The sequence below is a fragment of the Astatotilapia calliptera genome, chromosome 4 (genome assembly GCF_964374335.1).
Source record: "Astatotilapia calliptera chromosome 4, fAstCal68.1, whole genome shotgun sequence".
In the NCBI taxonomy this organism is placed as follows: domain Eukaryota; kingdom Metazoa; phylum Chordata; class Actinopteri; order Cichliformes; family Cichlidae; genus Astatotilapia; species Astatotilapia calliptera.
In genome coordinates this window covers 683,187-823,531 of record NC_137425.1, presented here as the reverse complement: position 1 = coordinate 823,531, position 140,345 = coordinate 683,187, and the positions used below count along the sequence as shown (strand labels likewise).

General features: G+C 46.2%; 9 protein-coding genes across 18 annotated transcripts in view; 6 read left to right on the top strand and 3 right to left on the bottom strand.

Moving 5' to 3' along the window:
* Positions 1–9,178, bottom strand: part of rapgefl1 (Rap guanine nucleotide exchange factor (GEF)-like 1) — a 36,588-nt gene extending 27,410 nt beyond the window's left edge. The window contains exons 1-2 of one of the 3 annotated variants that reach the window (XM_080300009.1): positions 9,089–9,178; positions 5,736–6,028 (exon numbers count right to left, since the gene is read on the bottom strand). In XM_080300009.1, the coding sequence (XP_080156135.1) occupies positions 5,736–6,028; positions 9,089–9,096 (301 nt within the window). In that variant the 5' untranslated portion in view covers positions 9,097–9,178. Of the gene's footprint in view, positions 1–5,735; positions 6,029–7,752; positions 8,149–9,088 lie in introns of those variants that run through there. The other 2 variants (XM_026163836.2, XM_080300008.1) reach the window with 2 other exon arrangements.
* A 22,226-nt stretch (positions 9,179–31,404) lies between these two features.
* LOC113021401 (DELTA-sagatoxin-Srs1a-like) lies at positions 31,405–36,118 on the top strand. The gene is made up of 3 exons (XM_080300014.1): positions 31,405–31,498; positions 32,161–32,244; positions 35,251–36,118. Exons 2-3 carry the CDS (start codon positions 32,168–32,170, stop codon positions 35,666–35,668), a joined length of 495 nt encoding a protein of 164 aa, XP_080156140.1. The 5' UTR covers positions 31,405–31,498; positions 32,161–32,167; the 3' UTR covers positions 35,669–36,118.
* A 17,583-nt stretch (positions 36,119–53,701) lies between these two features.
* nr1d1 (nuclear receptor subfamily 1, group d, member 1) lies at positions 53,702–66,330 on the top strand. Its single transcript, XM_026163835.2, has 8 exons — positions 53,702–54,109; positions 59,175–59,444; positions 59,529–59,617; positions 60,722–60,866; positions 60,955–61,595; positions 61,671–61,856; positions 64,233–64,443; positions 65,100–66,330. The coding sequence occupies exons 1-8, from the start codon at positions 54,079–54,081 to the stop codon at positions 65,318–65,320; spliced, it is 1,794 nt and encodes a 597-aa protein (XP_026019620.2). The 5' UTR covers positions 53,702–54,078; the 3' UTR covers positions 65,321–66,330.
* Positions 66,331–69,393: 3,063 nt separating this feature from the next.
* LOC113019963 (uncharacterized) lies at positions 69,394–72,879 on the bottom strand. 3 transcript variants are annotated; one of them, XM_080300012.1, is made up of 9 exons: positions 72,813–72,879; positions 72,487–72,580; positions 71,526–71,649; positions 71,249–71,406; positions 70,737–70,879; positions 70,482–70,659; positions 70,146–70,285; positions 69,905–70,067; positions 69,394–69,556 (listed from the first exon to the last, which is right to left on the bottom strand). In XM_080300012.1, the coding sequence occupies exons 1-9, from the start codon at positions 72,827–72,829 to the stop codon at positions 69,434–69,436; spliced, it is 1,140 nt and encodes a 379-aa protein (XP_080156138.1). In that variant the 5' UTR covers positions 72,830–72,879; the 3' UTR covers positions 69,394–69,433. The 3 variants fall into 3 exon arrangements, with proteins under 3 accessions (XP_080156138.1, XP_026019411.1, XP_080156139.1); XM_026163626.2 differs by having other exon boundaries at positions 69,394–69,606; positions 72,813–72,878; XM_080300013.1 differs by lacking the exons at positions 72,487–72,580; positions 72,813–72,879 and adding an exon at positions 71,877–72,004.
* Positions 72,880–76,550: 3,671 nt separating this feature from the next.
* wipf2b (WAS/WASL interacting protein family, member 2b) lies at positions 76,551–87,228 on the top strand. Of its 4 annotated transcripts, none has more exons than XM_026163834.2 (8): positions 76,551–76,721; positions 77,670–77,766; positions 77,859–77,991; positions 81,863–81,988; positions 82,192–82,839; positions 84,528–84,743; positions 84,954–85,055; positions 85,260–87,228. In XM_026163834.2, the coding sequence occupies exons 2-8, from the start codon at positions 77,701–77,703 to the stop codon at positions 85,298–85,300; spliced, it is 1,332 nt and encodes a 443-aa protein (XP_026019619.1). In that variant the 5' UTR covers positions 76,551–76,721; positions 77,670–77,700; the 3' UTR covers positions 85,301–87,228. The 4 variants fall into 4 exon arrangements, with proteins under 4 accessions (XP_026019619.1, XP_026019617.1, XP_080156136.1 ...); XM_026163832.2 differs by having other exon boundaries at positions 77,859–78,156; XM_080300010.1 differs by having other exon boundaries at positions 77,859–78,177.
* A 555-nt stretch (positions 87,229–87,783) lies between these two features.
* utp18 (UTP18 small subunit processome component) lies at positions 87,784–103,031 on the top strand. Of its 2 annotated transcripts, none has more exons than XM_026163831.2 (13): positions 87,784–88,200; positions 88,985–89,133; positions 89,241–89,336; positions 89,409–89,474; positions 89,563–89,656; positions 96,227–96,352; positions 96,430–96,604; positions 96,681–96,781; positions 98,854–98,944; positions 99,062–99,185; positions 99,301–99,475; positions 99,547–99,689; positions 101,986–103,031. In XM_026163831.2, the coding sequence occupies exons 1-13, from the start codon at positions 87,982–87,984 to the stop codon at positions 102,008–102,010; spliced, it is 1,584 nt and encodes a 527-aa protein (XP_026019616.1). In that variant the 5' UTR covers positions 87,784–87,981; the 3' UTR covers positions 102,011–103,031. The 2 variants fall into 2 exon arrangements, with proteins under 2 accessions (XP_026019616.1, XP_026019615.1); XM_026163830.2 differs by having other exon boundaries at positions 89,409–89,482; positions 89,565–89,656.
* A 279-nt stretch (positions 103,032–103,310) lies between these two features.
* Positions 103,311–113,698, top strand: btr30 (bloodthirsty-related gene family, member 30). Of its 2 annotated transcripts, none has more exons than XM_026163828.2 (13): positions 103,311–103,449; positions 107,354–107,471; positions 107,843–108,286; positions 108,518–108,622; positions 109,008–109,103; positions 109,219–109,452; positions 109,539–109,737; positions 109,820–109,909; positions 110,622–110,648; positions 110,899–110,925; positions 111,811–111,986; positions 112,066–112,221; positions 112,703–113,698. In XM_026163828.2, exons 2-13 carry the CDS (start codon positions 107,364–107,366, stop codon positions 112,910–112,912), a joined length of 1,872 nt encoding a protein of 623 aa, XP_026019613.1. In that variant the 5' UTR covers positions 103,311–103,449; positions 107,354–107,363; the 3' UTR covers positions 112,913–113,698. The 2 variants fall into 2 exon arrangements, with proteins under 2 accessions (XP_026019613.1, XP_026019614.1); XM_026163829.2 differs by lacking the exon at positions 103,311–103,449 and adding an exon at positions 103,452–103,554.
* Positions 113,699–114,521: 823 nt separating this feature from the next.
* On the bottom strand, positions 114,522–120,571 carry ube2m (ubiquitin conjugating enzyme E2 M). The gene is made up of 6 exons (XM_026163827.2): positions 120,265–120,571; positions 118,425–118,519; positions 118,065–118,103; positions 116,170–116,273; positions 116,002–116,065; positions 114,522–115,886 (listed from the first exon to the last, which is right to left on the bottom strand). Exons 1-6 carry the CDS (start codon positions 120,377–120,379, stop codon positions 115,746–115,748), a joined length of 558 nt encoding a protein of 185 aa, XP_026019612.1. The 5' UTR covers positions 120,380–120,571; the 3' UTR covers positions 114,522–115,745.
* A 1,915-nt stretch (positions 120,572–122,486) lies between these two features.
* fbxl19 (F-box and leucine rich repeat protein 19) lies at positions 122,487–134,216 on the top strand. Its single transcript, XM_026163826.2, has 11 exons — positions 122,487–122,856; positions 125,822–126,022; positions 128,120–128,263; positions 129,314–129,400; positions 129,484–129,654; positions 129,825–129,857; positions 129,944–131,166; positions 132,617–132,780; positions 133,208–133,369; positions 133,458–133,679; positions 133,759–134,216. Exons 2-11 carry the CDS (start codon positions 125,837–125,839, stop codon positions 134,016–134,018), a joined length of 2,652 nt encoding a protein of 883 aa, XP_026019611.1. The 5' UTR covers positions 122,487–122,856; positions 125,822–125,836; the 3' UTR covers positions 134,019–134,216.
* The last annotated feature ends 6,129 nt before the right edge of the window (positions 134,217–140,345 follow it).

Here is a 140,345-nt window from a genome sequence, read left to right as displayed (position 1 = left end):
GAGTTTTCTGCTTTTATGTTTCAAGTGCGATGATGCGGCACCCTCAGGGGGCGGAGTCTCACCTGTAAACAACGCAGCAGCAGCTTATAGCTCTTTGTGATCTCCGATCACTCCCTGCTGATGCTTTATATATGAAAAGCTTAGCTTCCTGTCTGACAGACGCCAGGTGGTCAGACTGGGCAGCATCACCTCATCCCCCATCACACTGAACACTGGTGCTCCACAGGGGTGTGTACTGAGCCCTCTCCTGTACTCACTCTACACCTACGACTGCACAGCCACTAACAGCTCCAACATCATTGTGAAGTTTGCGGACGACACTACAGTGGTGGGTCTTATCACCAACGGTGATGAGACGGCTTACAGGGAGGAGGTCAGCGCCCTGACCCACTGGTGTCAAGACAACCATCTCACCCTCAACGTCGCAAAGACAAAGGAGTTGATAGTGGACTTCCGGAGGTGCAGAGAAGTACACACCCCCATCACCATCAACGGCGCTGCTGTGGAGAGAGTGAGCAGCTTCCGGTTCCTTGGTGTACATCTGGCTGAGGATCTTACGTGGTCAGTACACACAAACAAAACAGTGAAGAAGGCGCAGCAGCGCCTCTTCTTTCTCAGGAGACTGAAAAGATTCGGCATGAGCCCCCGCATCCTCAGGACCTTCTATCACTGTGCCATTGAGAGCATCCTCACTGGATAAATCACCACCTGGTATGGCAACAGCACCGCCTACAACTGCAAAGCTCTCCAGCGAGTAGTGCGGTGCTCTGAACGGATAATTGGAGGTGAGCTTCCCTCCCTCCAAGACATCTACAGGAAGCGCTGCCTGAGGAAAGCGGGGAGGATCATCAAGGACTCCAGTCACCCCAGCCATAAACTGTTCAGACTGCTTCCATCAGGAAGGAGGTTCTGCAGCATCCGGTCCCGTACCAGCAGACTGAGAGACAGCTTCTTCCATCAGGCCATCAGACTGCTGAACACGTCATAGACACCTCAGCTTCACTACTGGAACTTCAACATTATGCACTCCATACTGTACAGTAATGCCACTGTTTTGCACATATTCAACTCTGTATATTTTATTTTATTTATTTTATATATTCTATTCATTGTTTACTCTATTTAATTTGTAAAATATGTGTACACACACACACACACACACACACACACACACACACACACACACACACACGTAGAAAAATATTTAGTATACACATCCAGAAATGCATATACTATTATATATTGTACATATATTTATTAGTTTCAGATGTAGCCATTCTTGTATTTTGCTTGTTTACATTATTGTATTTTGCACAACTCTGTTGCTTGTGAAGCTCGCACACAAGAATTTCACTCACATGTGCTGTACCAATGTACCTGCACATGTGATGTGACAATAAAAGTGATTTGATTTGAAAAAAAACAATGAGTGCTTAAAGCCCCAGGAGCCAATCACAGCACGTGATGTCATTAATGAGAGGCACGTACGCGGCAGGTACGCACAGGTAAGTGTTTTTTCATAGCTTCCCAGCGACACACACGTTAGTCCGTCAGTCATCGCTGTGGGTGTGAAGAAAGGCTGAACCAGGATTATCTAGACCAGCGTCACAGCCCCAGTCTGCACACACACACATTCATGTTTACATCACTTCAGGGGACGCTGACCTGTGATCATTTTACGGGGGCCTGAGGCCACCAACAGTCTTCATAAAAATCACAGGCTCCAAATCCTGCGACTGTAAAGCCGAGGACAAAATAATCCAGACATGGAAACAGGAATTAAACGGCGAACGCAACAGGCAAAGCTGAAAGTATTCAACAACAGCGGAGACACGCAGCATGAACCAGGGCCAAAGCACAGAGGGAGTGCTGAGGGAACTACAACAGATAAACGGATTTAGAAACACCGCTCGGGGAACAAAGTTGTTCTGTACCTGCAGCAGGTGCCGGGCTCGATCTGTTGCTCGTACACAACAGGAAGTGACGTCACTGTTATTGCTCACCTCTATGCTTACACCGTCCCCCGCCTCGTGACCGGCACGCTGGCATCATGGTACTGCATACATCTTTTAAGTGTGCTTTATAAATAAAGTTTATTATTTTATATACAGTCTGTGGTCCAACATAACTGACCTGAAGTCAGTTTGAGTTTTTCTGTCTGTTTGAAGCAGCCCTGTGGGGGACCACGCCCCCGTCAGCCTCTCTGACTGGTCACAGTCATTGGTCAGTGATCAGAGGTGCGAGCGCTTCATGGTTAAACTTTCTCACAGGGTCGCCCTCCAACGTTAAACACGAGCAGCGCCTCCATCCATCCCCATCAAACACACGAGTGTGCTGTGGGAGGAGACAGACAAGGATTATTATGAAGATCATGCAAAGCCACTCTGCTGCACTTCAGCAGTAAAGTCAGTCCGCTTTAGCAGAGCGTTCAAAAATCCCAGTGTTCATGAAGGAAACCCCAGCTTTCCCATAAACAGGTCACATGAGCAGAGTGAAGGAATCTGAAATCCAGATTTTTGTTTCTCAATCAACGGTTTTGGCAACACGTCAAAGTGTGTGACGTCTGAAACATGCAGGTGTGCGTGTGTGTTACGAGCAGGTAAAACCAGAAAGGTGAGCACGCATCGCGGCGCAAAACACAACGAACACCGTCTCAAACCAGCCGAACTTCCTGAGCGAGTGTGTGTGTGTGTGTGTGTGTGTGTGTGTGTGTGTGCGAGCAGTGAAGGCTGGATGTGGGTCAGGCTGACGGGCTGAAGCTCTGCAGTGTTAAATATGAAGCAGTGATTTCCAGCTGCAGACTCGTCGCTCCGCTGCAGCTCTCCTGCCCGACACCCTCTGACCTCTGACCTCTGAGCTCAGCACAGGACTCAGTTAACGCCACAGACATTCTGAAGCTTCGCTTTAATAAGGATCCATAAACTGTTCACAGCCTGAGAAAAAACATCTTCATCTTTGCTTCTAATGATTTTGTCAGCGTTTTGTTAAATTACACTCAGACCTGCTGGGTTTGTAGTTTGTAAATGACTGCCTCTCCATATTTGTAGTCCTGCAGAGCGACCAGAAACACAGTGACAGGAGTTGAATCCTGCAGAGCTGCGACGCTCCTGAGGGCAAGCCCAGCTTTCATTCCTCATCTCAGAGAGAAACGCAGCCGCCTCGCGTCTCTGCTCCGACACAAACCCGCCGCATTAAACCTGCGTCCACAGACGGGCCGCTAATCTGCTGGGACAACAAACAGCTGCTAATCACAGACCTTTGGAGCGCTGCGTGCATCCATCACAGCAAATGCTGCTCCACTCAGCCGCTGGGTCTCACACACACACACACACTGTGCCACACAGACCCACCTGCAGGGAACAAAACCCTGAATTAGATCCAGAATTTTCTGTAATTCTGCAAAAAATCTTTGAAATCTTCCACAAAGCAGACGTTGGTTCAGATTAAGGTGAGCGTGTGAACACACACAGCAGGGCACGTTGTTAAGAAGAAGAAGAAGAAGAATCTCGTCTCGGAAAGCGCTATATAAATGCAATCATTATTATTATTATTAATACGGTTTCACGTGGTGATGGACACAAGCGCTCACAGCGCCTCAGAAGCGTGTCCTCGTCCCCGTCTGTCTCTCTCACGTGTTTTAAATCAGGCTGCAGAAAATTCGTTTGATCGTCGGGCGTCGGCGCCTGTTTGCTTCACGGACGCAGTTTCTCACAAACACCTGAAACTCTGACACGCAGCTTTAGTGTGTGTGCAATGTATTGTGGGCCATTGCTCCTCTGTCCCAAACGCGTTCAAAGACAGGAAGTGTTAAGCGTCCCGTCTGACACGACGACCCCGACCGCAGGAAGTGGCATCCTGCCTGCTCACACTCAGCGGTTCCCCCTCAGACACGCCCCTGCAGCAGGACAGCGAGGGACGCCAATCTGTGAGATTATTTCAGTTTGATCCTCTAACAGCTGATAACAGGAAGTGGAGCTTTTCACAATAAAGCATCACTGCCCAGACTCAGATTCAATCTGCTTTCAGCCTGAGACACGTCGCATTTACCAAACTCGTCGCGTGCGGATGCAGAGCATTATTTTGCAGAGCCGTGTAACTGAAACTGAGCTGTGATTAAAACGTGTGAAGGTCTTCATGTCCTCAGCAGCTCTGATGTCTTCACTCGTGTGAACAAATGACTCGTTTGAGGAAAATGGAGCTCACAGCTCAAACTGTGAAGAGCTTATTACACTGCAAGAACTCAAAATCTTACCAAGTATATTTGTTTTATTTCTAGCTGAAATTATCTCATTACACTTAAAATAAGACTAAACCAGCTACAAAGCATCAGTAAGATAAAGGAACTTGTTTCAAGACAGTGAATCTTGAAACTAGAGAAAAACTAGAGAATTTTCACTTGTTTCATTGGCAGATTTTTTCACTTAATACAAGATATTTCGCCTTGAAACAAGTGAAAATTCTCTAGTTTTTCTCTAGTTTCTGCAGAGTAACGCCGGGCGCTTACATAACGCACGGAGCGAGCCGACCATCCGGATCCTCCGAGCAGCAGGAAGCTACAGACACGTCTGTTCTTTGGCCTTTATTATAGAAACAGAACATAATAAAGACGTCGCTCAGTGATCGCTTCAGTGTTGCTGAGCAGAAGCTGCACAGCATGAAACATCAAAGCTTTACTCATCAGGACACGTTCAGCTTTATTTTCTGTGTTTCGAAAATTACAAAATGACACGAAATAAAGTTTTTTACTCAATATTTGAATTCTGGTTGTTTTTATTTTAATGATTTTTCTGGATTTTTCTTAATTACAATTTTAAAACATTTCATGTCTTATTGCAGATTTTTAAATTGTTACAATGTTTAAGTGCATTTGATATTTTTATGAAATTTTTGAATCCTTTTTATTTTCTAATCTGTGAAAAAGCAGAAATGCAGCAGAAAACAGCACACACACACACACACACACACACACACACAAACACACACACACAAACACACACACGAAGGCAAACATTCCTGCAGGAACACATACGCATGCCTGCACACCCACTTCAGCTGTAATAAGCAGGCTGCGTTTCTGAAAGAGGACGGCAGTGATTATGTAACCGCTGGAGCTGAACACACACACACACACACACACTCACACACTCACACACTCACACACACACACACACACACACTCACACACACACACACACACACACTCACACACACACACACACTCACACACTCACACCCCGCGCTGAGGCTGCGGTCTGTGTGATATGAGCTGTAAAAATGAAAATCCTCCTGCAGGAAGCCGACTCGGCCTGATCTCCATCCTACAGCAGATTTTCTCTCTCAGGGTTTCTGCAGTCTCTCGCCGCTGCAGCGCTCTTTTCTCCGGAAGACCAGAGGCTTCGAAAGCGACACGTTTACATCACACACACACACACACACACACACACACACAGTATAAAACAGGTCGTGGTACAAACAGAGGCCTGCACTGACGGAACTCTGGTGCCGTTCGTTTGGTCAGATGTGAACGTGGACGTCTGACCAATCAGCACACTGAGCGTGCTCACTGACGGCACGGTCGCAGTGGCCTGTGGGCGCGAGCGTGCCGTCCGCCTGCCGACCTGCTGCTCCACACTTCCATCACTCACAGAGACTTTCAGTACCTTAGAGATCCAGAACTGGACCTTCAGACTTCCTGGGGTCACACGTGAGCCGGGCTCGTGAATCTCACTTCTTACCTTTGCAGTGTCCGAAGCGTTTTCCCACCACGCTGTCCAGCACGGCGAGCGTCAGGTTTTCCGGGGTATCGGCATGAACAGGTGTCCCCCCTCCTCCTCCTCCTCCCCCATCCGTGATGAGGCTCGCCTCAGAGCTCTGCTCGTCACTGGACAGAGACGGGCTGCGGACGTCTCCTCCTCCAGAACCAGAACCGGACCCCGAACCAGAGCCGGAGCCATTAGCACTGCTGGGGGCCGTCACTACACCGGTCCCTGTGGCTGAGGGCCAGGAGGGCGGGTCCTCACTGTCAGGGCTGTGGGGGGGTCAAAGGTCAAACGTCAGAGTTTGTCTCTGCTGCAGATTTATTGAAGAGTGTGTGTGGTGGTTTCGTTCTGGGGTTGAATCTGAATGTCTTATTTAATCAGAGTCGTCACTGAGTCGATAAAGTTGACGAGACCTCTGAGGACGTCAGCTTTGCATGATTCAAAACAATCCTCATTCACCCTAAACCGGCCCTCAGCTCATCGCCGGCTGAAACAAGCCGTTTTAGCTCCTGTCTCTTTAAGACCCGCCTCTTTGAAAGCTCATTGTGTTCTGATTGGCTGGTATCTTGAGAAGGCGCTGTATTAACTATTACGTTTCCAGTAATGAGCTCAGTGTGTGAACAGTAATCACTGGGAGCTCAGACTGCTGGAAACACTCTATCAGTTTTATACACTGAACACCTGAATGATGTCATAGAAAGGATAGAAGCCCCACCCACCTAATCAGAAGAAGTTTACCTTGATGAGAAGGTAAAACAGCTTGCTTCACACAGAGGATGAAGTGAGGAGCTGCACTGAGGCTCAGATACAGAAGGATTATTATAAACTATGGATCATGCAAAGCCAGGAACAAGTCCAAGAGTAAAACACGGAGCTGACGAGGAGCAGGACAGATCGTCCATCACATCAACATCAGCGTGGCAGCATAGAGCCAGAGTCAGCTGTTACTGACGGCTAAACCAACGAATGTCAGTCTTTCACTCACTTCTCTCCTGATGTCAGTGATCTTTTTGCTGTTCCTGCTGTGAATCAGTCTGATGTAAACTAAAGTCTGAATCAAGGAATTTATGTTTTTCAGAAAAACTGAAACAACGAGCACAAAGAGTTTCACACAGAATTAATACTCAGACAGAGTCCTCTTCACACTGAGGTCAATTATGGAGTTCCACAGCTCTACACACCCAGCTCTATCTGTCTATGAAGCCAGATAACACACACCAATGAGTTAAACTGCAGGAATGTCTTAAAGACATAAAGACCTGGATGGCCGCTAACTTTCTGCTTCTTAATTCAGATCAAACTGAGGTTATTGTACTCGGCCCTGAAAAGCTTAGAAATATGGTATCTAAGCAGATTCTTACTCTGGATGGCATTACCTTGGCCTCCAGTAACGCTGTGAGGAACCTTGGAGTCATTTTTGACCAGGACATGTCCTTCAACGCACATATTAAACAAATATGTAAGACTGCGTTCTTCCATTTGTGCAACATCTCTAAAGTTAGAAATATCCTGTCTCAGAGTGACGCTGAAAAACTAGTTCATGCATTTATTACTTCCAGGCTGGACGACTGTAATTCATTATTATCAGGAAGTCCTAAAAACTCCCTGAAAAGCCTTCAGCTGATCCACAGCAGATGGCCCCGCCCCTCCTTGAGCCTGTTGGAGGTTTCTTCCTGTTAAAAGGGAGTTTTTCCTTCCCATTGTCGCCAGCTGCGGCTCACAGTATAAATAAATCCAGCTCACAGGAGTTAACAACACAACAGCAGGCTTGTATTTAAAGGTAAACCGTGTGAGTATGTCACAGGTGTCGGAAACACGCAGGTAACATTCAGGTAACGCGGGTCTGACTGTAACCCAGCGTTACCGGCTTACATAAGCTGTCTGCGATCACGTGACTGAATCACGGGTTCACCTGCAGACGGGGAGTCCCGGGACCCCTTTAAGGACCGCGGTCCACCTGCTGCTCATCCCCCACGAACCCGCTCTGTCTCACCTGAACACCTCGCGAGCCTGGCCGCTCTCCGGTGACGTCTCCCTGAAGAACGGGACGACCCGGGACAGGCTGGCCCTGCGGCGGGACGCCCCGGTGCCGCCGGCTTTATCTGCCACCCCGCCGACGAAGCCCCCAGCCCGGGTCAGCGCCGTGGTCTGCTTCTTCAGGAACTTCTCCAGAGGTTTCATCCCCGCAGGCATGGTGGGAGTCTGGGCGGAGGAGGCGGCGGTACTCGGTGGGTGGATGCGATGGGAGGGGGCGGCTGCTACATCACCGGCCCCGCGGGTCGGGGCGGGCAGGTGAGCGCGGACCGTCCGAGGCTCTGCGGGCTGCTGCGGACGCCAGCCGGCTCTACCCCATCGGCGGAGGCGGAGGTGCTCCTCCGTGCTCCTCTCCTGCTTTCACACCGACTCTTCCGTGGCAACGGCCCCGGCTTCTGCTGCACCGTCCCCGGCCTCTCCGCTCGGGCTTCGGCCTCGGTCCGCTCCTCCTCTTGCTCCTCACCTGAGCACGCGCCCGGCGCTGCGTTCCGGTGCTGTGGGTTTTCTGGGCAGCGGTGCTGGTTCGGTTTGGTTTCCAGGTCCGATGCTGCGGAAGCTCCGACGGTCCGCGAGACTGTGCGCGAGCTCTCTCTTACTCTCTCCCTGCCTCTCTCTCCCTCTCTCTCCTCCCCTTCTGCTAAATTAAAGCGATGAGAAGTGAGTGTGAACGTGCACGCTCCCCCGGCCCTCCCCGCGCTCATCTGCTGCAGTTGCGCGCTCCCGCGGCACTGGCAGGGCGGGCACGCGCAGACACATTTACTTGCAGTGGTGTAAAATTGATGGATATGGAAATATCCCCGACGACAGGAGCGCTCGTTTCAGCCGGAAGTACCGCGAGACTTCAGCTCCAGATCACGTTACTCTTATCCACCTGCACGCGCGCGCACACACACCTTTAGCACAACCACCATCAAAGACCAGCCAGGACTTTTCACAGAGGTCAGAGGTCACCTGGATTTAGCGTCACACCAACATTATTGACTCTCTGTGAGGTCACCTGACCGTTTATTGATCTGTGTGCTGGAACATGATCGCAACAATCAGCCACACAGCAAACTGTAACCCGACACACACACACCCCTGCTCCTCCTCCTGCAGGAGCAGCCAGCAGCATGTTGCTGTAACCTGACACCACCGCACCACCTGAGACCACACCTCCATCACCTGAGACCACACCTCCACCACAGACACAAATCATGAGCATAAAACCAAAGAAATGATGATGATTATAACGGCAAGCATCAGCTTTCCTCACATACGCCTGTTTCAGCGGGAACACGTCTGGATGACCTCACCTGTGCATGACAGCGTGTTCTCAGCTCACCTGAAGCTCGGACTCTGACGGCACGACTCACACTAACACACATTCCAGTTGTTCTCACGCGTGTCTGTGTACAGGCTCAATGATCGGGGCGAGATCACCAATCCCCGAGGGGAGCAGGCTGAGGAGCACACCTGATTGGACAGGATCCCAGCTGTCCTTTGACCTTTGACCCCCACAGCCAAGAGTCCAGACTGCAGCCCACGGGACTTATTCAGGAGCAGTTTTGAGACTTAGACTTAGAGTTTTATTGTAATTGTCTTGCACAGCGAAATCGGGCAGCTGGACCACAAAGTGCAAAAGTAAAGAGGGGAAAATAATATACAATGAAAAAAATGATAATAAGCAATACACATGTATGAGTGAACTATGTGCATGGTGTTTGCGTTTGTACTGCTCGTTACACATTTTAACAGCCGGACGGCTTTTTGAACTTTGACATGAGCAGAGATTTTGACTGTAACCCGTTAATGTTGAGCCCGCCTTCAGTATGAGTGACACCGTGTGTGTGTGTGTGTGTGTGTCCTCTGCCCCGTGCTGTTAACGCTGCGTTATTTTTCTCTGAAGCAGCTTTTTACCAAATAATCTTCATCACTTTTCTAATATTTGAACCCAGTGTTTCTGTTACAGTGAGGCTGGAGGACGAGCTTTATTACGCAGGTACGCTGTGACCTGTGTGTGTGTTCATGTTTGACCGAACATGGCGCGTGTCACTCCTGGGGCTCACGTTTGCACATGCTCAGTGGTCTCTGGTTGCACACAGACAGTTCAGGTATTCTGAGGTCAAACAGGTGAAGTCCTGACAAATCTCTGAAATCATCATCATCTGTGCTGCACACAGACGAAGCTGTCTAAGCTTGAGATCTGGAGCTGACACAGTGTTAATATCCTCCTGCTGCTGCAACACCGGAGCAGTTTAAACAAAAAGTCAGGAGCAAAAAGCTTCGGCCAGTAAAACCAGACGAATGAAGAAATGCTGAAAAAGAATCAAACCAACAGGGAAGAAATAAATCCTGCACAAAGAAAAAACTCAAGTATCCAAGATAAAGTAAAAATATGAGAATAAGAAGAAAATCACAGAAAGCTGACAAAGATTAAAAAAATATTTTAACAGAAAGGAGAGAAAAATGAAACGTGAAAGTAAAAATCATGTAAAGACACTCGCTGCTAACATCACAGATCGGGAGCCAATTAGAAGGCAGGAAGCTCCTCCTGTTCAGAAGTCCTTACATCATCATCTACATTCAGCTGTCAGTCACAGTGTCAATGAGCCCCTCACCATGGTTACGGCAGTGTGTGTGACCACGGCAACAAAGATACTGCCGTTTGTTTTTTCTTCTTCTTTTCATCAGCTTCATTTACCTGCTGCTGAATATTCATGAGGAGGAGCCACTGCCTGCGAGCTGATTGGCTACCAGCAGCTGCCAATCACACATTTATATAAGCGCTGCAGCCCGCCCCCTGCAGGTCATAAATATTCATATTAACGGCCAGAAAAACAGAAGTGTGTGTGTGTGTGTGTGCGTGTGCGTGTGTGTGTGTGTGTGTGTGTGTGTGTGTGTGTGCGTGTGTGTGTGTGTGTGTGTGTGTGTGTGTGCGTGTGTGTGCGTGTGTGTGTGTGTGTGCGTGTGTGTGTGTCTACAGGTTCTTACTATCTTGGTGGGGACCAACAGTCCTCATACGCACCAAAATCCAGTTCCCCACGGGGTTGAAGGCATTTTTCACACTCAAAATGTGGCTTTAGTGTTAGGGTTACATTTTGGATTACTGAGGACTCGCTCGCAGTGCATGCTGGGAAAACAAAAAGCAGCTCATGCGCCTGCAGTTCCTCTGGTGTCCAGCAGAGGCAGCAGTGAGTCTGTCCCCGGAGACTCCCCTGTTAAAACTTTAGGATAGAATATTTATTATATGAAAATGTTTGTTACAGCAGAGTCAACATGTTCACAGCCGGTAACACAAACTGTTTGCACTCTGTAGATCATTTCTTCCTTTATAACACCTGTTATTATAACTCACCTGTTTAACCTGTGTTACAGCTGAAAGTGTGCATTATTATTATACAGGCAGCTGTAGCTGCTAGCTGTCTGCTGGGCTTCACCTCAGCTGGATAAACTGGACCTGGCTGCTGTGATGTTAGCCGGTCAGATCGAAAGCCTCAGCCTGTCCAGCTGACAGTGAGTGGTACAGTGTACATGTGGCACCCTGAAGAATCATCATAAACTAATGCACTTAAAGGTACAGTCAGTCATTTTAAGAAGATATTTAATAAAAACATGATGCTGTACTCATTCTGTGAGATGGGCAGTAACACGTTAAAAGTAACGCATTACTGTAATCGGATTACTTTTTTCAAGTAACGAGTAGAGTAAGGGATTACTATTGCAAAAAAGTAATTAGATTATTGTTACTTTCCCATAAGCATGCTGCATTACTGAACAGTGATTCTGTTTGTGAGAGTGAAAGAGTGAGTTTAAACACAAAAAATCATTTTATTTATTTACATTTCTTCAAGTCAAAGACTGTTGCATATAATTTAATGTTTGTTTGATGCATGAAGTTAAAAGATTAAAACTAATAAAACAATTTTTAAAAAGAGGCTTTTTCATTTGATTACATTTATATGATGTATTGTACAGAAAACATAGAATTGGGCTGAAAAGTCAATTGCTTTACTTTGTATTCAGGTTTTGCATCATGTTTTTACAAAGTAACTAAGTAATAAAGTAACTAATTACTTTTGAAAAATAAGTAATCAGTAATTAGTAACTAATTACTATTTTCAAGGAACTTGACCAACGCTGCTCTTAAGTATCCATAAAATACTGTGTAATTACACAAACATGTCCGCGCCATTTGTGGTTCCAGTTACTCTATGCTGAATGTTTTTGATTTGTCCCATAACAGTAAGAAAACAGACCTCTGCTGACATCTAGAGGAGAGAAATGTTACAGACTGTAACTTTAGCCAGAATTATGTTTCCTGAGGAGTCTAAAACCCAATAACTAAAACCAGGCTTAAAGTCTTATGTCATAGGTCAGAACGATGGCCACACATGAGCCTGTGTGAGTATGTGTGTGTGTGTGTGTGTGTGTGTGTGTGTGTGTGTGTGTGTGTGTGTGTGTGTGTGTGTGTGTGTGTGTGCCTTAGAAGTCAAATAATACATTAGCCACACTTAAAAAAAACAAAAAAACATCTGAATTTCATGTAGAGCTGAGATTCTATGTTGTAAGCAGAAATCGTATGCACAGCCAGAAACATGTTTCCCCACTTTCACAAGGCTGAGGTGTCAAATCCACAACCCCCAACAGATGGTTTGTTACACGCGGGTGTGAAGGGCGAGCTTTACTTACACAGCCTCACACACACTAGATTTTTAAAGTTTTTGGGTACAGTGGTTTAGTCACAGATGTAACTTCCACTTTTGATAAAGATCACTCCACCTAGGAGTTGGCCGTCCGACTGCGGTCTGGAGTGTGGGGCCTCCCTGCTGCTGCGGAGTCGGGGTGGTCTGCCTCTCCCCACCGCAGGGAAAAGGGTAACACCACCTGGGTCTGGATGCAGTTCCCCCCCTCCAGGGGCAAGGGTACCTAGACCCGGGGCTTAGAGTACGCTTGGGGAGTGTGATCGTGTGTACAGCGTCTCTTTATGTCTGTCTCCACGTTGGTTGAGTGTGGAGTAAGTGCATATGAGAGCATGAGGGTGGGAATGGATGTTTGTATCTGTGTGTGCCTGTATGTCTGTGTCTATATGTCAGGTTGGGTGTCAGGCGCCACCTCTCTGGGGACATCTCAGGTCCTCCAAGGTTTGGAGGCCTATCTCCCCCCACCACCACTTCCCCTGCCAGTGGCGGACTCCCTCAGACATCGGTGCGTTGGTGGTTCTTTGTGTCCGGGGGTGGGCGTCCAGGTACACACCGGCTCACTCCTTGGCGGCCGCTTATCGGGGCCTGGAGCCTGGGGCTCGCTCGGGCCACTTCGGAGGTGGGGTGCCCCCGGCCTCTCGGCCTGGGGCTCGGTCACTCAGGCACGGCTGGCTGCCGGCGGAGCTCACGGGCGCGTCACTGCAACCCCCCCTGGCTTCTGCTCCGCGGCTGCTGAGTGAGCCCTCATCTGGGACTCTCCTCAGCTCTCTCTGGGACAGTGGCGCGGCTGCCCCTCTGTTGGTCTTCCTTGGTCTCTTGTGTTCTGGGGGCCTCTGGATGTCTGGAGTTTTGATCTCCTCCATACCTGCTTCATACCCTGGAGGACGGGGCTGTGGCCCCCCCACACCCTCTAGCAGATCATTACATGAAGGAACCTTTTAAAAACAAGCGCGTCCATGCTCACAGGTGTACACACGGGTGATCACACCCACAAACTACACCCTTTTTGGCTCCTACCTCAAAGCACACTGTGTTCTGTTGATCTTATGTGCTGCACAATAATGTTTAACATTTAGTATTTACTGTCATATTCCCATATATCATTGTGATGCTGTTTATTCTATTACTCTTGTTCTCTTCTGCTTGTTTTCTTTTTTCTTTCTCAGCAGGTGATCCAGGTGATCGATAGATGCATTTTTTTTCTCTGCCCGTTCTGTTGGTTTTTGTCTTTTGCCCTTCTCCCCCGTCCCTCTTCTCAGCTGTTTCTCTTTCCCTCTTTCTTTCTCCCCTTCTTTCCTCCAGTCAAGTCTGTCCCGTATTCAGTAAGTGAAAATAAAATAAACAATAAAAGGTGAATCAAATGGACCATTACGGCAAGGCTGGGATGGTCAGTTTGGTAAAGTAAATCCGTTGGGCATCTTTCTTTGCCTTTAGACAACAATTCTGATGCAAAAGAGCCAAACGGGACAGGCAAAGAAAAAAAAAAAAAAAAAAAAGATCACTCCACCTGTTTATTTCTTAAGAAATGAAGCGTCTTTATTAAGCTCTTATTTATACATGTCTACACAATAATAGACACCGTGTGCTCTGAGACATTATAGTCTTCTACTGCTGCTTCCATCGGTTTGCATTTTAAACTCCCAGCCTTTCAGGTTGTTATGAACGACTTATATTTCTAACATTTTGTGATGTAAAAGTGAACCATGTGGCTTTTTTATTTTCTGTTTGATGGAAGGACTTAAGACACGAGTTATTTAAACAATTCTAAATGACCGTGTGATGGCCATGGTACTTTATGTGGGCCAAATGTGTTAAGGATAATGTTTATCAATGTAAAATTGCAAAGAATTTGTGGATAGATTATAACATTTTGTAAACAGATACCTCAGAAGCTGTACTGGTAGATCTATGTATGTAAGGTAAAACTATCCACAGTACTTCCACTTAAGTAACTAAACACATAAAGTCACCCTTAACCAATAATCCGCTGCTCCTTGACAAAAGTAGCACAAACAGACAACAGACTGAGCAATGATAAGTAGAGCTACCCGAGGCCGAGACTCAAGCAGAAGAAAATTAAAAGTTGTTGTTTTTGTGGCTCGAAAAATTAAAGAAAGTATGTTTAATAATTCAACAAGACCCGCACCTTCAACACATGTACATTCAAATTCTGGAACAGGCTCAACATTGATGCTGGTCAATAGTTTTTATCCGTTTGAAAAAGTCATTTTACGGCTTTAATGTTTCCAGCTGATAAGGAGAATGAGTGCGTTTCAAATGTGCGTCCAAAGGCTTTAAACATCTGCTTTGTCTGTAACGACAGTATCAAACTACAGAGCATTGTTTTTACTAAAATTCAACATTTTCAGATGAAAATTTGGCTACTTTTTTTTTTTTTTCTTTACTGTAACACGCACCTCAATGCCATTTTTAGGATATTCTTGGTGATCCCACCTTTTTCATATTTATGCTTTTGGCACTGAGGGTATCTAATACGCATGTTGTCACTGTGTTTGTACTACCAGCTGTGAGGGCTCTGCTTTTGCTTTGAGCAGTCTGTTTTATTTTGTCTCGTGAGTGTGTGTGTGTTTTTCAAACGAGATCCTCGTCAGTTTGATTTTGTTACCACAAACTTTGTGTGAAGTTCACAACAGAGGTAAAGAGATTTAAACACCCCAGTTTAAGGAGGCAGGCAGGGGTTGGACCAGCTGCACAGGACAGGTGAAGCAGAGAGTGTCCGGGGAGATGTGCAACAGAAGCAGAGGGAACATTTTACAAGATGATAAATGGCTGATTTAGATGATTAAGGATTTGTTGACAAGATTAAAAGACACGTCCGTCAGAGTTCAACAACATTACAGTTTGATTCAATAAAAAGTTTTTAAACTACACAAGGGTCATTTTCTCCTCTGATAGTAAGCATATTAAACATGTCAAGAAAGAAACAGTATAAAGAAAAATAGTAAATGTGTGTCTAATTAAACTCTTCCTGTGAGCCTTACATCATCCTTTAATATGTTCGGTGTTACAAACTTGAAGAAGCACAGAAAAGATCATCAGACATTAATCTAATCAGTTTTCAGCCTTCATTCATATTGAAAAGTTGAAATCTTCCCTGCTAGACCCAAGTGCAGCGTTTAACACCGTCGGCCAGAACATTTATTACAGCTATTATTAAATGGAGAGTCCTCTTCACACACTGAGGTTAATTATGAAGCTCCACAGGCTTCTGTGCAAAGACCAGTTCTGTTTACATTATACGTGCTTTAGAAGGCATAGCATAGCATACATTTTCACTGCTATGCATATGATACCCGCTTTTATTGGTTAAACTGCAGGGATGTCTTAGACGCATAATGAGCTTTAATTTTCTGCTTCTAAGTTCAGATAGAACTGAGGTTATTGTAACGGGGCGTAAAAATCTTAGAAACGCTGTGGCTAAGATCCTTACTCTGGATGGCATCGCCTTGAGCCGCCTGTTGTAGTGATTTGGCACATTATAGGTAAAATTGAAGCACACAATCCCATAGCACAACATCAACATTTATTTATATACAAAAATAAAAATTAAAAGTAGACTGTTGGTCGAGTTAACCTCCTGAACTATCTACAACACTTGGAGGAAACCTGAAATTAAGGCAGAGAAGAGGTGAGACATGATCATTACTGATCACTGATGACAGATTTAGATATATTTTCATAAACCATTCATTTCAATAAACAGCATGGCAGGGCAAAATATTTTTTCTGACATGGCAACCTTTAAAAAGTGAAAGGAGACAGAAAGACAGCTGAGAAAGAATAAAACTTAACTGACTTTTTGATGGCATTTTACACACAGCACTGGTGCAGAATCTAGAAAGTGTGGGAAAATACTGGCATCATGTACAGTACTTACTGAAGAAATTATGATGGGACCCTAAAAAAATTACTATGTACAATAATGGATTTCTATGCATTGATGAAAACGTTTGTTGTAAGATTCAGATAATTATTTATTAAAAGCGAGACATTTTAAATGAGAATAAGAAAGTATTTCTTTGTGCCCCCCTCTCCCTGTTAATGCCCTACCTGCCCCCCTGGCAACACTTTGCTAGACCCGCCCCTGCACAGTTACCAGCTGTCAGCTGCTTAGAAAAGGATCCTGGTGTTATTTGTCTCTCAGAAACAGTTCATAACTTCAACTCATTCATGTCACCTAAAAGGTAAACCTGTTTCTCCATCTCAGCTCTGATGGTTCAGTAAGGACATCTCCTGGTTTCATCTTCATGTTTCCCTCTCACCACATATCCAAACCGACATCATGACCAGCAGCTTTACAGCTGTGGCTCCAGCAAACATCAGCTGATACTAGAAATTAATATTAAATAAATTCTAACAACAGCTGATCAAGCTTAAACGTGCAGCTGTTGTTTAGCGTGACATCTGCTGGTTTCCTCTTTCTGGCGCAAAGTGGGCGATAAACAAACAAGAGAGAAAAGACGATCAGCTGATCATTGATCAGTTTCATGATTGAAGTAGAAACAGGAGAGAGAGGGGGAGAGAATGAGAGAAGAAGAGGCAGCTGTGCAGCAAAGACACAGAGTAACTCCAGCTTTGTGTCTTTTCCATTGTAGCTGAAGTCTGGGACAAACTGCTCTTTTTCAGCTCAACATGACACGGGTAATATTTTCTCTGAATGCGGGAGGATTACGTTTTTTACGGGATGGTTGGCAACTCTAATAATTAACCTTATGAATAAAATAAAGTTCACTATCAGTAACATCAAAGCACCACCCAGCTGTAGAAACTCCGTCATGCTAGCTAGTAACAGTACCAGTTATTGTAACTGACTGTAAAAAGTCAGCACAACGAAAATAAACTAAACCTGGTTTATATCTGACACAGATATAACTTCTTACCTGAAGCTCAGTTCACCTGACACTCACCGGCCCCGCCTCGGGTCTCTCCTCCTCCTCCCTCCGCCTCCCTTCATCCACCTGCTGGCCTCTGTGGCAGCTCCGCCACAGCCACCACCAAACAACTGAGTTATTTTTACACATCTGCCAGCATCTGGCCAACCCACCACCTTTCATTGTTTATACCGTTATAAAAAAAAAAGAAAAAAACCCCATTGGCCCATAAAAACGAGGAGGTGAAATTATTAACAAGATAATCGACCTCTGTTGGGGCAGTGATCAGATAGCTGCTCTGCTCTATGTTGGTACAGGGCATTGGAGATGATAACAGTGGGTGGATTATATTCTTAAACTTAGTTACAGCGCTTTCAGAAAGACATCTACTTTGATAAAGTCTACTCTCCACCGCTGTGTAATCAATTATTGTAAATGTAAATGTTATCAGGAAATGATCAGACAGGAGAGGGTTTTCAGGAAACACTGTTAAATGTTCAGTTTCTATGCCATATGTTAAAACAAGATCTAGAGTGTGATTAAAGTGGTGGGTGGGTTCTTTTACATTTTGAGAGAAGCCAATTGAGTCTAATAACAGATTAAATGCCATGTTGAGGCTGTCATTTTTAGCATCTACATGGATGTTAAAATCACCCACAATAATTATTTTATCTGAGCTCAGAACTAAATTAGATATAAAGTCTGAGAAATCAGACAGAAACTCTGTGTAAGGCCCAGGTGGACGATAGATGATAACAAGGAAAGGCTTTCAAATGAATTAAAAGTCTGTCTTGGTCTTAGTCTGGATATCTTCCTGGATTCATGTTTAAGGAACAGTTTTTGTATTTTGTAGATATTCATTTTGTCAGCAGGAAGCCGCAGGGGTTATTGGACCTGATTAAAGAAAACTCTGAGGAAGGTCCAAGTCGGGCGAGAAACAAGATTCAGTATGTCGTGAACCTGAGAGCAAGGCTGCACGTGTTGGGGTTTTGTTCCAGGTCCAACAACATCAACAGCGCCTGTACCACAGAGGGCCGATACTCAGGCAACTTTCCCTGGAGTTAAACTGCTTGTCTTGATGCATCTCAATCATCCAGGAAAATAAATCTCCAAAAGTTGAATCTGTTCATGTGGACGCAGCGTTTTGTGGGAGAAACGTTTCGTCATCATCAGGTGACGTCTTCAGTCTCAGCTGACTGCAGGTTTCACTGCAGCACATTTACATAATGACTGAAACCAGCCCACTGAGGGAACAATGGGCTGTGAGGGCAGTTCCTTCATCATAATTATGCAAAGTCTCATGACCATTGATCAACAACCACTGATCAATGTCCATGAGTCCCATTCACAGAGAGTTGGGGAATGGCTGCAATCACAACATGTAAGATGGTGACAGATGGACCCTTAGGCCCCTCCTCCATTCAGAGATGGTCTTTCCCTTTTCACGTAAATGGCCTCCTTGACTCCGCCCTCAAACCAGCGTTCCTCCCTGTCCAGGATGTTACATCCTCATCATGGAAAGAGTGTCCACTGGCCTGTAGGTGTAAACAGACTGCAGAGTCCTGGCCTGACGAGGTGGCTCTGCTGTGCTGAGCCGTCCTCTCAGCCACAGGTTGTTTGGTTTCCTCGATGTATAAATCCTGCCAATCCTCCTGCACTTAACAGCGTACACTATGTTACTCTGTTTGTGTCGGGGGACCCGATCCTTGTGTTACTCATTTCTTCTAGCTCAAAGTTACTCGCCAAGTGGGAAGGACCATTTGTGGCCACACGGCAAGTAGAGGGATAATTAATAAAGAGTCAAAAAGATGGATGTATCAGCAGAATGTAACACTGATTTTATCTGGTGCAAAGATCTGTGACGATGTTAAAGCAGTGCTGTGTTTGCATGGCAGTGCAGTATTAATGTTTTTATAAGATCAATGAATAACAGCGATGAATAATGATGATTATTATTTTGGCTGTAATCGTGCAGCCTGCATGTTCTCCTGAGGGCTCTTTGTCTTTCACTGGGCAGATATTACAGCCTTAAATACTCGACTGTGTTTGACTGCAAATCATTTTTCAGAGTTTATCATTAAACAATCTGTACAGGAACCTGTTTCACTGACTTTGTTGCTGATAGAAAACAAACACAGACACTTTTATTCATTCATGACTTTTTAAAAAGACACTGCAGCTGCTTCCCCCTCGTCTGGTGAATCAGATGGTTTATAGGAATACGTACGTTCTCTGTGAGGGTCAGATAAGGTCGAGCTAGTTTCTCTTTCTTCACTTTTACTTTCTGATTGTGTCAGAAAACCATTGGTAACATCTGCAGTGCTGTTTGGGACTGGTTTCCTGCTTGTCTCATCGTGGGCTCATTTTAGAAAAAGATAAACATTTCTTTCATGCCACAAATAACTGAAGGCAGTTTATTATTTTCACTTTCACCCATCTTCACACCTATTGTTACAACAGAGCTAACATTACATAGCTACAGTACACAGAGGTTAGATGAGTTAAAGCACAAATCTCCATCTTTTTGTGTGCAGCAGTAATGCAGTAGTGCTAATAGTAATAAAACTTCCATATACTATCAGTGCTTACACACCTGGGTTTCAGTTAGCTGAAGGTAACGTAGCCTTAGCTGTTATTTCAAAGCATCTTAATGATCACAATAGTAACAAGAATTAAAAATGTACACCTCCTCTTCACTTCGCTGATGGTCTGTGGATCCTACATCATCATAATCATCACAGAGAGGTGTCCAGTGAGGTACAACTGCAGCTGTTCTTTCATGGCAGGAGGTAAGGATGCCAGTCAGTGGGAGACACATTTATCCAACAATCAGGCCTCTGGGGAGGACATCCACAGCATCCACACGATGCTCAGAGAGCTACAATGGCAAGACTTCCTGTTTCCCACAAATCCTAACAGACCACTTAAACATCGACCATTATCAGATACCCCCAGAAGAGGAAGCTCTGAGTCTCTGATCCTTGTTATCACCCACAATGCAATGCAGGGCTTGGAGGGAGTCGTGGAGGAGACTCAGCGGCACTGTTAGTCTGAATGTTGATACTACTTCCTCTTAAGGAAGTACAATCCTCCAGTTGCATCTGTTATCAGCAGCTGTCCTCTGTTGGAGCACTCTGTATAACTTTAGCCTTAAAAAGGTTGGAGGTTGAGTCCTTTTATCCACCTCTGAGTAAAGATGAGAAACACTCAGCCAGTGTTTCTAAATTAATGCTTATGTAAAAGAACCATAAGCAGCAGTGTCATTTGGATCAAATCCCCACACATCACACACACACACCTCTTTTTACAGCAGTTCTGTTATGAGACTAGTTGCATGTATTGATTCTCCTCGAGCTGTAAGTGCATTTTTAGTGAAATAAGCAAATCTTTGTTGGTTATAATAAATGCAATTTGTCCACATCTGTGTTTTGCTGGTTTCTGTCACATGTTCAAAGAATGGAAACCACCATGTGAATCCTGTGCTAATCTGATTGGTTGCTCATCAGTGACCTTCGAGGGACACCTCACTAACTTATTACTAAATGATTTTACTGACTGTGGCCACATCAGTGGAGTCATGGAGGAGACGAAGCAGTCAGTCACTTAGCCCTGAAGGCCTACTGAGATCTGATGTGCAGGTCTGTGAGGCGTCACCGTAAGAATGTGCATGAGTTATTTGTTAGTGAAGCAGTGAAATTCACAAATGCACAAGTTATTTTTGATCATGTCATGATTTGAAAAGGGATGAAACTGTCAGAAAGGGAGTGATTCATACGTCCTTCCTGTGTTTGTGTAAAAATGACCAGACACGGCACAGAAAACCATCCTGAAGCTCTCCACCATCCTCGCTGTTCGATCAGCTTCCATTCACAAATACATAAGTTATTTTTGATCAAATCGCTGATCCCTTGTAGGTGACACAGTCGTGCTCTGCAGGTGACACGATCCAGTTGGCGGAGGGCGCTCCATCACCCCTCATCTTTGGATCCAGCTCAGAGGGAGGTCAAAGGTCAATCACATTGTAAAAACGTGTTGTTTTCCTCCTCTTTAGGGTCGTTAGTGTGGTTCTGGAGTTCTCTTGCAATGGCTGACATGAACTCGAGCGGCGTGACCCTTGACCTTAACTGCAGTCTGTGTTTTCAGTAAAATCTGGAATGGATCCTTCCAACCTACAGAGTGCAGTCACCGTCATGCATCACTCAGTTTTACATTGGTCTGGTAAACAGAGTTTACAGGAACCCAAAACCTCTCTGTGAAGTCAGATCAGCTGCAGTTATTTCTTTCTTCATTTTGACTTTCTTTCACAAACTGCCAGATTTTTTATTTTTTCTACAACATGTCCTAACAAAAATGTCCTGTGAGAAGAAAAGGCTGGAAAAATATTTGGTACTGAAAACCTTTAAAAGAACTTCAGGAACATTTTGGAACTAATCTGGTTAATTGGCAGCAGGTCAGTGACATGATTAGCTATAAAAGAGCATCTTGGACAGACAGATGTTTTCTGTGTTTTATTATTAATCAAGTGTCAGTTTATGAGATTTCTAAATGATTCGGTTTTCATTCCATGTTCTTTAACTAGTTCTTCAGCATCACTCTCAGACAGGATATTTCTAATTTTAGAGATTTTATGCAAACGGTGGAGGTGAAGAGAAACAAAGAGCATAGAGAGAAGAAAAAAAAACATATTTAGAAGCAAGAAATTAGAGGTCATCTTTATGTTTTTAAGACATTCCTATGGTTTAATTCACTGAGTTTCATCACATGACCTCATGGATCAGAATAACAGGAGAACATCTGCAAGGCAATGAAACAATGCAGTGTTTTCTAATAATACCGGCTAAGTGAAAGCTGTTGTGTTGGCATGGACCAAAATCTCTGATCAGTGTTTCCAGCACCTTGTTGAGTCGATGCCACAAATAACTGAAAGCTCTTCTGAAAACAGGGTCCAACACAATAAGAGCAAGGTGTACCTAATAAAGTGGCTGGTGAGTGTAAGCGCTCTCTAAAAGCAGCTGCCTGTGGAGTTTGAAACTGAGTGTGGCAGTCACAGAGCAGGTTGTATTCACAGAAATGAAGGATGACCCCAGCATGCGTGGGTTCTCTCCGGGTTCTCCCACTTCCTCCCACAGTCCAAACACCCGCGTGTGAGTCTGTCTCTGTGTGTTACACTTCAACAGACTGGTGACCTGTGCAGATGGACCCTGCTTGTCACTCTGTGACCTGAACTGCCTCATCCATCCATCCTTGTCAGGGTGGCTGGAGCCAATCACGGCTACCATAGGGTGAGAGGCGGGGCACATCCTGGCTGTATCCCAATTCAGGGTCTGCAGCCTCAACGGTCCTCAAGGGCCGCGTACTCAAAGACCGCTAAGGCCGGAAGTGCGAGGCTTGTGAAATGGGCGGTCTAGCCTCCGTCGCGCTGCCCAGGTTGCCTAGCAACCATGATAGCTGGAAACGTGTGGTTGACAGAAATGAAGGAGAACATGTTTTGTTCATTTGTTTGTTTCTACATGAGCTTTGTGTGATTTAACAAGTATCTGAGGCTGAGACCACAGGACTGTGAAACATGATTGTTGGGCTTCATATCTGTACTGAACAGTCATTTAAGATCAGCTAGTAAATAACAATCAGCTAATGTTGTTCATGAGACTAAAGTCAGTGTAAATATATGTGGCCAATATTATAGTTATTATATTAATCATTATCAGTTATTACAGCAGTGAGTTTGAACTCTCAAATCAAATCACTTCTATTGTCACATCACATGTGCAGGTACACTGGTGCAGCACATGTGAGTGAACTCTGTGCCTCTGAGCTTCAGGAAAGATACAAGTTGCAGTTATTTATATTTCCCATCACCTTAAATCTTCACTCAAAGACACTCAAGAATCTTTGACAGTGTGTATATAGATGTGTTATATATAAGAGACAAATATTGTTCGTTTAATATGTTGGTACTAAATTTGGCTCAATGCTTACATATATGTGTAAAAAGCAAATGTAGGAGCTGTGGTAACTGTGTCTGATAAACAAAGAGTAGACTGATATATGAAATATTCCTTTATTGGGTGAGAAAATCAGACCATGTCATAACTGCTGTAAGTCACACAGAATAGATATCAGAGCCTTAAACAGGCTGACGTCTGCTAAATGGGTCAAACTGGGCAGGAAGTCTACAAACACCTTATAGAATATGATGTAACACTATAGATCAACTTAGCTCAGAATATATAAAGCATATAAACAGTTACAGCAATATGATGCAACAAACACAGCAGCTACTGATCCAAAATACTCAAAGCTTCATAGAACTGAAACCAACATTTATTTTAGCTCCATCCTGCTGCTGATACAGACTTTAGGTTTCTGAACATTAAACTTGTTGCTGCCTTTCATAGTGTGTAACTTGAAGGCCCTGAGTACTCTGAGTACTTTCTCTCACACTGGAAACACTGGGATGATCACATTATGTGAACATTACCTAATAAGACTGATTCAGCACAGACAGTTATGTTAAACTTTCCTAGCAGTCCTTCACAAACAGGGAACAGTCTGTCTATTCTCTCCATCTGTCGGCTGCTGCTGGCTCTTCCTCCTCCTCTTCCTCACACACTGCTGAGTTTGTCCTGGTGGATCATCAGGGGTGCAAAGCCTCACAGATGATGTGCAGCAGTGGCTCCCTCAGTCTGTCCTCACTCTGGACACTTGCAGTCGTCACACATGGAAATCAAATGTGTGATAAGCTGCAGGATTCAAACACAAGTGTAACTTATAAACACATGTTCATACTTTTATTCCACAATCAGAGAGAAAGAAACAGAGCGAGAGTGCAGGACAGACAGACAGGTGACAGTCTCAGGTGTACACACTGCTACACAACAGCACAGAGAAGCAGGATTTAGTGTTTGTGTTATTACGAGTGTAAACAAGAAGAGTTCCAGATGGTGCAGTGGACACATGTGTGACTGCTGTGATTAAAGCATCTTTCTTTCAGCTTAACGAGTGAACCATCAGCTCGTTCAAACACACGTTAAAGTCCGTTTGGCTCGACACCACCGAACAGAGGCAGCAATGTAACACAGCTCACATTAACAGTGCAGTGGATCCTGCTTGTGCCGTCATATTCAGGACTGCAAACCGAGCAGCATCATTGACTTTCAGCTTGTTGTGTTTGTGGATATATGACTGACTTTAATTATCCATAAAATCATCAGATTCTCTGTAAGATTAAGGTCGACTATTGTATTATTATATTTTAAAGGCTTTGAAAGCAAGTTGACGCTGAACGTGCAAACATCACTAATGTCACATAACTTTGCCGACATGTGGCCAACAGTAATGTTTTAATGTTCCTCATTATTAATAAACATTTGCACATAAATAAGTGACATCATATTCAGTACTTACTTTTAACAGTTTACTCTTCGGCCGCTCCGCTTCTGCTGTCTGCGGCAAAATTATCCACACCGACTGCCGCGCCATGCATTGTGGGATATGTTGGGCCACAAAGTCTACACCGCCACAGCCTTAAAATTCAGGGAAATGAAGGACGCATTTGAGGCCGCATTTCGAGCAGCCTTTGAATTGGGACAGCCTTCGGCGCGCCGCTGTGACGTAATCAGCCTTAAAATGCGGCCTTTAAGGCTGCAGACCCTGGATTGGGATACAGCCCCTGACCATAACACACAGACAACTATTCATACCTGTGAGCAATTTAGAGTTTCCAGTTAAACTAACCCCACTAACTGTGTTACTTTGGACTGTGGGAGGAAGCCAGGAGCTGGAACTGGGCCAGTGAAAGAAATTCAGCCCTGAAGGCGTAGTGAGAAAATGAAAATGAAACCTCCAGCTTCCTCTGCTCTCACAAACACACTCTTTGGGGTGCTTCCCATACAAGAACACACACTTTACTTACTGTAGTTTTCGGGTCATAAGCCGCTACTTTTCCCCACACTGTGAACACTGCGGCTTATACTGACGTGCGGCTAATGCATATTTTTTTTCATGCGGCCAAAAACATTTTACCTGGTAACAGTAAACCAATCAAATTGATAAGTAGTATATATACGGTATATATTTTTATCGGTTGTTAAGAGACGTTGTAATGTTGTTTGTGCGCTGTTCCGTAAAAGAGCCATGAGCAAAGTAATTTGTGTGTTACTGATACGTACTTAAAGGTAGCCGTGTTACAGGCGCTGTTCGAGGGAAAAAAGCATTTGCTTATGTATTTTTGTATGTTACCATAACGTTTATGTTACCATAACATTTATGTTACCATGTTTATGTTACCTTACGGATTAAATTAAACGTTAAAAATCCTCACGTGTAATATTTCTGTGTAAATCTCATATTACAAGTGAAACGCATACGGCTTAAAATCCGGTGCGGCCTGTAATTCAATTCAATTCAATTCAATTTTATTTATATAGCGCCAAATCACAACATAAGTCACCTCAAGGCGCTTCATAGATACAGAGAAAAAACCCAACAATCATATGACCCCCTATGAGCAAGCACTTTGGCAACAGTGGGAAGGAAAAACTCCCTTTTAACAGGAAGAAACCTCCAGCAGAACCAGGCTCAGGGAGGGGCGGGGCCATCTGCTGCGATTGGTTGGGGTGAGAGAAGGAAGACAGGATAAAGACATGCTGTGGAAGAGAGACAGAGGTCTGTTAATACATAGTGAGTGAGAAAGGTGACTGGAAAGGAAACACCCAGTGCATCATGGGAATCCCCCGGCAGCCTACGTCTATTGCAGCATAACTAAGGGAGGATTCAGGGTCACCTGGTCCAGCCCTAACTATATGCTTTAGCAAAAAGGAAAGTTTGAAGCCTAATCTTGAAAGTAGAGATAGTGTCTGTCTCCTGAATCCAAACTGGAAGCTGGTTCCACAGAAGAGGGGCCTGAAAACTGAAGGCTCTGCCTCCCATTCTACTTTTAAATACTCTAGGAACAACAAGTAGGCCTGCAGAGCGAGAGCGAAGTGCTCTAATAGGGTGATATGGTACTACAAGGTCATTAAGATAAGATGGGGCCTGATTATTTAAGACCTTGTATGTGAGGAGCAGGATTTTGAATTCTTGTCATGGTCCGCGGCCCGGCGTCCGAGGTGCTGATGGGATGCCCACTCCCGTGGGCGCGGCTGCTAACTCCACACCTGCATCCCATCCCAGGCGATCACCAGGTGGACTATTTAATCCTGCCCAGCCTGCTGCTCCACGCCAGTCCGTAGTCGTCCTTCAGCGGTAACGTACACCTGCGGGAAAGCCCATATGCAGACCTATCCGTGTGAACTAACACTAACTCTGCCTTGTATACTCAGATCACAGCTCGGCGTGTTTGAGCCACCTGCCTGTCCGGAATTTGGATCACGATCAGCCCCAGCCGCCTCGACCTTTCTGAAACTTCTCCCCACGGACCATCACCCCTCCCTCCGGTTCCCTCGGCCCCGCTATCATCGTAAGACGCGTACTCTACTTCCCCTCGTATACTGCCTTTTTCCCCGCACCCCAATAATCCTTTTTTCCTTTTTCTGTTTCAGCCTCCCACAGTCCCGCTCTCGGCGTTCCTGCGTGATTCACCTCCCGGTCCCTCGGTTTTTTCTGGTTCCGTGCATTTTTTCCTTCTACCCTCCCGGGACACCCTCAGTTATAATAAAGTTTATTTTTGTTCTCTCGTACCGCTGTGTGTGTGTGTTCTGCTCCTGGGTCCAACTTGTGCGTGGAACTTCGGTTCATGACAATTCTGGATTTAACAGGAAGCCAAAACAGGAGAAATCTGCTCTCTCTTTCTAGTCCCTGTCAGGACTCTTGCTGCAGCATTTTGGATCAGCTGAAGGCTTTTCAGGGAGTTTTTAGGACTTCCTGATAATAATGAATTACAGTCGTCCAGCCTGGAAGTAATAAATGCATGAACTAGTTTTTCAGCGTCACTCTGAGACAGGATATTTCTAATTTTAGAGATGTTGCACAAATGGAAGAACGCAGTCTTACATATTTGTTTAATATGTGCATTGAAGGACATGTCCTGGTCAAAAATGACTCCAAGGTTCCTCACAGCGTTACTGGAGGCCAAGGTAATGCCATCCAGAGTAAGAATCTGCTTAGATACCATATTTCTAAGCTTTTCAGGGCCGAGTACAATAACCTCAGTTTGATCTGAATTAAGAAGCAGAAAGTTAGCGGCCATCCAGGTCTTTATGTCTTTAAGACATTCCTGCAGTTTAACTCATTGGTGTGTGTTATCTGGCTTCATGGACAGATAGAGCTGGGTGTCATCTGCATAGCAGTGTAAATGTATGCTATGTCTTCTAATGATGCTGCCTAAGGGAAGCATGTATAGTGTAAACAGAATTGGTCCTAGCACTGAACCCTGTGGAACTCCATAATTAACCTCAGTGTGTGAAGAGGACTCTCCATTTACATGCACAAACTGGAGTCTATTAGATAGATATGATACAAACCACTGCAGCGCAGTACCTGTAATACCTACAGCATGTTCTAATCGCTCTAATAGGATATTATGGTCGACAGTATCGAACGCTGCACTGAGGTCTAGCAGGACAAGCACAGAGATGAGTCCACTGTCAGAGGCCATAAGAAGATCATTTGTAACCTTCACTAAAGCTGTTTCTGTGCTGTGATGAGCTCTGAAACCTGACTGAAACTCTTCAAATAAACCTCTGCAGATGATCTGTTAGCTGTTTGACATCTACTCTTTCAAGGATGTTTGATATAAAGGAAGGTTGGAGATTGGCCTATAATTAGCTAAGACTGCTGGGTCTAGAGATGCTTTTTGAGTAAAGGTTTAACTACAGCCAGCTTGAAGGCCTGTGGTACATAGCCAATCATTAGAGATAGGTTGATCATATTTAAGACCGAAGAATTAATTAATGGCAGGACTTCTTTGAGCAGTTTTGTAGGAATGGGGTCTAAAAGACAGGTTGATGGTTTGGAGGAAGTAATTATTGAAGTTAACTCAGAAAGATCAATTGGAGAAAAAGAGTCTAACTTAACATCAATGGTACTAAGAGTAGCTGTAGATAATATTACATCTGTGGGATGATTATTGGTAATTTTTTCTCTAATGATAAAAACGTTATTTGTGAAGAAGTTCATGAAGTCATTACTAGTTAACGTTAAAGGGATGGTTGGCTCAAAAGAGCTCTGACTGTTTGTCAGCCTGGCTACAGAGCTGAAGAGAAACCTGGGGTTGTTCTTATTTTCTTCAATCAGTGATGAATAGTAAGATGTTCTGGCTTTGCGGAGGGCTTTCTTATAAAGCAGCAAACTATTTCTCCAGGCTAAATGATGATCCTCTAAATTTGTGACACGCCATTTCCTCTCCAGATTACGAGTCATCTGCTTTAGGGTACGTGTTTGAGAATTATACCACGGAGTCAGGTACTTCTGATTAGAGACCTTAGTTTTCACAGGAGCTACAGTATCCAGAGTCGTACGTAGTGAGGAGGTGAAATTATTAACAAGATAATCGACCTCTGTTGGGGTAGCGTTCAGATAGCTGCTCTGCTCTGTGTTGGTACAGGGCACTGAAGATGATAACAGTGGGTGGATTATATTCTTAAACTTAGTTACAGCGCTTTCAGAAAGACATCTACTTTGATAAAGTCTACTCTCCACCGCTGTGTAATCAATTATTGTAAATGTAAATGTTATCAGGAAATGATCAGACAGCAGAGGGTTTTCAGGAAACACTGTTAAATGTTCAGTTTCTATGCCATATGTTAAAACAAGATCTAGAGTGTGATTAAAGTGGTGGGTGGGTTCTTTTACATTTTGAGAGAAGCCAATTGAGTCTAATAACAGATTAAATGCCATGTTGAGGCTGTCATTTTTAGCATCTACATGGATGTTAAAATCACCCACAATAATTATTTTATCTGAGCTCAGAACTAAATTAGATATAAAGTCTGAGAAATCAGACAGAAACTCTGTGTAAGGCCCAGGTGGACGATAGATGATAACAAGTAAGACTGGTTTCTGAGTTTCACAGCTGGGGTGGACGAGGCTGAGCATCAGGCTTTCAAATGAATTAAAAGTCTGTCTGGGTCTTTGGTTGATTAATAGGCTGGTGTGAAAAATTGCTGCCACACCTCCCCCTCGGCCTGTGCTTCGAGGTTTCTGGTAGTTAGAATGACTCGGGGGTAGGGATGGGTATTGATAAGATTTTAACGATTCCGATTCCATTTTCGATTCTGTTTAACGATTCGATTCTTTATCGATTCTCTTATCGATTCTTTTTTTTTTTTTTAAAAAAGGAGAACACTAAGGTCGATTAGCTCAGAGCTTTGTTTTATATCTTCTCTTTGAACAAGATAGAAATTTAGGAGTAACATGGCCTTACAAACCCAACAGTGAGATCTTGAGAGATCCAGCCTACGGCTCTTCAATGGGGTGTCACAGGGTCCCCAGGAAAAAAAAATTGTAAATGTAAAATAATAAAATAAATATTCTTGTGAGACATATCACATATTGACGGGGTCGGGTTATGTTAAAAAGTATAAATTGTTATACTTTGTTCATTGGTTCAAAGGTACCCCACACTTCTTTTTTTGTTTGCTTGTTTGTTCTGGTGTATTTTTCATTTGAACTGTTACTCTGCCAGAGTACTCATATTTACAAGATGGCATTGAACGCCCCATTGGTGTATCAGGAAAACTATTTTGTACGTATGTTCCTTGAAGGGGATTGAAGTCGTTCTTTTTTCCACCGCAGCGAAGGGCTAGGAGTAGGAGAGGAGCTGCTGTATGTTTTTGTTATCGAATCGATCTGATTGTGAAATAAAGCATATGCAGTGAGAAAGCAACTCCAGGAGTCATCCCTGCCTTAAAGCTGCAACATTCTTCTGTAGCAATAACAAAGTATAACATAAATTGTTCTGTGGCAATTACACAAGAATATCCAGTAATGTCCCTGCCTACAATTAAACACATTCACTTACCAAAAATCGGGGGCATCTGCTGTGGCAAATGGGTTCAAGCCTTTGACCACAAACTTAGACACTGCTTGGTGACATTAGTCTATCCTGGCCTGAAAGGAGACGCTACCGGTAGACTGCAGCGAGAACTGCCAGCGAGCGCCAGCCAGACTCTGTCTGTCTCATCATGGTCACCTACATGTACAGTAATGGCAGGTCTTGTAATAAGGCAGATCGCACTAACATAATATGCACTGTTAGTTGATTATTTACCTGCCGCATTAATGGGAGAGGACGTGCAAACATTAGCGCTGCTGCTGGGTTGAGAGTCACGAGTCCGGAGCGGAATTAAAAACGCGTGTCATCGCGTGTTTTGTGAGCAAATGCTTTTGCATATTCGTAGTGTTTCCTCCCTTAAATGAAATATCTACTTTGCAAGTTGCCCTGTTGTCATCGGTTCTCATAAAGTATAATCAAACTTTTGAGCGTTTGAGCCGCTTAGGCGCCGTGTTTCCTGCCAGGTAAATGACGCTCCGCAACGTGGTGACGTCATTCGGGGCGACTGGAATCGATAAGGGAATCGTTTGCAAAAATGGCAAACGATTCCAAGGAATTGAAACAGTGGGAACCGGTTCTCAACAAGAACCGGTTTTCGATACCCATCCCTACTCGGGGGTGTTGATTCATTTAAACTAACATAATCATCCTGCTGCAACCAGGTTTCTGTAAGGCAGAGTAAATCAATTTTTTGATCAATTATTAAGTCATGTACTAACAGAGACTTGGAGGAGAGAGACCTAATACTTAATAATCCACATTTCACTGTTTTACTCTTTGGTTCAGATGTGGATACTGTATTGTTCTTTCTTTGTGATTGTTTATGTTTAAGTTGTTTGTTGCTGGTTTTTAGTTTGTTTTTTGTCTGTTTGGGAGCTGACACAGTCTCTATGGAGATGGGTTTTTGGGGGGGTAGCAGGAGGAGAGAAGCTGCAGAGAGGCGTGTAAGACTGCAGCTCAGTACAAAATTGATTTTCTTTCTACAATTACAGCATGCAGCTTTACGGTAAGATGATTACTTTCACTTTCTTTCTGACTGCACAGAATAACAAGCCCCCCACCCCAATGCTTCAGTATAAAAAGCCACAGAGTCACAGTAACAAAGACTATCAGTCTTCTCTCAACAGGACGAAGCAGGTAAGACAAAACACCTAACCTCCACTATATTTATTATGGCTTTTTATTCAGTTATTCCTTTCAAATGAAATTATATCTCATCGTTATTTCTTTTTGTTCTCCCTTTTTCTTCTTTTCTTAAACTGATGTTCTGTTAATAAGACTGTTAATAAGTCAGACTATATTGGTGATTAATTCATACTGTATGGATGGAATCAGTCCAGCATGAGGGCTGTGATACTACCGTCCACCTAATATAATGTAAATAATGCTGTCTGTATAAAACAGTAATGATTGTAATCGACTGATCATCACATTTTAAAGTTCAGAGGCTTCTGATCTCCATAAGTTATCCATTGATCGAGTTCATAAATATTGTTTCAGATCAGGTATCCTGTCCATCCTCAGCAGTCCTGTCTTTCTATCATGACTCCCAGACGGGAGTGTGTGTGTGGTAGCGAACAGGAAATAACAAAGTGAGAAACATAATAACAGCTCAGGCGTGACCCGATCACGTGATGCTGACTGAGCCAATCTGAAGCTGAGGACAGGGCTGGACTGCGTCTCTGGAACCGTCCCCTGCATGATGATGCTAGCTCACCAACAACCCAGAGTCCAGGATCCAGGACAGGGAGTAAACTGAAAGGACTTCCTCTGACTCTGTTTTCTGCTCCCCTGCACAGGTTCATCATGGGTCTCCCAACTCACCGTCAGTGCAGCATCGAGATCCAGAACAAGACCACGACGTTCACCCTGTGCAACCCACGGTGAGTCCTGCAACTCCACGTCCACAGAGAGCTGTCCCCGCGTCAGCTGCATGACAGTTATTGAAAAATCACTTGGATGTTTCTGTGAGGTTAAATCCAGATATATGTAATTATTGTTGTTTTCATTCATGAACGTTCACAAAAGCAGAAAAAGTAAAAGCACAGTTGTTGATTGATTAAATTACAGTTAATCAATCACACGTGAGTGTGCTGCAAGGATTTTAAAGCATTGTGAAGTTTGACGAGATCCCTCGACCCCACGAACGAGCCTTTCAGACTCATGCTGGGACATGAGGGGTCAAGGAAGGACAGTAGGAAGGAAAACTTCCTGTTAAAAGGGAGTTTTTCCTTCCCACTGTCACCAAAGTGCTGCTCATAGGGGGTCATATGATTGTTGGGTTTTTCTCTGCATCTACTGTACAATATAAAGCACCTTGAGGCGACTGTTGTTGTGATTTGCGCTGTATAAATCAAACTGTGTAAATTGGGAGTGTCTGAGCAGAGTCAAACAGGATGTGACACGAGTCAGATCAGATCTCTGACAGGAAGCTGCCATCTTTCTGTTGAGCTACGTTCCTTCCTGCTTCACCAAACCTCAGACTTCCTTTAGACCAAACCAATCCAACCAAGGTGCCATTATTTCTATTTCGTATCACTTTATAACTTCTTCATCTCAAAGAAAAATATCTCCTACACCATATATAAGGATGCATTGTCTATGAAAGACACAAATATGGTTCTTTTCATGTACTGGCACAGCTACATTTGTCTGAAAGCTTACTTTATGGCTCTTGTATAGTTATCTGTGGTACTATATAAGATGAGCGCTAAATTCACCCACAACATGGTTAAGTTGGTGCACTGCCCAAATGTCTGGCTCCTGAGAATGAACCACCATCCTTTTAACTTAACGAGTGAACTGTCTGCTTGTTTCTCCTTAAAACAAACGTCGGTTTGACTCGACACCACCAACACAACCAGCTTCAGCGGCAAAATAACTGAACGAACGTTACTCCATCCAGATGTTTGACTGTAAAAGTGGCACACAGTGGCATGGTCCTCCTGTCCTGTTTGCTGGTTCTGTTTGTGGATGTATTATCCATAAAATCGTGATCTGTCTGCAGGGTTAAAGTCAGTCTTCTAAAGTAAAGGCCTTAAAAGTAAGTGGAACCTGAGCCGCATTAAGTACTGACATTGCTAATGTCACGTCACTTTGCCGACATTTGACCAAAAGTAACTTTTTCCACGTTCTTCAAAATTTGCATTGCTACTTAAATAAGTGAGAATAAATATGTCACAATAGATACATGAGAACAAAGCCCAGCACTTGCTTGTCTTCCCCCAATTTGTTTTTAAATTAGCTGTGTCCCAAAACGTCGGCTGCATCCTCCGGAGGCCGCATTTGAAGGCCAATTACGTCACAGCCAGGCGACGAAGGCTGTCCCAGTTCGTCGACTCCTTCAAATGCGGCCGACAAATGCGTCCTTCATTTCCCCGAATTTGAAGGATGGGTCGGGTGTGTCCTTCGTGGCCCACCATATCCCAGAATTCATAGCGCAGGGCCAGCCAAATTTCAGCTGCCAACAATGGCGGCCGCTGCTAAGTTTTAAAATTACTCTTATTAATCTTTCTGGGTCACAAAATAAACTTTTAACATATTTTAAGGCGAGAAAGCAGCTGTGTAAATTACAAATATCTGCTCGGTTTATCAAGACATCGCATATTTGCAAAAGTGTGCCGACGTTTTCGGAGACGTCTGTTACCCACCCGCTCGATAGCAAGCCGGGGGGTTCAATGGTCACTCCAGCCGGCGAGAGCAGCGGACTCCCGGCTTCATCGTTTTCAGACCCCCGCTTTCTCGCTACTCAGGTTAAACATGATATAAGTCACTCGGATAACTTAAAAATGTAATTGTTTGCCTTTTTTCTGTGTTTTATTTGTTCCAGAGTAAATCGGTTTGGCTGAAATCAAAGTTATTAGATTATTAGATTAAATAAACTTTAATAATCCATCGGGTGGGTTCCTCCGGGGTTTCCACACAGCTGAATAAACGTTAAACAGAAAACTGATTAAACAGAAGTGTGAGACGGTCGAGAGTTTCCTCCAGTGTCCTGTTATATTTTAGATAGCAAGGAGCAGACGGCCGAGTTTATTAAACTCCACCGAGACAGCGGTGACGCTAATCTGAAGGCTCGACCGTCACATTTCACAGCCTCGCACTTCCGGCCTTCTCGGTCTTTGAAGGACCCGGCCCACGTAGACCGCGAAGGAAAATGGGATCCTATTGGTGGCTCAGCTGGTTAGTAAAGAGGGACAACTACTTACTTACAACGACTTTATTGCACTATATAATTTTCCAATCAGTGTTCAGGAATTCTCAATGGTGCTTGGTGCCATACCCTCAGGGACTTCAATGTTATATACAGTAAAAACACTGACAGCTCAATATCTACCTCAGTCACTCTCCCTGATCCAGCTGAGTCACCAATAGGAAAAATCTTCTTTTCACAGGAACTTGGTCACAGCAATAAGAGAATACGTAGTTTATGCCAAGAAGATATCGTCTCTCTCCCATATATAATATCTTATTGGAACCGATATGTTCCAGCTATCAAGTGGAAGACAGTCTGGATGGTCCCCCATAAATATTTGATTGTAAATAAGGTGAAAGAAGTCTCTTTTAAAATTCTACATAAATGTTATCCAGCCAGTCACTACATGGTAAAATTTAAAAGGGACATAAATACTAATTGTACTTTCTGTGGGGATCATCCAGAAACTGTGACTGTGGCAGACTGGCGACCTGTCCAGGTGTGCCCCACCTCTTGCCCTATGATAGCTCAGATAGGCTCCCGCCCCTCCGCAACCCTGATAAGGTTAAGTTGGCCACTGATGGATGGTCTCTGAGCGTGACGGTGCTTGTGGGTGCAGGTCTCTGCCGGTTGTTCAGGTGTGTTGCAGGTGTGAGGTGTGTGTAACGGCAGTGATGTCTTCCTGTTTCTCCAGCATGCACATTGTGAGCGGCTCCTGCAGCTCGCCCCTGCCTCCCACGCTCAGCCCCTACGAGAACGGCAACGCCCTCTTCATCAAGAAGCCTCACACGGCGTGTGGCTCTGTGACCGTCTTCACCTACGACCTCCAGCACGTGTCCACCCTGCAGTTCAACGGCAGGGTCGCAGTGATGTTCTCGGTGCCGTACGACTTCAACTTCTACTCCAACTGGTACGCGGTGGGAGTCTTCGACATGGACAAAGCCTGCGACCAGCACCTTTACGACGAGATGTACAACAAGTCGGAGCAAAAGTTTGTCAGGGGCAAAGCCAAGGGGCCGAGTCTGTCCTACAGGGGGGCCTACATCACTGTCAGGGCCACCATGTCCGACACCTACCAGCCCATCCTCAAGGTCGCCATCTGCAATAACTGAGGCCCACAGCCGCACCTGCAGTGTGCACCATTAATCCCACTTAACCCAGTAACACTGGGTTCACACTGCAGGAGACCTGCAGCTGATTGATCAATCAATTAATCAGTCATCAGTCAGTTCGATTCTCTCCTCATTTTATATCCACAAACACAGATTAAATCTCAACATTTATTTGAAATTTGGATTTCTTTCCCTGCCCCTCCTTCCTGATGACATCCAAAAAATGGTGAGCTGTGATTGGTCAGCAGTGTGTCTGTGATGTTGTCTGAACCCGATGTTAAACTTTTTTTCCTTCTCTTTATGTTTGACACAAACTTAACTTTTACTTGTGATGATGTCACTCAGAAATCGTCATGGCGACTGCATTACTGTGGTCCAGTGAGATGAAACCACAGAGCTGTGCAGCTGTGAACATGTGGATGAGATAATAAAGGCTGAGTGAGTCCTAAATGTCTGAGCTGTTTTCTTACGATAACCAATCACAAAGCAGTCTAAGGAGCTTGGGAAGAAAAGCGTCGGGACTTCTTTAAGTTTCTTGAAGACGTTTGGTCCGAGAAGCTTCTTCAGTTTTCAGAGCAACTAGTGCAGAGTCCAAGGTTTTAAGCCCTGTGAGAGTTTTTCTAAAGGGGTTGCTGACCCACTGTCTTAAAACATCTATAATAATTGTAAAAAATAAAATTGGCTACGTCGCGTAGCGAATGTAACTCCCGCGATAAACGAGGGACTGCTGTATTATTAATAGTAGAGTCTGGGACATCTAATTGATTAACATCCACATTGATTATCATGCACTATTATTTTTGTTCAAGGAGAGCAAAAACTATAAAACTCTCTCAGCTTGTTCGTTGCCAAAAATGGCCACTTTTGTGTATGTTCACAAAATGCTGTAAAATGTGTATTTATTAAAACATTTATCTACTTTTACCGACTTGACTCTTTAAATTAGCTCCAGTCCTTTTCATTAAAACCAAAATTGTATCTACATTCTTTTTTTACTCTTTAAATGCCAGTTAGGTTATATATAGTACCAGTACCGTTTCAGATAAAAAGGTGATAAAGTCCTAATGGTTTCATAAATCTTCCTATTTATTTATTTTCATATAAGCATCGGGGACAAGGCTGTCTTGCAATTGTTGAGGTTCACTAGTGTGCGCCCTATTTCTTCCAGGATGACTCTTCATTTGTAGGTTTTAGTGGACTCTTAGTACTGTGAAGTGGTTTTCATGAGACAAAGGCTTGTATTCCAAGATCTGGGAGATTGTAGAAATGAGCAGTAATTCCCTTCTTACCATCTTTCCAGAAAAATAAGTGATCTGGAAGCTGTTACGCTTACTTACAGCAGCAGCACTTTCTGTACCTGCATAAACTCCAGGACACATTTACTAACGGTGTTTGTTGCTGTATGTGCTGCAGCTTTGAATCTTTTATTAATATATATTTTGGCTATGGTGTCTTGTTATGAAATGCACAAGAGTAAAAGTGTTTTTAGCATGCGGTCAAAGCTAAGTTTGACTGGGAAACTCAAAGCTCAATAGTCTGTATCAACAAAAATTCACTGCAGCCTGTGTAATATTTGATGCGTCATAATTTATTCCAGTCTATCTTGCAAATACATGTTTGCATTACAATGTCACGCACAAACACACGCAACTATTAGATCCTTAAGATTAAACCTGTGTCATTCTTTTGATCCACTGCAGTGTAGTAGTCACAAAAAAAAGAAGTGAAGTGGCCAAAAATGGCCAGGATAGAGATCAAAGGGTTAATTCGTAAAATGTCTAAAAATATTATTGATTACAGGATAATACATTACTGTTAATAGCAACTGTAAGCTTTTTACTTTGAAGTTACAAGTATAAACAATGCTGTTACATTTACACTTACATTTTTTACTATAAGTATGGACATAAAACAAGTGAACAACATTTTATAATAAGCTTAATTGGAATTCTGTACACTGGAAAACAACCAACAACACATAAAAAACACAAACAAACAGCCAGTGCCTTCATCTGTCCGTTAAGTGTCAAACATCACATTGACCCGTAGTCCCTGCTCGTCAGCACATGCTTTTAAAAAGAGCTCCATGTCCTCTGCAAACTGAAAAACAAAGAGGAAGAAGTCCCTCTACACAAAAACACTGCAGATGACAGGCCAGGCAAACATCTATTGACCTGGTCCAGAAACTGTCTCACCTGGGACTCTCCACCCCCATCTGCCTCTGGATCAAGGACTTCCTGACAAATAGACCACAGTCTGTCAGACTAGGCCCCCACCGGTCCAGCACCATCACACTCAGCACCGGGTCTCCACAAGGATGTGTTTTGAGTCCCCTCCTGTTTACGCTCTACACATCCGACTGCTCCCCTACCCATCTCTCAAACACCATCATAAAGTTCGCGGATGACACCACAGTGGTTGGACTCATCTCAAGGGGGGAGGAGTCGGACTACAGAGATGAGGTCAACAGACTGACTGAGTGGTGTTCAGTTAACAACCTCCAACTGAACACCACGAAAACTAAAGAACTTATCTTGGACTTCAGGAAGGGCAGAGCAGACCCGGCCCCACTTTACATTCACGGGAGCTGTGTGGAGAGGGTACACTCCATGAGGTTTCTGGGCGTGCAGATATCTGATGACCTCTCCTGGACTGCAAATACTACGGCGGTGGTTAAAAAGGCCCAGCAGCGTCTCCACTTTCTGAGAGTGCTCAGGAGGAACAACCTGGAGGAGAGGCTGCTGGTGACATTTTACAGAGCCACCATAGAGAGCATCCTAACGTACGGCATAACAACATGGTATGCAGGGTGCTCAGCTGCAGACAGGAAAGTACTGCAGAGGGTCATCAACACAGCCCAGAAGATCACTGGCTGCTCTCTGCCCAGCCTGGAAGTCACTGCAAACTCTCGGTACCTCAGCAGAGCTGGCAATATCATCAAGGACCACTCTCACCCCAGCAACCAACTGTTTGAACTATTACCGTCAGGCCGACGGTACAGGTCACATAAAACCAGGACAAACAGATTCAGGGATAGCTTCTTTCCCAGAGCTATCACCGTAGTAAATAAGCACAAAAACAATTGAACCTATTCCATACCGTCACTGTCATTATATTATGCTGCTATTCATACTGTCATTATATTAATGCTGCTATCCTGTATATATTGTACATACTATTGTTTGAGTACTTACGATTGTTTTTTTTGTACTTTTTATATTTTACATTTATATTTATTATTGAAACTTGCACCAAGGGAGTGGCACTCCAATTTCGTTGTACTCTGTACAATGTGAAAAGCAACATTTAAGTCAACAAAGACACTGCAGAGGTGCTGAAAAGTACAAACTTTAACTATGAGGTATATTTAATACCAACATACCTTTGAGAGGCAAAGCATTTTGAATGTGTCCATTTATTTGCTGCTCAATCTTTGCCCTGACAGCAGGGCTGAGAGTGGGGCGCAGAGGGCAGCGAAACAGCCAACACGTGGTGCACTCCTGCAATTCTGGCTTGGAGGCAGAATTCCAAATGTGATATGTGCATCTAAAACAGAGAGAAACAGATAAACACCATATACACCTTTAAGTTCAGGTTTTAGCAGAAATAACACGTTACAGTTAGCATGTAAGAGATTTGGGGAGAAAATTCTTTACAAAAACATAATTTACAAGACACTTAATTGTGACATACGTATCTATTGACATATAACAGACAATTGAACAAAGGCTAACTCAAATCTGGGCAATAAAAAAGCAGAACAGAATGGAATAGAGAATATTAGTATTTATAAATGTATGAATCTCTTTGTGACAAACTTTACAATGTTGATGCAGGTGGAATGAGAGACATGAATAAAGCACAATATGCAGTAAATGGAACAATGTGCATTGATGTCAGATACTGAAAAGCAGTGAAGTGAATTTGTTCAATAACAAGCAAAAATCAAATACGTTTGAAAGGGACCACTAAATGCTAGTCAGAGGTGCTAAAAGTGCACACATTCCTTACTTAAGTTTAGATACCTCGGGGGTCTGACTGTTGTTGTAACGCTAACAAAGTGCCAACATCAGTGTAAGCAAAGTAGATGATTCCTAGAATTATATAATTATTAACAGCAAATTTATACATGGAAGACTCTGTACCAACCTTTACGATCGATTTGCAAGGTTAATGATCCATGCAGGAACGAGACAACAAAAAAAATCCACGCGGGAACGTATTTCCGCCTACTGTGGAGGTCACATGTTTCCAGTTAGTGTGGAGGTCCCAATATGGCGCTCCCCAGTGGCTTTTTTATTTTTTATTTTTTTTTATTTTTTATTTTTTATTGACAAAGCACAAAATACAGATATACAAATACAAAATGGCAAACACAATGTCAGGGGGTTCGTATAAAAAAGCAAAATAGACACAGTCTATTATAGAATCACATGATATTGAACAGGGAACATAGGTTTATGGTTTTGACAGCTTTTTGATTTTGAGAATGTTGTATGGTTTTAACATATTGTTTGGTTTCATTTAAAAAGCAACGAAAGGATGGTTTTGCGTTAGAAAATTTTGACTTATGTATATGAAATTTGGCCAATAATATCAATAAGTTAATCAAATAAAATTCGTTTGCCCTGTGCATGGGGTACTTAAAGAAACCAAACAATATTTTCTCGTAACAAAGAGAGAACTCAGAAAGGATAAAGGAAACAACAAAAACACAAAATTCTTGCCAGAAAAGACTCGTGTATAAGCATGACCAAAGTAAATGAGAAATATCTTCCTTCACACAACTACAAAATGTACAGTTAATATCAATGTCCTTTTTATAACGTACAAGAAAAGACCTAGTTGGATAAAAACGATGAATAACTTTAAAAGATATTTCCTTTACTTTGTTATTTAATAGAAATTTCGACGGTAAGGTCCAAATCTTCTCCCATTCCAGGTCCTGGTATAAGTTATTCCAGTAGGCGACAGCCGCTGGGACACAAGTTCTGTCTTTTTGAAACAGAGTTCGTATTTCACGGTTGTTTTTTCTCCTTACAGAAGGGAAACACACCTGACCGACATAAGTAACAGCAGGGTCCAGTGGTAAAGGGGTCAAATCACTAACAACAAGATTTCTAAACAACATTAAGACCCCAGCAGGGATAGCATCAAACACTATGGCATATTCCTTTGGTGGAACAGGAAGACCATATGTATTCAAAAATTCTGAGTAAGAGAGTAAACCTCCAACAGGGTTTATAAGTTGTGCAACACGATGAATCCCATTATCAAACCAATTACTTAAAAACACAGATTTATGTTTGTATAAAATCTCTCTATTGTTCCAAATATAGTATCTATGTGGAGAAAAGTTGTGTTTATAAATCAATGACCAGGAAAGAAGCATTTGTTTATGAAAGTTGGATAGTTTTAAAGGGATTTTATCGATATTGTAATTACAAAGCAAAAGAAAGTTAAGACCACCAATTTTTGAGAAAATATAATTGGGAATAAAGTTCCAAATTGAGGTTGGGTTCCTGAAAAATTGTTTAATCCAGTTTATTTTAAACACATTGTTTAATGAGGAGAAGTCAAGAAAGTTTACTCCACCATGTTGGTATGAGCTGGATAAAACTGATCTTTTAATATAATGAATTCTATTCTTCCATATGAAATTATAAATAAGTCTGTCAATATCTGCCAGGGTTTCTTTATTTACATCAAGAGACAAAGCAGCATAAGTTAGACGAGATAAACTCTCTGCTTTCACCAGTAAAACTCTCCCTTTAATGGATAAATCCCGCTGCAGCCAAGCATTTAGCTTTTGTTGTGTTTTGTCCAAAATTGGAGTGAAATTAAGGGAGCACCTGGTGGATTGATTTTTATTAATGACTATACCAAGGTAAGTGACAGACTCTTTCACTGGGATGCCAGCAATAGATAGACTGGTACAATTTCTAAGGGCAAGCAGTTCACATTTGCCAATGTTTAGGTGGAGTCCTGAAGCTAAAGAAAAGGCATTAATTGTGTTAATAGCCATCTGCACCTGTGAAGCATCTTTTAAAAAGAGAGTGGTATCATCAGCAAGTTGACTAATGAATATTTCTTCATCTGCAATTGTTATACCTTTCAGAGGACTGCGTTTAATATAATCAGAGAGGAGTTGAGCACAGATGAGAAATAAGTATGGGGAGATGGGGCAGCCTTGCCTGATACCGCGGTTCAAGTTAAACCTAGGTGATGTACCTGCTTGTAGTTTGATGGAGCAATTCACATTTTTGTACATTGTTTTAATTGCATTCTGAAAATAAGGGCCAAAGCCAAATTTGTCCAAAGCCTGAAAAATGAAACCATGTTCAATCGTGTCAAACGCTTTGCAGAAATCTACAAATAAGATAAAGCTATCATCCCTACACAAATCTGCATAATCAATTAGGTCAGAAACAAGTCTGATGTTGTTGGATATGTGTCTGTTAGCCATAAAGCCAGACTGAGTTTCATCAATAATATCATTCAAAACAAAGATCTGAGCTAGGATCTTATAATCATTATTAAGGAGGCAAATTGGCCTCCAATTGTCAATATAAGTGGGATCTTTCTTTGGCTTTGGGATTAGGGTTAACAGACCTTGTGATAAAGTGGGGGGAAGAGACTGATTTATAAGACTTTCAATGTATATATTAAGAAGAAATGGAGCCAGTTGATCTGCAAAAGTAATGTAAAATTCAGAGGTTAAGCCATCGGTTCCTGAGGATTTATTAAGTTTAAGACGTCGAATAGCAGGTAGCACTTCACTAATAGATATCAGCCTATCACAGAAACTCATCTGATCTTCTTTAACTGTTCGCACATCAGGGATTTGTTCCATAAAGTTCAGAGCAGCACTCTCATCAAACTCTGACTTGTATAAATTTCTATAAAAATTGGAGCAATAGGTGGAGACTTTTCGGGGATCATCAGTTATAATACCGTCAATATTAAGTCTCCGAACAGAACTAAGTTTAGAACGAGATTTCTCTAATTTAAAAAAATAGGATGAGTGTTGTTCACCTTCTTCTAACCATCTTCTCCTTGATCTCACAAAGGCTCCCTCTGCTTTCAGTTTATAAATATCATTTAACTTACTCTGTTGCAAAGCTAAGTCAGTTTTGTCTTCTTCAGATAGGTTCTCTGGTGGGATCTGAGTGAGAGCAGATATCCTAGTAATTACATTAATTTCTTCATTTTTCCTCTGTTTTGCTGCAGATGAGCCATACTCTCTTAAATATTTAGCAGCTTCAAATTTAAAGAGTTCCCAGTTTTGACAGTAGAGATGACTGGTTAGGGCTTTATCCCAGAAACGTTTGATTAATGACAAAATATCTTCAAGCACTTTTTCATGTTTTAGAAGGGAGTTATTAAGTTTCCAGTAGCAGCTCCTACAAGTTTGGGCAGCATTAGTATTGAAAAAGACCTGAAGTGATACCGCTTTGTGATCCGTGAGTGGAGTTGGCATTATATTGGCTATAACATTATCCCTATTTAAGCAATCAGAAATTAACCAGAAGTCAATACGGGATTTAGAAGAGTTGGATTTGTTACTCCATGTAAATAGTCTGGCTTTAGGGTTTTTAAATCTCCAAATGTCTATTAAATGAAACTTTTGCATGAATGTATTTAAACAACAGGACAGAGAGTTATTTGAGCTAGGTGGCCATCTGTCTAGTGAAGGATCTGGAGCAATGTTAAAATCGCCTCCAACTAATAACAGGAGATTCGGGTATTTGGATAACCAGAACAAAAAGCGTGTTTCAAGGGCATCCAGTAAGAAGTCATTATCAGACTTGGAATTAAAACCATACACGTTGGCAAGAAGAAGAAGTGTACCATCAATGTTGACAATCATTAACACATAGTGTCCTTCTGAGTCCATTTCAGAGTGCATAACATTCCCATTAAATTTGTTCTTCAGAGTAGTAACTCCTGCCGATCTTTCTGATCCATGTGAGAACCATAGGTCCTTGCCCCACTGTGTTTTCCAAAAAGCAGTATCCTTAATAACAGAATGTGATTCTTGAAAAAAAACAAAGTCAGTATTCTGTTGATTTGCAAACAAAAACAAAGCTTTTCGCTTAACAGTGTCTCTTAAACCCCTGACATTGAGAGAACAAAGTGATATAGACAGTGCGGCTTTAACACAAAATAATGAACAGTTTACTTCCCATAGTTAACATGGAACTGGTATTAACTTTTATCCTGAACCTCAAAATTGTAAACAACCCCTTTGACATCTTTAACTTTATACCTCAAGGAGGGCATGAAACCTCCATCATCGCAGGTGCAGCTTGATCCTCAGGCGAAGTGAGCGTTGGGTGCACCTCTTTCCCCTCAATGATCACACGGACCCCGGCAAAGTGAGCTCTTTTTCCTTCTTTCCTTGCAGCATCAATAAGAGGCCAAAGCTTCTCTCGAATTGCCCTGTCAGCAGAGGACAGATCTTCAGTGAACCTCATGTAGTTTTCTTTCAGAAAGGAACAGTTTTTAGCTTTTCTCCAGATCAAGTCACGAGCTGATCTTGTCACAAATCGAATGATAACCAGCCTTGGTTTCTTCTGAGTTTCGCTGTAGCGGCCCAGGCGATGAACTACATCAATGCTGTTTTTGAATCCTGCACTTGTTTCCCCGGCAACAGTGCAGCAGATGTCAAGTACTTTTCTGGTGATGTCTTCTTGCTTTTGCTCAGGGACACCTGAGAGCCTGAGATTCCATCTCCGATGGTATCTTTCAACTTCGTTGACCTTCAGTTCTACTTGAGACATTCTGCTGCTGTTTTTTTCACAAGTAGCTTTAACGGTTTTGGTGACATTCTTCAAAGATTCTACTTCCAAGAACATGAAGTCAATAGACTTCTTCATGGCCTCGATGTTAACAGTATTCTTGCTGATCATAGCTTCCAGATTATCTGAGCGCTCATTAATTAAAGTAGCAATGTTGTTTTGCACATCAGCAAGAGTTATATCACCTTTGTGTTTTTTACCATCTGGTCTGGCTGGAGTATCGGGATCCGAGTCTGGCAGTGGCATCAGTTCAGGACTTTTGCTGCGGTTGTAGTCATGTTCGGCAGTCACGGCATTCTTGGGGCTGGTTTTTGAGCCAACAACACCTGTGTTTCTCTCCATTTCCTTGGTTGCTCCTTTGGTTAGACTTTTAAACTTCATGGGTGTTTCTTTTTCCTTCCTTTTGCTTCCCTGAGTTGCTGAAAACATCGCTGAGGTAACAGAGCTTTCCTGCTGTTAGCTGAGCTATCGCTTTGCAAAGAGGCTTGGGTCGCGAAAAAGTCCTTTGAAGTATGGTTCAGGAAGCCGTTACTTAGAAATGTTGCATACGTGTACTGAATAAACAGTCAGTAGAATAACTCATTTGTGATTCAGAGAAAAAACGACGGCTGAATGGTAAATGGCCTGTATTTATATAGCGCTTTTACTAGTCCCTAAGGACCCCAAAGCGCTTTACATATCCAGTCATCCACCCATTCACACACACATTCACACACTGGTGATGGCAGCTACATTGTAGCCACAGCCACCCTGGGGCGCACTGACAGAGGCGAGGCTGCCGGACACTGGCGCCACCGGGCCCTCTGACCACCACCAGTAGGCAACGGGTGAAATATATTTGAATGATACGGTTAGCGCCCAGTTAGCTCCTAGCATTTCTCAACAGCTCTGCCTCCTTTTCGACTGCCCGGGACATTTAAACAATGGATAATCCGTATACAAAGAAATTCATGCTTTTCTCCTCAAGCGTCCCCCGATTGAGCAACAGCGCCGTAAAATAAGAAGAATGGCGCCTAATTACAGAGTTAATAATGCAGACTTTGTAATATGTCACGTGTAGATTCATCAGCCAGATGAAGTGTTTACTGACAATTCACAGTGATGGCGGACATCATTGTTGTGTATTTTGGGTTGTAACAGGATCCGTAGTGGGCTTGCCCCGATGCATTATGGGAAATGATGCTTTTCGGCTGTTGCTCGGGCTAGCTCCATGTTAAGTTGCTCCGTTATAATAAATACCGCAAGTTACGTTGTGGTCCGAGTATCATTGTTATACTAGTAACCCGGAGTGAAGATATAACAAAAGTGGCGACGAGGACGTCTGGACCGACGCTGCAGTCCGCTTTGGAGTTTTACATTTTTTTTTCCTGCTGATGCCTCGCGCTAACCTGGTGTTAGACGGCGCCGGAGGTAGGACGACGCTACCGGTGTGCGAAGGTGGATGCCGTTTTTTTTTTTCTCCTCAGCTAAACGGGGAGGAATGTACAGCGGACAGGACGACGAGGGCAGACTCCGTAAGTGACGTTAACCAAAACATAAACGGATAAAAGAGACGTTACGAAAAGGAACAGTTGTGAGGGGAAGAGTGCCATTCAACCAGGAGCCGAGTAATGGCTGGAGTTACTGGCCCTATCGGTCCCTTCGACGAAAGCACGGAGCAATGGAGCTCATATACGGAGCGTTTTGGATATTTCGTTGCGGCTAACGACATACAGGATGCTAAACTGGTGCCCATTTTTTTGAGTGTGATAGGCCCAAAGACTTTTACCCTGCTAAGGAGCCTGCTACAGCCAGCAAAGCCAGGCAGTAAAAGTTTCACAGAGATCGTGGACACACTGACCAAACACTTCTCGCCCAAGCCCCTCGTGATCGCTGAACGGTTCAAGTTTCACAAGCGAAACCAAGAAGAGGGTGAGTCTGTCACAATGTTCGTTGCATCGTTACGCAAATTAGCTGAACACTGTGAGTTTAAAGATGTTTTAAATGACACATTAAGAGACAGACTCGTGTGTGGTTTAAGAAATGAAGCTGCACAGAAGAAATTGCTCACGGAAAGTGATTTGACTCTTGAGAAGGCAATTAATATCAGTGTGACCATGGAAATGGCATCAAAAGAAGCCCATGCGCTACATGCTACAGACAGAGTACACAAACTAGACAATGGTAAAGCAAATGCACAGGGACCATGCTTCCGCTGTGGCAAGTTAGGACACCTTGCTAGTGATTGCTGGTGCAAAGAAATGGATTGCAACAACTGTGGAAAAAAAGGTCATGTAGCACGGGCATGCAGGAACAAAAGGTGCAAGGATAAGGGCTCAAAGCCTGGGAATAAAAGAGGCACTGCAAGATTCAAAAAAGAAAGACATGTTCACACAGTTAAGCTTCATGAGGATAGAGCAAATGACTCCTCAGATGAAGAAGTGTTGTCTGCAATAAATACTGTGCGAATACTGAAGGTGGACGAAACCTCAGACGGCTTTTGGGTCACGCCCAAACTGGAGGGACATGTTGTAAAAATGCAGATTGACACTGGGTCAAAAGCATCACTAGTGTCATATAATGTCTATAGGACATGTCTGAAGCACCTTCCACTCAAACCCTCCGACACAGTATTTAAAGGATATACTGGACATCGAGTGCCTATGAAAGGAATGGCAGAGGTGACTGTTCAATACAATGGCCAAACTGCTAAGCTGCCTGTGTATGTTACGCAGAAGAACTGCCCTGCTATAATGGGACGTGTGTGGCTCAAAACAATCAGACTCAACTGGCAAGAGGTGAGAAAGCTGTCGCATGGTTCCTCTCAGCTACAGGCCATACTGGGAAAACACCAGGAGGTTTTTCGTGAGGAACTGGGCAGCATGAAAAAAATTACAGTGAAGCTGCATCTCAAGCCTGACTCCAAGCCAGTCTTTATGAAGGCTAGACCTGTGCCGTACGCCATTCGGCCCAAGGTGGAGTCTAATTTAGACGCATTGGTCAAGAATGGTGTTCTGGAGCCGGTTACGACCAGCGAGTGGGCCACGCCCATCGTTCCAGTTCCCAAAAAGGATGGCGGAATCCGGATCTGCGGAGACTTCAAGGTATCCGTGAATCCTGTATTAACAGCAGAGCAGTATCCCCTTCCACTGATTGATGACTTATTTGCTGGTCTGAGTGGAGGACAAAAGTTCAGCAAAATAGATCTCAACCAAGCTTACCTGCAAATGCACGTTGAAGAGCAGTCACGTGACATGTTGACTATTAACACACATAAGGGACTTTTCAGATTTTGCAGGTTGCCTTTTGGCATCACATCAGCTCCAGCATTGTTTCAACGAGCGATTGATCAAATCCTGAGTGGATTACCTGGTGTGCAATGCTATCTGGATGATATCCTGTGTACAGGAGCAGATGATGAAGAGCATCTGCGCAACTTGGATGCGACCCTTCAGAGGCTGAAGGAATACGGATTGAGAGTCCGTAAGGAGAAATGTGACTTTTTCCAGTCATCTGTGGAATATCTAGGGCACGTGATTGATGCAAATGGACTTCACACTGCACCTTCGAAGATCACAGCAATCGTGGATGCACCCCCACCACGAAATGTCAGTCAGTTAAAGTCTTTCTTAGGGCTGTTGAACTACTACGGACGGTTCATACCCAACTTGGCATCACTCCTGAAACCACTGCACAACCTGCTACGCAAGGAAGAAGCATGGGAGTGGACAGCAAGCTGCCAAGACGCCTTTCAAAAGGCAAAGGATTCACTGACTGCATCTGAGGTGCTAACCCACTTCAATCCCAAGTTCCCAATTCAGCTTGCTTGTGATGCTTCTCCCTATGGGGTGGGGGCAGTGATTTCCCACATTCTCCCAAATGGCGAAGAAAGGCCAATTGCATTCGCATCAAGGACATTAAACACAGCAGAGTCCAACTATGCTCAGCTGGAACGAGAGGCGCTGAGCATTGTATTCGGTGTTCGGAAATTCCACCAGTACCTGTACGGTAGGAAGTTTACACTGTTTACTGACCATAGGCCTCTCACAACCATCCTGGGACCCTATACAGGGATTCCATCTCTTGCTGCTTCACGTCTCCAGAGGTGGGCGTTGATATTGTCAGGACATTCTTATGACATCAAGTATCGCAAATCGGAGTCTCATTGCAATGCAGATGGGTTGTCCAGGTTACCCCTTCCTGTTAAAAAACCCGTCTCTGACACAGTTGAGATCCTCTACTTCAGGGAGGTGGAGACAGCACCTGTTTCGGCTGTGCAGGTGAAAAAGGCGTCCAGAAATGACCCTGTGTTGGCAGCAGTGCTGGACTGGATCATTAAGGGTCTGCCTGCAAGTAAGGGTGTAGACCTGAAGGCTTTCCTGGGAAAGCGGGCGGAGCTTTCTGTTCAGGCGGGATGTTTGCTGTGGGGGAGGAGAGTCATCATTCCCATGTCACTGCGACCAAAACTGTTGAAGCAACTGCATGCAGGACATAGTGGAATAGTGAGAATGAAGGAAATAGCGAGAAGCTATTTTTGGTGGCCAAATATGGACAAACAGATCGAGGAGATTGCTAAGAACTGCTCTTCGTGTCAGATGGTCCGGAACAACTCACCACTTGCTCCTCTTCATCCCTGGGAGTTCCCACAGGAGCCATGGCATCGGGTACACATTGACTTTGCAGGTCCATACGAGGACAAAATGTTTCTTGTAGCTGTTGATGCACACAGTAAATGGCCTGAAGTGACCATCATGAAATCAGCCACCACTGAAAAGACCATAGAAGCTCTAGGAGAAATGTGCAGTAGGTTTGGATCTCCTACTCAGATAGTCTCTGACAATGGACCTCAACTGGTTTCACAGGAAATGGAGGCTTTCCTACAGGCTAATGGAGTGCAGCACATTACGTCAGCTCCATACCATCCTGCAACGAATGGTCTTGCAGAAAGGTTTGTTCAGACAATGAAACATGCACTGAAAACATCACAAGGCCAAGGAACACTGCATCAGAGACTGCACAAGTTTCTGCTTAACTACCGGAATAGTCCACATGCGACCACAAGGACATCTCCTGCCAACGCAATGTTCAAAAGAGACCTGCGCACTACCTTTGATCTTTTGAAACCCTCAACTGTGAAGGACACTGTACAAAAACAACAAGAGAAACAAATCATGTGCAGGGGTCAAAAGGTCAAGGGCAGAGTCTTCAGCACCGGCGAGTCAGTGCAGGCCAGGAACTACCGAGGAGTACACAAGTGGGTTCCTGCAACTGTCATTGCTCAAACTGGTCCAGTTTCATATACAGTTCAGGTGGCCGATGGAGTCTGGAGAAGACACGTGGATCAGCTACTCCGGTCCGCACCAGTGTCTGCAGAAGGGTCTTGCGGAGATCTTGAAAATGCACTCATCGACTCGTCAGCCCCTTCACACACACAAGTAGAGAACTCCACCACATCAGGAACAGTGGTTCCACCTGTAAAGGAGACTGTAAGAGAGACTGAGACATCTTCGGTGTCAGGAACAAAGGCTCCACAAGAGAGCACACAGACGGACGTTACCACAGACCGCCGATACCCCAATAGAGAGCGGCGGCCTCCTGTTCGTCTGAGTTATTAGATGGCACCTGACCCAAATGAACGGGGCAGAATAATCCCCATGAGTCATGGGGGAGGTTGAGGTAGTCCACCCTCACTCCCCAAGATAGCAATTAAAAGAGTTGGTGTTGTAACCTTACAGTTAATAAGAGGTGAAATGTTTGTGAGGCTATTACTGTCATGTGCCAGTGAAGACGGAAGTTTGTGAGTAGATCACCTGTTTATTTCATAGTACATCCTTTGTAAGAGGGGAGGAGATGTTGTGTATTTTGGGTTGTAACAGGATCCGTAGTGGGCTTGCCCCGATGCATTATGGGAAATGATGCTTTTCGGCTGTTGCTCGGGCTAGCTCCATGTTAAGTTGCTCCGTTATAATAAATACCGCAAGTTACGTCGTGGTCCGAGTATCATTGTTATACTAGTAACCCGGAGTGAAGATATAACAATCATCATCACTATTCCAACAATCCTCTCCTCACAGACAAGCATAAACACACTCGACTATCGCTAAATCAGATTTAACACACGTTTGTAATGACGATAATTCAGTTTATAATAGGGTTTATTCGCTCGGTCAGCAGGTGGCGGTATCCTCGTACACTGGGGAGTAAACTGCCATTAAACGAACAGAAGAAGAAGAAAACATTGCACATGCGCAGTACGGATCGGGTAGACCCGATTTGTACGGTCAGACTTTACACATGCGCAGTAAGGATCGGGGAGTCCTGATCCGTAACTTTCTTTTTATTTTTCATTTTTGTCTACATTGTACTGAAATGCTTCATTATTGCAAACATTTTAAGATATACTTGTTATTCTTAACATCTTAACAGATACTCTGACCCATAACTATCGTAAAACGCTAAAACCGGAAGTAGAAACCTTTCGCGCATGCGGGGTACCGATCGGGTTTCCGGTACGGATCGGGTAGTGACAGTCCCACTTAAATCCTGCTAAATAGTTATTAAAACAATTAATAGCTTGAATTTTAATTTTATTTGGAGGAATAAGTGCCATTATATATCTAAAGATGATTTGGTTAAACCATACATTGAAGGCGGTGGAAACGCAATTGATTTTGATATAATGAATGGTGTTTTGAAACTTAAATGGTTAAAATCCTTCCTAAATAATCCACACTCCATTTGGTTTTTTATACCAAGTAAGGTCTTTAACACACTAGGGGGTATCGACTTTCTCCTAAAGTGTGACTTTGAAATTACCAAGCTACCTGCTAAACTCTCTGAATTCCATAAACAGGTCCTTCTTTATTGGAAAATGTTATTTAAACATAATTTCACTCCACATAATAGCCCAATTTGGAACAATAGATATATACTGATGAACAGAAAATCTATTTTTATTCAAGATTGGTTATCAAAAGGTGTTTGGGCAATTGCCCATTACGTAGAAGAGGAAGGACATGTTCTAGGACATCAAGATTTTTGCCAAAAGTTTAATATCCAATGTTCTAAAAGTAAATTTAATCGGGTTATAAAATCCATTCCATTGTCACTTAAAAACATAGTTGTAAATGATATAATATATTCTGACATCTCCCCCAAGTTAAGGCAATTATATATAGATGGTATTCGATTTTTTGATGTTAAATGCAACAATAAGTTTCTTAGATCGTCATTAAGGAGTCTTTATTCTCCAAATTTACTTAGACGTAATTACATATTAAAAGATTTCCAAAGGGAAGAAATTGAAAAATAAGAACTGATTATATCACCTTCCCTATCCCTCCTAAAGGGAAAGAAGTCCAATTTAAAATCTTGAATAAAATTTACCCGACAAATAGACTCCTTAGTGATAGATTCAAAATAGAAACGGGTAATTGTGTATTTTGTGGAACAGAAGAGGAGGATTTGGACCATCTATTCTTTTTGTGCAATTTTATACAAATATTTTGGTTGGATTTTCATACCTGGCTTTATTCCAGTGGGATTCAAATTACCCCATTTACCTTAAATATGATAATGTTTGGAGTGTTTTTGAAAGAAAAGAAAGCTAATTATGGTGTTAATGTGTTATTAATCTTGTGTAAGTATTTTATACATAAATGTCGCTTTTTTAAGATTAAACCAACACTAGCTTACTGGAAAAAGGACCTGAACCTGTTGGTTAAATCTTTGACTTTAGTTAAAAAGAAAAAGGCTGCTTTTTTGTTTCCTTTGTAGAAGATTTTGATTTAGTGAGTTAATAATCTGTTAATTTATGTGACCCCATCTTTATATTTTATTTTCACTATATATGAAAGTTGCTAATATGTAAGAAATGTTTATTCTCTGAATCTGTAATATATGGTGCATTTTGTTTGTATGTTTATATTACTAATAAAAAATAAAAAAATAAAAAAAAATCCTGCTAAATGAAACAACTGCACCACCTGCTGTCTCAAATGTCACCCTGCACTGACTCCAGTAACAGCAAAGGATGCTGGGTAATACTCAGTGTGGTAAAGAGAGGACCTACCTACTTTGTCCTTGACCATAAATGCTGGAGCTGTGACTGTAAACCTGTAAAGAGCCAGCAGACGTCACCCAGAGGTTACAGCTGCTGGGCCCCAGTCTGACTCATCACTGTGAGCCACAGCTTAGCCCGCACTAAACAACCAGACCGCTGAGCAGCTGTTTTCATGCAGCGTTTGAAGAACACAAAGTCTGTATGCTCTGATCTTAGTTCAGTAACACATCATTTATGAAGTTAAATAAAATGTCCCTTACTTTTCCTCTTCTTTGCATCTTTCTCCATTTCTGAGTGTCACACCCTGTGTTTCTCTCCCTCTGAACTACAGCACACATGTTTAGTGTCAAACGTCACATAAGCACTTTGTGTGTTTGCTGATGTTTGTTGAGCTGTTAAAAAGGTTGCTGTTGAACTTCCCTGCTGTTTGCTCCTCTTCTGCAGCGCTAACTGGATGCTGAACAATGCTTTGCGACTTTACATCTGCACCATGAACGCATCAACAGTGAGGGTGTGAGTGGAGTGTCGCTATTTTCTTATTGCTGAGTAAATATCTGTAGAAGAAACGCCAGGCTGCAGTTCACAAAACCTCCTGGACAGCTCCATGTTTCCTCTCTAACATCAGTCTGCGATGGTCTGATGGAGGATTCCAGCTGTTCAGCAGTCCTGGCTCTGCTTCGTCCTGTTGTTGCTTACATGATGCTCCAGATGTTGTCTGCTGGTCAGAGGTCTGGACTGCAGGCGGGCCGGTTCAGCGGCCGTGCGGCTGGGACAGATGCAGTCTGCGATTTAGCGTTGTTCTGCTCTAACACGAAGGCCTCCCAGAGACACACGTCAGCACGGAGCAGGTGTCAGAGCAGTGTATAAACACCTGTTTATACCTTTGAGCAGTGATGGAGCCTTTCCAGATGTGCCAGCTGTCAGCTCCGATGCCCCCCATGAGAGCTGCAGGCTTTGACCTGAGCTCTGATATCGTTAGTCTGGAGGATGTGGAGTCCATTTTTGGCTCATAAGTAGAATAAGTCATCATAAATATAAGTAGTAATAAATAACGTTAAATGATTGGTCAAAGCATTAAAATTATGTTTTAAAAACTACAAAAAAAATCTCCGCCTACGAATCCCAGAATGCCCCTGTGCGAGGAGCAGCCGGCTCCACGTGCTCGGAGGTTTAAACGAGCGGCTGCAGCGCAGAGAAGGGGCGGGAAAGTGTGTCACTGGGGCACGAGGCTCTCCCCGCGGTCACATGGTCCCGTTTTCTGCCGCGTGCGGGCACGGCGGCCCCCGCACATTCATCATCATCAGCGTCCTGCTGCGCGCGCGCCTTGTTTCAAAACACACAGGCAGGCAGACAGAGGCGCGCGTGCAGCAGGACGGATCGCTTGGTTCCGCGTGCAGCAGGAGCAGTAGTTTGAATTCACAGAATAAGACCCCGCTTCTTCTTCTGTGGTGGTTTCTTCTCCCACGTCTCCGAGCCTGGGATGCGTGCGCAGCGGTAGCTTTCTGGGACTTTTAAACGAGGGTCGCGTGTGTGACTTTTTCTCGGATGTCACAGTGACCACCGCTGCCATGGACACGAACAACAACAACAACAACCCAGGTAAATACGTCCCCTACTCTGCACCTCACGCTTACATTAGAGCTGATAAGAGCGACGCTGTGCGCGTGCGGCACATTTATTTTGACTTTTAACAGTGTGGGGGTCTCTGCTGCTGCTTCAGAGGTCGAGTTTTAAAAGTTGTCAAATTTCACATGGAGTTTGGCAGCAGCGCGGGGTGAAGGCTGAGACAAGCAGGTTACTGGTCGATGAGTAAACTGTTGGTATCGTTAGTATCGGACCACAGGTCGAAGCTTTGAGCACCTGCGGCTGTGTGGCGCGCGAACCTCTGTTCCGGTGTTTGTGTCCGCGGTACAGGTTCTCTTAGCGAGGGGGGCGGGAGCATCGGGTTCAGGTCCAGACCAGGTTCTGGACCCCGCATTGCCCTCACTGCAGTCCCCGTGAGCAGGTGTCCGTGGCCGTGTTTCGGGAACAGCGGGTCCCGCTTGGCACATGTCCGGCGGTGGTCACGGGGACCGTGTACGTGACTGCGCCCGTGTGTTCGGGTAAGTGGGTCAGAGTGACAGCGGTCATGTCGGAGGGTGGACAGGTGTCAGGTGGACCCGCAGTAATGTGTGTGTACGTGCTCGCTCGCGCCAGTTGCCGGTTCACATGGACCGGCAAACCGAGCCATGTTTTCACGGAGCTCCGCGGGCTGTGATTGGCTGCCACTGAGCCTGAGCTCATTGTATAATTCCGCTGCTCCTCCCCCGGCTCCTCCCCCTGTGTGCTCCAAACACGATCACATTTAAAGATTTGCGCACAGTCACGTGGTTTGACGTTTGCTCATTTTCGCTGACGTCAGGAGCCTTTGCTCTCTTCTTCTGCACTTTTATAGTTTGTATTTGTATGTGATCAGATTATTGATCATGGCTGATTCTGATCGATGACCGGGATGAGGATCTTTAGCACACACTGATGGTTCATCGATGATAGTAGTTACAGTCCGGCTCTCACCTGTCCTCACCTGTTAAAGCTGCAGTTTGGGTGTTTTTGTCTCCCCCTGCTGGCGCAGACAAGAACAACACAAACACAGCTGAGCGCTGGTTTCTGTGTGTGGCTTTTATCTGCAGCAGCACAGACTGCACTCAGCTTGTTTCAGGCAGGAGTCACAGAGTTTTATTCAAATGCCACTAAGGATGTTGAGCCGTACACAGAGACACGTCACACACCTCGCCACAGACACCTGCAGCTGACCGCGGTGACGTGGAGCTGCTGGGAGACGCAAGAACACAAAAACATGAATCTGTGTTAAAATAATCCCTCAGGAGTTTTTTCAGACTGCAGGCTTACTGATGTAAATAACAATAATATATTTATCACATGATGTAATAAAGTGTAAACCGACAAATAAAACTCGACATAAAACCTGAACACAGTGACGAACACGACAGGTGAGACGATGTACCTGTGCAGCTGATTTATTTACATTTCTGGGACAAAAGGAGCCAATCAGAGGGGAGTGAGGTCAAGGAGGGAGGTGTGAATGAGTGAGGGAATAAAACAGATGTGAATGATGTATGTGATTTATGGAAGCGTCTCCATGTCTGCTCGAAGTCCGATATTCCTGATCCAGGATTCCTGCTGTATCCCCAGGATAGAGCGCCGCTCTGCTCGCTCTCACAGAACTTCCTGTCAGCTCAGAGTTCAGCTAACACGTTTCCCTGCAGCACGCCCACAAACCTCAGACCAACTTTAAAAAACATGGCGGCGTGACGCTTAAACACGTACTTAAAAGGTGATAAAGAGGGTTCTTAGAGAACGTTTAGTAAAACATCACTGCAGCACTGTCAGAGAGACTCTCAGGACACGTCAGCGTTCGACCTCGAGTCGTTAGCCGTTAGCCACTTTGAAATTCCCACGGTGAGCAGAGACCCTGATGAAACGCGTTTACGCTCAGTCAAAGAGGGCGAACATGTGTCAGCAGCTGGATCCTCTCCTCTGGAGGTCAGCACAGTGCCTGAAGGAAGCACAGCGTCTTATTCCAAGCACGGATCGTTTAAAACCTTCACGAGGGCCTGAAGATCATGTGATCTGTCCTGAGACCTCGTGAGCAGCAGAGACGTGCCACGTCACCACCGCGAGCGTCAGCGCTAACGGGAAACTTTATTAGAAAATGATTCCCAGCTGGAGCATGATGCTGTTGTCAGGTGGAGGTGAAATGAAGCTTTCTTATCCCACAGTCTGATAGGAGCCTTTGCAGATTACCCAGAATGCACTTTGTGGAGCTTCCTGCAGGGCACGCTGGTTACTGCTCCTCTGAGGATGTGACTGATGAAGTCAGATGAAGGTTATTCTTCTTCTGCGGTTTCAGCTTTAATTATCTCTGAGTGGCTGTCGCTCACGAGACGAAGCAACTCATCTGCCAATTAGAAGGTTGGTGGTTCAATCCCTGGCTCCTCCAGGCTGGGGCAAGACACCAGCCCCAAAATGTTCTCTGACACATCCAACGGCGTGTGTGTCAGTGTGTGTGTGTGTGTGTGTCACTGTGTGTGTCAGTGTGTGTGTCACTGTGTGTGTCAGTGTGTGTGTCACTGTGTGTGTGTGTGTGTGTGTCAGTGTGTGTGTGTCAGTGTGTGTGTGTGTGTGTCAGTGTGTGTGTGTGTGTCAGTGTGTGTGTGTGTGTCAGTGTGCGTGTGTGTGTCAGTGTGTGTGTGTGTGTGTGTCAGTGTGTGTGTGTGTGTGTGTGTGTGTGTGTGTCAGTGTGTGTGTGTGTGTGTCAGTGTGTGTGTGTGTGTGTCAGTGTGCGTGTGTGTGTCAGTGTGTGTGTGTGTGTGTGTCAGTGTGTGTGTGTGTGTCAGTGTGTGTGTGTGTGTGTGTCAGTGTGCGTGTGTGTGTCAGTGTGTGTGTGTGTGTGTGTCAGTGTGTGTGTGTGTGTGTGTGTGTGTGTCAGTGTGTGTGTGTGTGTGTGTGTGTCAGTGTGTGTGTGTGTGTGTCAGTGTGTGTGTGTGTGTGTCAGTGTGCGTGTGTGTGTCAGTGTGTGTGTGTGTGTGTGTCAGTGTGCGTGTGTGCGTGTGTGTGTGTCAGTGTGTGTGTGTGTGTGTGTGTGTGTGTGTGTGTGCGTGTGTGTGTGTGTCAGTGTGTGTGTGTGTGTGTCACTGTGCGTGTGTGTGTGTGTGTGTGTCAGTGTGCGTGTGTGTGTGTGTCAGTGTGCGTGTGTGTGTGTCAGTGTGCGTGTGTGTGCTCTGGGAGTAGAAGAATCAGTCCAAAAACAAGCCCCTCCTCTTCGCTTTCTCTTCTTATTCTTGGACTGTGAGCAGCTTTGCATGACTGACAGTTCATAATAATCCTTCTGTATCTGACTCTGGGCTGACTCCGCAGGCTCTCATTCATCCTCTGGGATCAGCAAGTTTACTCTCTGTGATGTCATAGAGGTCTGCAGTCTGCAGTCTTGGCTCACACTCAGCTCGTTACGAGAAACTCTAGATTGTTGAGTATGAACATCGCCATAGCAACAGCAGATATATGACAGGAAGTGAGGAGGAGGTCACGTTTAAGCTGAAGAATCTTATTTTACTGCAGCAGAAAACGCTGCAGATCTGTGTGTGTGTGTGTGTGTGTGTGTGTGTGTGTGTGTGTGTGTGTGTGTGTGTGTGTGTGTGTGTGAGAGAGATGAATGGCGGGAACGTGAGAGTGTGTGCAGAGGGAGGGTAGGCGTGGGTGTGGGCGGGCCTCTGGCGCTCCAGTCCCGTTGCAGAGCCGTCTGAGTGGAGCAGGCACGTGTCTCAGGGGCGTGACCACGGAGTACACACGAGCCTCCCGCCGAGGCTGCGTGAGGGGGAGGAGGGGAGGAGGAGGGAGGCAGCAGGTTCAGCACAGACATGAGCACAGCTCGGATATTTCTGTGGTCAGACGCTCAGAGGCCATGTGCAGCTTTATAAACACGTCACGTGACCTTCATCAGCACTCGTTTGTGTCTGCATTTCCACGCTGAGTCCTCTGTCTGAGTGTCTGTGCTGGTCTGTGAGCTCGCTGTGGTTCCTCGTGTAGCGTGAAGATGATGGCGGCTGCTCTCCTTGTTCCTGTCTTGGTGACCCAGTTTGTGAGCTGGCAGCGGGCCTTGCTGTGTGAGTGTGTGAGCACAGACTCACAAAGCACACATTCAGCCTGAGTCTGAGCAGCAGAACATGAAGGTGATCACAGCTCGCACTGGTCGTGTGTGTGTGTGTGTGTGTGTGTGTGTGTGTGTGTGTGTGTGTGTGTGTGTGTGTGTGTGTGTGTGTGTGTCACGTGCAGCTCTGACATGTGCAGACAAACATCATCCTCTCATAACAAACAAAGAATCAGGGGTTTCCTCCTGTTAGTGCTTCTGACTCCTCGCCATGTGTTGACTAACAAACACATCGTTAGTCAACACTAATGCTCTGTGAAGGTCGCTGCGTGTCACGAGGTGAAAGGTGTTTGTCCCAACCTCAGTGGGGTCAGGTAGTTAGTGATATTGTGTCATACAGGGACACCAGAAGCTGATACTTAATCAGATAAATTCAAATATTTTGGGAACACTACAAAACAGAGGGCCCATCTCTGCAGCGTGGTCCTGACATAACGTCCAACGCCATCGAAGCCACGGCGGTAAAAACAGGACTGCAGCCTCCCACAGAGATCAAACCTGCCGCTGCACCGATCGTGTTCAGCGGTCACAGTCTGCATGTGCTGCTGATGAAATCGTTGCTCAGAGCTTCACGTGATTTACAGGATGCTGATGGGAGGCAACAGGTCTGCAAACAGTCGCTCTCAGACGCTGTGCACATGTGGCAGCCGATCACTTCATTTTGAGCCCGCTCGGCGGCAGACCAACATTCACGGCAGCTTTCACTGGTGCTTTGATGAAACCTGAGAAGGTGTGAGTCTAAATCCCGCCTCTGCTGAGCGGCGGTACAAAGTCGCGCTGCACAACGAGCAGAACAAAGAGCAGAAATAAGCACTTACAGGCTTTTATTTTGTAGGAGGAGGCTGTGATGTGTACAAGCAGTAAAACCAAGTCGCTCAGAGCGTTCGAGGAGTAGAGGTGGAACGCTTCCCCCTCACCACTGTCAATAACCTCTGACCTCCCCTTGCTCTCCTGCAGGAGGCGTGATCTCCTACGTGGGCTCCTCCGGAGGCTCTCCCACTCGGACCAGTCCGGTCTCCATGTACAGTGAGAACTCCAACTCCCAGTCCTTCTTCACCTCCTCCTCCTCCCTCACCCTGCCGTTCCTCAGCTCCGGCTCCAGCTCAGGGTCAGCCGGAGACGACGGGTCCTCCTCGGCCTCCTCGTCGGCGGGAGGCTCGCCTCGAGGCCGCGACGACGGCGGCTCTCTGAGGACGTCGCCCAGCAAGTCTGTGGCCAGTCTGACCAGTAAGTACGCAGTTCGTTTGCATGTTTGTGTGTTGAGCTGAACGGAACCTCTGATGTCACTTCCTGTATGTGACTGTGTTTCAGAGCTGAACGGCATGGTGCTGCTCTGTAAGGTCTGCGGCGATGTCGCCTCGGGTTTCCATTACGGCGTGCACGCCTGCGAAGGCTGCAAGGTGAGATCTCACACACACAATGGAACTACCGACTCAATGATAGTATTTGTGTTAATTAATTAAAATCTAAAACTGTTATTCTTATTTTTTGTTTTTGTAATATTTCAGAGTTATTTACTTCCTGTTTATTTTCAAATGCGTTATTTCTTTATTCACACACATCACATGCACACAGGCTTTAAGTGATGATGTGATGAAGCTTCAGTCCAAACTACTCTGCATTTATTAAGGCTGTTGTGTTTTTAACATGTTTTAATCTTTTGTATCTTGTTCTGTTTAATCTGAACAAGCCCCTAAAAACAGTCAGTGATCCCTGTCGGCCTCTCTCGGCTTTTATTACCACTGTTCATTTTAAAGCTCAGTTTTTAAAACCTTACGATGTAGCTACAGCCCAGCCCAGGCAGCAGTATATGAATGACTAACCTCGTATTGTGGATGGATTATCTCAGTTGTTCTCCTGGCTGAAGTTTGGTCCTTTTACAGCATCCTGCCGTGCGATTACATTTGTTCCTGACCATCAGGAACCTTCACGTTAACTTTTATCGAGTGGAAGAAAGTTAGCGTTCATCCTCCAGCTTCACTGTGTTTATGCTAATATAGCTGTGTCGCTAGCGGTCACGTAGCACATCATTATATACCAGCTAGCCCAACTTCAGTAACCCTACAAACGTCACTGCTGTTTAGTTTTCTGTCTTCATTTATGTTGGAAGTGATAACAGAGCTGTACGTTTGAATTTGTTTCAGAAATCTCTCAGTCAGAACATGCTATTTTTGCGTGGAAGCTAGCGAGCTAACTTCCGCTAGCTTCCTGCTAACTTCTAACTCCGTTAAATTTAATAAATTCTGTTTTCATGGATGTTAAACTTAACTGTTACACCTGGTAAAGCAGCAACGCTGATCATTTTATTACAGATGAAAGAGTTTAGACAGTTTTTAACTCTCAGTGATGCCGCAGTGTTCGTTTGGCTTTGGAACCTGAAGCGGCTAATGACGTCAGACTTAAAGACCGGATATACAGTCCGCGGATTTTGGCAGTTTTGGGGCTTGGTGGTGAAGACGATGATGATGCTGAAGGTGACGGTGTGGGCGTGTCTGGTCTTGCAGGGCTTCTTCCGCCGCAGCATCCAGCAGAACATCCAGTACAAGAAGTGCGTGAAGAACGAGAGCTGCACCATCGTGAGGATCAACAGGAACCGCTGCCAGCAGTGCCGCTTCAAGAAGTGTCTGTCTGTGGGCATGAGCCGCGACGGTGAGCGCCCGCCTCACCTGCACGCCCACCTGCAAGCCCGCACACTCTGAATCCGACCTAACTCCTCCTCTTCCTCTTCTGTCCACAGCAGTGCGCTTCGGGCGGATCCCGAAGCGCGAGAAGCAGAGGATGTTGGCCGAGATGCAGAGCGCCATGAATAACATGGTGAACAACCAGCTGCAGAGCGACTTCCAGCTCGCCAGCCTGTCGTCGTCCTCCTCTTCCTCATCCTCTTCCTCCTCGCCGTGCCCGGGGGTGACCATCGCCCCCCGGCCTCAGCCCTCAGCCCTGCCTCCAGCCCCCTCCTCACCCTCCCCGCCTGCTTCGGCTTCCTCTTCCTCCCCACCGCCTCTTCCCTCCCATCAGAGCTCCTCCCCCTCCTGCTCCCCACCCCCCAGCCCCGGGATGGACTCCACCATTAGCGCCATTGCTCGCGCTCACCGCGAGACGTTCCTATACGCTCACGACAAGCTGGCCAATAACCACGTCCACCACAATGGGGAGGCGGAGCTCTGGCAGCCCAACCGCTGCCCAAACGGTTACCATGCCAACGGCCTCAACACCATCTACCACCACAATAACAACCTGGCCACAGAGTGCTACCTACCGGAAAACAGCCGCACATATCTTCACCGTAGCAACGGGAGGCAAAGCCAGCAGAGCGGTCCCGCTGGTCATGTGACCCAGGAGCAGCGCTGTCCAGTGAAGAAGCAGACGGGGATCGTGCTGGTAAGAGCTCATCCACTGGGGGAGGGTTTACAAGATGTCACCTGATTGGCTGACGGTGCTGTCCTGTCTCCGCAGGCTTGTCCAATGAACATGCAGCCTCACGCCGACCCCTCGAAGACCCCGCAGCAGATATGGGAGGACTTCTCGCTGTCCTTCACGCCCGCCGTCAGGGAGGTGGTAGAGTTCGCCAAACATATCCCAGGATTCAGCGGTCTGTCCCAGAACGACCAGGTGGCCCTGCTGAAGGCCGGCACCTTTGAGGTGAACCTGTGATGTCACTCGGTTTAGTGGGCGAGGTTTGTGCTGATTGACCCTGTGCACGAGAAAATGCTAACTTCCTGGTTTGAGACCGGATGTGGGGTTGTACATTTCCGGTAGCTTTACTTTGCGGTCAATCGCTACTGCGAAGATATCCTCCAACATCATGTCCAAAACTCGAAAACAGAAAGATGGCGTTAAGTTACAAAGAGCAGAAGCTGGGAACACTCACCGCTGCTGTGTCATAAAAAATCTAATGATCAGTTTTGACGTTTAAAGCATTTAGATCGATCAGTTGTTTACTTCACTCAACACAAGCAGAACTGCATCACTGCAGCAGAAGACACATCGTCCACACTCAGAAGCACATCTCTGTGTAGTGACTGGTCTTATGATTTAAACAGGCAAATGTTCAGCATTCAAACTACAGGTGAAGAACAGTCAAACCAGATGTTTCCCCGTTATGTCGAGATCAGCTAGTCAAGTACACACCTACACAGCATGTTAACAAACCGTGAAAAAAGCCACACAAAAAATGAATGATTGCTGGTAACGGTTTCTATACATTAGTATGTACGAAGGGTATGTTGTGACTTACCTTCAAAATTACAGCGGTCCCTCGCTATAACGTTCACCTTTCACCTCGCTGTTTCGCAGATTGCAAGTTTGCATGCTTTTTTTTTACGGCACATTGTGTCCTGCGTCCTGATCGCTGCAGACGATCTCCTCCGTGATGTCTCTCCTGTACAGTACAGAATCGCTGCATCGATGCTAGCAGTGTGACTGAAGTGCAGTGCTGTATGTCCACGATGTCCACCAAACGTTTGCACCGTCAAAAAATAAAATTGGCTCCTTGATTTCACCTCTCGCTGGTTATTTTTAGAACATAACACCCGCGATAAACGAGGGACAGCTGAGAAATATAACATCTGAATCCCTTTTCTCTTTTGCTCTGAGGCGCGGGGGGAAAATATCGACAAGTCGATGAACATCATTTACAGATATGTTGGGTAAATGCCCGAGACATCTATAGAAATGTAAATCGCCGCTTGATTCATTCATTTGCTTAACTTGTTTTGGACCGTAAACCAGGCGCGAATAGGACACCGGAAACAAAGCTCCCCACAGGAGTTTCCACACCGGAAGTAGCATATGCTAACGTGCACATAGTCAGTTGGTTGATTGAGATTCCTTAGATGCTGTACCCGACCTGACCACTAGGCAAACTGGGGGCGCTGCACCCACCCTCTAGATATTTACCATGTCTTCTCACTCAGCCAGTTACAGCACTGTCATCCAATCAGAGCACATTTTAGGGAAATGACCTCTGACCTTTGAAAAAACTATTGAGTTCACCCTCGAGTCCACAAGAGTGCGAGTTTAAAAACTCCCACTAACGTTCCCGAGGTCAAAGATCTGAAGCTCAGGTTGCTGTTTAGTTGCATTTGTTCATGGAGACGTAGCGGTCGCAGCAGTTGCTTGTTGCAGCATTTGGTTAAGTTAGTGAGTTGCCGTGTTTAGTTGCAGCATTATGTTTCATTGTGAGACGCAGTCTTTGCTGTATTCTGCCCTCGCACTTAACTAGACAGATGGACAACCATCTTCCCATGTAGAAAAACCACAGCGCTGTTCCTTTCTGGCAGATTTATTTGACTGGATGCTTCGCATGGCTTTGTTGAAATACATGAATGTGCCATAGGGGTAGCAAACTGTCCTTCTCCCGCTAGACAGGAAGTAATGAGAAATAGCACTTCTGGTAGGATGTCAAAATAAAATGAACAGTGTGCCAGAAACAAATAAAGATTGCATGAACTTATATAACACTACATAACATGAGGGGCGAATCTTAAGGAGCCAGAACATGCTGCATTGTCTGTAGGTACAGAAAATGTTGCAGATGTAGTCCTGGAGCTACAGCATGATGTTTACTTGTTGCTGCAGATGTAGTTTGTGTTGCAGTTGCTTGTTTTCTGTGTAGATTTGCAGTCACCCACGTCACGAAAGCTTTCTTTCCCAGCTCCTTAGGCTAGTTGCTTGTTGTTCAGTTGCAAGTGTTGCATACGTTGCAACGTAGTGGTTGCTAGAGTTGCTGTTGTTGCAGGATTTGGCTTAGCTGCAGGAGTTAACGTGTTGCTGCAGTTGTAATGGGCGGTGTTTGGCTGAAGTTGCTGTGTTTAGTTGCAGGAGTTTGGATGTGGCGAGTTTTCTAGGCAGAGGATGTTGATCTATTAGCAGGAGTTGCAGATGTAATGTTGCTGTAGTTACACGCCTCCTCGTTGGTTGCTCAAACTCGTGTCAGGCTGAGATTGAATGAAACCTAAATGTGTCGGTGACATCATCGCGCTTTCACTGATTGCCCGTCCTTGTTTCCTGTCTCAGGTGCTGATGGTGCGTTTTGCGTCGCTGTTTAACATGAAGGAGCAGACGGTGACGTTCGTCTCCGGCGCCACCTACAACCTGCAGGAGCTGCGGGCGATGGGCATGAGGGACCTGCTGGGAGCCATGTTTGACTTCAGCCACAAGCTGGCGGCGCTGGAGCTGGACAGCGAGGAGCTCGGACTCTTCACCGCCGTGGTGCTCGTGTCAGCAGGTGAGCAAAGATCGCCGCCGCCGTAGATTAGCTGAAACGTATCGCAGTTATTTAAGCAACGTGTTGAGTGTTTAAGAAGGAAGTATAGAAAATCAACTTCCTGTTTGTAGCACATAACTACGGCGAGTGCAGGTGTAGCCCGAGTTTGTGTGGTTTAGCTGTTGTTGTTGTTTTCGATGCACGTTCAATCATCCAGGTAAGGAACTCGCTAAAAGTTGATTCTTTCATCTGGATGTTTTCAGAGGAGAAACGTTTCTCCATGTTGCTGCTGTAGTTGCACCAACTTGTTGAGTTGCAGGTTGTGCCAAGTTTTGGTGTAGTTGCAAAAGGTACCGTTTGTTCAAGCTGTTGCTGTAAGTGAAGCGTCGTGGTTGCAGTGATTTAGGTAGCAGCGGCGTATGTAGATGTTGTTGCCGTAGTTGATGTCTTGTGTTTAGTTGCATAGTTAATAATTTTTGGTTGTTGTGTGTCGAAGTTGCACATGTCGAGTTTGTTTTTAAACTGTTTAGTTGCAGCTGTTGCTGTAGATGTAGTGGGTGGAGTAGTCACCGGGTTTGGTTCAGTTGCAGTAGTTGTAGACGTAACAGTTGTTGCAGTTGCTGCAGATGTAGTGGTTGCCCGTTGCTCGCTGACCTGCCCTCTCCGTGTGGTTTCAGACCGCTCCGGCATCGAAGACGTGGCGTCGGTGGAGCAGCTGCAGGAGAATCTGATCCGCGCTCTTCGCTCGTTGGTCAACAAGTCGCCCGTCGCCCCAGAGAGCGAGCACCTCGACGTGGACTCGCCGCGCTTCACCAAACTGCTGCTGAAGTTGCCAGATCTGCGGACGCTCAACAACATGCACTCTGAGAAGCTGCTGTCCTTCCGCATCGACGTTTGATGACATCACTGCGATGTCACCGCATCGCCACGCTCTCCAGCCCTTAACATCGCAGCGTCATCCAGACCGCATCGGACTGGCAGGATGATGATGTCATCAGCAGAACTTTGCAAGACATGCGTCTCCCCGCCAAAATAAAAGTCTGCTTTAAAACAGCTGGTTGATGTTTTAAAGGAGCAGGCTGCCATTTTTAAACCACACTATTTTAACCTGTGTAAGCCCAATCCGTTAGCTTAGCCTAGCCAGCCCAGTTCTTTGACTTTACTGGAGCGTCGCCAGCAGGAAGTCTGAAAGACAAAAGAAAGAAGCGTGAAGGACGTGGACGACGACAGTACGCTAACTGACGAGCTCACACAGGACAAACCTGTTCGTTCAGCTTCACTTCCACTTCCTGTTGATGTCATCATTCTGTCTGATTTTAGCTTCGTTAACGTTCATGATGAGTTCAGACGCTTTTAATTTGAAAGTTTTCCCAGCTGGAGACAGATGCACACTAAAAGTAGCTCTTTCAAACATCTGGACGCATCCAGCTGCTTCTAATGATTTTAAGGACTTTGGGATCAGCTCCTTCGATTTTCAGCGGCCGGCGATCTCTGACTGCGGCGGCCTCCACTTCCACTCTGCAGGAAACAGAAACTCTTCCAGTACGAACTGATTCATCCTGAACTTCCAAACTGTGGAGCGCCCGGAATGATGACTCCACCTACTACAGAGATGGAGGAGGCGGGGCGTGACCTGGCGACGCCTCAGACAAACCTTATGCAGCTGATGTTCTGTAAAGAAACTGTACATAGCCATGAACACAAAGATCCAGCTATACTTGAACTGTTTCCCTGAGATCTGTTGTACACAACTATTTTTGGTTAATATGAATATATGCCTGTGCAGATATCGTGACTATTAAAGTATGTACGAGCGAGGAAGTGCACCTGATGAAAGAAGATCTCTGATGTGTTTTAATCTGTGGTTTATGTTGTAAAGACGTTATATAAAAATGATATATAAATATATGCACACATGAGTCGTCCTGAATCTATAATATTCACACTGATCATAAAGACGTTACTGCGATGGACTGATGATTGGACGAGTCGGAGCTGAAGTAAAACGACCTTCAGTTTTCTCTCAGCGAAGCTCATTTTACCCACCAGCAGCGGAGGAGAAGGTGGAGTCAGTTACAGCGGCTGGTGGAGATGCTGTAGTGGCAGGGTTTGATGTCACAGACTCAAGCTGCTGCTGGTTGTAGTTGCAGCAGCTGTAGAGTGGGTGATGTAGCTGTAGAAGAGCCTGATTCGAGCTCTCTGTTATTGTACCGCAGCAGCTGTATGTGCTCTCTTCACGCCCCAAATCAAAATTGAGGAGGCTGTAAAGCAGCTCATGATGTTGGGACTAACAGTCACAAAAACTCATTTTACTACAGTAAAAACTTTTTAAAAAATCTGAAAACTGAACAATCAGTTTTATTTAAGTAGCGCCAAATCCCCATCCGTCCGTCAGTCAAAGAGACCACGCCCCTAATAATGAGTTTATTTTGACACGGAAGTCTATGGGACTGACTCACTGCTGCCTCTGCTGGGCACCACAGGAACTGCAGCTCTCAGTGCTTCCATGTTGGGTTTATTCTAGTTTATTTAGACACGAAGCTTCGTCTGTGTCACCTAGCTCACCTTTATTAGTGGAATATAAAGGTGTTTAGGGTTATATTCCAGTGGGTCTGAGCTCAGCGGCACAGTCTGCCCTCTGGTGGCGTTTTTGTGCCTTGCACTACAGTCACTGAAATACAACATCTAACATCGTCTCTTCACCATCACACATATTTATCTCTCTGTGAACTGTAAAGTATGAGAAGAAAAGAAAAAATATTCCATGTGTAATTTCAGGTTAAATGTTTAATGTTTCATATAAAAACGAGACACGTTGATGACTTATTAATTAAAACAAATGAAAAATATATTTCATATGAACTATAGGCTGTAAATACAGCAGCGCCAGCTTTCTCCTTCACCAGACTCCTTTGACTTTTTCACTGATTTTAGAGCCGCAGACTGTGACAAACAGACATCCACGTGTGTCTGAGCAGCATGAGGTGAAGCTGATCGTGATTGGTGGGTTTTTGGAGGTTAGTGTCCTGTTGGCTCTGAGCTTTCAGCAGTCAGTGGGACAGCAGGAGAAGAAGGAGAAAGTGAGTCACTCTGAGGAGAAAGTAGGTCGAACTGCAGCCTCATAATCAAACTTCCACTTTCTGGATTCTGATTGGCCAGCTGCATCTCGATCTCAGCATCCCCACTGCCCAATGAGCAGCCAGCGGGCGGAGACGAGCACTGTGTCCCAGTTTCAGATGGACTCGCACATCACTTCCTTTTAGTGCTGTGCGTACTTATATAACACGTTTACAGCCGTGTGGTGCGTCACCGTGACAACGGATCACTCTGATCACTGATTTACAGCAGCAGGAGGAGGAGGTCGTCAGGCAATAAACAATAACACAAACTGAGATGTTGCACACTTGTTTGTATGTGTGACACTGAGCTGCAGGCGCATGCTTCATAACCACACCTGCATGGTGATGATGTTTTCGCGTGGAAGCAGTCTCCACCAGACTCCAGTCAAAAATGTTCCGTTTTCACACGTTCACTTTTACAGTTACGTGTTTATCAGGGTTAAAGCTCCTTCACTGACGCACCAGACTCCACGCATATACGTGTATTTACAGCTAATAATAGCTGCTTTTATTACGCCTGGCAGCCGTCTCAAACCGTCTGCTCATCTGAGGAGATGCTGACAATCAGTAAATGCTTGGAGCAAAAACACGAAGCAGCCTGGCTTTCGTACGCTAACCCTCAAACCAAACTCCATTCACATTTGTGCTCATTTTAAACACGAACAGAATCCTTCACTTAGTCCACTCAGATATTTTCCTGATGTCAGTTTCCTACTGGTGACTCAGCAGCAGTCACACACGTCCACGTTCCGCTGTATTAAGAGTGGGTGAGATGTGCGTGGAGGGGAAACTCCACAGTGATCTGCAGTAATCTCATTCTTCAGCCGGACTCCTGTGCATACACTAACCAGCAGCTGCTTTTACTCCACTGTCCTCTCACCAGACTCCGGGTGGACCTTTCCACACCTTGCTGTGACCAAAGATCAGTGAAAATCTAACTATGTGCCCAAGAGCATCAGTTTTACAGGCTGTAATTTAGAATTATTTGTTACACCAAACTCCGTTTAAGTTTTGGCTGATTTTACACTTCCGTGCATTTGAACCAAGCCCCAGTGAGAAACGTTAAACCTGTTAAACCTGCATGTTCTGCAGACACACGTGAGCTCCGTGGCTGTTTCCGTGTTTCTATGAGAACACGTGACCCGGTGTGTCAGCAGCAGGAAGTCTTCCCGCGGGCTGTGCTCGGTTTTCCTTCAGGAGCCGCTCTGTCTGGTTTCTGACGGCGTGACATGTCCCCGACATGTTATCTAATCACGCGGACATGCGTGTGTGTCTTACGTCACGTTGTACAGTATCGGTGTAGCAGTGCATGCTGGGAAGCAGCAGACAGCAACACGAAAGGAAACAGCGACTCCCGGTGAGCTTTACAAAATAAAAGCTTCAGCTGAAGAATTGAATGAACATTTTTTTCTGCTGGATTATAAATGAAAGAAGTTCATGAAATGTTTTCAAACATGGTTTTTTTAAGTTTACATTTAAAAACAGACCCAGCTCAAGCAGAAATGGGCTTTTAAAAACAGCCTTTCTATTAAAAACAAAAATGGTTTTACTCTGCAAACATGCTTTTATTGATTAAAATCCTCCAATAATTGGTTTATTTTTTCTCACAAATATTCCTTTAATTTGACATATTTACTGACAGTTGCATTATTCCCTAAATATTTTTTATACGTTTTTATTTTCAGTAGTTTTTCTTATTCTTTTATAACTGACTGCAAACAGAACTTTGTTAGAGTACATTTTATTAGTTTAAAAATGAAGTTTCTGCTTCTTCTGTGTGAAACTGATGCTTCTGTAAATTCTATAAACTTCTTTATTTATCAGAGACAAACTTCATGTTTCACACACCCAGTTTGTCCTGCAGGCAGAGGGTTTATTTTCATGTCATGTGATCACAGACAAAAACACTTCAGGGCAGGTAACACATGTGCAGGTGAGAGAGCGACCCCCGGTGGATGTGTGAGAGAAGACAGGAAACGGTACAGGAGGAAGACGTCGTTCAGAGGAGAGGACTGCTGTAGAGAAACACCAACCACTCGGTCAGACGCAGCTCACCGCTGGGAGGCTTAGACACACACACACACACACACACACACACACACACACACACACACACACACACACACACACTCGTGTGAGACGCTGCAGCTGGAGCAAGAACACACGAGGTGAAATCAAAACCACTGAGATGAATGTTTGAGGCGGTCTTTGGGAGGTGGAGGTGGTGTCACGCCCCACCTGTGCAGGGTAACCACGGCGTCTCAAGCATCCTTTACTTCCCCAGACTCCAAGCCTCGCGTACTAACACACCTGAAACGCGATAATTTCACCTAAAAGCAGACTGTGAAGCAGCTTCCTGTTACCTTCAGCCCAGATGTGTCCACATGTTGCCCGTCCCGCCGAACGGACAGCAGGCGCGCCCGCCCCACGCGCGGGTATCCCTCCTCCACCTCCAGATGACACACCAGCGATGCCGTCTTCAGGTAGACGAGGAGGCGCTGGGCGGGGTGCCAGTCAATGGCGAAGCTGAAAGACAGATGGTGATTAAACGCCGTGGGAAAGAGGCCCCGCCCACGTCAATTCAATAATTGGTCAGCGCTTCACCTGGACCGCAGGCTCTGGATCTCAGACAACAGCTCGGCCTGCCCAACATAACACCGCATCACCTCCAGCAGGGCGGCGCTCAGCTCTACCCGTCGGCCCGTCAGGCTGTCCTCCGCGAGGCCCGCCGTCCCCTCGCTCACCTGAGGATCAGACGCCTTCATCACGCTCTATTTGAAGTTGGGCTACACATACTCACGGATCGATTGATCTACAGTTTGTAAGACACGCCCCTCGCATCTGTGACATCCAATCAGTTTTAATGAGTATTGATTGTTGATTGACTAACAGTTCTTAGTGTCGGAGGAAACCTGACATCACGCACACCTGTGTCCTTACCTGCAGTCTGAAGCGGTCGTCATGACTCCAGGTGACTGACAGCCTCAGCGGCTCCAGTTCATTGGACAACAAGTCAGAAGAGGTGTGTGGCCTGAGCTCCACACACAGCTCTGATTGGTTGAAGGCGAGCAGGTTGATCTGCATGACGTCCTGCGTGGTGCTGACGTGCACCTGCAGCCTGCCAGGTGACAGGAAGTCAGGTTAGCGACCAATCACAAGGGCTTCAATAGAGTCACGTGACTTTGTGGCACTCACTCGTCTCTAAGTCGCTGCCACTCGATCAGGTGACCGAGCATCACCTCTGACTCCGCCCTCAACTGGGCCAGCTGAAGGTCACATGACTGCAAAGCATTCTGGGCGTTCAGCAGAGACGACTCCAGCTGCTCACTCTGCTGCCTCTGCAGGGAACAAGGAGACAAGGGCAGGAGGAGACAAGGAGAGGAGAGGATGAGGCGACAAAGAAAAGCAAGATTACCTGATGTTTCACCTCCTCGACTCTTAGTGACTGACGTTAACCTGTGTGTGTGTGTGCGTGTGTGTGCGTGTGCGTGTGTGTGCGTGTGCGTGTGGATACCATGTTTAGATGTCTTTCTGAGGACCAAAATTGGAATGTGACTGTACTTGTGGGGACCAGATGTCCGTCCCCACAAGATTGAAGACATTTTGAGGCTCAAAATATGGTTTTAGTGTCAGAGTTACAGTTAGTTACAGCATCATGTCAATGAGATGCCCCCACTAAGATATGAAATCAAGTGTGTGTGTGTGACCTTGCTATGCAGATGCTGAACCAGCTGTGTGAGTGTGTGTCGTCTGTCGTGGATCTGTTGGATTCTGTCCTGCAGAGATCTGAGCAGCGCCTCGGTCTCCTCCACCCCTGACCTGCTCTCCACCTTCAGGGCCTTCCACCTGCCCCGAGCCCCACCCTCTGACACACACACACACACACACACACACACACACACACACACACACACACACACACACACACAGTAAGTCACTTTCTTTGTGTTCTTTCCAGGTGAGACAGCACCACAGTGTGTGTACCTGGTTGGGGGGGGCAGGACTGTGCCATCAGTTGCTGGGCAGACTCCAGTCCTTCCAGCAGTGACATCATGGAGTCGAGGACAAACAGCTGACGCCACAGAACCTTCTGCATGCGACGGCGGTCCTGAACACACGTGACAGGACGATTTCAGGGACTGTTTTGATCTGTCAGCTGATTGTAGTAAATACAACATAAAAGAGATGATGTCACACAGAAATTAGAGCCAACTTAAAATAAACAATAAAACAACATCATAGAAACATGAGGGTGACACACTGACGGGGCTCAGTGTTCATACCCACTCACAGGAGCACAGGTATACGAAACATATTCCATAAACAAACACTCACAGTGTGTGTGTTCTGTTAGCACTGTGGACTTTATCAAACACACCAAAACATCTGGATCCTGAGCATGAGGAAGAAGACTGACTGAAGCTCAGCTCACTGAACCACTGGCACGCTCCACACTGCTGCCTGTGGGTCATGTAACACGGCAGCCATTTTTAATGAGAACAGACAAAGCAAAGCCTTCCGCCAGCGTCTCTCCTTATTGACGTTTCTCAGCCTCGTAGCTGCACTTCATGTATTTGTGGTGATTTTCATCAGACCCCCGTCTGTTTCTGCTGTCAGCCTGGAGCTGCTGAACACCTCCTCTACTTTATTCTAACATTGCAAGGATGGCTGTAGCACGGTGACGTGTTACACACACACACACAGGAAACTGCTCAGTAACTGCGTGTGTGAGTATCAGCTGTCTCTGGTATGAACACTGACAGGCTGGCCTCACTCAGGTGAGAAACTTGAAAACTTGCGACTGAGCCAACTCAGGGTCTGCTCTCCATTTCATTGTTTACGGTTTAACTATTCCCTCAGTGGGGGTCAGAGGTCAGGGTTTTGTGCGTTTTGCGAGGACTCTGATGTGTTGTGAGGTGTAGGCGGACTATTTTCTGCCACAGACCGTAAGGAAGAGCACCATCCGCGCCGCCTGGTCGCAGTCCGGCTCCGGTTCTCCGCGGGGCTCCAGCAGGGCCGGATCACAACGCCGAAGCACGCTGACAGCAAACAAACAAACGAACAAACGTCAATACTGAACCCTCGGTGACGCAGACCGTTAGCTTCAGCTGCTAACAGCTAATAAACTTCAGATTTTCAATGTTTTATTTCATCACGCGAGGCAGAAAACAGTCGCGTGACCCACGCTTCACGTGTGAAAAGGTTTCTGGAGTGGAAACAAACATTTATTGATGAGATTGATCACAATATATTAAATATTTTCAGACTTACGCTCGCACCGCCGCCATCTCTGTTTTCAAATATCCGCGCTCCCACCCGGGAGCTGATTGGCTCTCTGACAGTGACGCTACAGACAGTTAAGCCAATCATCGTGTTGAAGACAGCGACGCTCAGCGGTGAAATTTTTTTTTTTTTCACTTTTATTGTCACATCACATGTGCAGGTACATTGGTACAGCACATGTGAGTGAAATTCTTGTGTGCGAGCTTCACAAGCAACAGAGTTGTGCAAAATACAAGAATGGCTACATCTGAAACTAATAAATATGTACAATATATAATAGTATATGCATTTCTGGATGTGTATACTAAATATTTTCTACGTGTGTGTGTGTGTGTGTGTGTGTGTGTGTGTGTGTGTGTACACATATTTTACAAGTTAAATAGAGTAAACAATAAATAAAATATATAAAAATATACAGAGTTGAATATGTGCAAAACAGTGGCATTACTGTACAGTATGGAGTGCATAATGTTGAAGTTCCAGTAGTGAAGCTGAGGTGTCTATGAAGTGTTCAGCAGTCTGATGGCCTGGTGGAAGAAGCTGTCTCTCAGTCTGCTGGTACGGGACCGGATGCTGCAGAACCTCCTTCCTGATGGAAGCAGTCTGAACAGTTTATGGCTGGGGTGACTGGAGTCCTTGATGATCCTCCCCGCTTTCCTCAGGCACCGCTTCCTGTAGATGTCTTGGAGGGAGGGAAGCTCAAATTTGAAAAGCACCCATGAAATAAAAGGGTTTAAACGTTAACATTTTTTTTCAATTATTAAACTTTATTGAGAAACAGTATACAGAACATGTATACAACCAGAATGTCTGTGAAGGTTCTCAGTCATCCAGGTCATCGTAGTCAAAGGAGCTTGCAAAGAAAAGCGTCTGGACTTCTTTAAGTTGCTTGAAGACATTAATCGCCTCCGCCCCTTCCTCACACCTCACGCCACTGCCATTCTCATCCATAATCTTGTTATCTCTAGAATTGACTACTGCAACTCATTATTATTTGGCCTCACACAAAAATCTATCAACAAGCTCCAACGTGTCCAGAACTCTGCTGCCCGTATTATTACTAGGACTTCTTCTACCCACCACATCTCCCCAATCCTGAAGCAACTTCACTGGCTCCCGGTCAAATTTCGCATCCATTTTAAAATAATTCTGTATACATTCAAGGCTATTCATTCTCTCTCTCCACCGTACCTCTCTGACTTATTACAGATGAAGGTCCCATCCTGCTGCCTCAGATCTTCATCTTCTCTTTCTCTCTCTGTTCCCTCTGCTCGTCTGATCACAATGGGAGGGAGGGCCTTTAGCTGCTCTGCCCCTCGACTTTGGAATTCCCTACCCCCGGACCTCAGAAATATTAGCTCATTCTCTCTTTTTAAGTCCACCCTCAAAACTCATCTGTTTAAAATTGCCTATTCTTAAATTTCTGTATGTTTTAACTTTTATCTTCTATTTTTACCATTGTGTATATTTCCAGTTTTTATCTGTTGTACAGTGTCCTTGGGTGCTTTGAAAGGCGCTATTTAAATAAAATGTATTATTATTATTATTATTACCTCTCATCCGAGAAGCTTCTTCAGTTCTAAGGTCAAATGGTGGAGAGTCCCAGATATAAACCTAGTGGGAGTGACCCCCCACAGAGGGACAAAAGGACCCCTGATGATCCTCTAATCGCCTGAGCCAAGGTGGGAAACTGGGTGTGGGTCCCAATCAGCCAGAGTTTCGGGTGTGTTCATTGTGAAACCTGGCCCCACCTTATCATGTGATTTCCTGAGGTCAGATGGCCCAGGATGTGAGTGGGTGTTAAGGTGTCTGGGAGGGATCTCAAAACTGGATTATAGATGGCAGAGAGTTGGTGTCGTAAGCCCCCACACACGGACCAGTACCTCCTCTTTAACTCCCATCACCCTCTGGAACACAAACTTGGAGTAATCAGGACCCTACACCACCGGGCAGAACATGTTCCCTCTAAGCCTGAAGGGAAAAAGAAGGAACACACACATGTAAAGGAAGCACTCAAAACGTGCGGCTATCCTAAATGGGCGTTCTTAAAGTCAGCAAAGAGGCACAGAAAAGAAGACCAGACACCAGCGAGGGAGGATAAGAAGGACAGACGCAACAACATTGTCATCCCCTATGTAGCCGGCGTATCAGAGAAACTCAGGAGAGTTTTCTCCAAGCATGACATCCCAGTGCATTTCAGACCCAGCAACACACTCAGACACAAACTGGTTCACCCGAAAGACAAAACGCCAAAACACAGACTTAACAATGTGGTGTATGCTGTACAGTGCAGCGAGGAATGCTCAGACCTCTACATTGGAGAGACCAAACAGCCACTTCACAAGCACATGGCACAACACAGAAGAGCCACCTCCACAGGACAAGACTCAGCAGTCCATCTGCATCTAAAGGTCAAAGGTCACTCTTTCGAGGATGCCAATGTTCACATTTTGGACAGAGAGGACAGATGGTTTGAAAGAGGAGTGAAAGAAGCATCTATGTCCACTGTGAGCGACCATCTTTGAACAGAGGCGGGGTTTACGACACCAACTCTCTGCCATCTATAATCCAGTTTTGAGATCCCTTCCCAGACGCCTTAACGCCCACTCACATCCTGGGCCATCTGACCTCAGGAATTCGCATGATAAGGTGGGGCCAGGTTTCATAATGAGCTCACCCGAAACTCTGGCTGATTGGGACCCACGCCCAGTTTCACACCTTGGCTCAGGCGATTAGAGGATCATCAGGGGGTCCTTTTGTCCCTCTGTGGGGGGAAACTCCCACTAGGTTTATATCTGGGACTCTCCACCATTTGACCTTAGAACTGAAGAAGCTTCTCGGATGAGAGGTGAAACGTCTTCAAGTAACTTAAAGAAGTCCAGACGCTTTTCTCTGCAAGCTCCTTTGACTATACAACAAGAACAAAATGAACATATGCCAGGGGGTGTAATACAAAGAATTACATACATTCAAATAATTTGTAATTACTACAAATAGTAATAGTTTTCACAGCCTTTTTGTTAAGTGATCCACGAATCAATTTTATGTAACATAAAACATCATTATAGTAATGTTTAAAATTAGGCTTTTTGTTACTGTATTTGCATTTGTGAAAATAAAATTTAGCTACGATAACTAACAAGTTTATTATAAAGTAAACATCTTCTTTTTTTTGCCTTCGAAAGAAACAAAATACTAAACAATAAAAACGTATTTTTTCAGGTTTAACTAATCCTGACGCAGAGGGGGAGGAGCCACGTCAGGTCATTCAGGTAAAACATGGAGTCGAGTGAGAACAGAGTGTACAAACTGGTGTATTACATTTAAACTTTGACATTTTTACAAAGGGTCAAGAGTCTTTACCCGAAAGAATTTTAAAAAGACGTTTAAATGTGTTTTATGAATAGAGAAAATGATTGCTGTTTTTGAGATTCTTTAAAAATTTACTTGATATACATTTTATTTGATATTATAAACTCATAATATTCTGATTGAACGCTCGTGATCAAGACAACATTTGATTTCGAGAACTTCATGTTAAAAGAGATCAAAACGAATCTCTGCTTCTCCTTCTCCTCTAACCCTCTGCATGTCCTCCTTCACTACAAAATAAAATAACAATAATCTTATAAATGCGCTCATTTGTCTTTATTAAAGGGAAATGGGTTTAAACTTGTAATTGTGTAATAAGAATGGCAGAATGCCGTTATTTTAGTGAGCATGCGCAGGTGCAGCAGCAGGTCACGTGTTCTTGTAGAGAAAAATAAAGAAATCTCTGCAGAGCTGAGGCTAACGGCGGAGTTACGGTCCTCACGGCGGAGACTCCGAGAGTGAGAAAGCAGCCAGCGAACCGAGAGAAGCATGAGCTAGGCCACAGAGACGCGGTGACGCTCACAGGTACCGTTTATTCACCTCACCTGTCCGAATGTGCTCAAAGCTAACGCGCATGCTAGCGCTGAGCTAGCAGATTGGGCTCGCGATGGAGCTAACTCCGCATACTGATCAGCCTCTGCGGGGGGAGGATTGCACGGATAGATGTTGGTCACTGTGCACACAGCTGGAGGGGAGCGCGGTGAGGAGGATGAATCGTTAGCCCAGCATCCTAGAGAGACCCGGGCCGGTTAGTCCGGAGCCAACCCCCCCGCCCCCGGACCCGGGCTGGTGGGGTCCAGTGGAGGCAGAGAAGCTGTTCAATAGTTCAGGTTTGACCAACAGAAAACTGGTTTAAGCCACCAGGTGAATCCAGGTTGAAGCCTCAGGGTTCAGGCCTCCATCACAGGAGCAGCCGCTCATCTCTGACACATAGGCTGCGTTCACACTGCAGGCGAAAGCGCATCAAATCTGACGTTTCTGACCCTATGCGACCCATCTATCCGATCATGGTCTGACAGTGTGAACGGCGCAAATCCGATATTTTCAAATCCGATCTGGGTCACTTTCGTATGTGGTGCTGAATCCATCCAGTGAAACTGTTGGGAAGACAATGTTGGAGAAACGTGAACATTTTATTTGTTCTGTATAATCTGCAGACTGACAGAAATCTGCAGCTAGAAGCAGCGCTCCTCTAAAACAGCAGTAAGGATCATTATTAGGACAAATGTAAATAACAAGATAACTTTATAACTTAAAGCAAAACTGGGAAACGTAAAGTCAGAAACAGTCAAACACTGTTTGTTTGGTCTAAACGGAGCGCGTTGTGTGTGACGTCTTCTTGTGCGCATGCTGCTTTGAGCGTTCACACTAGAGCGCCTTTGCTGTCGCATTTTATTTGTAGTGTGAACGAGCAGACAAAGAAGAACAGCATTGTCAGGAAGGTATTGATTGGATTGTGTGTCTGTGTTTCAGGTGATCAGGTGTGTGTTGTATCAGCTGCAGGATGCCCATCCCTCCTCCACCTCCTCCTCCACCTGGGGGACCCCCGCCTCCCCCCACCTTCAGCCAGGTGAGCTTTCTCTCATTCATAACCTGTGAGCCTGAGAAGACTTGCAGCATGTCACAGTCTGGTTATTTAACTCCACCTCCATCTCTCAAAAGGCTAATACCAGCCCCCCGAAGCTGAGCAAGGAGGAGGCCAAAGGTCGTGGCGCGCTGCTGTCGGACATCTGCAAAGGCGCCAAGCTGAAGAAGGTGGCGGTGGTAAACGACCGCAGCGCCCCGCTGCTCGACAGTAAGACTCAGACACCAAAGAGCCAAACAACCCCCACTGAGCACCCATACATTCGCTTATACCAGTACCTACACCAGCAGCAGAGCCTGCCCAAACAGCAGGGGGCGCCGTCTGAGGAGCAGAAGAAGACAGTCGGAGATAAGAGCCCCACGCTGTCGCTGGAGAGTAAGAACGCCATCTTCTCTGGTACTGGAGTCAGCGTGCAGGAGGCCGAGCGCAGCCTGAAACAGCCGCCGTGTTTCCTGTCCACCGAGGGAGAGGGGCAGACGGGGCCAGACCCGCTGAGGTCAGCTGACCTGATGGTCAGCAGATCAGCTGAAGGTTTACCCCCCGACGGGGTCCTGGGGGTGCTAAGCTCAGCTACGGAGCGCTTCCTTTAGATCCCTGCGTCTAAAATCAGCTGATCGCTCATAACCATGTGACCAGCAGACGCAGTCAGATCAGAGCTGACCTAAACTTGCCTGCACAGCGGAGCACGCCTCACACTCATCCTGATGAATAACTAAACCTGTGGGGGGGCACGGGGTCCTGATACGGCCCCGGTCATGAGCTCACGCTTCAGCCTGTGATGTGTGTAAACATGGCGTGGGCCACGCGTGTGTGACTTGTTAGTGCTAGCGCTTTAGTTCAGACCCTGCGCATTAACACCACAGACTCCTGTTCTGGGATCTGTTTTCCAAAGTTGCCAAAATAAAGTTTAAACATGTTTCAGGACAAACGCTCAGCAGAGTTGAAAGAGGAAGTGAGCGCAGGCAGGTAACACGCAGGTAATTCATCGAACCTGCTTGTGTTTCTGCTGCTGGCCAGCAGGAGCAGCCGCACAGACGGCGTTTAAATGTGACCCGGGTCCTTCGGGCTTATATGCGGTCACCCCTGAAGATCCAGCCTGTGCAGGAAACCCCGTTCCTCCTGGAGCTGTCACACACTGGTCCACAAACACGCTCGTCGTCAGTGTGACGTCACAGCGAGGACGCAGGTGATTAATCTGGTATCAGTGTTGGGATTGGAGAGAGCGTCAGAGCTTCGACTCTTCTTCTGCGCACCCTCGGTGGCGGCGAGGTGTGAACAGCTTCAGCTGTACAGGCAGAGACGGCCGGCAGCAGCCTCTGACGCGCGCTCGGTCAGTTTGTAGAAGCAGGCTGAAACGGACTGCATGAGCTGAAAGACTGGAGGAGCGATCGCTCTGCTGCTGCTCCTCCGTCTGTAGACGGCTCGTCGTCTGTTTGACGGGCGGCTCTGAAAGTGGCCGTGACTCCTGCCCGTCATCGGGCTCACAGTTGACCTCCACACACACACGCCGTGTCCCCTCCGGCTCTGACTTCCTGTTTGTTTCTGTTCCACCTTTTCCTGTTTCTCCTCATCTGATCCGTTCTGTCTGTGTCGGCTTCACCCTGAACCTCCGTCATGTCTGTGCTCTAACTTCTCTTCCTTTCTCCGCCGAGTTCAGACTTCAGGTTAAAGTTGCACCACGGCGGTGGCGTGCGGGCTCGGTGGGCAGGTGACGGAGCGGCTGTTGAAACAGATGCTGCAGCTTCCTGCACAGCTGCTGATGACCTGATGATGCTTTCTGCTTTGCTGTGTGTGTTCCTGCTCTGTAAATGTCTGCCGTCCACGCCACCCACAGTTTCATCCCAAACCATCGACGCACTCGCGACCGCACGTACGCGACACGGCTGAGCGCTCACCTGTCAGTGGAGCTGATGTCCTGGCCTGATGCTGGTTTGCAGAACAGGAATGTTTCTAAAACTCTATAACGTGTCATTGAAAGCCGTGCTCGCCGTTTCCTGCGTAGACTCTGTCGGGCGACTGAAAGCCGCCCTATCACACACCGATCAGCAGGATCATTGTCGTTGTTATTTATGTAGCACATTTAACTCCAACAGCAACGTTGACCAAAGTGCTGAACAGAAATACCAAATAACTCTCAAAGTGTATTAAAAGGCAGTGAATACCATAGATTGACAGTCGGAGCCTGTCTGATGTGTGGGGGGAGATTATTCCACAGTTAAGGCACCACGACCACAAACGTTCGATCGCCTCCGTGAACCAGCCTCGAACTGGGTACGGCTAAAAGCAAAAGATCCTTTGATCTAAGAGATCCAGAGGGTGCAGAAGGCTGCAAGAGGTCCGATTAAACACCCAGGAGCCTGTCCGTTCAGGGCTTTAAGTCTACAGTACAATTTTAAAATCAATTCTGATGTGAACAGGGAGCCAGTGAAGACGGCGAGCATCGGGGAAAATGTTCACGTCTTTTAGTTTGTGTCAGAAGACGAGCTGCAGCAATCTGGACCGACTGCAGTCTTACAAGGCAGGTCCGACTAACTGCAACGTATGAGAAGTTACAACTGTCCAAAAGATAAAAATGATCCCACCTTGGATAAAAGCCTCAGTTTGTACAACTGAGCTAATCTGTATTTTAAAGGTGAAGTTATTGTCAAATATAACCGCCAAATTTTTAACGTGCGACTTAATAAAAGGCTGAAGACTGCAGGCGAGAGTTAAAGTGCTGCGATTGCTACGAAACGTTTAGGAAGTTAGAGGCCATCCAGACACTGAAGGCTTTTACTGGAGCAGAGCAGCTTCTCATCAGTCTGAGTGTCATCAGCGTATCAATCAAGTGTTATATTCGTTATGTGAAAGTTAGCTAGAGGCAGCATATAAATAGAGTAAATTGGGCCCAATATGGAACCCTGAGGAACACCACAAGTAAGGGGAACTGAAGAAGACGTGAAATAGCCAAAGCTCGCAGAGAAAGTCCTGAACCACTATGAGGGAAAACCCTTGGACAGAGCTTTAAAACCAGACTGAAACCTCTCCAGAACATTTTTATAACGACAGCTGTGTGCAAAGAAATTTTGTCTCGACTGTAAAGTAGAAACCCAGAACGTGTCCACAGCGGGTGGATGTTTCAGGAGTGAAACTGAGAGCGTGCAGCGGGATCAGTTAGCTTTTAGCTCGTACGCAGACACACCTTGTTAACCTGCAGCGGGACAAGTGGGCGGCAGACACCTCTGACCTTCCTCTACAGCATGAAGCCTGCCGAGGGCTGCACAGCTCGGTCATCCTGCTGCTTTCACTGCTGAAGGGTTGCTCTGCTTCCTGTACCCGTGTGCTCAGACCAGCTACAACTCGAGTTAGCATTTCCACTTCCTGTTTCCTCGCTTTGAAGTCAGTAGGCTTTCCTTTCAGTGTCTGAGAGGTTTACACTCAGGCCCCGCCCCTAACAATGCAAACTCTGACTCACTGCTGCCTCTACTGGATGGTAGAGGAACTGCAGGATTGGAGGTGAATTTATTTGTTCTAACATCGCCTCGTTAACCCACTGGCTTCATGAGCATGGAAAAGGGGCGGTGCTAACTTTAGAAGCAGAATGAGCCTTCAGGTAAAGGTGAAATAAAGACATTTTATCTCACGGGTGGGCGTGGCCACACTTCAGACCAACTTTACATCTACTTCCTGTAGCATGTTTTCAGTCATCATGACGTCTGGTCTGATGGTGGTGACGTGACTCCTTCCTCTTTCGCCCTACCTGACGGATACAATGTCTCCCGTTTGTTCCTGACTGATGCAGCCCTGATGATGTCACTGTGATGTAATAGGTTATAATCGATGTGTTTTCGACTGTTTGTTGTGCTGGCGATGATGTCATCGGAGCTGCGTGGGAGCGTAAAACACTTAAACTTAAAGTCTCACTTCATCTCACCTCATCTCACCTGTGGCAGTCTCCTGACCTCACCTGCATCCTACCTCGCGCACTAATCCATCCCATCGTCACGTTAGTGTCGTAGCTGTGGTGTCGGTGTAAAGCAGTGATGTCCCACCCTCAGGAGGCGGAGCCCTCACTCATCTGTCCGATGGTTGTGGTTCTCAGAGCCGAAAGGAGGTGGAGCAGCAGCTGCAGGAGCCAATGGAAGCGGAGCAGGCAGTCCATCTGGTTGTGCTGCACCAATCGGAGGCCTGTTCACAGGCGGAGTTCCCAAACTGAGGCCAGTCGGAGGTGAGAGGTCATTTGCTACTTTGTCACTTTGTATTTTTTCAATTTCAGATTGGTTTTTATTTGTTTTCATATTTTTTTTGTTTGTTTTTATAAAAAATCTTGTCAAATTTTAATGATATTTTTATTTAATTTACAAATAAAAATAAACGGGTGTTAATAAAGTTTTAGATGTTTGTAAAGTTACCTTTCCATATTTTCCATAGATGGCGCCGTCGGTCGCTCTCCCTCCACTCGGGCTGCTGCGCCCCGCCCTCCCAGCCATCGCCATGATGATGCAGAGAGCCCCTCCCCTCAGGCATCATCACCCATGGAGACATCTCGCATGCCGCGTCCTTCCCTCCCCAACCTGTCTTCATCCCCTTCTCCCTCTTCCCCCTCCTCTACAGCCTCATCCCCCTCCACCGGCATGAAACACTCTTCCTCTGCCCCTCCTCCACCCCCTCCCTTATGTCGCAGAGGTAACGCCCCCTCCCCTCCCACCTCCGCTTACAACAGAGAGAAGCCCCTTCCCCCCACCCCCAACAACACCCCTCCACTGCCCTCCAAACCCCCACCATCTCCTAGCAACAGCAGGCGCCCTCCTACCTCGGGAGGAAACCCCGTGTCCTCTTCCTCTCTGGCCCCGCCCCCTCCACCATACCGCATCACTAACGGCCCAGGTGGAGAGGCAGCACCCGAGCTGCCACAGCGCCACAACTCACTCAGCAACAAGAGGCCCGCCCCCTCACCAGGGGGCCACACCCCTTCCAGAGGCCCTGCCCCTCCACCTCCTCCAGCGTCACCTACACCCTCCCAGCAGGGTGCCAACAGGCCACCGCCCCCTGTTAGAGAGCCGCCAGGTAGAGGAGCAGGTGAGAGGTGATGTCCTTAAGTTACACAGGCAGTAAGATATAGTGCTCCGGGTGCATTATGGGAAATTTAAGAGCAAATGTTCATTTTATTTTCATGAACGCTTTAACAAATATAACACATTTTAATAAAAAAAATTATTTAAAATAATAATGTTTTGCGTTCTGTAGACATTCCTGCAGTTTAACTCATTGGTGTTATCTGGCCTATAATTAGCTAAGACAGGTCTAGTTTTATTTTTTTATTTCTCCAGGCTAAATGATGATCCTCTAAATTTGTGACACGCCATTTCCTCTCCAGATTACGAGTCATCTGCTTTAGGCTACGTGTTTGAGAATTATACCACGGAGTCAGGTACTTCTGATTTGAGGCCTTAGTTTTCAAGGAGCTACAGTATCCAGAGTCGTACGTAGTGAGGAGGTGAAATTATTAACAAGATAATCGACCTCTGTTGGGGTAGCGTTCAGATAGCTGCTCTGCTGTGTTGGTACAGGGCATTGAAGATGATAACAGTGGGTGGATTATATTCTTAAACTTAGTTACAGCGCTTTCAGAAAGACATCTACTGTGATAAAGTCTACTCTCCACCGCTGTGTAATCGATTATTGTAAATGTAAATGTTATCAGGAAATGATCAGCCAGGAGAGGGTTTTCAGGAAACACTGTTAAATGTTCCGTTTCTATGCCATATGTTAAAACAAGATCTAGAGTGTGATTAAAGTGGTGGGTGGGTTCTTTTACATTTTGAGAGAAGCCAATTGAGTCTAATAACAGATTAAATGCCATGTTGAGGCTGTCATTTTTAGCATCTACATGGATGTTAAAATCACCCACAATAATTATTTTATCTGAGCTCAGAACTAAACCAGATAAAAAGTCTGAGAAATCAGACAGAAACTCTGTGTAAGGCCCAGGTGGACGATAGATGATAACAAGTAAGACTGGTTTCTGAGTTTCACAGCTGGGGTGGACGAGGCTGAGCATCAGGCTTTCAAATGAATTAAAAGTCTGTCTGGGTCTTTGGTTGATTAATAGGCTGGTGTGAGAAATTGCTGCCACACCTCCCCCTCGGCCTGTGCTTCGAGGTTTCTGATAGTTAGAATGACTCGGGGGTGTTGATTCATTTAAACTAACATAATCATCCTGCTGCAACCAGGTTTCTGTAAGGCAGAGTAAATCGATTTGTTGATCGATTATTAAGTCATGTACTACACCGTTCAGCTGCTTTACTTAGTAAAAGTGTGCTTGCTCGCTCCGGCTGTGAGCTCCTCGCTGACGTGTAATTACAACAGTGAGTGTGTGATGAAGTGGGTGTGTCTGCTCTTCAGTCATGGAGCAGGTAGACCAGCTGCTGTGATCTGAGCACACGAGCTGTGGACACTCAGGGTTTAAATTAGATGCAGAGACGGGTTTAAGGTGGAAATACTGGAATAAAAGAAGAGATTCTGAGGTTTTCACCCTCAGGGGAGTTCAAATCATGTTCAACTCTGGACGTCATGTGATGGAATTTATTTAATCGTACTTGTTCTGAAAATATTCAGATTTTTTACCTTTGGTTTCGTTTTTTCTTTTAAAAATTATTATGAAATTGTTGTAACTTCATAAAAATTTAACAAATTATTTTTGATTGTTAGACAATTTTCAGAAGTACAGTCACCTGTGTCGATCACCTGTGTCGATCTCTCCTCAGCTCCTCCGGTTCCGGTCCAGACGTCCTTGAGGGCTGGTGGCAGAGAAGCCCCGCCTCCCCCTCCTTACAGGACACATGGTAGCCCCTCCCTCTCTTCCGATCCCCCGACCCGAGGAAAACCTCCTCCCCCGCCCACCCGCACCCCAGCCGCTCCTCCCCCGCCTCCCCCTCCTCTCCGAAACGGGCACTCCTCCTCCGTCCCTCGCTCGTTTGCGGGTGAGTCCGTCTCCAGCAGGCGGTCGATGAAGCTGCTGCTGATTTCCTCTGATGATCTGATTAGAGCTGAATTCGTCTCCCCGCTGCTGTGTCCTCCTCCTGTCTCTCCCCTCTTCTCCTTTTATTTGTAAAGCCGTGTAAACGCACACGCAGCTGTTTGTATCACTCTGAGCTGTTTCCGTGTCCTGACTCTGTGTCGTCCTCCTGCAGATGATTTTGAGTCCAAGTACTCGTTCCATCCTCTGGACGACTTCCCTCCTCCGGACGAGTACAGACACTTCACCAAGATCTACCCGAGCAAGGCCAACAGAGGTACGACCTCGTGCACGTCTTTGTTTTCATTCGTCCGTTTATTCACGAAAATAACACAGAACAGAAAGTGACGTTAGAACGACAAGTTCTGCTGAAACAGAAAGAGGTTCAGTGGATCCGTCACGTTTTATTATTTATTTATTATTATTACAAACAGACACAGGGGGAGCTCAGAAGTTTAACAAACATTTTTGTTTGTTTCAGTGATGCGAGGAGCTCCTCCCCTTCCTCCGGTCGGGAGGTGAACCAGGAAGATCACACCCTGGACCACACACACACACACACACACACACACACACACACACACACACACACACACACACACACAGAGACAGACACACACACACACACACACACACACACACACACACACACACAGAGACAGACACACACACACACACACACACACACAGAGAGACACACACACACAGAGACACACACACAGAGACACAGAGACACACACACACACGCAGAGACACACACACACACACACAGAGACACAGAGACACACGGACACACGCGGACGGACAAACACGCAGACACACACACGCAGAGACGCAGACACACACAGACACACACACCTTACATCCATCATCCTGTCTGAAGTCTGCGGCGTTCCGGCTTCGTCATCCTCGCCTTCTCCATCGCTGCCTCATCTATGCTCACAGCTGATTGGCTGAGAGAGGTCTGACAGACTGACGAGTCTCAGAGAGATGGCGGGAGGAAGCACTGAGGAGCCTGATTTAAAGGGCCAGTATGTCCGTGCACGAGTCCTCCGAGATAAATGTGAAGCTTGGGAGGCGCTGAGCCTCCTCTCTGCACCGTTTTCATGTTTTTAGTTTTGCACCGGCACTTTTTGTTTTCACAGACGTCTGCACGGACGCAGGACACAAGAACAAAGTCACTCAGTGAATGAGCTGAAAGGAGCCGCTCGGCGTTTTAGGAAACCTTCTACAAGGAGCTGATTGACAGGAGACTCGTCGTGTCCCTGAGACCATGACGAAACGTTGAGTCGCTCCTTTAACGAGGCTTCAACTCATGTTTCCTGTAGGAAGCTGGATCGGGACCTGAACGGAACTCACTTCCTGTGTGAGGAGACACGATGGCAGCGTAACTGCTTCGTCATCATCACCTGCCGTGGTGATGTCATTGACCTCTTACTGAGACTGGAGCTGGTCTGTGAGCAGGCGGGTCTTTAAGTGCCAAGTGGGAGTAACTCATCTGGGATCAGCTGACTCCTGCTGCAGGTCATCAGCAGCTTATACCATGTTGTGGACTGTGTGGGGGGGTGATGGAACAAACCATCACAGACAGACTGGAAGTCTCCCACCTGTAGCGAGGACTTCCTTCCTTTTTTCTTCCCTCTAACTACAGACTAAACCTGGTGCATGTTGTCTTTATCTGAGCTGTGTGTGCGTGAGAGAGCACATTTCTTTTTTTAACATGCAGTGTTAAATAATTACCCATGATGCAGAGTGCGCAGGTGTGAGCAGCAGGTCGACACTCGCTCTGATTTCAGGAGCTGAATCTTGAGTTTTGTTTGAGGTTCAAATCAGGAAGCTGACGATGTAAAATAATCTGAGAGCGACGAAGTCGAGAAGTCGCGATGAAGATTCACACAAGTAAAAATGATACTAATGAAAGTTGTTGGAATAATTTGTCAGTAGAAATGCTTTAATGTTTGATGGGATAAAACATTTAATTCAAAAAAGCTCTGAAAATAATTTTGATTTAATGCTCGAGTTGATTAAAATAATGACATTTAGAGAAAATGAGGAGATTTCTGGAAATGAAGTCCGATTACATTTCTTTGATAAAGCTGAAAAAGAGAAACTAATGTGTAAAATCAGGATGTTTTCATTTACCTCGTTTTCTCTAACGTGTCCGTGTCACACTCATGTTTCCAGTTTCTTGTGACTGTTTCAATGTTTTTAAACGTACGTTCATGTTCGATGACTCGTTTTGTTTGTCACATGAAGCCTTTTTCCCGTCGCGTCCTGAATCCTGGTCACGTGACCCATGAGCGGTTTGAGACTGAATCTGATGTGGTGCTCAGGTTTGAGGTGTTTGCGGTCAGAGCAGATTTTGGCTCTTCTTCTTCTCTGGATCTTCGCTTGCGGTCCTGCAGCAGCAGAATGCGGCTCAGTCTGCACCCTTCGTTCCATTTTATAGCAAACTGTCTGATTTTGCGTTCTTTGATGATGCATTTTGAACTGCAGCAGAGCCTCCTGCCCCATGCCTGCTGTGTTCTGCCTTACACACAGTTAGACTCTGTAAAGAAACTACTAAAAGCTGTAACAAAGCGACCCGTGTGCTGCAGGGTGGTGGTAGTGATGGTAACCGTAGTGACGATAGTGTCGGGCTGTCCTGCAGCTTCACTGAGGCTGAACCTTCAGTCCCAGTTTAACAGCATGCTCCTCTGCTCTCAATAAACTCCTCAGCGACTCTCTGTGTCCTGTCTCATCTCCTCACAAAATATTTCTATGGCTCTGTTATAAAATCTGATGGTGTGTAGAAATTACATGAAAGTTAGCTCAAAAATCACATTTTTTAGCAGCAGTCTAAACATGAAATAGGGTTTGAGGAAATAAATATCATTTAGAAAAAACAGAACATTAATTCAGTAATTATATTATTTGATATTTATGTGGAGACTGAGTTTACAGTTAGTTTAAAAACTAAAAATCTATTTTCTTTTTGGCATTTCTGCTTTCAATCACTAGGGGGCGGACTTTGTTTTTCCGGGTTCGGAGGTCATCTCACCGGAAGCACGTGATTGCACTGCGAGTGAGGGGAAAAAACACGCACTGGTCTCCACATGTGCAACACAGTCTGCTTCATGCTAAGAAAAGGATTACAAGTGTTGTGAGGCTGGCTTAAAGTCGCAGTTTTCTGATTGGAGTTTGGTGCAGAGGACGGAACAAACATGGAGGACATGAGCTTCATTAAGCTGCCGGCCGATGAGGGCAAACAGCCGGCCAAGAAGAGGGCGAAACTCCCGCAGTCTAGCCTGGTGGAAGAAGAGGAGGAGCGGCAGAGGAACGTAAAGAACCTGGCGGTGCTGGGGGAGAAGAACAGCTCGGTGAAGCTGCTGGAGGAGCTGGTGTTCGGGGCCGAGGAGGAGCTGCTGGAGAGACTCGTGGAGGTGACGTTCTCACCAGAGACCGTTTAAAAAAACAGCTCATTTAAACTTTTTTGGACACTAACTGGAAACCTCTGCCTCTGAGACCGAGCTGCCGTAACTCTCATGAAACGCAGTTATTTGTGGTAAATTCGGTTTAACTGACCTGAAAGAAAAGTCACGAAAATCTTTGTTACCTGAAAAACTCCGTTTCCTGCGATCGGCTTCAAATGTTCTTGCACAGGCGCAAAACTGTTTACGTAAAGACAAAGTTTGACATTTACAAAAGTTTGCGGGGTGTTTCTGGTAAACTCGGCTGGCTAATTAACAGCCACGATGTCTGTAATCTGTTCAAGCTTAACTTGTATCAACCAAACTCCATTCAAAATATCCCTGACTTTTGTTCTCGTGCGCATGAGCAGATATTACTCTGAAAACTAAGGTTACGAAGTTTTCCAACAAACCATTAAACCTTTGGGTTTACCGCCAGACTCCATTTAAAAGTCTTCTAATTTAGATTGCCTCTGTTTGTGTGTGAACCAGGCTGACAGTTATCTACCACCAGACTCCATTTAAAAAAAGTCTTGTTTTTCTTTCCCTGCTCAGAAGCTGAAACTTTTGTATATATAAGACGAAGACGACTGTGTAGGACTTTGGCTTAGACCCGCTGAATAACCTCCCGTTTGAACGATGCTGTAAAACTGGGTGAATTTTTGAATGGAGTCTGGTTTGTGGAGCTTGGTGATGAATCGTGCTGGGTTCAGGTCAGGTTTTGGTTTTTCACTGATGCTTCCTGTTCCCTGAGCAGGAGGACGAGGACCAAACCGGACTCCTGCTGCTGGAGGACAAAGATGAAGAGGAGGCAAAGGAGTCTGAGGATGAGGGCGGAATGCGGCAGGAGCCGCAGGCCGAGAAGAAAGCGGCGTGGGTGGACGAGGATGACGAGCTGGAGGAAGAGTGAGTGTTTCACAATAAGACGTGTTTTAGGCTGAAAGCGGGAAATCAAAGATGATTGTGGTGAGTGAAGACTCGCGTGATGATGCTGAGGTGTTGGTGTGTTTCAGGGTGGACATGAAGCACCGTTTCCGTAGAAACCTGATGAAAGGCGAGGCAGAGTCCACCATGACCAAACAGAAACTGCAGCAGAGGATGAGGGAGCAGTGAGTATGCACGCACACAGATGCACACACACACCTATAAACACACCTGGACGTGTGCTGCGTGTGTTTCAGGTTCCAGAAGGCGATGGGAGGAACGCCATCATGGGCGGAGAGCAGCGACCAGAAGAGGAGGAGGAGGAGGAGAGGTAGAATCTAAAATGTTTTTATTATTTTAAGAGTGTTTTCAGTCGACAGAAACTCAGACTCTGCGTCTCTGTGTTCCTGAAGCTGAGGAGGATGAAGATGAGGAGGATGACCTACTGAGGAGGACGGGAAACTTTGTGGCGTCCTCGGACAGCCTGCCCAGCGGCATCCTGAGGGTCAGTGAGTCCAGCAGGCTTCTGTTTGTCTGTCAGGCTGTTCCACCAGACTCCATTCAAAATATTGCTCATTTTACGTGTTTGCTGTAGGTAATGTTACAGAGCGATGAGTGTTACACCGGTGCTGGGATAAGTTTGTGTCTGAGAACAGGATGTGAGGCTTTGTAACATCTGCTGAATCTGGTGTGACGTGGTTGCCAGACTCCATTCAGAATATGGATCATTTTAGCAGCAGTGACTGTGTGATTTGATATACCTTTATTAGTCCCACAAGGGGAAATTTCATAAGGCTGCCGACATATTGCACGCAATGGTGGCGCCATCTTACCCCCCGACCATACATACATGACACAAACATCACATGGGGAAGACAGGTCAGAGAGGTATAACATGGAGAATGCACCACATGAGGAAAGATGAGGAGAAAAATAACTCCCCCCAGACTGAACTCCAACAGGGAGATCAGTTTGAGCACAGAAAAAACACCTCTGCACATGAAAACACTCGTAATACACCAAAGAAACACATGACAAGCAGCAGGGGGATAAAGGTGAGAGACCGCCGATGTAGACAGCACATCCGGGCCTGCGTGCGCTGGTCTCCATGATCCACCGTCAGCATCGGAAGGGAATAAGCATCGAAGGCGTTTGGAAAGGGAGGGGGGATGTGTGTGTGTGTGTGTGTGTGTGTGTGTGTGTGCGTGTGCGTGTGTGTGTGTGTGTGTGTGTGTGTGTCCAGAGTTCAGCTGAGACAGTGTCCTTCACCCTGCCAGGCTAAGTAAACAGTCTTCCAGCCAACCCAGGTGGCCTTGCATAGAATGGGAAGAACAGACTCAACACAGTCGTTATCAGGGTGTTGTTGTTCAGCTCCAGCCTTGCAACCGCAGCTGGTGCCAAAGGGGTCTCCTCATGAAGTGATGGTGCTTTTTACTTTAGTGCAAACAGCTCATATGAATTTCAAAGCTGTTCTACAGTCCAACACTGGTCTCTCAATCTCCCGTTGGAGAGCCGCGAGCTTTCTATGATGTTTTCCAAACTTACGTTCCGTGATGTTGTCGTTCTTTTTGCTCAAAGAGCAGGTTGTTACACTCACGACCGCAGTGCACTTCCCCAAGATGTGATCGAATTTGCGCTCAGGGGTGTTGTTCGAGCGAGCCCCTCCAGATGTAATCCAGTTTTTCACTCAGAGCTCTTGCTCGATCAGCTGAGTGATTACAGCCGGATTGGCGTCCTTGCGGTGGTGCCGTAATGTTTGGTGATAAGAAAAAATTCCAAATAATTCTGGCTATAGATTTTGTTTGGGCAAACAAAGGTACTAATAATTGACATCAAAGAGAGACAAAATGGCAAAGATGAAGAAAGTCGAAGAAGATCTGGAAGAGATTAAGCATTCACTTAATTCGTTGACGTCGGAAATTGAAAAAGTAAATAAGCAACAAGGAATATTAATGTCGATGATGGAGCAAATCAAAGAACTAAAAGATCTGGTCAAGGAGAAAGATAAGACAATCCATTTTTTGGAAAGGAAGGTGGACGACCTAGAACAGCAGGCTCGACTCGAGGAAATGGTCATTACAGGTCTGGAAACTAAACACAGAACATATGCGAGAGTTACCGAATCTGGGACTGGTGCAAAACGAGGAGAGGACGTGCCCCCGATGGAGGAGCTACAATCGTTGGAACGGCAGGTTGTGGAATTCTTTTCGAGTAAAAATCTTCCCCTGCATAGTAATAATATATCTGCATGCTATACTCTTCCTAGAAGGCACAAAAATGCTCCTCCAGCAATTGTAGTGAGATTTGTTAATCGAAAACACAAAGTAGAATTGCTGAGACGGTCCAGCCTTTTGAAAGGAAGTGGAGTATATCTGAATGAACATCTTACAAAAAGAAATGCAGATATTGCAAGACAAGCTCGTATTTTACGGAAGGAGAAAAAGATTCAAGCAACCTGGACCAGGAATTGCAAAGTGATGATTAAACTGAATGGAACACCAGAAGAAGCCAAGGTTGTAACGATTAAGGAACTTGAGGAATTGGACAATTATACGTGATAATATGATTAAGATAGATAAATGGTTGCGACCAATTATGGCTATAACTAGTTTATTTTTGGCAAGGTTAAATGCTACCTCGGGAGGAAAAGGACAAAAGGAAATTGTAAAATTGGATATGGAAGATAACAAGATCAACGGACTTTAAAATATGTTGATAAATGAATGTGAGATTGCTTAGGATCTTTTCTTTCCTTTTTCAGTTTTTTTCTTTTTTTTTTCTCCTTCTTTTCTCTTTTTTTGTTTCCTTCTCTTTCTTATGAGGTAATAGATAGCGCTAGAATAATTTATGCATTATGTTTGACGACACAGATTATAAATCATATGATTTTGAAGTAGGTATTGACCCTGAAAGGAATGTGCTTAATACAATTAACGTCACATGTGATTATTTTACAGAGGAGCAATTCAGGGATAAGGTTGATATAGCCAATACATTTTCTTTAATTCATATTAACTGCAGAAGTCTTTATAGAAGTTTTGCTTCGATTGAAGATTTTCTGTATAGTCTGAGAGGCAAGTTTCAAATAATTGCTCTGTCTGAAACATGGTTAGATGAGAATAAGGGTTGTAATTTTTGTATTGAAGGATACGATTTGTACTTTGTGAATAGAATCAAGACAAAGGCAGGAGGGGTGGCACTTTTCGTTAATTGTGATTTGAAATGTAAAAAAGTTGAATGTATGTCTGTTGTTATGGATGATTTAATGGAGTCTGTGACAGTAGAATTGGATATAGAAAAGAGAAGTAATATAATTGTAACGTGTATATATAGGAAACCGGGATCACAGATTGAGTTATTTACAGAAGCAGTAGAAAATTTATTGAGTAAGGTTAAGGGAAATAAGACTGTATGTTTGTGTGGTGATTACAATATTGATCTTTGTAAAGTGACAAATGATAAGGCTTCGTCAGATTTTTTTGAATTATTATATGGTAAAGGATTTTATCCTTTAATTATAAAGCCGAGTAGAATAACGGATAAATCAGAAACACTAATTGATCATATTTTTATTAATAGTTTGGAGAATAATATTGAAAGTGGCCTCATCATAAATGATATAAGCGATCATCTACCAGTCTTTTTTATTTTCGATTTAAATATGAAAAGAAAGAAAGAAGCTAGTTTTGTGAGTTTTAGAAGGTTAAGAAATGATGAAGCAATTAATAGGTTTAGACAAGATCTCATGGAAACGGACTGGAAGGAGGTTTATGTTAATGAGGTCAACATTGCATACGGAGTATTTCTAAATATATATTTGGCCTTGTATGATAAACATTGTCCATTGATATCATTTAAGCATAAGAAAAAGAATATAAATAGGAAACCTTGGATAACTAAGGGTCTTGCAAATGCGTGTAAAAAGAAAAATAATTTATATAGGGAGTATATAATATATAGAACTAAAAATGCGGAAATGAAATATAAACTATATAAAAATAAGTTGGTATTAATATTGAGGAAAGCTAAGAAAGATTACTATAATAAAGTTTTTCAGGAAAACAAAAATAATATTAAGGGCATTTGGAATATTTTTAAAGAGGTATTGGGTAATAAGAACACACCCATAGTTCGGCCTAATTATTTTATTAATAATAATCAAGTTGTTAAAGATAAGACCGAAGTAGCAAACGAATTCAATTCTTTTTTTGTAAATGTTGGACCTACTTTAGCAAATCTAATCAGGAAAAATGATGATCCAGGAGATGAGGAAGCCTGGATAGGTGATAATAGAATGGTTAATTCCATATTCTTAGCCGATACTACCATAAAAGAAATAGTAGCAATCGTAAAAAATTGTAAAAATAAAAAATCTACTGATTGTGATGGTATAGACATGGTCATAATTAAAAAGACAATAGATTGTATAAGTACTCCTCTTTGTTATATTTTTAATCTTTCGCTACAGTCAGGAGTATTCCCTGACAGAATGAAAGTGGCAAAAGTAATACCATTATATAAATCAGGAGATAAGCATAGTTTTAACAATTATAGGCCAGTGTCTCTTTTATCACAGTTTTCAAAATTGCTAGAAAAACTCTTTGCACAAAGACTTGATAGTTTTATTGAAAAATATCAACTAATACATGAAAACCAATTTGGATTTCGTAAAAATAGGTCAACGGCATTAGCGTTGGTGACTTTTATTGAAGATATTTCATCTGCAACACATAATAATAAATACACAGTGGGAGTATTTGTTGATTTAAAAAAAGCTTTTGATACGATACAACATTCTATTTTGATTTCTAAATTGTATAACTATGGAGTGAGAGGAGTAGCATTGAATTGGTTAATGAGTTATTTAGAGAATAGGTTGCAATATGTTTATTATTTTGGCAATACTTCTGAAAGACTGAAGATTGTATGTGGTGTTCCTCAAGGTTCTATTTTGGGACCTAAACTCTTTAATTTATATATTAATGATATTTGTGACGTATCTAAAAGGTTAAATTCGATTTTATTTGCAGATGACACAAATTTTTATTGCTCTGGAGAGAATTTGAAAGACTTGGTTGAAATTATGACTTCTGAGATGTTAAGAATAAAAAAATGGTTTGATGTAAATAAATTATCTTTGAATCTGACAAAAACGAAATATATGATATTTGGCAATCGTGTAAAGGAGGATAAAGTCATTATGTTTATAGAGGAAGAATTGATTGAAAGAGTTACTGAATTTCGTTTTTTGGGTGTAATAGTGGATGAGAATTTGACATGGAAATCTCATATTGAACATATTAGAAAGAAAATGGTCAAAAGTATTTATATTTTGGGTAGTATAAGAGATTTATTAAATTATAAAACAATGCGTATTTTATATTTTTCTTTGTTTTTTTCATATATCAACTATTGTGTTGAAGTTTGGGGGAATACATATGAGAATACCATAAAACCTTTAAACCTATTACAGAAGAAAGTTATACGAATAATTCATAATGTTAAATATAGAGAACATACAAACAAATTATTTATAGAATCAAAATTATTAAAATTAGGAGATTTAGTGAAATTACGGACATTATTAATTATGTTTAAGGCTAAAAATAATATTTTGCCTTTTAAGTTACAAAGAGTATTTTTGATGTGTTCAAGGGGAGAAGAGAATAGAAGGAAATTTTATTTTAAACATCAGTTAGCCAGGACTACACAAAGATTAATGAGCACAACGGTTAGGGGTATAAGACTGTGGAATTCACTTCATTATAATTTAAAGAATTGTATAAATTTACAATGTTTTAAAAAGTGTTATATGTTTAAAACGATAACTCAGTATGAAGAATGCGAATGAATGTGATGTTGGTTTGGGATTCGACCGGAGAGAAATGTCAATATTAGTTTGTTCCTGATTTTTGGTGCCCACCGGTGATATAAGTTCGATGGTAGATAGGGGGCAGGGTTTAATAAGAATATTTTCTTCTTCCTGCTCCTTTTCACACATGGTTGTTGTGTTTTGTTGACAGAAGATGTGGTTGTTTTGTTTGATTTGTAGTACCAAGTGTGAAATAAATAAAAATGAAATGAAATGAAATGAAATTGTTCTGAGTGTTCACGGCAGCCGTGCGTTCTCCAAGATCTTCTCCGTGCTGACTCAATGAGTCCATTTTGAGAAACTCACGCCTCGTCCCATCGTTCCAATCCCAGCGGGCAGCCTTGTGGGGGTTTGAACAGCTGGTTCCGCTTCCTTAATTCTCCGATAAGTCAGGGCCAAGCCAGCTCCGATCCGCCAGAACCCTGTTACCATGGTTCATAGGTAGATATCTTCAGCAGTCAGGTTCACCTGAGCCCAGACTTCTCGTTGAGAAAGGGTGTCGAACGCACCAGTTGATCAGTTGATCAAATCCATAATTCTCTTTTAGGTTTTAGAGAACAGACTGTGAGAGCGTTCCAGGGAAAGTAATACAGAAAACACGAGACGAGACAAGGACACAAGAGGCTAGGCAGGGAAGCTAAGGGAGAGGAGGAGGAGAAAAGTGCGAAAGCCTTCGTCAAGAGCAACATGCTAACATGGGCTTTGTTAAAAACATGTTTGATGCCTCACGGCGCTTCGAGTGAATTCTGAGCTCTTCACTTGAATTTTGTTTGTTTTTACAGATTAATAAAGTGAGGTCGGACGGCTGTTTACTGACAGTTTTGCCACCAAACTTCATTTAAAATCCTCTGAATTTTAGATTCTCTTGCACAGCAGTTTCAGGCTCAGCTTGCAAACTTGGTTCAGGTCATTTTCTACCAGACTCCATTCAAAATCTGCTAATTTTCTGTTCTGCTGTTCATGAGTGAGTTCATGTGGCTTTCTGGCTGTCGATGCAAAACCCCGTCCTCAGACTGAAGCTGAAGGGTTCATGTAAAACCTGTGGCGTGCTTCCTGCCAGACTCCATTAGAAAAACAGCTGATTTCTGTTCTGTAGCTCACAGGTGAAGTAGTTTGATGCTGTCATTTGTTATAAACACACACAGACGAGCACTCGTTAAAACATCGGGTCTGACTTCCTGTCGTCTCTGCGTTTGTAATCAGGTGAAGAAGTGTCTCCACGCCAACAGCACCCGTCCGTCTGAGGACAGGCTGACCACTGTCCAGTTCCACCCCAGCGCTCAAGTCGTCATGACGGCCGGCCTCGACCAGTCCGTCTCCCTGTTCCAGGTACGGTCGAGCCTCTCTGCTCAGGTGTTAGGCTCAGGTGGGAGGGGTCACGTGATTTTGACCTTCCTCCTCTTCAGGTGGACGGGAAGACGAACCCGAAGATCCAGAGCATCCACCTGGAGCGCTTCCCCGTCCACAAGGCGCAGTTCAGCGTGGACGGGGAGATGGTGATCGCCACCAGCCTCAAGAACAAGATGTTCTACCTGTACGACATGATGGAGGGCCGCGTCTCACCTGTGCACACCGTCAGAGGTGAGGCGGGGTCAGAGGTCAGGGGAGGAGGAGGTTCCCGGGATTTCAAATTAAGAGCATGTTTGTTTGTCATCAGGTCTGAATGAAGCTCGAGTGAAGGAGTTCTCCGTGTGTCCTGAAGGAGGCGCTCTGCTGCTCACAGGCACCAACGGATACCTGCACGTCCTCACCCTCAAGGTAACTCCTCCCCCTCGCCCCTCCCCTCTCCTGAGTCCTCCCGATAACTCAAGCTGTGTCCCAATCCAGCAACCGCACACTTCATAGTACCCGCACTTCGCAGACTACGTGGGGCGGGTACTCTGAAGTGCGAGAAGGCCAGAAGAACGAGGCTCGTGAAACGGGACGGTCTGGCCTTCGTCGCGCTGCTCATGTTGCCTAGCAACCATGATACTAACAGCTGGAAACGTTTCATACAGCTTTGAGTGACAGAAATGAAGGAGAACAAATGTTTTTTTGTTTGTTTATTTATGAGATCAGCTGAGTATCTGAGGCTGAGACCACGAGACTGAAACATGCGTGTTGGGCTTCATGTCTGCACTGAACAGTCATTTAAGATTAGTTAGTAAATAACAATTAGTTAATGTTGTTCATGAGACTAACGTCATCTCACTGTGGTGATGTAAATATAATATGGACAATATTAAAGTTATTGTCAGATTATTATGATTTATTACAGCAGAGCTTGAACTCTGGGTCAAAGATACAAGTTGCAGTTATTTATATTTCCTCTCACCTTAAATCTTCACTCAAAGACGAGTATCTGTGACAGTGTGTATATAGATGTGTTATATAGAAGAGACAAATATTGTTCGTTTAATATGTTGGTACTAAATTTGGCTCAATGTTTACATATATGTGTAAAAAGCAAATGTACGAGCTGTGATAACTGTGTCTGATAGAATGAAGAGTAGACTGATATATGAAATATTCCTTTATTGGGTGAGAAAATCAGACCATGTCATAACTGCTGTAAGTCACACAGAATAGATATCAGAGCCTTAAACAGGCTGACGTCTGCTAAATGGGTCAAACTGGGCAGAAAGTCTACAAACACATAACATCCTTATAGAATATGATGTAACACTATAGATCAACTTAGCTCAGAATATATAAAGCATATAAACAGTTACAGCAATATGATGCAACAAACACAGCAGCTACTGATCCAAAATACTCAAAGCTTCATAGAACTGAAACCAACATTTATTTTAGCTCCATCCTGCTGCTGATACAGACTTTAGGTTTCTGAACATTAAACTTGTTGCTGCCTTTCATAGTGTGTAGCTTGAAGGCCCTGAGTACTCTGAGTACTTTCTCCCACACTGGAAACACTGGGATGATCACATTATTTGAACATTACCTAATAAGACTGATTCAGCACAGACAGTCATGTTAAACTTTCCTAGCAGTCCTTCACAAACAGGGAACAGTCTGTCTATTCTCTCCATCTGTCAGCTGCTGCTGGCTCTTCCTCCTCCTCTTCCTCACACACTGCTGAGTTTGTCCTGGTGGATCATCAGGGCTGCAAAGCCTCACAGATGATGTGCAGCAGTGGCTCCCTCAGTCTGTCCTCACTCTGGACACTTGCAGTCGTCACACATGGAAATCAAATGTGTGATAAGCTGCAGGATTCAGACACAAGTGTAACTTATAAACACATGTTCATACTTTTATTCCACAATCAGAGAGAAAGAAACAGAGAGAGAGTGCAGGACAGACAGACAGGTGACAGTCTCAGGTGTACACACTGCTACACAACAGCACAGAGAAGCAGGATTTAGTGTTTGTGTTATTACGAGTGTAAACAAGAAGAGTTCCAGATGGTGCAGTGGACACATGTGTGACTCCACCAGTAATGTTTTAATGTTCTTCATTATTAAACATTCGCACATAAAGAGACTCAATATTCAGTTCTTACTTTTGACAGTTTAACTTTTCGGCTGCCCCGCTTCAGCCATCCACCTTTTTTTTTTCTGAACAAATTATCCACACCCACCGCCGCGCTATGAATTGTGGGATATATGGGACCACGAAGTGCACAAAGAGAACACTTTAGATTGGGACAGCCTTCGTCGTGTCGCTGTGACGTAATCGGTCTACAAATGCGCACTACGAAGTGTGCGGCCGCTGGATTGGGACATAGCTACAGTGTATCTCTGACAGAGGCGGAGCTTGCAATGTGACCAATCGGAAGCATGGACAGGTGAACTGATGAAACTCTAATATTAGAAAAATCTGTGTGTGTGCAGACAAAGGAGGTGGTTCGCAGTATGAAGATAAACGGTGATGTCAGCGGCGTCGCGTTCTCTCCTGATGGCAGCAAAGTCTTTGCAAACTCAGGTAAGTCGAGGAAAGGTGGGCGTGTGTGTTCCTGCTCATGTCATGTGATTAATCTTTGTGTGTGTGTGTGTGTGTGTGTGTGTGTGTGTGTGTGTGTGTGTGTGTGTGTGTGTGCAGAGGATGGGGAGGTGTATGTGTGGGACATGCGCAGCAGTCGGTGTGTGAACAGGTTTACGGACGACGGCTGCGTGAGGGGAACTTCCATCGCCACGTCTCAAAACGGGCAGTACCTGGCCTGTGGGTAAGACACGCCCTCGTAACCGTGCTGCTCTCTGATTGGCTGAGAGCTGTGTGTTTAAGGTTAAAGACGCCGGAGTGCTCAGTGCTGAGCTCTTTTTTTTTTTTTTTTTTTTCAGCTCTCAGTCCGGTGTGGTCAACGTCTACTCTCAGGAGGCGTGTCTTAATTCAGCCAATCCGAAGCCTCTGAAGGCAGTGATGAACCTGCTGACCTCAGCGACCGCCCTGACCTTTAACCCCACATCGGAGATCCTGGCCATTGCGTCCCGCGCAGAGGACGAGGCTGTGCGGCTGGTGAGAGACGGCAGTGATGATGATGACGATGGCGATGATGAAGAGCATTAACGGTTTACCTTTGTCCTCAGGTGCACCTGCCCAGCCTCACCGTCTTCTCCAACTTCCCCGTTGCCAAGAGGAAGATCGTTTATCGAGCCAGCTGCCTCGACTTCTCCCCGCACAGCGGCTTCTTCTCACTGGCTAACAACAAAGGCCACGCCCCCCTCTACAGGTGAGACAGTCTGTGGTCCCACAGGCGTGACCCTCTGGAGTCCGGATTTTTTAACCTCTAACTCTTCTTTGTATTTGCCCCGCCTTGTGTTCAGCCTCGTGCGTCTGAATGTGCACGTATTTCTTCAAATGCACACGAGCGTCAGACCGGAGTGTGTCGCACGCCAGCATGATGTCATAACTGCAAACAAAAACTGTTTAGAAACTATTTTTACAAACAGTTTACCTGAAAACGCCGTGATGGCCTCGGGCAGGTCTTCAAGCCCGTTACAGAAGCGGTCACAATAGAGATCGACAGACCACGTGACTTTCGCGCATTGCATGCCGGGAACTCGTGGCAAAACAATCCAAGTACCGCATCAAACGCAAGCACTTGCAGCACCGCAAAACGTTCATTCTCCGGTTCCAATAAATTCTTGCTTTTTCTTTGCCCCCCAAAAAAGTTCTGTACAAAACGAAGCAGAACAATGCCGGTCCGTACAAAGACGGACTCGACGAAAAGTCAAAGAAAAGATACGAGGACAAAATCAAAGGAGTGAAAGGGTCAGACCCTCACGAGCACACAGAGGGACAAAAGACGTCAGCGTGCTGCCCAACTTTCACCACGCTCATATTTATAATCATACGGATCTTGGAGTGAGTGCATACACTCATGAAGTTTAGTAACTTCAGGTCACTGCAACAAGCCCAGGTACAGTTTACCGACGGATGGGTACAGGACCTTGAAATGCACGTGTAGAAAGTAAAGACCATCGTACGTATCATAAGTTTACCAGTCTCACAAATCGTCGTCATAAATACATATTCGTTAACCGTTTATTAATAGGACCTTTGAGCTCAACGGTAATTAATTAGTAGTGGAAATAATTTCTGGTTCATCACAGAAATGTAGCAGTGACAATAATATTGTATGCTGTAATCGTACTGGGCAATTAGTGAGCAGAGTAACCTGTGAGCTGGAGTGTTCTAGGATGTTATATTTGATCTTTGAATGGCTGCAATCCAGTCGCCTCTTTGTTACTTCGGAAACATGGCTCGAACAATTTCTCTTCAACGACGTAATCCGATAAAAACGATCTCTTTACCCGTCGGCTTCCCGTGGCTGTCATGCGACCGGCTATTGCAGTTAATAATACAACAGCTTCTTGACATTTTTGTGTTTCTTTTTATCGCTGTGTGACTGATTTTAATTGAAAGCCTGCGTGCGCTACTACCGCTTGCCACGAGTTCCCAGAATCCTTTGCAGTTTTACCCCTGAATGACGTCACATTTTCAATCTCTATAAGACGCCGCGCAAATTATGTGTCACTCCAAAAAGTAGTTCCTGTCCACCACAAGGCAGCGGGGCAGATCACAACCCTGAAACCTAAAGGTGTATCCCTCCTCCTGTCCTCTACCTGGACGCAACGTTTACATCTCATGTGCTTTTGGCGGCAAAATCACGAATCCCCCAAAACGCGCCCTCTCACGTCCTTACCAACTAATGCTACGTGGGGTTTTTTATATCGTGTTTTGATTGGTTCATCTCTTCCACAGTGTCTTTCTCCTGTCTTCCTTCTCTCACCCCAACCAATCACAGCAGATGGCCCCGCCCCTCCCTGAGCCTGGTTCTGCTGGAGGTTTCTTCCTGTTAAAAGGGAGTTTTTCCTTCCCACTGTCACCACAGTGCTGCTCACAGGGGGTCATATGATTGTTAGGTTTTTCTCTGTATGTGTTATTGTAGGGTCGACCTTACAACATAAAGAGCCTTGAGGCGACTGTTGTGCTTTTGCGCTATATAAATAAAGTTGGATTTGAGCGCTTGTCGTCATGAATCGATCATGTGATCGTGACCCCGTCCGTGAACAGCAGGAGGTAAAAGTTTAAAAACGGCAGTGTGGACTTTTCTGTGTGATCAGCTGTTAATACGACACAAAGTCAAACAGGAAACTGAGGGTGAAGTCACCGCCACCACATACAGGTCGCCTCAGCAGCAGTGTGACGTTTGGAGGCGGAGCTCTGATGCCATGTACGCGGTCTGCTGACCCCTAATCACATGACAGCTTTTACTTTGAAATCCAGTTTATCCTGTTTGGAGAGTCACAAAGTGAGCGAGTTCTTGGGGTGAAGAGCGCCCCCGTGTGGTAAAGAGCTGGAACAGCTGAGAGCGCGCCAGAGCGAGTCTCACACACACATTTACATCCATGACACACTGACCTGGACACACTTAGGCTTCTGTGAGATGATTACGTGTGTGCGCGTGCGGCTCGCGTCACGTTCCCGTACATGCTAACGTTGACCCTGCTCTCTGTCTCCAGGTTGCTGCATTACAAAGAGTTCTGAGGGGCGGAGCTTCGAGCAGGAATCAGACTGTTTCTGTAAATACTGAAACCTGCAGAGGACCAATCAGCTGCAGGAGGCGGAGTTTGTTTTATTGTTTGTATGATGTGATTTCATAAAGACTCAAAGAGGATCCCTGCAGTTTCCTCCGTTTGTTCCAAACCAGTTTTATGAAACGCTGACGTCGTTCTGAACAGTTTCAAATGAAACTCACTAAAAATCATCAAAATACAAAAATGTCAAAGAAAAAACGTTTTGTGTGGATTTGACGAACTGTCATCGTAGAAATGTTTTTGTTTGTCTTAAAAACAAAGTTTCATTTTGAGTTCAGATAAAATATTTTATTGATAAATAACATCGCAGTGAGCTTTAATTAAAGAGGAAGAATTTAAGCTGCAGGTTCGTAATGATTGTAAATAAAAGTCTTTTGTAGAATCTCATCACAGAAATCACTGATTAGCTCTCATCGTGTAATAAACACACACACACACTGTATAATGGGTCATTATGACACATACAGGTCGATAATAATATTCTACAGTCTGTCTCATAATTCCTCGCACAGGTGACGTCTCCACTGATCGTCTGGTTGGTTTGATTTGATTACATCAAGTGAATTTAGTGATTTTTGAGCTGTTTGGCATCATTGAGCTTCGGTACAGCAAACAGCTGTCTCATGATCAGTCAGCATTGAGGAAGTTGCAGAGGTGACCAATCAGATGACAGGAAGATAACCGTCAGACTGGATTTGCCAGCTCGCTCGCGCTGCTGCAGGAATGTCCTCGGTCCTGTCCGTCCGCCTCCTTCAGGCTGAAGCATGAAAAGCTCGCGTCCCTCCCAAAAACTCGTCAGCGCTCGCTTCCAACCGTCACGTTAACTTGGCCCTCGAGCCAGGCATCACCCAATCTGCTGCCATCACAGTTCCAGAGGTCAAAGGTCCAATTCTTGTCGAAAATAAAGTTTGAAAGATTTTTTCCTGTTTTATTTAAGCTTTTATTAAATGAATAAATAAATCTAATAATGATGTTTTCATTTCATGTTTATTTTATAACATTTATTAAATACGATTCTTTACTAATATTTGTTTCATCAGCTATAATTTAGATACATTTTTGTTGTCATTTCATTTAGTTTGGGTTTGTTTGAAGTCTGATGACATGATTGAAGTTATGAGAAGATCATTTTAATGTTTCTTTGTTTTTAAACTTCGGGACTGAAACATTTTTAAAAACCAATAAAAGGATTCGATCTGATCGATCGGATGTTAAAATGCGTCTGAAAGTGGGAGGAGCAACAATCTCACCCCCCAGCTGCATAAACATCCACCCACCAAACTAACCTGACCGCTTTCTGCACCTGTTGGCCCCGCCCACGCTGACATCACAGAGGAGCACTAACCAGAGTTTCAGGATCCAGAAACGCCTGACCTGACAGAGAGGAAGGTAAGAGCTTTTCCCTGTTTCACGTAGAATGATCTGGACTCACAGACTGATCTTAAATCACAGGAACAAAAACGTGCGGGTTTGGCGGTGTCTCTGATTGGTCAGGTGAGCACACCTGTGCAGGTGTTCCTGTGAGTTTGGCCTCCTGAGTCCGAGCTGCAGGTGGAGCCTGCTGTAGGTTTGATTCCAGACGTCTAACCTGACGTGAGACAACAAAATCTTTACAACCAAAGTCTCAACCTGTTTGTAATCGTGTGGCGTCTGAGCACCTGTGGAGAGGCTCACACCTGAGCGCCAGCTTTTACTTTCAGTCTGGACCAGGGCTGCCCAATCCCGGTCCTCGAGAGCTACCGTCCTGCAGCTTTTAGATGCATCCCTACTCCAACACAGCTGAATCAAATGGTGTGATTACCTCTTCAGCATGCCATCATGTTTGGCAAAGGCCTGATAACAAGCCATTCATTTGATTCGGGTGTGTGGGAACAAGGATGCATCTAAAAGCTGCAGGACGGTAGCTCTCGAGGACCGGGATTGGGCACCCCTGGTCTGGACTAACACTGGGCTGCAGACACGCTGATGTCTGAAAGTTTGAAGTTTCTGGGTCATGGAGAGGATCTGATTGGCTGCTGTGACGAGGTGTTTCTCTGCTTCCTGTTCCACCTCGTCGCTCACTGGACACGAGCAGCTGTGGGAGGCAGAAGTGAAGCTGTGGTGCTGCCGGGTTAAATCCACACAGTTAGTCTGTGTGCTGGTGGAAGAGCGGCGCCTTTACACCGAAACCAACAGCTGCCGGTTTGTCCTGACTGAGTGGGACGCGTTGGTCCTAACCCACCGGTGGCGTGCAGACACCTGACGACGTCCCCCGCCCCAGTGGAGGCGGTGTCAGGCTGCGTGGCTGACCCGCACAGACGCCCCGAGGATGGACTCGGGTTCAGATTTAGCCCAAACCGACCGAGATGTGCAGAGATGCTCTGACGGCTGTCTCAGGATTCAAAATTCAGATGATCTGCAGTTACATGAAGCATTTTTCACTCTCTGCTCGTTTTGACGCTTTGAAACAAACAAACCGAACTGATCACATTTTTACACTGTTTTCATTTCTCTGGCGTTCTGTCCGGTTACAGTCATTTAAAATGACTCTGACTTGTTTCCATGTGCTGATCTTATCTCAGCTCTGACTCACTGCGACGCAGAGCTGCTCGTGGTGAAACACGTAACAGGTGTTGATGCGTCTGAATTCTCCGATGTGCGTGCAGCACTCGGGGCACGCGCAGCCTTTTATCGGTCGCGTCCACGCTCCCACATGTTTTTACTCGGCTCTCACTTCCTGTTCTGGAAATAATGGAGGAAATTACATGGTCTCGAGTGGGGGGTTATTAAGTCGATTCGGCACAAACATGTAAACACAGAGCGTGGATCGTCCACAGACGCCGTTTCTGAGCTGCAGGTTTCATCACTCTGACCAACACTGACTGAACCAGCAGCAGAAGATCAAACTACGCTTCATGTTTGATAAACATCATCATCATCATCACTTCCCTCTGACTCTGGCTGTTGCGTCCTGCACGGCTCTCTCTGCACTCAGAGACCATCAGATCTGCATTATTCTCTGCTGCTGTGTTCAGTGCTGTCGGCCTCTGACAGCAAAGCCTCATCTCTGCTGTTCACACTGAACAAATGTGAACTTCAACGATTGCTCAGCTGTGTCTGTGACTCTTCTTCACTTCAGCAGCATCAGCTCATCTTCACATGTTGATTCATGGTTTTATTTTAAATGGTAAATGGCCTGTGTTTGTATAGCACTTTACACCACATCCAGTCATCCACACATTCACACACTGGTGATGGAAAGCCACAGCCACCCTGGGGCGCACTGACAGAGGCGAGGCTGCACTGGTGCCACCGGGCCCTCTGACCACCACCAGTAGGCAACGGGTGAAGTGTCTTCGGGCCTCGAACCGGCAACCTTCCGAATACAAGGCGAACTCTCACCTCTTGAGCCACGATCGCCCCAGGTTTAAGGTTATCTGCTTTAAAAAGCCAGGCCAGGAAACTCTGCTTCATGTGTTTCTGCTTTAGCCTCAGTGACTTTGACACAAAGGCCTCTGCTGTGATGCTCACACCTCTGATCAAGTCTCACAGTGTCAGCTTGGTTTTATACACAGACACAAAATATGGAGATGAACTGATAACTGATCAGAATTAGAATATTTCTGACTGACTGAGTGAAAACTGAATCGAATCAAAGTGAATCGATACCCAGCCCTGGCCTCGAGGGTCAGCTGTGGTAAACAGCCCTGTGATTGGCTGGTGACCTGTGCAGGTGTGGCTAAGAACAGGTGGGCCGTTTAAGTCCATCCTGGTGCTGCTTCATCATCAGCCATTTGTTTCTCTGAGGTGAGCAGGTGTGGGCTTTATACTTCACAGACGTCATGCGGACGATTCGGTTTTTATCAGGATTCCTCCGAAACTTGCCGATGGATTTGTTTTACATGTTCCGGAGACGATGAACTTTGTCTGGCTCTGGATCAGGGAATTTTTGGAAGCGTTCTTTCAGACAGAGACTGGACTTTTGGATCAGCTGCTCTCTGAATGTTTTACAGTGTAGATGTGCAGATGTTTCCAGATGTTGGCGGAGCGACGCTTTGATCCTGACGGGAATGAAATCAGCTGAAGCTCAGAGTGAAGATGAGATGAGTTTGTTTGAAATGATCTCATCACAGATGAATCGCCTCAGGCTCGCTGCTCGGCCTCTGATGAAGAGGAGTGGTGCGTCCTTGCTTTGAGAGTGATGAAGGTGAGAGGTCATCCTCTGGCTGAAGCCCCACCAACTTCTGCCTCTAGGGTGGAGCTGCTCGAACAAGCCGGAGGACCCGAACGGTTGATGCTGTTCGTCTGGAAAAGGGCACATCCAGACGAGCAGCATCAACCTTTCGGGATTTCCTTACCTGGATGACTGAGCATGAACACAAACTGGAGGATCGCGGTGACGCTGCAGCTGAGGCGCTCGTGCTGCTATCAGAACCAGTTCCTCCAGCGCAGTGACGCTGAATAAACCTGCTGCCGATCTCCTGTGACCAATCCAAACTCAGACGTCACGGAGGAAACGGGCCGAGGCGCAGCAGCCCACCCGACTCGCTCGGCTGCCTCTCCATCAGCATCCAGAGCGTCCAGTTCAGTGGGAGCTCACGCAGCGTGATGCTGCAGGGCGCCGAGGCCATGCCTCTCCTCGCAGACACGCCTCTGCTTCACTCTGAACTGCAGTTTCACGTGTCGGCTTAAAAACACAGTTTTAATCTTTTAAGGCCTGGAAGCTTCACCTGTGACCTCACGGGAACACAAAGGAGCAGGTCCCTTTAAACAGCTGGCCCCGCCCTCTCCACCTGTCCAGGCCTGAGCAGGTGTGCCATGTCTGTCCCCGGGCTCTGACTTATTGCTGTTTTTTTTCTGGGTCAGAGTTCAGTGCGGTTTGGCGTGGGCATCCTGCAGGTCTGAGCAGATAAACATCGCCTCCTCATCCTCCGCCTGCTCCACCATCGCTTCACCGCAACGCTGCTTCATGGCCACCAACCTGACACCACTGGAAAGCCGGGTTATTGATATGCAGCAGCATCTGTGGGTGGATTTGATGATTGAAGAGCGTCGAACACCAGCAGCCTGACACCACCTGCTCCGTGTCACAGCTGTGGGAGACGCCCACAGACTCGGGTCTGCTGCTGCGCCCACAGGTCTGGTTGGTGGCCATGAAGCATCGTCACGGTGAAGCGATGGTGAAGCAAACCCAGATGTTCTGACTGAAGTTTATCAGTCAGAACATCTGGGTCGCCGGGCGGTGACGCTCTGAAAGGTTACAGATGTTAAAGCGCCTGATCCTAAACCCCGCCTCCTCTGTGTCCTCCTCCAGGAGCAGCACGATGGCGGAGTCGACGGAGCTGTTCACAGAGCAGGAGCTCACCTGCTCCATCTGCCTCGACCTGTTCACCGACCCCGTCTCCACCCCCTGCGGACATAACTTCTGCCAGGTGAGTCCACCTGCAGGTGTGAGCACAGGGGGCGCTGTGCGTGGAAGCTGCTGCTGAAGGTTCACCCAGCTGTAATGATCAGGAAACGTAAACAAATCTGTGATCATTGACGTGTTTCTGCTGCTCGGCACGTCCTGAAATGCTTCATTTGTACAAGCTGCTCTCGATTCTGAGTGTTGTTGTTGTTGTTACTATGACGACGATGGTGTTGATTAGCTGCTGTTTTTGGCAGGTCAGGTATTCGTCCTGCTTTACAGCCTTTTAAGAACTAACCAATCACAGGGTCTGCAGCAGTGTTAGTAATGCAAACAGAAAACTACCTGGGGGTGCGTTCAGGTGCAGTGGGTTACTGGTGCGTCCTGTGCCCGCAGGCGTGTATCGGTGGTTACTGGGCGTCCAGTGCCGTGTCCACCTGTCCACTGTGCAAACATCAGTTTGAAGGACGTCCTCAGCTCAGCATCAACAAAGTCTTCGCTCAGATCGCAGAAAAGTACAAACAGACTCACTATGCACCGTTACCGTCGCCCTTCGGTAATGGGGCGCCCGGCGCCGCGATGGCAGGCGCCATGAACACCAACCCCTTCCTGACGCCTGAGCCATCAGTAGCTCAGGCGAACGGGGACGTAGTGTGGTGCGACGTTTGTACGGGAATCAAACAGCCCGCCGTCAGCTCCTGTCTCACCTGCACCGCCTCCTACTGCACTGAGCACGTGCAGCCACATCACACCACGCCATTCTACGCCAAACACCCCCTGATGGACCCCCAGGAGGCCCTGAGGGGCCGCACCTGCTCCGTCCACCGGCGCCTGATGGAGGTATTTATTTTTCTCTATGATTGCTTGATTTGATGTTTATGTAACATTTAAATATTTGAATGTTTTTTTATTTTAAAATGGTCAGTTTCAGATGTTACAATAATTTTTTATATTTTGAACAAATTCAAAAATAATTAGTTTTATTTTAATAACTGGTTTTATTTTATCATGTAAGTAAAACTTTTTCATATCAGTTCATGTTCTGCATTGATGAGCGGCTCACCTGTGCAGGTGTACTGCAGGACGTGTGAGAGCTGCATCTGTGCCATCTGTGTGCTGGAGGAACATCGGATGCATAAAACTGTCTCCGTGCAAACTGAGAGGCTCAGCAAGCAGGTACAAATATCCCAGATTCTTCCCGGGAACGCCATTTATTAAAGTAATTTGATTCTGTTTTTTATTTCATCTCATTTTGGTTGACTGTTATGTTTGTTAATGCTGCTCATTACATTTCATTACAATTCATCATTTAATTTATTATTACATTTATTATTTGTTGTAAATTTGTAAATTTTATTTGAAATTAATGAATTTTTGCAATTTTTGCAAAATTTTTTTTTTGTTTCTTTTTGATGAAAAACAAAGATTTTAAAATGATGAAAAAACATTCTGGAATGAAAATAAATCCTTGGAGATGGATACAAAAAGTAAATTCATCGTTTGGTCCAAAGTGATTTTTGTTGCGGCTCTTTGACTCGACCGTGTCCGCCTGCCTCTTCAGAAACAGGTGTCCAGGACGGAGCAGGAGATCCTGAACCGGATCAAGGAGAAGGAGATCCGTGTGACGGAGCTGAAGAAGAAGCTGGACAGCCTGCAGGTGACTCACCTGTTTGCTCCTTATGTAAAAACCTGGCGGGGCGGGTGGAGCCTGTGGAAGACGATGGCGTTGTCGCTCTCTTCTCACCAAACATCTGAACCCGTCTGTGTTTCAGAGCCATGCTGACAGAGAGCGCGGCGAGGTTGAACACCTGCTGAACGACCTGTCCGGCTCGTTGGACCAGATCCGGTCTCATGTGGTGGGCGGGATCGTGACCCAGCTGGATGCTGTGATGACAAAGGGGGACGGGATGGTGAACCGCCTGGAGGAGGAGCTTAGCCAGCTGACAGAGAGGAGAGCCGCGCTGGAGGCGCAGGCTACCAGTCAAGATCACATCGCCTTCCTGAAGGTGAGGACGCCTGCAGTCACCGATCCCAGAATCACAACAGAGGCCTGCTTCATCACCCCTCTTCATCACCCCTCTTCCTCCCTCAGACATACGAGGCGACCACGGCTCCTCTGGCCGAGGATCTGCAGGCCCAGGCGGATGACGACTCGCAGCTGGTGCTCCACTTCCATCTGGGCGAGGTGAAGCTCGCTTTGTCCGAGGTCAAGGAAAAGATGGAGGAGATCCAGACCGGGGAGATCCGCTCGCGAGGACTGCGAGGACCCCGAGGATCCCGAGCGGACTCCTGTGAGTTCCAGATGTTACAGCACAGTCTGCAGATGTTGGGTTCCAGATGTTTCCTCTGAGTCGTTTCTTTCACCTGTTTCAGTTTCAGCCGGTGACATGATGGCGGCCGAGAGCATGCTCAGTCTAAGAGCCAGCACGGCCAGTCTCAGGAAGAGCCAGTGGTCCCTGAAAGGTGAGAGGTCAGAGATCACTTCCTGTATCTACCTGCAGGTGTGCCACAATCCGATCATTCCAAGCTCCTCTGTGGAGCCCTGCAATAAAGAGTGACTCTATTCTACTCTATTCTCCTTACTGAGGGAAGAATTTATCCAGTCAGAATAAGCCAGAGAAGCGAGCTCCGTCAGAGGCAGTTACGGCCACGGTGTTGGATGGAGCGCTGTTGCAGACACTCAAGACACCACCCACGAAAACACACGCTGATTATCATCACCTCACTGCACTCTGTGTACATATGAAAAAGGAAACTATGGAGCGGTTCTTATATAGCCCTGGTCTACTCTGAGCACTCAGAGCTTCCCGTCCTCGTACGTGCACACATGTCCTCGCACGTGCACACATGTGGACATGAGTCCACACATGGACACTCTGATGGGGTCAGTATCATGCCCAGTGATATTTGGCACGATTGAACCACAAACCTTCAGATCAGCAGATGTGCATGCGCAGTATTTTGGCTCTTTTTGTACTTCACTTTTCTTCCTGTGCCCTGTGAATGTCCACAGTGTCTCTGTCTCTGCTGTGGGAACATGTTGCTTACCTCGACAGGTTGACTTGTTTAGGGAAGTGCTGCTCATCCCACAATTTCTTATGTTGAGGAAATGAGTTACAAGTTGTGGGGCTTTTATTGTGAAAGAATAACTGAGTGTTTTCCTGTCTACTTTCAGACCTAAAGAAGAGCAAGCAGGTGTCAGGTACGTACCTGTGTGAGTGTGCAGCAGACATGGATGCTCACCGTCAGCCTTTCAGACACCGATAACGAAATTATGAATCAAATCAAAGATGACAGATTTTTTTAAATGCTGGTCGTTTTTAAACGACACAAAGATGAAGTGAAAGGATAAAAACGCTGAGTTGTTAGAGAAGCTGTAGCGGTGGGAGGTTTGTGAAGAGATGAGAGCTTGTTTCTGATTGCTGATGAAATGTGTTCGTTTGTTGTTGCAGGATACAAGAAGGCCCGACTCTACATGGGTGAGGTTTTCAGCGTTTTGGTTTCTGGGTGATTCGGTTGATGCAGGTCGGGTTTGGTTATAACTGCATTCACACAGACAGACAGCTGCCAGCTAATGCTGGGCAACATCCAAGTAAAACACTCTGGCTCCGCCCCCCAGATGCTCTCTTACCATAGTAACCTCACAGCAGCCACGTTACTGGTCACATGATCTCATTAAACAGCCTAAACACGGTCCAGAGGTCCAGCTCAGGTGAAGCTAGCCACCTGTATCACCATCCACCTTTCAGTCACAGAGGCCACACCCCCTAATAAAGCACATTTTAAATGATACACAAACAGTTTCAGGCTGTAAACGTTTGTTTCTGCTGTAAGTTTGAACATGCGGGCTGACTCACTGCTGCCTCTACTGGAGGAACTGCAGGTTTAGCCTCATGGTGAGGTCTTCACATTATATATTTCTAAGCAAAGATACGTAATAGTGCTTCATTGGATTCAGCGTTGTTACATATATTTGATTTCTGGACTGTAGAGGAGCTTTGCATGATTCACAGTTCAAAATAATCCTCCTGTATCAGATACTGGGCCTCAGCGCAGGTCCTCTCTTCATCCTCTGAACGTTGTGATTGGCTGCCCTTCATAATCGTCAGATGGGTTCAGCTCATGTGGTAGAATCGACCGTAAAGGGGATGTGCCCTCGCTACCTTTAGATTCACAGGGTTACTGAAGCTGACTCTGAGATCACTGATATGAAACTCCAAGGCTCAAACAGGGGAAGTCCACCTTTACTCATCCTGTGGTGAGGTGTCGGGATCGTCCTGGATCGAGTTCTTCAGCCATTGTGATGACTATTTCAGCCTCCAGGGGACCTTGCTGTTATGTTTACCTGTGCTTGTTGCTTCCAGAGGACGTGACGCTGAACCCGGTGACGGCGTATCCCTTCCTGATCCTGTCCGAGGACCGTAAGCAGGTGAAGAGAGGAGAGAAGCTGCAGTTCTACAGAAACAGCCCGCACAGGTTCGACGTCTGGTCCTGCGTCCTCGCCAAGGAGGGATTCAGCTCCGGGCGCCACTACTGGGAGGTCAGGACCCAACCGGCCTTGGGACTGGGTTCAGTAATGGCTAGCAGGATCCAAGTCTGATCTCAGGTGTGTTTTTCAGGTGTGCGTCGGGGAGAATAAAGACTGGAAGCTGGGCGTGGTCAGCGAGTCGGCTCAGAGGAAGGGTCTGTTCGATATGTGCCCGTCTCACGGATACTACGCCATCTGGTGGAGCAGCAGCCAGCTGAGGGCGCTCACCACGCCGCCGCTCACCAAGGTCCAGTCCACGTTTCACATGCACTTATGTACGGAAGGCCACTGGTGCCGCAAGAAAGCAGCCACTCAGACTTAAACATTATTTTGGTCAGCGTGACTTTAACATAGAAAATCTCTAAATTTAATTGAAATAAGTTGGCGCAAAAAGTACCCAAAATCCATCATTTCCACACATTTAATAACTTTAAAATCTGATGAAATTAATTCTATTGTGTGTTAATGACAAAATTTTAAGGCAAGAAGGATGCAAACAAGCCCATCCTGTAAAGCTCAATAAAAAAATACAAATTAAATTTATGTTTATTTATGTTTATGTCATTTATGTTTTTAATGCAACAGTTAAACTTTGAGTCCTTTCATGAATACAAAAACACCACAGTGTCTTTTTGGCACCAGTGGGCTTCCACACCTTGAGGCTTCTTGACAGTTTGCAACTTCTGTCGACTCGTCTTAATCGTATTCTGTTTGCGTCTCACCTGCAGGTCAAAGGTCACCACCCCAAGCTGCGACAGGTGGGCGTGTTCCTGGACATGGAGGAGGGTCAGGTGTCCCTTTACAATGTGAAGTCGGGCTCAGAGATCTACAGCTTCCACACATCCACTGAGTTCACCGAGAGGATGTTTCCTCTGCTGGGGACCGGAGACAAAGAAGTCCCCCTGATCCTCCTCACCACGCTGCAGCACCCGGCCTGAGGGACTGGGACCAGAACCGGGACCAACCGGAGGGTCAATGCTGAGCGAACTAAGAGCAGAGGAACTGCAGGTGGAGTCGAATCGTCCTCACGTTGATCTCCAGACTCTGCAGTGAGACTTGAAACAACAAAGGATGTTTGTCTCGTTTTGTCCCCGTTAGATCCTGACAGGCGATGGTTTTGTAATATCGATCACTGAAGAACGATGTGCTCTTACAGCCAGAGCTGCTTCTTAAATTTGTAAATATGGTCATAAAAATACATCAAATGAATCGAGGGAACCAACTTTTTTTTTTTTAACAATTAAAATGATATAAAGAAGTTTTCACTTTGTGTAACCAGTTTGTTTTTGTAACGCTGTGAAACTAAAAGATTAGTAACACTAAACCTTTACTGAGATTTTGTGAAACATAAAATTATTAAACTCAAAGCAAATAGTTGATGTCATGAATACGTCACGTTTAATGTAACAGCTTATCGAACAATAGTTAAATTCTGTTTTCATATTTTTTCTAAATGTGTTGCCTTTTTTGGCAACATATTGGCAACCTTCTTTTCGGGGGGCGGGCGCAGCAGCTTCTAGTGGACGTCAGAGGAACTGCAGCCATGGTGATAGTTAATAACTGACAGTTAAATTATTTTATGAAAAACAAACGTTTCAGCGTGACCTCGGATTTTTGCCAGACGTCCGTGTACTGTAAAGCTTGTTTTTCCAGTAGATTCTGAGAAGTGTCGAATAATGTTGGAAATAAAAGTGAACTTGTTAAATAAAGAAAAGAAAAATTGAGGTTGTTGACGTGTTTTTTTTCTTCTTTTATTCATGTTGCTGAAACACAAACTTACTGTGATCAAAGGTCAAGGTTCAGATCTGGGATCACACCACAATCGCAAAATCCCTCCATGCGTCCAGACCCGACCCTCACATCACAGCTCGGATCAGAAACTCTTCGTTTCATTTCTTCATTTTCACCTTCTGATTGGTTTTACTTCCTGCTGCTCACTGCCATTGCTCCAGCTTGTTTCTCTGATGTGGGACGAGCTCAGGACCAGTCACATGCTTTTAAACAATGTATTCCTGACACTCGTTATTAGATTAAAAGAACCAGGTAACGCACGCTCGCTGCACGAGTCCATGGTTGTCATCGGTGACGCTGAAACAGAAATTATGTCCCTGTTTAAACCTTTCACATGTCAAACGTCTGCTGCGTGCTCCGACCTGCCAGGCAGTCCGACAACTTCCTAAAAGCAGGTTATTAGTTCAGTGCCCCCTACTGTCCCACCCATGTTACTACAGCTCCAGCTCCTGGTCGTAACGAGCTCACTGAAACTGAGCGTGGTGCTGAAACGGGACGCCAGGGCCGCTGTCTCTCCACGCTCAGCTGATTACCGTAGGGCAGGGTCTCAGGGTGCTGAGGCGTCTGCTCAGGTATTAACATCAGCACAGAAAATATGCACCACGAGCTTCATGCTTCATGTTATCCTTACACCACCGAGCACCGATGCGTAGAGCCCGCCGCAGAGCCTTACCCGACCATCTTTAAGCTCCTCCCCCCACACTGGTGATATCATCTGTGGCGATCGAGGACGGAAGTGACGTCAGCACAGCTCTACTCATTCAACTTCATATTTTATTTAACATAAATCATACTGCAGTCAGTGTGAACAGCCGGGGTTTCAATATACACAATAGAATCGTAACATTTTAACCCCCTCCCCCTTAACCCCACCCACAACCCCCCCAAATGAAAATCGACCCCCCCTCCCCCTGTAACCCCGCCCCCAGACCTACAAGCCTTTAAACATAACCCTCCCACCCTATAACAGCCCCACCCATCTCACACAGCTCCGCCCACCAACCCTGTCTTCATGTTTCCATCTAGCAGCGAACTCCAAACTTCTCCATCCGCCACACCTGCAGAGCGTCATGTGACCACCTTAAGCACAATGGCACTAACAAGCCCCTCACATAAAATCAAGCTCCACCTCCACACCACCCGCAGAGTAACAAGCCCCTCCCTCCAGTGTAGGCACACACAAAAATCAAAAACATGTAGCATCTCCTAGCATTGCTAACAGACTCCGCCCACTCCCACAAGCCACTCCCCCTTTGCTGGAGAAGAAAAAAAATTAAAAATGGAGCATGTGCTTAAGGCCCCTCTCCTACAAGCCCCTCCCCTTGTGCTGACATTATCATTACACCTGCAGGTGCAGCAGATGGCTTTAAGGCTCCGCCTACAGGTGGTCACAAGCGCCACCCACAAGTGTCCATACAACACTGAAGCTGCTAGGGTTTGGAGTTTGCTGCTAGTGGACTTGCATGTAACCAACAAGGGGGCGGGTCCATTCTAACCGCCCGTCTGATGTCAGGCTCCCTCGCCAAAAACTCGAAAACTAACAAAAAGAAAAAAACAAAATCACATGAGTATCATCATCACCAGCATCATGGCCATCACTGACCACCCTGCCCTCCCCCTCCCCCGTCCATCATCATCATCATCATCGGCGGCCGTCTGCTGGCAGCCATCTTTTTGAGTCCATTCAGGTGTGTGTTGTGTGTCGGCGTCCCGCGGCGGCATGTCGACGGTTCAATGCTGCGTCTCAGAAGTTAAACAGAGACAAACAGGAGGGGAGGGAGGAGGGCAGAGGGGGAGGATGAGGTTCTTCTTCTTTTGTTTTGAAACAGAAAAGCGTCTTCTGGTGTGCTGCTTCCTGTCGCTGCAGCTCCTGCTTCAGCCAACGAGCAGGACCGGGGAGGAGGGGGAGGAGAAGTAGTGAAGGTGGTGGGAGGGGGGAGGTGGGATGGGAGGGAGCTCAGAGGATGATGGGACGCTAAGTTATTTAAGACATCTCTCAAAGTAGGTGGCGCCCACGTAGCCGCCCCTCAGGGAGCGATGGACATTCTGCTCGAAGAGCCGCCGGTTCGTCTGCAGGACCTCCGCCGCCTCCTTGTTCAGCGGATCCTCTGGGTTTGGCTCCTGTGGGGGGAGACGGGGAAGCAAAAGGCGACAACGGTCGTTAAATGTCTCGTTACAAAACGTTCACCAGCTGAGGGCAGCACTGAGCCGCAGAAGAGAAAACATGCGCACTCACTAGAAATAGATACTGTAGGCCGTAGATGATGGAGTTTATTGTCAGCACGGGCTTCCAGTCCTCTCTGTGGAGAAGAAGGAACAGGTGAGCAGCAGAAGACCTCACCTGGAAACGCTCACCTGTCTGACCTCAGTGTGACCTCAAGTTTGATTTTAAGAACGCACACACCTTAGGATGTTTAGGCAGACGTTGCCCTCCAGGTCGATGTTGGGGTGATACACCATCGTCTCACATTTTACCTTTGGGGGGTCGTGGGGGTAACCCTGTCCTACCTGAAACACACACACACTGTCAGATCACCTGCTTCTTAACGAGCCCCCGGCGATGACCCTCGAAATGTCGCCGGACCCTCTGAGCTGAGATTAGCAGCCTCTACAGGTGAGGTCAGAAGTCTCCGCCAATCACAGGCGTGGATGTCAGGATGGAACGACTGTACAGCAAACATCAAAGGAGTTGGAAGAACAGGTCTGTGAAGACGTTTCATCCCAGAAGCTTCTCCGTCACAGACTTTAGTGGGAGTGGCCCTAAGAGTATTCATCATGTGACTCATGTGATTATCAGCAGATGTCTTGGAACCATTGTGAGACTTTGCCCCACCCCATCATGTGACCCACTGAGGTCACCTGATGCAGGTTGTGAGTGGGCGTCAGGGGTCTGGGAAGGATCTCAGACCAGTGTAGGTGGCGAATGTGAACACTGGCATCCTGGATAGAGTGACCTTTGACCTTTAGATGCAGATGAGTGTTTTGCTTTTAGAGCTGAAGAAGCTTGTTGGATGAGACGAAACGTCTTCAACAACCAAACACGTCTGCTGGCTTTCTTCCCGAGCTCCTCGGACTTCCCTGAGCTGAATGATGTACAGCAAACTCCTTCAATGACTCTAAAGAACAAGTTTGCATTTGCTTTTCTCTGATCCACACAGGCCCAGATACACAGACATCTTTTATTAAGCGAGTTTTATTTTGACACGGTCAGGTTATTCAGATGTGTCACCACTTTGGCCTGGAAGAAGGCCCAAACTGCCCCCCTTCAGATGACACCACATCAGGAACCACCGAGACTCAAGCCTGCCATGACCCACAGCGAAGCCAGTTTCACATCGCCACGGACCGAGAGGGTCCCAACCAAGAAAGAAGCACCTGCTCCAAAATCAAAACCTTTAAAAACGTGTACCTGCCCACATGGATGAACCAAATGCCTCCAGGAGAAGAGTCTGATGGTCAGAGACAAAGACTGAGCTGTGTGGCCAAAGGTTAGTGGTGGTGTGTTCATTTATTGGCCCCGTGTGGAGCAGGGAAACGCCAACACTAATTCAAACCTGTTTTTTTAGAGTTTGCTGTACAGTCACTTCAGCCTGGAACAAGAACATCCAGGCCCATGACGACTGACCACAGCTACCAGTCGCCAATGGTGACGGTCCACCCCGATCCTGAAATATAAAAACTATCATTTAAACGCATTAAAATGAGCCACGCACTTATCAAAACGTCTCTTTGCCTTCCTGTAAATCATCAGCGACGAGCCTCCTCTCCTGACCCCCACCGGCGTTCCTACCGGCCTGCAGCAGCCACCGCAGGAAGTCTGCAGGCGGGCCAGCAGGAAGACCAGGTGGACTCAGGAGACCTGTAGGACCGTGGAACGTCACACAAGTCTGTCAGCGATTATGATGAATCCACCTGCTAGTCCTTTACGGGCTCACCTGCAGAAACCTCAGGACTTCTTACAGCTCAACCATGAGGACATCTAAACACTGCGTGAAAGGCAGCACCTGATTTATAACACCAGAGAAAATGAGAGCCTCGTGGAGAAAACGGAAGAAAAAAGTGATTTTATCATCGCTGCAAGCCAAATTCATAAATAAAGTGATAATTAAATAATGGAGCTACATTAGTGAGCCTCTTATTGATGTTCTCAGGGCGCTGTGGGCCGGACTTTACACAGGTGAGACCTGTTGTTAGACCAGTGGAGGCTGCTGAGGGTCAGACTGTTTCAGGATTATTTCAGCATGAAGAGCCGAGGGTGGAGCCGAGGGTGGAGCAGAGAGAGAGACGGCTGTTTCTCACCTTAAAGCTGAAGACAAACTTTCCTCCTTTGTAAAAACCCTGAGAGACAAAAAGACAAACAGAGGCAGACTCGTTAGCTCAGCATCATCTTCATCTCCCGATTCAGCCCCTCATCCTCACTCTGTACATCCTGAGGTTTCATACACCTGTGTGCCACATGAGTGGGAACAATCGGCTCTGGTGCAGCAGTGTCTGAAACTGGTCCTGCGCTCACAGGTGGAGGTGTTTCACTGCTTTTACAGACAGCACTGCTCGTGTTACTGACGCACACCTGCAGCTCTCACAGGTGTTTGTCCTCAAAGTCAGAGAGGAATAAAGTTTTTATGCAATCACGTCTCTGAATGAAACGCACACACGCACCTCGTCCGGTGAAATGATGAGTCTGAAGTTGAGGAGGTCGTCATCATCGGGGAAGTTGATCTCACACGTCTTTGGTAAGTTCAACTCATTGATGTCTGAAAAACAAACACAGGCAGGTGTTACTGATTCTGATTCGTCCTCGGGAATCAAAGACGTCCTTCATCTCTTCTTCTTTCACCTTTCAGAGGCTCATGAAAACATCTGGAGCTCTAAATACCTTGTCTGTATGCTAGGACCTGTGAAAAGCAGTGCTGACACGAAGGTCTCTGAACTGTCCCAAAAGACTTAAAAATCCAGAACAACATCTGGAACACTTTCAGCTAGAACTGGAACCTTCTCCAAGACCTCCTTCAGCATTTCTCAATCTCACCTTGGTATTTAAGGACTTCTAAAACCTCTGGACCTCTTTAAATATTCTTAAAAATCTCCACATATTGTGTTCTTTAGGACTTCAAAAATGTTATGTCATCATCTCCAAAATCTCAATAACCTCCAGAGAAGAACACAAACCTCCTTAATCAACTTAGATGAGCATCAATGAGAAATGACGGCCTAGACCCACGAGGTAAAGAAATAAAAGGACCATTATGAAACAAATCTAATCAACTTTTATGTGTCAAAACGTTTTTGCCAAAATGTGGAAGAACAACTTCCAAATGTAAAAAACCCTGATCTTGTCGCAGGTTTAGGGAGTGACTCTGAAACCACTGGATACCTTCTTGTTGTTTAAGGCACCAAAACATCTGGACCATCTTCAGAATTGCTTTGATCCCGTGTGGTGGGTCAGAGCGGGCCCAGGTGGTCACTCAGGTCTGCTAAACACAGGTTGGAACCCAGACCCACGGGCCTACAGATCCCCTGAGGACCCCAAACCTCTGCAACCCCATGAATCGCTGAGATTCAAATTGTCATTCATCAGGTGGGTGGAGGCAAGAAGAAGTAGGTGGTTGGTGTCAGGAACACGTGCTTTTTCTTGGACACTTGCTGGGGCATCACCGCCCAGCCTTTTGGCCTGTGTCACTCCTGCTCGGGTTATGCTCCAGATAAGAGACCAAAAGGTATGAAACCACCGACAACCAGCCAATCAGATCCATGGAAACCACAGAGCCCATTCCAGCAGATCACTTAGAAGTTGAGAAGGGTTTCAGACCTGTCCAGGTCAGATGCTGCAAAGTAGACAGATAGAGCTGATAATTCGGACAGGTGAGCTGGACTCTGAGAATAGGGACCTGAGGCTGTTCTCCTATTGGTCACCCACACCAGGTGACTCACAAGGCGTCTGACAGGCAGGCAGGACCCTCAGAGTCTACTGTGATCCACCACACAGGTTCAGCCTGGTTCTAACCCTGCAGTCTAAGCCGGGCTCTGATCTGCGTTCACCTGTCGCCCTGCAGCCCCTCGGGTCGACCTGCACCTGAGGAGGATAGAGGGTCAGGAAGGTGGGCGCTGTGCTCAGGTGTTCCACTGAGTCCCTGTGTTCCTAACTCACCTGGTGTTAGGTAGAAGTGGACCCCGCGGAACTGACACAGCAGTTAGAGGCTAGCTGCCGTTAGCCGTCAGTGTTTACGGCTATCCGGCGTTAGCTGTTAGCAGCTGTGTTCCGGGTTAGTGTTGTTAGCTGCTAGCTGCTGCTAACTGCGTGCTAACACCTTTAGCCTGCGTTTTGTTTTCATGTAGCACAGCCGGGCTAGCAGCCCTAGCTAACACCAGCTTCAGCCGCAGTTAGTCGGCCAGCCGTTAGCCCGAGTGAGCTACAGCAACACCGGGTCTGGGTTTGAGAGCCCTGGGTCCCGTGGGTTCGGTGTCGGCCGGTGGGTAACTCTCGGCTAACAGAGCCTACCTTTCTGTATTCGGAGCTGGGCCGCGCTGGCTTTCTTGCCCCCGGCTCCGGTTCTGTTTCCTCCAGCAGATTCCTCGTCTTTCTTCTGCTGCTTCAGGGAAAAGAGCTTAATCATCTTCAGTTATTTGACACACGAGGCGTCCCTTCTGTGAGCCGTCAGCGGGTCTGAGAGGGTCTGAGAGCGGGGTGGTTTCCCAACAGCACCGTGATGTGAATGGAGCCGGTGCGTCTGATCACGGAGGCAGGAGGAGCTAGCAGCGGAGCTAGCAGCGAGCTGGCTAGCGGGAGAGAGGGGAGGGGAGGAGAGGAGGGGGGTTGAGCGCGCGCGCGTGTGTGTTGGTCTGAAACACGTGAAAGTCCACTGGTGCCAGAAGAAAACAATCGCGAGATGGTCTGGGGGCTGCTGGAAAGAGTGAGGGGGCCACAGGCAGGTAAACCCAGCTTTAAAAACTCTGGGTTCAAGAAAAGTGATGAAAAGCACCTGAACGTGAGTTTGAAGGTGTTTGTGATGAACAGCTGTCTCTTCAGTGAGGGAGGAGAGTGTGCTCAGCACCTCCGGCCTCCGTGCTGGTGTTCCAGTTCAGCCCGATGCAGATGTGGAGTGTAGGCTTCCTGTCTCAGGACAGGTGCTCCATGCAGTTACCCTTTTCCTTCAGAAGCTGTAGGGGTCATGACCCAAAGCTGAAGCTGTTCAAGGCAGACAGGAATTCAGCTTTACAAAAATAAAACTTGTTTTTCGTGCAGTCTTCTCGTATTAAATCAGAGTCCCATAACTGTCTGCCTGTAAGTACAGGTGGGGTCTATATGGCAGCACAGGGCGCTGAAGGTGGAATTTAAAACATTGACCTTTAACCTTCTGCTGTGAAGACTGGTTTTTGCTGACAGTTTGGATCCAGGTGGATGTGACCAAGAAAGCGCAGGTAGACTAAAAACACTGCAAATAAAAAAACAGCAGTGTACTGATTCAGTGTAGTCTGCAGTTATCACAGCGAGGAGTCTCAGCATCCGTGAGTTATGCTTTACTATTATCCATCCCAGACTTCTACAAACTCGAGACCAAATAAACGCAGTCTGGTCAGCTTCAGCAAACATCAGCATAAATCCTATTTTTATGGCAGGAAACGTCCAGCTGGCCGTCACTCAGTCAGAACACCGTCAGCAGAGCTCGTCGTCACAGACGTGAACCTTCAGGTTTGAGCTGGAGCTCAGATCAAAGATCCACTTTCAGCAGAGCCACTGTGCCCTCTGAGGAAATGCTTATACCCAAGTGTCTGAACCCACAGAGGAAAGTCACTCACGTTTACAGAGGAGAACAGTACTCCACACATCACATGACTTTGTTCATACAGCAGACAGCGACCAAAGTCAAATGTAAAATTAAATAATAAAAAATAGTAAAATAATAAAAACAGAAAAAATGCACTGGGAGAAATGACACAGTAAATCAAATCAATGTAAAGCTGGAACGAAACAAAAAACGTGTTTTATGGAATAAAATATTTATAAGATATATTGTGAATAAACCCTGCGGTGAACTTAGGAGTCAGCACTGCTGTGTTTCTTTATAAAAATAAAAATCTCGGTTTTTATGAGCTGTAAAGTTATTCACCAGCATGTTTTAGTCGTTGATTGATTTCATTTTTATTGCACCAACATGTATTTGCATGTGTTTGCTGCATTTTTTAAATCTTTTTTTTTCTTACCTTGAATTTCATTTTTATCCGGATTCTACTGATCTCTATATTCTATTATATTTCAAATGTCTTGTGTGGGCTAAAAAACATTTTAGCTCAACGCTTTTTTGTGGAGAAGCGGGACAACTACAAGTCCCACAATGCCCTCCGCACTGTGACGTGACACGGAGAGGAGGAGCGTGCATATCGTTTGTGCCTATATTTTATTTAGCGGTTTATTTATTTATTTATTTATTTTATTTTCCGTCGCTGTCCGAGGCTGAAGCAGCGCGAGCTCTGCGGTCACCTGCATGATGTCATCAATGCGGGGTTAAACGTGCCGCGAGCCACCGGGCGATTCGCGACACTGAACCGAATCACGCGCAGCACCGCAGCCTCGCGCCACACAATAGAGTCGCAGAACAATAGCCGCGCGCGGCGCTGCTTTTCCAGCCTACGACGGCGAACGGGCCTAGTTCGTGCGGAGGAGTATCACCGGGAACGCGTTGAAAGCGCCGCGCTGCGGCGAGAACGGGCCGTTGTGTGTATTTTGGAGCCCCTCGGGAGGAAGAGCCGCGGAGCACGCGGAACGCGCTGCGGGGGGAGAGCGAGGCGGATCGAGTGCAGAGAGAGAGGCGGACAGAGAGGGGAGTGAATGGGCACGACTGCGCCCTCCGCCTCACCGATATCCATCCGTTCTCTACCGACACAGTTAGACCACCGCGGTCCTTCAGGCAGGCCAGCCTGGAGAACCGGAGCCAGCGGCAGCCAGCGGGATGGCATGCGCATGAAGCAGCGGCGGGCGAAGAAACAAGGAAGCGGACGGCTAGCTGCGCTCAGCACGGGCTAACGTGGGCTGATTGTTGGCGGATACCGATTCTAATGAGCGACCCAGGAGCATGCGAGCTGATTCAGAGAGGTGAGCGGGGAAGGGTTCGTGAGGGTCGGGTTTGTTCACCTACACCTGCCCGGCAGCTAGCTGCGGAGCGGGGACAGCGTGAAAGAGGAAGCTGCTGCAGGGGGCGGACGGGCTGCTAGCGTGCTAGCCTGTTAGCACGCCTAACGTTAATGTTTTAGGAGAGGCTGGGGAAGGGAAGGGGGGCTGCCCTCCTACATGTGATATTAGGTAATTAACAGGGCAGACGGTGTGTACAGGTGTGTTGTCCGGGCAGGTATGCCCAGGCTGGCTGTAGGTGACTGTGACGGGATAGCTGCTAGCTGTTAGCGGTTAGTCTCCAAACGGTGCCAGATGCGCATCTTCATTATTATTGCTGTTAGCTGCTGTTAGCTACAGCCAGCCTCTGTTTCCGTCACATGTTTAATGAGAAAATCGCGTTTCAGGTGATGTTCTCATACAGGTGTTTCTGTGGGCTCGTGCTGGCCTGGAAGGAGGAAGCTGGTGAAAACGATCCTGGGATGTTAGCTTCACACAGGAAGCAGGATTGCTTCACCCTCTCCGTTTTCATTCTTTAATGTCAGGAATATTATTCCCTTGATTACTGACAGGCACTGTGAGACTACAGCAGCCGCAAGAATACCCAGAAAATACAATAAATATTATAAGTAACGTGAAAGAAACAGAGTGAAGCTTCAGAGCATGCTCAGCAGCCCGTACAACCAAAACACCTGGATTTAAAAACACCTGGATTTGGACCAGATAATGAAGCAGATCCGGTCTGTTAGTGATTTCAGTATGTCGAGGTCCACCTAACAGGTTTAAATAATAATGTAGAATCTTTAAGCATGTGGCTGCTCTGCAGAGGACTGCTTGCTGTTTTTGGTTCTTTGACTTTGCATCTTTTTTGGAATAACACTGTGTCCCTGTTGGATTTATGCAACTGTAAACCTGCAAAGATGCACTGATACGGCTTTACACTCTCCCCCTCAAACTCCAGGAAGTTCTTGTCTCACTGGAACAAAATAAAGTGTCTGCAGGTGAGCTGCTGTGCACTCGCCTTTGCCTGATGGGAAAGCAGGTGCAGCAGATTTATATAAAACCGGTTTTGTCGAGTCCTTTCACTGCTCATACCGAGGCCGCTCACCATCAGCTTTGAGGGGGACTCTAGTGTCTGATTAGAGTTGTTGTGAGGAGCGTGTTCTTGGTCTCGCCGCAGTGAACTTTGAACTCTGACTCTAGAAAGTTTTATAGTTTTTACCAACAAACTGAACAGTTTGAAGTCGAGGATGAAGAGAACATAGCCTGAGACTTCCAGATGTTTACAGCTTAACACACACTCCAGTCCACAGGAAGTGGCCTCGGCACTGCTGACACAAGTGCGTGCAGCAGACCCTGAACTGATCATCGTTTACACAGAGGAAGCTTTTTGAAAGTAATTATCAGTTAGAGCAAATGTGTGTTTTAATGCTCTGCAGCCACTTTTTGTATGAATGGGTTTATACAATAAAATATCAAATTAATGTCACTTTAACAAAGTGTAAAGCTGAAAAGTTGTTTTAAAAATAAAAGGTACAGAGATCAATCGCGTCTGTCCACACAGTGAACCGTTGTTAACATCGACCACATAAGTGATGATTAGTTAATCGAGCAGTGCCGCGAGGCTGCTGCGAACAGCATGTCAGCTGCATGTTGGTGTTTTGGTTTTATTCTTACAAAATGTTTTTTGTGCCACGTGAGAAAAGGAAAAAACCCAACAACAGCCAACGGCTCCTTCTGGTTATCGATCAGCTGAACCTGATCAGTAGTCAGTATCAGTCAGGAGGAGAGGGAGGCGTGTTCTTCAGGTTTAAACTGCGTTGAATTGGCTCCGTAACCTGACGGGCGCCTTCTTACAGAGCGACTGTGATTGGCCGTTGAGGTCTGCCACTTCCCATCTGGCTGCTTCTGCTGCCATGTTTCGAGTCAGCTGGAGGGCCAACTCGTGTTTGGGTGGTGAAACTGCAGGGCGGTGCGGGCGGAGCACGCACATGCATAAATGGTGGCTGTGGTGGGCGGCTGCGCAGGCTGCGCCGCAGATTCAACACTGAGTGTGAGCTTTACCCCGTGCTGTGCGAAAGTCTTGAGTCACCCCTCATTAATCTGCTTCCGGGCAGCCAGACCTTGTTGTTCCTTCTAAAGTGCTCTTGAGCATTAGTCGCCCAGTTTCTGAAGTTGTTCTGTGGACACTGACTGCTTTTTCACTCCAGTCCTCGTACCTGACCGTTTCCTGTGAAGCACGGTGGAAGTTCTGTCATGGGTTGAGCTCATTTCCAGCGTGAGACGCTGCCAGTCCAGGGAGAGCACACCTGGATGGGCCTCGTCAGAGCCCGGACCTGCAGTGTGAGGTCATCCTGACAGAACACAGGCAGAAACATCCAAAAACTAATAAACATTCAAATACTGAAAACTCAGAGGGTGTTTTAAACCAGTCGTATTCAAATCACCAGTTAATTACATGACTTTCTGGGTCCTTATGATATGAAAAATGTTTTTCCTTTTGTTGAACCTCAGACGAGTTTCTGCTGATTGAATTTTCATTTTGTGAGACGCACATTCTGCTCCAGCCGTTTAAACGTCTTCAACAACACGTACGACGACTTCAGTCCACCTGTAACGTTTCAGGAATAAAACTAAGTGTTTGTTGGATTTAAAAAAGCGTCGTGATGAGTCCAGATGTTTGATCAGCACATTATTGGTGTGATGATGTCATTAAAAGGCTCGGACAGCACAAACATAGTTCAGAGGTCCAGTTCAGGTGAAGCTAGCAGACAGCCTGTCAGTCAAAGAGACCACGCCCCTAATAATGCAAACTTTCAGCCTTAATACGACTGAAACAGGTGTTGTGAGGGGTTTATCTACATGCTGTAAACGTCTTTACCTCCACAGGGATCGTCTGCTGCTGTCCCACATGCTCATATCTCTGTCCTCTCGCTCTCTCTGGTTCCAGCTGACTTGTTCGGTGATGTCGGGCAGTAAGGCGCTGGGCGGGGGGGCCGGCGGTGGGGCGAGGCGCAGGCGGACGCGGTGCCGGCGCTGCCAGGCCTGCATGAGGACGGAGTGCGGCGAGTGTCACTTCTGCAAGGACATGAAGAAGTTTGGCGGACCCGGCCGCATGAAGCAGTCCTGCCTCCTGAGACAGTGCACGGCGGTGAGACGCACACACGACACGACAGCAGACGCCGAGACTGTAACCTGAACATGAACCACACTGGCCTTAAAATGAACTGAGGTTAAAAATACATTACAGATCCTCATTGTTAGACTCTACACAGCAGCTTTGCATGATTCGGTTCAGAATCAGTCTTCTTTGTCTGACCTACATCCCTCGGAAAGCTCTTACACAGAGCTCTTGTTTAACCCTGACAGTGTTTGTGTAATATTCACAGCGAAGTGGACATGCTTCTGTCACACGGTCGCCGTTGGCTGATGTTTGCTGCGTGCCGTCCAGCAAAAACCTGCCGAGAAAGCAGGAATGTGTGTGGCTCGCAGACTGAAGGGTGACCTGTGCTTTTAGCTTTGGATCATCCAGCCCAAACATGTCAGTAACGCGTGACCTACGCAAACCAGCAGGAGACACGTCAAATCTCGCAGGGCTCGCTCAGCGGTCCTCGCCACTGCTGGCACACCGGCCAGCGAGAAAGCCCCTCCCACAGACTGTCAGATCAGGTTCAGTTCGTCTGCAGGTACGCCTCCGCGGTCGGACCTCAGGCTCTGTACACTCAGGTATCTCTGTGGCTTCAACTGATAAGAAGCAATGATTGATGAATATTATGCCCTTTGACCTCTGAAGCCTTCAGCTGGAGTCAAACCCAGCTCAGCGGTTTGCTTTCAGGACAAAGTGTCAGAAGCATGTGACTGAGCAGATCACGGAGGCGTGTTAGCTGCAGCGTACATGCAGCGCTCCATCATCCACAAACATTCAGCTCAAAAATCACACTGCACTTATTTATGCTCAGATCTGCAGTCTGAGTGAAACAGGTTTCCATGTCAACACGGTCCTCCATTACACCTGCTGCTGTCCCTGACGGCAGGAACGCGACCCATGCACAGGTGTGTGCGTGCTGAAGATGTGCTGTATTCTTCTTTCTGTGTGTCGATTCTTCAAATGGCATCAACCAAGAGCCCAGCGGGCGACGATGCTGGGTTTCCGTGGCAACCAGTGATGGTTGCTGGCACTGTGAGCGAGAGCGAGTTGGCTTTGATCCATTGCCATTTCACAGAGCTGCTTAAAACACACACACAGTGAGACGGTCTACGGCTCACATGATGGAGATTTATTTATCTGTTGTTGGAGCTTTGTGTGGAGGAGGAGGGTGGTGCAGGTTAGGATGATGCTCCTTGCTTTGCTCCCTCAGCAGGAGCAGAGACGCCCCCTGGTGTCTGCTGAGAGGATGAGGAGCACCAGCTGCAGGTGTTCTGAGTGCTGCTGCCTCACTGAGGTCGAGCAGTGACCTGGCGACCTGCAGCTCATCGCCTCTTTAAGTCATTGCGAGCCGTTTGAGGCCTCAGACCGCAGGTTTGGGTCTGCGCGGGTGTTGGGGGGTCGACCACCCTCAGTGGGTTCGATGTGTGAATCTGGTGTTTCTGAGTACATGAAACACGAAAATAAAACCGGATCATGCGTCTGTGCTGTTGACCTTTTGGTGACCTGCTCGACTTTTAAAAGGTTGATGGGTGCATGATCATGTTTTTAAAAACGCAAAATGCAGCCAAGCGTCACTGCTCGACTAACGAGGCGAGATTGTAGAAACACACTCGGCTTCTGTTTGGATGACAACAGCACAGGTTACAGACCCAAACACAGCAGAGCTCCACGATTCTGCGCTCGGATCAATAACCGCACAGTGTTGGATGCCAGAGCAGCCAGGTGAACGCCGAGGGGAACGGCCCACCTGCAGGATGTGCAGGAGAAGAAGTCTTGATCGATCGATCAGATCCCGACTGAGCCCTGAGCAGGTCGGGAGGGTCCTAAAGTCACAGGAAGGAGTCCGCCCCTCACCTGTGGGCCTGATCGACCTGCTCTGAGATCCAGATGTTTCTCTGAGAGATGTTCAGTCCTGCTGTTTGATTAGGAAGCAGGAGTAGACATTAGCGCTCTAAAGGTTTCAGCTTTGTGTGGTTCATTCAGGTACTCTCCTCCCACAACATCTGCATCCACGTCTTTAACTGTCAGCACGTTTCCGTTTTTACCCCCCTGTACACGTCTCACCTGTCTGTCTCACCTGTCTGTCTCACCTGTTTGTAGCCGGTGTTGCCTCACACAGCCGTGTGCTTTGCGTGTGGAGAGGCGGGGAAGGAGGACACGGTGGACTCAGAGGACGAGAAGTTCAGCCTCTCGCTGATGGAGTGCACCATCTGCAACGAGATCATCCACCCCAGCTGCCTCAAGGTCAGTTTGCCTGGAAAGGGCTTTTATTTTGAAATGCCGGTTTGTTTCCTGTGAATGAAAGTTTAATGATGCTGAGGAAAAAGTGGGTCGATGCAGCAGAGCTCTCAGAGCTGTGAACGAGGACGGAGATCTGTGCTCAACACAGAGACGGACTCGGATCCAGATGTTTGGCACTCAGGCTGCACATCATCAGCGTGCAAACACGCAGCATGCTGCTGGAGTGCAGACACGGGGCTTCATTCTGGCTTCTTACTGTCCTGAAAACAAAAACCTGGAAACGATCGCTCCTCATTTTATCTTTTGGTTTCACTCTGCTCGCCCTCTGTGGCTGCTGTGCGGGCCTGAGATTGATGGCCTTTCATCTGTGTGCGCGGCAGCATTAATCCACACTAAAAACCAAACAGAGGTGCTCCTCCTTGGTTTCAGGGAGCTGCTGTCACACACTTCCTGACTCAGAGCGAGTCCACTGAAAGCAGCAGTGACTCAGCAAAGTTTAATCTGTGTAACCTTGTAAGTTTTCAGCAGCTGCACACTGGTCACATGATCAGGTTAAATACATTCAAATAGCAAGCTAACGTTCCTTGGCTCGACCAGGACGTGAGTAACACGTGGCGCTCATAAATGTGCCTATAACAGTGTAATTCCAAAAACTCATTAAATGAATGATCAATAATCTGTCAGAGCCACCGACATCTTAAATGTCACATGACGGTGTCTGACGGCCACAGACAGGGAAACGCTCCGGGCGGATCTGGTCCACACGGGGTACGGTCTGAATTTGTATTTGGCCGACCAAGTTTGTCCAGCAGCAGCCACCGTAGCTCTGGTTACGCTGGAATTGGGAGAAGGAAAACAGACCTCAGCTCTCTGAGTCGGCTGACGTGGTGAAAAATTAGTTGCTGTAACTTCAAACTGAGAATATTTCCTCGCAGCGGCTCCATCACATGACCCGCAGTCGTGTCGAGCTGCTAGCATCTCCTCCTCTGCAGTCACTCGCTGCTCTTCCTGATGTTTCCAGATGTGCTGATGTGTGCTGCCTTTTGTCCTCAGATGGGCAAAGCTGAAGGAATCATCAACGACGAGATCCCGAACTGCTGGGAGTGTCCGAAGTGCCACAAGGAGGGCAAAACCAGTAAGGTGAGAGTGGGACCAGTACAGGGGACCGGTTCGGGGCAGTGGTGCGCTCGGATAGACTGAACCCTGCTTCTGTTTGTGTGCAGGACCAGGCGGACGGCTCGGGCAAACGCAGGCTGGATAATGGTGAGGTGGGCCGGTGGAAGCTCACCGATGACCCGCCTCCTAAAAAGAAAGCCCCACCCACCTCAGAGGAGGGCGGGCACAAGAGGAAAAAGGAGAAGGAGCTGCCTGCGGACAGCGGGCCCAAGAAGAAGGTGACCTTAAAGTCAGATTGAACGAGTCACAGAGTTGATTATAGATTATTGATCAGTGTTTAATGTGCTCAGATTTAAGACTGGAGGAGGAGCCAGTTCACAGCTCCCTCTCCAAACCGCTGTTAATGACACTAATGATGTTATCGATCTGCTTCCTGTTTGTTCCTCAGATGAAAGGAGGCCACGAAAAACGCCTGAAAAAGGTAAGACGTCCACCGCTAACCCACGTGATGTCCTCGAGCTCGGTTACCGCCCGCTTTCTCTGACATGTCGTCTTTTCTCTCGTCAGAAACCCAAACAGGAGGCGGCGGAGTCCAATGGCCCCTCCTCCTCTGGGGGCGGAGCCTCAGGGGTGCAGGGTTCCTCCACGTCATCTTCCTCGCAGCCCGGAGGAGGCGGTGGTGTGGGCGGGACATCGAGCGCCGACCAGCGTTCCCATCACAGAGAGAAACTGGAACGATTCAAGAGGATGTGCATGCTGGAGCGCCGGCCCTCCTCGTCCTCGTCCTCGTCCTCCAGCTCAGAGTCTGACTCGGAGTCTGACTCCGACGACTCCCTGAGGGGGGAGCAGGGGAGAGTGTCTTCCCCGTCATCGTCCTCGCCAGCCCCACCCCCTCCCGTCGTCTACAGCAACAGCAGCGGCAGTCGTGCGGAGCGGGAGAGAAGGGAGAGGGAGCGGCGTCTGGCCGAGCTCGGCTTCAGTGCCAGCGAGGAGTCGGAGGGGGAGGGAGGGAGGGGCGAGGAGGACGAGCGGGAGGACGAGCAGGCCGGGGGAGACAAGTCCCGTCGGAGAGGGGAGGCGGGGCTGTCCCAGAGGGGACGCAAAGGTGGGCTGATGGATGTAGAGGATGACGACACGCCCACTTTGGACAGGACCAGGAAAAACTCCGCCTCCCTGCCCCCGCCCTCACCGTTGTCCTCCAGTCAGATGGCTCCGTCCTCGCAGCATGACAGCTTCACCGGGAAGCAGCGCAGCAACGGGCAGGAGGCGCGCAACGGCCGGACACGTGGAGGCACGGGGGGAGGAGGGGGCGGGGAGAAGGAGAACGCGAGCGGAGCTCTGACCAATCACAGACACGGCGGGGGCGGAGCGGGTGGGACCAAAGGTAGCGGCAACCGTGGCAACAAGATCCGAAACAACAAGAACCAGACGTCTAGAAACAGCACCTCCTCCTCCTCCTCAATCCCCACCTCCAACGGCGGGGGGGGCGGGGCCAGCGGACTCATGATGTCAGCCATGGCGGCGTCGCCTTGCTCGCAGCCGTCCCGCCTCGGCCCTCGCTCTCAGATGATGAAGCGCAGCCCGCCGGCCGTACCCTCGCCTCCCCGCCCCGTGCAGATGGAGAGGCACCTGGTGCGTCCCCCGCCGGCGTGCCCCGAGCCCAGCTGCCTGCCGCTGGACTCTGGCACCGCCCACATCATGACACGGGACGTGTGGCTGCGAGTCTTCACCTTCCTGAGTCACAGAGAGCTCTGCGTCTGCATGAGGGTCTGCCGCACCTGGAGCCGCTGGTCAGTCGCTGTGAGGTCACGGGTGCGAGGGGGCGGGGTCTCGTACGATGGCCTATCAGAGTCGCTGTAGCTTTGGCTGAAGAGCCGAGCACGCCCCTTCTGCTGATTGGGTTTAAAACTTTGTTATTGGCTGGTTTTAATAATTATGAGGCTTCTGCAGGTCCTCAAAGGGTTAAAAAACTAATAACAATAAAATAAACGCTGTAAGAATAAGAAGCGTCCGACGAGTCGGGCAAACCGTCAAGACGACAGCGTGTTAGCCGACCCAGCAGGAGGTATGTCGGCGCCTCGACCTCCGCCTTTGTTGCAGCATTCGTGTCGCATACTCACTATGTCATGGGACCCTCGGCCGTGTTGCTATGACGACAGCCACACACATTAGGTGGTACTCGATAGGGAGGGTTTTAATCATCGATTCATCGATTAAAATGATTCTGGATAACGTGATATCGATTCATTAAAATCCTGAGTCGATTTTTTAATATAATTTTATTTTGCCCGAAACGCCAGAATCTCAGGTTAAACCTCACAAAACTTCAACCACCAAAGATGAAAACAGTAACTGAGAGCAGGAACAGGCTTCTGCACAGAGACGTGAACACAAAGCTCGACCCGCCGACGCATCAGGATCAGCGAGCTGTGACTTTCTCAGCGACGGCACGGACACGGTCGGGGCTGAAAGCCGACAGCTCGCTGACTCTGTCGGCGGGTCGAGCTTTGTGTTCACGCCCTTTTTGTGCTGATTCTGAAGCTGTTAGTTTGATCTCTCTCCAAACAACATTGATCCAAACTACGCTTCACATAAACATCGTCATGGATTCACTTCGTTTTTGATCGACTGCAGAATATTTTTATAAAATCCCAGAACAGGAAAATCTGCTTCATGTTTTTCTGTTTTATCTTCAGCTGCTGTGACACAAAGGCCTCTGCTGTGACGCTCACAGATACAAAAATATGTAAATGTACTGATCTGAATTATATTTCTGACTGTCTGAGGCAAAATTTCCCAGATTTAAATCGAATTGAATCGAATCGATTCTAGAAATCGGTGACGATACCCAGCCCTAGTACTCCAGTAGGGGGGCTACAGTTGCACTTTTACGAGACAAAAGTGGACTCGCTTCGATCAGAGCTGGAGAACAGCGGTAGGTCCGAGTTCATCCTGTCTGGTTTGGATTTCCAAGTCGATGCGTCTCGCTGTACACGTGACCTGTGCTTCTGCATCGTAGCTTACGCCATAAACGGAGCCCCGTTTGAATCCCACGCTGCAACCTTCCACCTAACCTGACATGAGCCTCGCGGGTAACTACACGTTGGGTCGACATATACCGCCGTATCTCTAGTGGCGTGGAAGGCTGCGGTGCGGGGACTAAAGGAGTTTGCTGACCTCAGTGTAACCCCCACGGTCGTCAGCCCTGCGGACTAAAGCTGTGGTCTCTCCCTCCCCCAGGTGCTGCGATAAGAGGCTGTGGACTCAGATCGACCTGAGCCGGCAGCGCTCCATCACCCCCCCCATGCTGAGCGGCATCATCCGCCGGCAGCCCGTCTCCCTCAACCTGGGCTACACCAACATCTCCAAGAAACAGCTGATGTGGCTCATCAACCGCCTGCAAGGTGACGGTGCCGCCACCTCCACCCGCTGCACACACACACACACACATTACCCCCACTCGCAACACGAAGACTGAAGCGCGAGGGGAACTTGAATTATAAAAACGCTTTGATTCTGATAACTGCTGTGGATCCCCGTCTGACCGAATCAACTTCGTATTCATGTGCTCACGCTGTGGGGCGGCAGATGGAGCCGAATCTGAAGGCTTGTTTTCAAGGCCTCGCACAGGTGTAGCTCGCCTGCCCACACCCTGCTATAAGTTGCCGTGGTTTTCATTTTTTCACCTGATGGTGTAAGGCTTATTGGCCAAACCAGGTCACATGATACTCTTGAAACCTCCCACTGGAGCCGTTTCCCTCCTTCCTGTGAGGCAGCGAGTGGCTCCACCTCTCACCTGCGAGTCTCACCTGTGTCTTCTGTCCCGCTCAGGTCTGCTGGAGCTGAATGTGTCGGGCTGCCCGTGGGCGGCGGTCTCCGCTCTGTGTCAGGCCGTGTGCCCCTGCCTGAAGCTGCTGGACCTCAGCAGAGTTGAGGACCTCAAAGACTCTCACCTGAGAGAGCTGCTGGCGCCCCCACCTGATACCAGGACAGGTGAGACACCCACATCGGAACACCTCCGCCTGCACAAAGGCTCTGAGGTTATCACGTGTTTGATTCTCTGCTCTGATTGGGCCTGCAGCCCACGGGGAAACCAGAGCGGGGCGTTTCCAGAATGTGACAGAGCTGCGTTTGGCGGGTTTGGACCTGACGGACGCGTCGTCCCGCCTACTGATGCGTTACGTTCCTCACCTGGCCAAGTTGGACCTGAGCCACTGCGGGAACATCACCGACCAGACGGTGCACACGCTCACCTCCCACATCTCCCCCCTGAGAGAGAGCCTCACCCACATCAACCTGGCAGGTAAGCGACGCCTGAGCCTCACCGTTGTCCTGCTCCACCTGTGCCGCTGCTCCGCCTCACCCGTCTGTGTGTTTTCTAGGTTGTGTTAAGGTGACGGAGCAGTCCATCCCGCTGCTGCGCCGCTGCACCTCCCTGCAGACGGTCGACCTGCGCTCCTGCTCGCTCCTCTCCTCTGAGACCGGACAGCTGCTCTCCTTCCCCTCCAATGCCACCACCTCCTCCTCCTCATCTTCTTCCTCTGCTACCACCACCACCAGTGTCGCCGCTACATCCTCCTCCACGCCTGCCGCCTCCTCCTCCTGTCCTCCTGAAGACAGAACGCTGCTAAAGAACAGCTAAAGTCCGCCTTCATGTTATGTGACACTCAAGTCCAGGTGGCCTGTGAGCCCGGCCTCGCTCCTCATTACACTACAGACAGGTGAGGAGGAGGAGGAGGAGGAGTTGTGCAGCACTGCTCCTGACGCTGGAAGAGGAGGAGGGACGTATTTTGGGAAAAAGTTGTTGGTTATAGTTAAAAATAGAAACCCTGAGCATGTATATATTTGTTCTCTGTATAATTTGGGTGTGTGTATATATCTGTAGGTTACTGTAAATGACCCCTGACCTTTGAACCATCATCCCACACCTCCTTAAACTCCCCCATCTCCTTCCTTTCCGTCCTTCCACCCTGCGACCGATCATCACGCCGGTCAGCTGCTCGTCGAGCGAACTCGTCGAGCGAACTCGTCGAGCGAACGCGCCGCGCTCCGTCTGTGCAGGTCAAGCTTTCCCTCTGCTTCCTGTCTCACAGCATCGTCCGCCTTTTTCTCGTTTCTCACCTGAAGCGTCACTGACCTCACACTACACTTTCCATGTCCTCCTCTGCACAGACCACAAATGCATCGACCGTCAAAGTTCGTTCAGACTGACCTTTACTGAACTTGGTTTATTTAACGTGACGAACTCGTCACATCTCAGACGCTCGCGCTGCCAAGTGACTCAAATTCAGGCAGAAACCATCAATCGACTGTTTCTGGCACCTCTTGTGGTTTCTCTCTCCAAAAGTTTGCCGTGATTTGAGTAAAGACTTAAACATGCTCACAGCAGGTCATCGCTGATTTAGTTTCGTTTTCTCTGTTTGACCTCTGACCTCACCGATGACTCCCCTGTAAATACAAACAGCTGAGTGCGTATGAATCGATTAATTGCCCAAAAGATTAGAAAGAGTCACTGGAAAAACTTTAGTTTGGTTTGGTCCAGCACGCCGTCCACGACTCAGACGTCACCGTGACCGACCGACATCGGGAAGGAACCAGAGGGAAAATGGCGAGGGATGGATTCCTGCTGACGGGTCGCTCGTATTGGGTCGTTCACGTAGGCGAACCTCGAGTGTTGTTTTCGTAACACTGATTTCTTCTGCTGCTGCTCTGCAGCTTGCTTCAGGCAGCACAGGCACGTTTTCTATTGTGGAGCCCATTTCTTTTAACGAGACCATGATGAATGTACTACAAACACCACGATGGAGCAGAGGTCCGTGTTCGCTGGGCTCAGTTTAACCTGCAGTCTGAGCAGGCTGTGGAAGCGTGTTCATAAAACACAAGTGACAGACCAAAAGACCGCCGCACCACCCGAGGGGACTCGATTTCAGACTCAAATCGTGCTGTCAGAGTCCCATCACCGGCCGAAACATTGGCGCCAACTTCCTGTTACTCCCCGGCAGGTCCTCCAAGTTCCTAAACCGTGACGAAATCTTCTGCAGTCAAAACGGAGGCGTGGCTTCCCTTAGCGCGCAGGCGACCTCCGTCAGCTGACGACATAAGGACAGCCGTGTCTTAGCTGCTTTAAATGTACCGACGCGGTCCACAAGGGGCCGTCCTTCAGCTCCTAATATTTGATGGTCCGCTCCGAGACCTCATCTTAGGTCGCCCCGCAAACAACAGCTGTGGAAGAACGTGAAGGTGAAGCAGGGATCAGTGCTGATTTAAAAACCTCTCTGTAGCTCCGCCCGCTCAATCAGTCGCATGCCGTTGAGACTGGTGGGAGGCGGAGCAAGGCTAGTGGTCTCCCCACGCTTCCGGTGCTCGTGCCGAGCTAGGCTGCAAACTTCACATGCGGTACTATTAAAGCATCGCAGTCTTTGTTTCCTGTATCGCAGGTGACCTTTGGCCATGTGTGGGGTGTGTTCAGGTGTTCCTCCTCCCTCTGAGCGTGTGCGTGATCCGACTGATCACGCTGTTTGAAACTGAGCCTCAATCATCCCCCTTTGATTTTATACCCTGTGTCCATCACCTTCGATCAGCTTCCTCTGGTCAATCATCAGTTTTCTCAGGAGTATTTGTTGTCTTTGATTTTCTGTTTTCTATTTATTTTGTGCCACAGCAGCGCTTCCATCTGCTCCGATCGGAGACATTCCTGTTTTTGGCTGCTCGCGCTCCATTTGATCAGCTTCTGTCGTTGCATCGTTCAGATTACTTTGAGAAATACGAATCTGTTTGCTGAAGAAACCTATTTCTGCCAGGAAAAGAAAAACATGGATGAACAGTCCAAAATCGAGTTTGCGGAAGTACGTCTGGACTTGTTTTATAAATCGTGTGTGTGCGTGTGAGATCTTGCTTTTGTTTTAAGAATCTTAATTTAGCATAGACTTATTTTATCATATCCCTAATTTTTCTTGTGATTTGCCATCAGTTGATCTTGTTTCTTGTTGTGTTCTTGACTTGTCTCAGGTTATTTCTTAATTTTAGTCACTCTGTAGTTGCGACTGAGAAAATCAAGATGATGACTTTGGGTCTTAAGTTGTTTCATTCATGAAGCGTTTGTTTTCTTGGCTTAAATGGGCTTCGGTTGTTTCTTGTGGGCGTCAGTTATGAAAAAGCATTCAGTTGTATTTGAGCAAAGGTTTTTGTTTGTTTGTTTGTTTGTTTTTTTCCCCCGTGTTTCCATGGATAAAAGCAGGGAATTTCAATTATAAAGTCGCACAGATGTTTCATAAATCACGTCCAGATACTCAGCTGTAAATGTTGGGTTTATTTTTCTTAATGTATGTGAACTGCCTGAGTTTCCTTTGGGTGGAGGGTGGTGTTAAAAATGTTTGTTTTTTATTTTATTTTATTATAATGTTTGTATTTTAAGATGTACACGTCTGCGACACATCAAATGGTCGATCAAATCACAGCGGTTTTAATGACTAAAACTTACTTTTCAGGGTAGACTAGAGTAAATGGATTGCCTTGAACCAGCTGGCAAGTTGGTTAGCTGCAGTCAGTGCTGCTTTACCTCCGCTGCTCAAATATCACTCAAACTATTAAAACTAGTGGACAACAATGTCAAATTAGTGAAAACGTCCTCTAGCTAGCCCACATTAGCGACAATACCCTTTTTAATTTAGGGATTTATTGTTGGTAGTCAGCTAACACGCTAACACTAGCTCTTTAAGGATTAAAAATAAAAACTAAAGAATAATTGAGTAAAGTGCATGGAGCAAATTAGCTAATAATATAACGTTGGAACTTACATGAGAATCTAGACCGGAATATTAAAAACAGGGCAGGAAATAATTTGTCAAGTTAATTTATAACCGCTAAAGATAACAGAATTAGTTTTAGCTAGCTAAATTATTACAGTATAAACTAAAAAATACAAACATACTTTTTAAGGGAGATTTTTATTTATCAATAAGCTAACAAGCTAATTCTGTTTAATTTTAGCTTTGAAAGTTGTCAGGAAAATTCCAAAACAAGCAGGAAAAGGGTCTGATTTATCAGGCTAGCTGAAGGTAACTGCAAAGGCTGTAGAGGTTCAGGGTTGGCTGGCTAAGAAGACCCGATACTGTTAAAGTTTAAAAAAAAGAAAATGAGCGGGAAAATGGCTACGTTCTTTAGGCTAGCTCAGACGACCTAAAATACCCAGAGGTTTAGCTAACATTGATTCAGAACTTGGTCAGAAAAATAAACATGGAGGAAAAAATTAAACAGGTCTACAAGTTTGTTTGTTTGTTGTTGTTTTTTTTGTTTTTTTTTTACATGATTACATTTTCAAGCTAATTGGTGTTAGCTTGTTGGTTTAGAATAAAGTGTTCACATATTTCTGGGGACATGATCATAACTGTTTACTGTCTGCTATTAGTCATTTTCTGCTGTTTGTTTTAAATATGTTAACCGTTACCCGTGTTCAATTCTTAGGAAAAAAATGCAGCGTCAGCACCTTCTGTTAGTTGGTATGAGTGAATATTGCAGCGCTGCAGCCGAGGTATCGCAGTGTTTCCTGCAGCAGTGCGTTGACTTTGGGCTGCTACCAGCTGTGAAATAAAAGTATTATGGGTAAATTTGAAATCGCCTGTGACGCCTTGTTGTGCCATAAACGCATCAGATCAACTGTCAGCATGTGAATGGGTCATTTTGTTTTTTTTAATCTTTTATTTTTTTTCTATTTGTTGAGTTGTTTTCTTTTGTTTATTTGTTTTTTCCGTGGGGGTGGTGTGCTCTCTGCCGCTTCAGCTAGCAACAAATGAGGAGGTCAAATGTGATTGGACGATAATTGCTAAGTAATGGAAACTGTTTTCCAGTCGGACACCTGCGCTCTCCTCGGGATCTTAGTAAAAACTGAATCATGTGGTGTTTGATGTCTTTTTTTTGTTTTTGTTTTGTTTTTTTAAAGATGCACTGGATCATCATCTTCATCCTCACCTTTTGCCAAATGTAGTTTTTGTTGTGAAAAGGGGCATTTTATCCTGTTTTCCCTCTGTTGGGTTCTTTTTATACTTTGTCCATGACTCTTCCATTGTGTTGATGTTTTAAAAAAAGAAAAAAAAAAGAGGAAGATGTTGGAACAAACGGTAAATAGACACAAAAAGACCAACTCCAGGCAGCTACGTATGAGTGACTACTGTAAAATGACTAATAAAGAAGCAATGGGTTTGTTTTTCAGCTGCGTGTCTTTATTCAGCTCGACGTGTTTCATTCAGACAGACCTGCGTCACTTCACCTGCGCTCACCTGGCCGTGGCCTCTCTCCTCTAATTATATATTTAAAACATCTAATTATGAAGCACTTTTCTCAAAGTCCTAAAACAGATCAACACGGAGTCAGACACAATCATAAATGTGTCAATATGAATGTCTGCAGCTGTTTTTAGTAAAAACCTCTGAATCAAAGTCGAGGAGTGACACCCAGCCTCTCTCTCTCTCATATATATATATATATATAAAATTTAAGCGCAGAACATTCTAAATATCCTGTCACTGACTGGAGCAGATTGGGATGAACGCAGGTTTTCTGGGTTTCCGGCTCATGCTCGAGTTCTCCAACATCGTGGCAGAATGTGTGACTCGGGTGTGATCTGTAACCCTCCTCACCAGAGCCATGTCTACAGCTGTCCATCACCCATCAGTGCGAGTCCAACTTATACTGGCAGCTGCAGGTCGGCCTGATGATGTGTCCATGCAGTGAGGTGATAGCTCCACCAGGGCCACAGAGCGCTGTCACAGTTCAGTTTTATTCATGTCGCTCCGAGTCATCACGGCGGTGTCCTGAGACCTTTTAATCGCGCCTGGTTTCAGAACTCTGAGATGATGATGGAGATGCTCGAGGCTTCCAGACAGGACCGACTAACGACAAGAGTCCGATCTCTCCTTCAGGAAGTCCTTTCCTTCAGCAGCACTTCCTGCTGCCCTCTGCGTGTTTGACCTGAACGATCACTTTCTGGTTCAGGCCTCACCACCTCCTCACAGCTCGGCCTCCCACCAGAGATGAGGAGCGGGGAGTCTAGGCAACAGAAAATAAAGTGAGCTCTCCTTTAATGGAGGCCACAGGCAGGAGGACGGAGGAGGAGCTTGAAGATCGAAAGGCTTTGACGACCTGAGGAGAAGCTGCTGACAGAACTGCTGACTTCCTGTAATTGCTTTTATACAGCGCTTTCATGTGACGTCATTGTTTATGTTTTTGTGTTTGGTGTCTTCTTCCTGTTTCACTCAGTCTGAGGACAGAAAACATGACATAGTCCTGCAGCAGGTTCACCGACACACTCACAGACACGTGAATCCAGCACCAACCAGCAGCTGGAGCGCAGAGCAGCTACAAGTACAAGTACTTAGTTACTTTCACGAGAGACTCCGTACGCCGAAAAGATCCAAGAGGCGCGTGCTGCTGCTGCGTTCCTGTGTAGCTCGGAATCCACAGCGCCTAGAGCTTTTATTCAGTTCGTGTTGTTCAGGCTTACATTAAAAGGGATCTTTGAAGAATGATCCCTTTCTTTTAAGAAAGAAAACGTTTTCAGCTGAGCAAACTTTAACACAATGACTGCGCTCAGTGTACTTTTTCCTCCAAACGTCTCATTTTGTCAGCTTTGGGCTCCATCCACCTCCCATCGGAAGGAGGCCCCGGGGCAGACCCAGGACACTGCAGAGATTATATGCTGGCCTGAGAACGCCTTGGTGTTCCTCCGGATAAACTGCGAGACGGAAGTCTGGGCCTCTCTGCTTAGGCTGCAACCCCGCTCTGGATAAACGGAAAAGAGTGGATGGATGGGTTCTATTGGGGGGAAGGCTGGAGCATATCCCAGCTACCAATTCAATTTAATGGAAAGGTATTTATAACACTAACAGCTGTTAAGCTGCATTTTAAAAGAAAATATTTTCAACTACATGAATAAATACATAAAAAAAATAAACTGTGTGATTCAAACTGCAGC

What these genes read in the sequence shown, in the direction of transcription:
- LOC113021401 (XM_080300014.1), top strand. Translation starts at nt 32,168, where the DNA reads ATGGGTCTCCCAACTCACCGTCAGTGCAGCATCGAGATCCAGAACAAG. An exon ending in TTCACCCTGTGCAACCCACG is followed by an intron (nt 32,245 to 35,250) that starts GTGAGTCCTGCA and finishes CTGTTTCTCCAG; the next exon opens with CATGCACATTGTGAGCGGCT.
- nr1d1 (XM_026163835.2), top strand. Translation starts at nt 54,079, where the DNA reads ATGGACACGAACAACAACAACAACAACCCAG. An exon ending in CAACAACAACAACAACCCAG is followed by an intron (nt 54,110 to 59,174) that starts GTAAATACGTCC and finishes GCTCTCCTGCAG; the next exon opens with GAGGCGTGATCTCCTACGTG. An exon ending in CGTGGTGCTCGTGTCAGCAG is followed by an intron (nt 64,444 to 65,099) that starts GTGAGCAAAGAT and finishes GTGTGGTTTCAG; the next exon opens with ACCGCTCCGGCATCGAAGAC.
- LOC113019963 (XM_080300012.1), bottom strand. An exon ending in ATCCAGAGCCTGCGGTCCAG is followed by an intron (nt 70,068 to 70,145) that starts GTGAAGCGCTGA and finishes TCTGTCTTTCAG; the next exon opens with CTTCGCCATTGACTGGCACC. An exon ending in TGGACACATCTGGGCTGAAG is followed by an intron (nt 69,557 to 69,904) that starts GTAACAGGAAGC and finishes GTTTCTCTACAG; the next exon opens with CAGTCCTCTCCTCTGAACGA.
- wipf2b (XM_080300010.1), top strand. Translation starts at nt 77,701, where the DNA reads ATGCCCATCCCTCCTCCACCTCCTCCTCCACCTGGGGGACCCCCGCCT. An exon ending in CTCCCCCCACCTTCAGCCAG is followed by an intron (nt 77,767 to 77,858) that starts GTGAGCTTTCTC and finishes ATCTCTCAAAAG; the next exon opens with GCTAATACCAGCCCCCCGAA. An exon ending in CGTCCCTCGCTCGTTTGCGG is followed by an intron (nt 84,744 to 84,953) that starts GTGAGTCCGTCT and finishes GTCCTCCTGCAG; the next exon opens with ATGATTTTGAGTCCAAGTAC.
- utp18 (XM_026163830.2), top strand. Translation starts at nt 87,982, where the DNA reads ATGGAGGACATGAGCTTCATTAAGCTGCCGGCCGATGAGGGCAAACAG. An exon ending in TGCCCAGCGGCATCCTGAGG is followed by an intron (nt 89,657 to 96,226) that starts GTCAGTGAGTCC and finishes GTTTGTAATCAG; the next exon opens with GTGAAGAAGTGTCTCCACGC. An exon ending in GGCCACGCCCCCCTCTACAG is followed by an intron (nt 99,690 to 101,985) that starts GTGAGACAGTCT and finishes CTCTGTCTCCAG; the next exon opens with GTTGCTGCATTACAAAGAGT.
- btr30 (XM_026163828.2), top strand. Translation starts at nt 107,364, where the DNA reads ATGGCGGAGTCGACGGAGCTGTTCACAGAGCAGGAGCTCACCTGCTCC. An exon ending in AGGATCCCGAGCGGACTCCT is followed by an intron (nt 109,738 to 109,819) that starts GTGAGTTCCAGA and finishes CACCTGTTTCAG; the next exon opens with TTTCAGCCGGTGACATGATG. An exon ending in GAGCCAGTGGTCCCTGAAAG is followed by an intron (nt 109,910 to 110,621) that starts GTGAGAGGTCAG and finishes GTCTACTTTCAG; the next exon opens with ACCTAAAGAAGAGCAAGCAG.
- ube2m (XM_026163827.2), bottom strand. Translation starts at nt 120,379, where the DNA reads ATGATTAAGCTCTTTTCCCTGAAGCAGCAGAAGAAAGACGAGGAATCT. An exon ending in TCATCATTTCACCGGACGAG is followed by an intron (nt 118,104 to 118,424) that starts GTGCGTGTGTGC and finishes TTTGTCTCTCAG; the next exon opens with GGTTTTTACAAAGGAGGAAA. An exon ending in GCCTACAGTATCTATTTCTA is followed by an intron (nt 115,887 to 116,001) that starts GTGAGTGCGCAT and finishes CTCCCCCCACAG; the next exon opens with GAGCCAAACCCAGAGGATCC.
- fbxl19 (XM_026163826.2), top strand. Translation starts at nt 125,837, where the DNA reads ATGTCGGGCAGTAAGGCGCTGGGCGGGGGGGCCGGCGGTGGGGCGAGG. An exon ending in TCCTGAGACAGTGCACGGCG is followed by an intron (nt 126,023 to 128,119) that starts GTGAGACGCACA and finishes ACCTGTTTGTAG; the next exon opens with CCGGTGTTGCCTCACACAGC. An exon ending in GCTCATCAACCGCCTGCAAG is followed by an intron (nt 132,781 to 133,207) that starts GTGACGGTGCCG and finishes TGTCCCGCTCAG; the next exon opens with GTCTGCTGGAGCTGAATGTG.